At 41.7% G+C, this 144179-nt stretch overlaps 2 protein-coding genes across 7 annotated transcripts in view; one reads left to right on the top strand and one right to left on the bottom strand.

Annotated features, from left to right (window-relative positions):
• S1PR3 (sphingosine-1-phosphate receptor 3) overlaps nucleotides 1-1426 on the top strand; it is a 14240-nt gene extending 12814 nt beyond the window's left edge. The window contains exon 2 of the mRNA XM_075931872.2: nucleotides 1-1426. This exon is cut by the window's left edge and continues 2507 nt beyond it. The gene's annotated coding sequence lies outside the window, so the exon portion shown is untranslated.
• A 13476-nt stretch (nucleotides 1427-14902) lies between these two features.
• Nucleotides 14903-100976, bottom strand: SHC3 (SHC adaptor protein 3). 6 transcript variants are annotated; one of them, XM_075931869.2, is made up of 16 exons: nucleotides 100705-100976; nucleotides 92463-92541; nucleotides 92064-92134; nucleotides 91335-91489; nucleotides 91036-91200; nucleotides 69727-69797; nucleotides 55251-55314; nucleotides 50143-50262; nucleotides 46499-46552; nucleotides 42072-42123; nucleotides 34333-34459; nucleotides 32558-32711; nucleotides 28446-28542; nucleotides 25153-25347; nucleotides 24136-24431; nucleotides 14903-18287 (listed from the first exon to the last, which is right to left on the bottom strand). In XM_075931869.2, the coding sequence occupies exons 5-16, from the start codon at nucleotides 91192-91194 to the stop codon at nucleotides 18159-18161; spliced, it is 1518 nt and encodes a 505-aa protein (XP_075787984.2). In that variant the 5' UTR covers nucleotides 91195-91200; nucleotides 91335-91489; nucleotides 92064-92134; nucleotides 92463-92541; nucleotides 100705-100976; the 3' UTR covers nucleotides 14903-18158. The 6 variants fall into 6 exon arrangements, with proteins under 6 accessions (XP_075787984.2, XP_075787983.2, XP_075787980.2 ...); XM_075931868.2 differs by lacking the exon at nucleotides 91335-91489 and having other exon boundaries at nucleotides 91036-91197; XM_075931865.2 differs by lacking the exon at nucleotides 91335-91489.
• Between the last annotated feature and the right edge of the window lie 43203 nt (nucleotides 100977-144179).

The raw sequence follows: 144179 nt of genomic DNA on the forward strand, positions 1-144179 counted from the left end.
CCACTGCCAGACCCCTAGACAGGCTGTTTTCCTTGCATCTGCAGGTGGCTACCCGCAGCTCCCATTGGCTGCAGTTCACTGTTCCTGGCCAATGGGAGCTGTGGGATTCAGCTGGCCGCTGCTTCCCACAACTCCCATTGGCCAGGAATGGCAAACTATAGCCAATGGGAGCTGAAGGCAGCCATACCTGTGGGTACAAGATAAACAACCTGTCCGGCGGCCCACCACTGGCTTACCTTGAAATGTCATATGTGGCCCATGGGCTGCAAGTTGCCTATCACTGTTGTACTCCCAACTTTAGGACCCTAAACCTATCCCCTCTGAGGACTTTGTAGACTTTTCCCGCCCCTCAATCCCCTCCAAATTAGGTCTCTGAAGACAAGGTAGTCTGGTCCATTGTGATTAAAAGATCGTAAATATATGGGGCCAGAGCCTCAGCTACTCTAAATCAGCATAGCTTGCATGACATCAGTGCAGCATGACTGATTTATGCTCAGGGGTTCAGACAGACCCATGTGAATTAGATGCTCAGATTAGCTGCCATTGACTTTCAATAGCAGTTGAGCACCTAACTCCCTTGGATCTATTTGAAAAATCCCAACCTAATTGAATCAAACCAAGCATTAGAGACACAGATCAGATTTTAAAACCAGAAGGGACCACCCATCCGTCTAGTCCAAGTGCCTGTATATCACAGTTCCCCACCCCACCAGCACCCACACATTAAACCCAACAGCCAAAATTAGATCAAAGTATTACTGCACACAGGAGACCATACTATTATGTGCCACAGGGAAAGAAGAGGTGCACCACTGCGTGAAGCCTTGCAGTGGCAGGGAAGTCACAAAGCAAAGTATACTCACATAAACCTCAAACAATCATAGCTGTTCTTAATTCATAATTTACAAAAACTGGTTCTTATGGGGTTTTTTTAATCGTAATTAAAGCAGTTGTGTTTAAAGAGCATGCCCAGTGTATATAGCAATAGCCTTTCAAAATATATGGTTTTATGTTTAAAAGTCTGTGTGTAAAAATGTCAGCAGTGGTCTTCTGACATCTGCAAGAAGAAAGAGGAGAGTTTGCAGCAACTGTGAAGTTACCAATAACTATGAAAATGACTTGTATAAAGTAGAACTGCCCAAAGCAGTGAGTTACAATTTATTAGGCACTTGAAAGAAAACCTTGGCAAAGAGTGGCAAGAAGTCAAGTGCCATGACATAGGAGACTGACATGTAGCTATGAATTGAATCGAAGCTGTAAGATTTGTATTCATATTTATATTATAAACAGAACTGTCTGTATTGTAGTTGCATGGTGTACCACTTTACTCCTAGGAGTGATGTGTGGTTATACTTTCCAGTTTTGGACAACTCTCTGGAAATGAGTATAATTGCAAATGTTTTCTAAAGTCCTTCTGTTACCTGTTCTTCTAAATGTTTGGTTTGTTTAAATAGCATGTGTCTTTAGCTCTAGCCCAAAGGCTGCATTCTCAGCTATTGTAAATTAGAAAAGATTTAGCAACTCAACTCCCATTAGGGTTAGGGAAAAGACTGTGGCTGAACTCACCCCATGTCTCTAGTTTAAAGATGTTATGTACGGATCTCTGTACTTAGATGTGAAATAAGACTGAAAATACATACACTAGAATCTCAGCTACAAATAACTTGGAATGGAGGTTGTTAGTAACGCTGAAATATCTGAAAAAAAGCCATGCTTTTTTCAGACTTACAAAGGTTTATAACTAAACATTGACTTAATACAGCTTTGAAACATTTGCTATACAGACAGACCCGCTCATGGGAGAGAGCAAAGGGAGCAACTATCCCAGGCCTAATGATTCAAAGGGGCCCAGTTTCCAGCTGTAGCCATAGCTACTAATTGCCACCATGCTGTGTGGCTCTGAAGACTGGGGGGTGTCCAGCTCTGGGCAGCACTGAGGTCTGGCTGCACTGGCTCTGCAACATCTAGGAGCTTGGGAGCCAGCCCCGCTTGCCCAGGGGCCTGTGGAGGTTGCTAGCTCCCCTGCATGCAGAAAAAAATGTTGCTTTCCCCTTGTTTTATTTTTGTAGTTTACATTTAACACAGAACTGTACTATTATTTGCTTTTTTGGGAGGGGGGACTCTTCTTCTGCCTGATTGCATACTTCTGGTCCCAAATGAGGTGTGATTGACTGGTCAGTTCATAACTCTACTATTCATAACTCTGAGGTTCTACTATAGTAGCCAAGCCCACATATATGTCCAGAAGCATGAGCTTAAAAGCCCAATTTTAGTCTAAGAAGCTATTTGAGTTAGCCCAGTCTACAAGCTATGTAAGCCATTCAACTGTTTGGGGCCTCATGGTTCTGGGTTGACGTGGCAACCACTCAACCCTGATCTCTCCCCCTTGTGCTGGCAGTGGATTCCAATGGAGAGAAATGTGGGGAATTCCTCATTCAAACTCCCACTTCCTGGCAGCTCTGCACTCTGCTCATTTTAAAGCTGGCTACCTGGCTGTGCATGCCTATGTAATGGCCAATATTATAATATATGAGACATACACAAATTAATAAATCTAGCTTTGTTCTTTATGGGCACTGAGAGCACTGCCCACTGCAAATCCATGGTGAAAAGGAGAGGCTGGGTATAGGAAGTCCATCTGACAGTGAAAAAAAGCAGGGATTTATGGGTAAGGAAAGCTAGAGAATTGGCAGTGTTGATGGTAATACAGGTATTGTGCAGGATCTCCCTTCTTGATTCTGTCACCCAAAACAACAAGGAGCAACTTAAAATACAGCCCAAATAGTTGGGTCTGCACTGGACCAAGAGTTGCATTTAGATGGGATCAGAATCAAACCCTCATTCTGTAGCTGATTTGTTGTACACAGAAGAAAAGCCACAAAAGAAATAGACACTACACTCTCAAAGATTGTTTCATGAACTGGGGCCTTTATTTTTGTTCCAGGCTACAAAAGAAACCACCTAAGGAAAAGAGCTTTCACGAGAGTTTTTATTGCCAACAATCTTACAGCGCTATAGTATTTTTAAATCATTAAGTACCATAAACATTTTAGAAAACTTTTTTTAAAATCTCAAACTCTTGAACCAAAGTTATGTAGTAGTCCCTTTTGAAGAAATGGAACAAGAATTTGTGTTTGTATAGAAAACTTAGTTAAATTATTAAAAATCATGCTTGAAAGCATTGTACCTACACAAAATGTCAACCAGATATGATAGGCTCTGACCCCGTTGCAGTCAAAAGGACTTTGGCTTCTGATTTCAATGGGAAGAAGCGCAGATCCTTAGTAATCAAGTTAAATGTGCCAAGGGTTTGCTACACAAGCAGAATTACATTATTGCACAATAAAGGCATATTTCCCAGTAACCAATTGTAATCAGAAGGGCAGCATTGCCTGAAAGTGCATTATTTTCGTCTGCAGAAATAATGAAATTGAAAACAAATAACATGCACAAAACTCCATCTGCTATAAGAAAATCCACAGAGCTATGAACCCCCAAGAAGTGCTGATCAAATCTTATTGGGCCATACCTTTGGAGCTGAATTCCACCATTGCAAACTTGGCAGAGCGCCATTTAATTTAATGATGTACTTGGGATTTACACTAATGTAATCGGAGCACAAGTTCATCCATTGACTTCAGCAGGAGCTGTAGGTTCAGCCTGTGTTAGGAGCCTGGACTGCTCTTTCCACGAATAAAATCCATGAGAAGGGCCTAAAAAAAATCTCATGGAGTTTTCTCAGAGATTTGCCAGTATTGTTTGCCCAAAAACCAGAAGTGCTTCTACAGTAGTGCTTCTTCTACTGTCTCTAAGCTATGGTTCTCCATCCACACTCTTTTATGGCATGGCTTCTGGCCGTAGCTACTTTTCTACAAGAAAGCTAGTACAAGTTATTAGCTTTCTCAAGTAATCTGCAGGACTAGCAGGAGGTTGGGTTGATGTGTATCAGTCCAGCCTCCCTGTGATCCAATTTGGGGCTGCCCTTTCCCCACCCTGCAGCATACTCAACCAATAGCCTTCCTCCTGCATCAATGCCAACTTTTAGTGCTCTCCATAGAATCTATTGACGGGATAAAATGTTACTGTGGATTTGGCTAATCTACCATCTCCCTCCTTTTGCACTCGAGAGGGGGGAAACTGCATACAGATCAGGACTTAGAATCAAGCCATTTAACAGCAATTATTTGTGTTGCGAAAATGGTATTTGGCAAAAACCTCATGAATGGGGTTTGCTTATGTTCTCACATGATTTCTTGTACATCAGCAACTCTGTTAGAACAAATGGAGTTACTCCAGTGTACGTGAGGCCAGATTCATTACATATTATTTTGCTTTTGTGCCATTTTTATTTTTTATTTATCCAATATATAAAATAATTGGAGTCAAATTCCACCTACTGTTCTGAGATGAAAAGTTCACTGACATCTGTCAGCCTCCTCAGTGAAGTAAGGCCTGTAGAATTTGGTCCTGGCTCACGCTGGGCCTGATTCTGATCTCACTGTCTATTTCTGCTCTCCATCAGGAAAGATTCCAATGAAGTAAAAAATTAGTTAAATTAGTGAGTGAAAAAATCAGGGGGTTAAGAATCCGACCCACTGCTTATTGTGAGTGTTTGCTTGTATGCTGGTGGATACGCCTGCCAGAAAGGGGTGATTTGTAGAGCATTCATGTTCTGTGCTCTTACTGGCCCATGTAGACTATGCAGGCACAAACTGAAAAATACCTAGTTAATAATGTACCTTTTAGCTCATGCCAAAAGGGTCTACATGGGGCAGTTAGAGTGCAACATGTTATAGCACTCTACTATTCACACCTCTCTAGCAAGTCCTTAGATTTGATACAAGTAATGATTTCATTATTTCTGACCAAGTTGGAAAATCAAAAAATGAGCTAACTGACTAAATTCCATGGCTGAAGGATTTCCTAAGGATTCAGCTCTCAGATCAAAGTGGCCACCCAGTAGTTAAAAACTTAGGACATAGTAAAACATTTCACAATAGATTTCCTTCTATACTCATAGAAGTTCCAGGGACAATAAATTACCATAGTATTGCCACACACCACTCGTCTTTACAGGGAGTACAGTCTGAACAAATCTCAATCAAATATGTTTTTTAAAAATAATAAATATTATATGTACTTTTGAACAATTTTACAGCAGTATTTTTTTTAAAAAAAATCACGCCTTTCCCCTTAAACATTCCCCTTAAAAAGAAACTCAGCTTGTTCCAGGATTTACATTATGTTTGGACTAGAGCGCTCCACTTGGAACAGAATTGGTTAGTACATACAAACTTAGTCACAGAGGACAAAAATTTATTTCCCATACCAACTATACTAGTTATTTTCATTAGTTTATATTGTACTTTCATTGATGTATAATGAATATTTTCTAGGTTTTTTTCAACCTCACTAAAGGTATAGGAACTGGTGGAGAAGGTTGTTGAATAGATCTTCATATTAGGTATGAACACATTTCAAATTTAGCCACTGTATTTCTTAACTTTCAGGCTACAAGAATTCTGAGCGTCAAATATATTATATAGTGAACAAATTCCCCCTACTTTAATCAGCAGCAGGGTAAATAACCTTCATAAAACTTTTAACTGGAAAACTATGTGAAGTAAAAAATTTGTTGGTAAACTTTTGAGGTGAGTTATCTTGTATTCCTGGTGTGGGATGGTCTAAAGCATTGAGCATTGACCACACTCTGCTCCCAGTAAAATCAATGCAAGTCTGACATATTGACAGAAAAGTTGGGTGAAGGCTGAGCATGTCTGAAAATTCCACAGGAGTTACATCATTGTTTATATACATTTACACTTAATGTACATATTTGGCTCTATTAGCTGCATTCAGTAGACAATGGAGCCCAGATTCTTAAAGATATTTAAGGATGTAACTCCCACTGAAATCAATTGGAGTTGGGCAATTAAATACCTTTGAGTATCTGGGCCTCCCCAGACAAAAGTCTTGAACATGGATTTTTAGCTAAACATTATTAAACAGTCACACAAGTTGTAAAGTCCTGGTATAAAGCTGCAAATTTCCTGGAGGCTGCAAAAATGTGCCAGCTTTAAAAGGGGGCATTTATTACTTACAAATATATAAATATGTATAAATTCCATTATGAATAAACTTTAGTTGGCACTGGTATTTTGTCTGTGAGCAATAATTGTACAAGGGTATAAATATTTATTCATTCTCCTTTCCTAACTGCACAGCATGGACCCTGGAGACCATCATGCTAAAAAATATGAGAATGCCATTCCACAATGGGAATAAATAATAAATCCCAGGTCCAGAAGTTATAAAAGTGGGAGGTGTACCTGCCAGATTTCTAGTAAGTACCTACATTTTCTTCATGCACTGCTTTAGTTTCTACTCACTCCTTATATTCCTTGTTCAGTCTTAACTTGCAGTCTCTCATAGAAAACCTATAAGAGATGGCCATGCAGCCCTATGATGGGACACTAGTGGGACTGTGGAAAAAGCAGAGGACATGGGACGCCAAACCTACACACTGACTCCACTGCGGTCAGTAGACCTTGGTTCTGTCAACTCAGGAGCAATGGCACCACTGGTCCCACACAGCTCCCTAATACAAACCCTAGGAAAGATCCTGCAACAGTTAGTGCTACTTGGGGCAGCATGAATTCCCATTGGTGATATCTGTGTGGTCTGCAGGGTTGTGGATAATAGTTGTTGACTGTCTCTGTCCTCTCCTGTGCCTCACACCATCAGCCAACCTACAAAGTCCCAGCTCTGCTGAGTTTCTTCCCCCAGCAAGAAGGCAGCATGCTTTGGAAGCTTGCTTTCTTTCTGGGCTCCCCACTCAGTCATGGGCAGCCTCGCTTTCCCACACTCACATTATTGAAGATGAACATGGGAGTGCTTTTTTGGATAGAACTCCCATTGACGTCAGAAGCTAATTGTTTGTTTGTTTTCTTTGTACCATCTACATGCTTAAAATTTCTGCGGCAACCAAAATGTCTGATGGAAACTTTGGAAACAAGGTTGAAATTCAGTGGCCAGAACTAAGGCAGCTAACTTCATTGAGAAATTTGCATTAATCTCAGTCAAACAACTCTTGCATAATTAAATGTGAAACATTTGGTTCACTAAAGGATGTCTTAGTAACATGTCCCTCAGGCATGTTGATTGCACACAATTCATACAACTGTAACATAAGTGCAAACCAAACTGATGGGTAGATTTTATGCATCATCACACACAATACAGAATGTGTATAGACAATAGGCCAGATAAGGCAAGATACTTGAAGCTTCCTAAATACTGTAGTTCTGAATAGCCTCAACTACTCCTTTGGAAGAAACTGAGGACACGCTAGTGTGGCAATGCCTGTGGCTTTAACATGTTTCACAAATTTGGCAGGTTTGTTGTTGTTGTTGTTGTTGTTTTGTAATATCCTGGGTCCTAGACTCATGGAATGATACACTAATCTCAACTTTCATTCTAAAAAAGTAGCCCTTGGTGCAGTAGGTGAAAAAAGCTTGAAAACATGAAATCTAAAGACCCAGACATCAGAAGGAAAAAACCCAGAATTATTATTTTAAAAATCTAATAATTTTAAGCCCATTTTCTGATTTTTTGGCCCTGACTCATGATTTTTTAATGTTTGCGGTTAGCAGCACTTTACAAGAATGAAGTCTCTATCTTAAAGGATAGTCATGCCTCCCTCACATAAGTTATTAACAAACTGCTCACTGATTTTAACCAGAGCAGGAGTGGGCCCTGTGTTCACATATTTATGTCCTAATTTTATCATTTTCATAACAAAAGCCAAACCCAAAGTGCAGGGGATGGATCACACAAAGATCCATTCCAGCGACTAGGAAACACACCATTTCACAGAGACTCTGGAGCTGCCTCCCACCCCACCTCTCTTCTCCAGTCACTGTCCCTACCCCAGCACTACTTCACTTAGGATATGTCTAGACTGCATCCCTCTGACAGAAGAGGGATGCAGATTAGGCAGGTCGACATTGCAAATGAGGCAGGGATTTAAATATCCCGTGCCAGATTTGCATAAAAATGGCCACCACGTTTTGCCGACTCAGCACTTTGTCGACAAAAAGTGGAAGTCTAGAGGGGGGATCTGTCGAGAAAGAAAGCCTTTTTCAACAGATCCCTTATGCCTCCTGCAAGGAGGTTTACAGCATCTTGACATACACTCAAGATGATTAGTATTCATTTATGCAAGTAGCCTCCATGCGTTATCTCTTGTGTGCTACTGACATAACGGCAAATCTACCCTAGAGTGCTATAATCAGCACAGCCACACTGAAGCTTTCACCTTTGCAGCAAGAAGCAGAAACTACCAGGAGACCTTCCACTGACAGACCTGGTGTGGACAGTGCAAAACTGGTGTCATCCGGGGGTAAAGAAGCTTTTTCACAGGCATGAGTGATGATCAACTGAAGTGCAGACCTTCTCTAAAAGTTTACAGGATTGGACTCCACATTAGCTGTTCAAAATGTACAAACAACTGACATTTTTATAGTTAGTTACGCTCTGTTATTGCAGAAGAAGCCAAATGGAATTGCTAGCTAAATCTTAACTAGATCCCTTAGAAAAATTGGACATTTCACAATAAGTTTCCATTCTGCGTCAAACAAAAAGTCAAAATATCAGAAAAATTCATAAAACAAAATATTCAAAAAAAATTGAATCAGAAATGTTGAAAGAGAATTTTAACATTTGCAACTTAAATAAAACAAATCAACATTTGAAATGGCATTTTTAGTTTCAAACTAATAGTTCAAGCTGAAAAATGTCATTTTATTCGGACATCTCAACTCAAGATGAATTTTTTCTCCTTTGATTTCCCCAATTGGTAACTTACAAAAAATGTGCCTAAATCTACATTTTTCTGCAGAAATGTAGGGGGGGAAATCATCTTCTGATAGGAAATGTTTCATTTAGATAGCTTCAACTATTTTCACTGTTGAATCTTTCCTTCCAGTGGTGATGCACAGACTAGAAAGAGAGAGTTACTCACCCTGTGCAGTAACGTCTGTTCTTCGAGATGTGTGTCCCCGTGGGTGCTCCACTCGAGGTGCTGGGTCCGTCCCGGCGCCGCAAAACGGAGAAACTTCCACAGCAGTAGCCCTGCCGGCCCGCGCATGCGCTCCTGTTGCCTCGCGCCGTTACAGCTGAGCGCGGGCCGGCTCGTCAGTTTCCTCCCAACCGGAAGCATATGAAAGAGATAAACAGAAGCTCCGAAGCAGGGAGGAAGGTGGGTCGTGGAGCACCCACGGGGACACACATCTCGAAGAACAGATGTTACTGCACAGGGTGAGTAACTCTCTCTTCTTCGTCGAGTAGTGTCCCCGAGGGTGCTTCACTTGAGGTGAGTACAGAGCAGTGGTCAAGCACTATCGGCGTGCTTCGGACTTATGGTCTCTGTGCTGTGGCCAAGACTGCTTGCGCCACCGTTGAATCATTCCTCAATATGTTCGCAAGAGCATAGTGCTTGGCAAAGGTGAGCGAGGATGACCAGGTTGCTGCACGGCATATGTCCTGTAATGGTACCCCTCTAAGGTACGCAGTAGATGTGGCCATGCTTCTGGTGGAATGAGCGCAAGGTCGTCCTGGTAAGGGTTTCTGTCGTAGGGCATAACAACGCGAGATACAGGAGGTGATCAGATTGGAAATACGTTGTGCGGAGAGCTGTCGACCCTTGGAGCACTCCGCCGTAGCTATAAAAAGGTGCCGAGACTTTCTGAAGGCGCGTGTTCTATGCAGGTAGAAGGCTAGTGCTCGTCTAACATCGAGGGTATGTAGACGTGAGTCTTCTGGCGAGGAATGAGGTTTCGGGTAGAATGTTGGCAGAATTATGGGCTCGTTTACATGGAAGGGAGAATTTATCTTCGGAAGGAAGGGAGGGTGAACGCAAAGCAGAACCCCTTGCTCAGAAAATAAAGTGTATGGTGGATCGGCTGAAAGGGCTGCCAACTCACTAACCCGACGTGCTGACGTGATTGCCAGAAGGAATGACACTTTCATTGTGAGCATGCGCAGGTCGCAAGTTGCTAATGGTTCAAAGGGGGGATGAGTTAATGCGTCCAGGACCAAAGCTAAGTCCCACGGTTCCGGAGGGGTTGTGAAGGCCGGATATAGGTTATCAAGTCCCTTTAGGGACCTCTTAACTAACGGGTGAGCAAAGAGCGAATGTCCATCGATGTGCGGGCGGAAGGCCGAGATTGCTGCCAAGTGCACTTTCAACGAGGCATTTGCTAAGCCCTCCGTCTTCAGATGGAAGATGTAGTCCAAAGTATGCTGCACCGGTAAAGAAAGAGGGTCAAAGTCCCTTTCCAGACACCACGCTTGGAACCGGTGCCATTTGTAGGTGTAGGCCTTGCGAGTGCTATGGCGTCTGCTATTCATAAGCACATGTTTCACTTGCTGAGAGCAAGTCATTTCCGGTGGCTGAAACCAGTTAGGAGCCATGCCGTAAGATGCATGCGATCGATACTCGGATGTAGCATCGACCCGTGCTGCTGAGACAGTAAGTTGGGCATCAGTGGAAGTCGTTGTGGCTGAGCGACCGACATTCTGGACAATTGTGTCAGCCAAGTCTGCCGAGGCCAAAAGGGTGCTATGAAAATCACTGTTGCACCCTCTGTCGCTATCTTCTCCAGTGCCCTCGGAATGAGAGGAAGAGGCGGAAACGCATAGAGGAGTTGGTGAGATCCCCAATTGAGCAGAAGAGCGTCCCCTAGGGAATTCTTGCCGGTACCTGCCCGTGAGCAGTAATGATGACACTTCTTGTTGTGACGAGTGGCAAAGAGGTCTATACTCGGGAACCCCCAGAGATGGAAGAGACCGTGAGCCACTTCGTTGTGTAACTCCCACTCGTGCTGAGGAAGGAAGTGTCTGCTCAGGGCATCGGCGATGGTATTGTCTTTGCCTGGGAGGTACGATGCGGTAAGGGTTATATTGTGGTGGATCGCCCAGTTCCACAGTCGTATCGCCTCCGCGCACAGGGATCGTGAACGGGCCCCGCCTTGTCTGTTGATATAGTACACCGTGCATATATTGTCGGTGAGGATGTGGACTGCAAGACCTCGGATCCTCTGAAGGAAGTGTCTGCATGCATTGGATACAGCTCGGAGCTCGAGGAGATTTATGTGTAGAAGCGACTCCTGTGCCGACCAGAGTCCCTGAACTCGATATTGCTGCAGATGTGCGCCCCAACCGATCAGAGAAGCATCTGTTGTGATCTGCACTGTGGGTCTTTGTGCGTGGAAAGGGACCCCTGATAACAAATTTTGCGGGTTGTCCCACCATATTAGTGAAGTCCTGACCTGTCTGGGAATGGACACGATCTTGCTCACAGCGTGTACCCCCGGTGTGTAGACTTTGAACAGCCAATGCTGGAGACTGCGTAGGTGAAGTCTCGCATGTGCCACCACATACGTGGTGGCAGCCATATGTCCGAGCAGTTTCAGATAAGTCAGTATGCTGGATCTGGGAGCAATTGAGACCGCACGTACCAAGTCCCGAATCATCTGGAATCTTGTTGCAGGCAAGTATACTCTCGCACTCAGTGCATCAAGTCTCGCGCCGATAAACTCCAAGTCTTGACTTGGTACCAAGGACGATTTGCCGACATTGATTATGAGGCCCAGAGCCTCGAATACGGCTGTGGTGGTGGTCACTGCCCACGTAGCCTCCTCGCGAGTCGGGGCCTTTAATAGGATTATGAGGCCCAGAGCCTCGAATACGGCTGTGGTGGTGGTCACTGCCCACGTAGCCTCCTCGCGAGTCGGGGCCTTTAATAGGCAATCGTCAAGATACGGGAAAATCGTGATATTGAGGCGTCGGAGGTAGGCAGCTACCACTGCCAGAGTTTTGGAAAACACCCGTGGTGCTGCTGACAGACCGAAGGGTAGCACTCGGTATTGGTAGTGTTCCACGCCCACTACGAAACGAAGGAATCGCCTGTGGGCCGGGTGAATGGTTATGTGGAAGTAGGCATCCTGTAAATTGAGGGACGCAAACCAATCCCCTTTGTGGAGAGCCGGGATGATAGAAGCTAAAGTGACCATTTTGAATTTTTGTTTTCTCAGGTAGCGGTTGAGTCGACGCAGGTCCAGGATAAGCCTCCAACCCCCTGACTTCTTCTGGGTGAGGAAGTACGTGGAATAGAAACCTCTCCCCCGAAATTGAATGGGTACCCTCTCCACAGCTCCTATAGTAAGTAGTCGGGACACCTCTTGCTGTAGCAGAGACTCGTGAGAGGGGTCCCTGAAAAGGGACGGGGAGGGTGGGAAGTGGGGGGGAATGGAGTTGAAAGGGATGGCATATCCTGAAACAACTATGTCATTGACCCATCGATCGGTGGAGATTAGAGACCAGCGATGTTGATAAGGCCTCAGCCGATGATGGAATAAGGCTACCTGATTGTGTGACGCTCCCGACAAAGGAGTTGCACGCAGTCCCTCGACTGACCCATCAAACCTGTTGCCGGCCCTGCTGTTGACCGGAAGTCTTGCCAGGTTGCTGTCTTCGCTTTTGCTGGCGTTGTCTTGGTCTCTGTTGTTCATATGACTTGGGACGGAATGTTGCGTAAGAGAAGGATCTCTGTTTATTGTAGGGCGTATACCTCTTACGTTTATACGGAGGCGTGTACATGCCAAGCGTTCTAAGAGTTGTACGGGAGTCCTTGCCCGAGTGAAACACCTGATCAGTGGACTGGGCGAAGAGAGACTGACGATCAAAAGGTAAGTCTTCTACTTTGCTTAATAACTCCCTCGGGGCAGCTGCTTGGTGCAGCCACGACCCGCGACGCATAACTACCGCAGTAGCCGTGGCTCTAGCTGCTGCATCAGCCGTGTCTAGGGTGATCTGAAGCGCTGTTCTGGCTGTTGTGTAGCCCTCTTGTATTACTGCCCTCAAGATCTGGCGTTTTGATTCTGGTAGGTGCTCTAGAAGAGGGACTAACTTAGAGTAATTATCGAAGTCGTGATTAGCAAGTGGGGCGGCGTAATTGCACATCCGGAGAACTGAAGTGGCAGAAGAATACACCTTTCTACCCAAAATGTCCAGGCGTTTAGCCTCTTTATCACTTGCCGTATTTTTATTTTGGGCCGTCTTTGATCTTTGCTGGGCGGCGTCCATAACCAGGGAATTTGGCTGGGGATGGGTAAACAAAAAGTCCATCCCTTTTTGGTTTATAAAGTATTTCTTGTCCGCCCTCTTGTTAGTCGGTAAAGAAGTGGCGGGGGTCTGCCATATATCATTTGCGATTTCCAGGATAGCCTCATCGAAGGGAAGAGCCAGCTTCGATTTTTGTGAGGACTGCAAGTTCTTCAGCAAGGGATGTTGCTTTTGCTGTATGTCCGTAATCTGGATACCCTGAGATTGTGCCACTCTGGCAAAGAGCTCCTGAAACTGTTTGTGATCTTCCGTGGGGGGTTGTTCACCAGGAAAGACAGCATCGTCCGGAGATGACTGGTTGGCCGGAGAGTCAGGGGTCTGTGATTCCCTATTTGGAGTGTAGTTGTTTTCATATGTGTCCTGACTGGGAACTGGCATCGTGCCTTCCACCGGCACTGATGGAATCGCCGGCAAAGGCGCACGAGGTGGAGACGCTGGGTGTGTGGTTTGCGGAGATCGTGATCGTGGATATCGCGTGTTATGAGAACATCGAGGGTCATCATAATGACGGTCACATCTCCGACTGTGTCAGGGATCGTCTAGGAGTGTAGGCTCTAGACTCCTCGCATCGACGTGAATATCTCGAATGTCTCGAAGACCTCGGTGATATAGATCTGTCAGAAAAACGAGATGGTGAACGAGAATAATAGGAGTAGCATCGCCGGTCGTGGTAGCGATAGTGATGGTACGACGGTGATCGCTGTGGCGATCTACGATATCGATCTCTAGTGGAGATATAACGAGAAGCACGATGATTCCCAGAGCAGATTGAAGCTGGTGACCATGGTCCCGGGGAGAACCGTGCTCTTTCAGGCGTGAGTGAAGGGGTCCGCACGCGTCTTGACTTGAAGGGCACCTCATTCAGCATCGAACAATCTGCGGGAGAAGACGGTGCCGTCTGAAGTGGTGTAGTCCTGGTCGCATGGCTGCCCTGGGGTTGAATCAGCGGTGCCGCGGGAGTTAACAGCTGTGCCGATGCCGGAGGAGGCTGCGGTGCAGAGTGCTGCACGGTGCTGCTGGGCGCCTGCGGTGCCTGAGTCGGTGCTGTTGCTTGCGGCACCGCAGGGAGCAAGGTCTCATCAGCTGGCTCCGTGGGCACGGGTGCCGGCGGAATTGCCATTGACTGCGCATGCGCAGTATCAGCCGGTGCCGGAGCCGCCATTGCTGTTAGTGGCCCGACCGTTGGAGCCTTTGTCGGTGCCGAGTCTGCCCGCGGTCCCTTACAGGGAGCCCGCATCGGGCCTTTGATCCGACCAAAGTCGGAGCTGAGGCACTGCGGCTCTTGCCTGGCTTCTCTGTCGGGTGCCTCGGCAAAGAGCCAGAGGTACCTGGTCTGTCCCGTACAGTCCTGGGCTGTGGCTCGGCATTGCTGAGGTCCTTCTGAGGTGAACGGGACAAGTGAACTCCCGAGGTAGTAGGAGTAGACGTGGTCACATCAGACTGGAGGGCTTTGTTGAATAAAATCACCCTCAGCCTCATTTCTCTATCGCGCCGAGCGCGGGCTGTCAGTTTCATAGAGTGAGGGCACTTCATAGGAATGTGCCCGTCCCCTAGGCATTTAACGCAGCGCGAATGCCCATCTGAGTCCAGCATGGCCTCCTGGCACTGGGAACATTTCTTGAAACCAGGCATTTTGTCTACTCTTTCCTTTTCTCTCTCTTTTTCTGTTTTATTTTTATTTTATTTTTTTGAAAGGCTACTGCAAAAAAATAACTAGGACGGAAACAAGGAACTTGAGACTAATTAACTAACTAAGTAAAAACTACTAAGAACTATCCTAACTATAAACTGCCAAGTGGCAAACAAATTTCTAAATGAAATTCCCTTTTCTCCTCAGGCCGGAGAGGGAGCACGTCCTAGGTCCGTCTGCGGCCGCGGACGGTTGAAGGAAACTGACGAGCCGGCCCGCGCTCAGCTGTAACGGCGCGGGGCAACAGGAGCGCATGCGCGGGCCGGCAGGGCTACTGCTGTGGAAGTTTCTCCGTTTTGCGGCGCCGGGACGGACCCAGCACCTCGAGTGGAGCACCCTCGGGGACACTACTCGATGAAGAACAATCCCTTTTGACTTTCACTTTGAAGCAGGGTCACAAGTTAGAGATAATACTTTTTCACTAATAAACTGTGCAAATGTGATGTGGAATCACCGAAAGGCAATAAAAATTGAATCACCGGCTGTGGCAGAATAAATCATAGGCACTATAGGGGCCATGTCTCATGTCCCAGCTGCTACAGTGACACAGTAAAGTCAGAATCTCAGTTTTCATTTGATAGCCCTCATGAATGCTAAGAAAAGCTTGATATGGTGACCAAAGAGCCTGAAACAGAGGTGCTTGTCCCATTCATCTTCACTCTGACACTTGCTGTGACTCCAAAGAGCGTAGCATGGGAATCCATTGACGTGCCTCAGGCCCTGGATTGCCTTGATTAATTTAGCCCTCACCCCAAGATGCCAGTTTTATAGTCATTGTGTGCAGTATAATCACAGAAAAATCAAAACAAAGCTTTTCTTTCCTAAAATCATGGTCATAGCTGCCAGACATGTGCTACTGTAGTACTTAAGTACCTCCATATTTCAGCCTTTTGTATTCCAGCATGGAATAGGGAAGACCTAAGCTGAGGATCTCCATCCAGGCCAGAAGGGACTGCTATGATGCGTCTGACACCTCTCCTGTGCTTTCTGCTCCTACAACAATTCTGTGCAGAGGAGATGGGATCTGATGCAAACAGCTGCATCATCACAGCAAGGAGGAGAAGGGAAGGATACACCCATATTTCCCAGTCTTCTAGGAGAACTGGTTTTTCCCACATACACACCAAGGGAGGGGAGAAAAGCAGATTTGGGTGTGCTCTAATGAGGCAGAGAAGGTCCAGCCGCTGCAAGTGGAAGCGCTGGTGATTATCTAGCTCTGTGACCTACATGTAAAGATATATCAGAAAGTGGTTGGTGGGGACCTTGAAAGAAGCCAGATGAGCGATTCAGTGTGAGATGCCAGGTAGGGTGAATCTGGGATGGTTGGAGGACTCCCAAGAAGGGATCAGCATGGGCTGGGAAGTTTCACGTGACTGGGTGGACAGGGAGATAGGTGCTAGCTGTGGGCTGGTCCAATGGCAATACAAGGGGAAGTGAAAGATGCTGAGATGGGGAGATTAGATGTTATGTAATTTTACGATCTTGAAAACATTTGAAAGTCAGTTCTTCCTCTGATAGTTCTTTTCAGGGAGTAAGCTCTATAGCAGCTGTGCGTTTCCTTTTTGAATGAGAGATTAATCCTTGGCAAACTTGCAAAGTAATGACCTTTGCTGAGTCCATGTCACAAGGAGAACATTGTTTGGGAGCTTTAAAACAGCCATCCAAGGAATGGATTCTAAAGCAAATCTTAAAGTCAGCTTGGCCCCCATTTCAGCAAAATACTTAGGCATGTGTCAAACTTTAAGGACATGAAAGGTCCTATTGACTTCAATGGAAGTATTATGCTTGAGGGTAGATGGAACTACATTCCTTAATCAGGACCTTTGCTACCAAGTCCTGAAACTTCGGTTGAGTTTCTGATTTAGAAATACTAAAGTTTAAATTTTGCTCTCAGCTACTGTGATGCAACTTTCACTAAAGTCTATAGGAACTGCATCCATTAAATGGAGATATGAATTTGACCCTCAGTTAGATATGTATAACTGAAAGACAAAGTCCATTAAAAAGAAGAAAGGCAAATTAATGAAGTGTGTGCATGTGTGTACATGTGTGTGTGTAGCAGAATTCACTTTTCAATGGGCACTTCCCAATTCCAAATGTTAGTGAAATGTGTGCCAAAAAGTAACTCAAATGTATAGCTATTTTTCTAAGATATTCATTAGGAACATACAATACATTTATAAAAACAATCACTTGCTAAGGTCAACTTGAAGCTGCACATAGGAGAGAGACATATAAAAACTAAGTGAATCAAAGTTAAATGATTTAAATAGACTAATATGCTAAGTGTTCATTTTTTGTCACAGTTCTATAAGGAAAAAGGTTTATCCATTGGGTCTTTGACCAACCACAATCATCTTGCACCAAATATATTAAAATGAAACCAAGCAGTTTGAACCCTCTTAGTCAATCTATGACATCTCATCAGTGACTAGCAGTCAAAATAATTTAATTGTTTACCACAAGAAGTGAACTATTTGTAAATAACCTTAGTATTGAATTTAATAAATCAAAGCTGCAGAATATTAGTTCAATTATATTATTGTTAGAAAAATCAAATGCATACAACTTGTACATAGAGAGATCACACAAAGTCATTGTCAAAGCAAGTTACAAATATCTTGAGTAGCATCATATAAGATTTAAAACTGGACATCAGAAAGAGAAAATGCTTTTGAAATCAGTGACACTGAATAATGCTTTTAAAAATCATGTTAAGCTAAATTTTCATGTTAGAATACTAGTTGTTCAATTTAAACCCCTTGACTGGTATTTAACCAATGTCATCCGCCTGTGTTCTCCCCATAATTGTGCTTATTAGATAAAACTACAAATAAGACTTCTAATATTATATTCTCAAGGAAATGAGACTGTTGAATTCTCTTTTTATCTGAACAATCACAATGGGCATCTTTTTCAGTTAAAAACACCTGGCACAGAACATTAGTTCCATACCTTCAACAGACTGACTTGAAAAATATAAATATATTACTGTATTTATATATAATGTGTGTATGTACACTGTCAAATATTCACATTAAAGAATCAGAACAATTTTATTGAAATTACATTTTAAGAAATCGTCTGTGTTTTTCATCAGGCCTCATATCTGCAAAGAGCAGTAAGAAATTTCAGGTGATTCTGTGTAGGATGGGGCTTTTTAAAGCTCGAGAAAACATATTGATAGATACATATGTATGTGTATTTTAATGTACATGTTTCCAGGTTTGCAGTGTTTACTGCAAAGGTTATAGCTTACAAATGCTGAACATGTCACCATGGGTTACTGTTTCCTCTCAACTGGCTGTTGGAGGCAGAGTTCACTTCCAGCAGAAACTATTGGCAAATTGTTCGCAAGATGATGGTTGATGAGATGGCTTATGCTGTCAAATACACGATCCTTCGTACGGACCTTAAAAGAAGAGCATGGAAAAGTAAAGGTTAAATATGGATCAATCTTTTAACATTAAAATAAAGTTAACTGAATATAAGACACAATACTTTCTTTTTATATCTGTAGTCTCAATCACCCATTTTTAAGAGTCTAATCATTCTTCCATTAGAGTCAACAGAAGCTTTGTCATCTCCAAATTAGTCGCTTTACTTCCTGCTCCCTCATTTCTCTCCAAACTTCCATTTTGCATGCTTTCCTGTTGACCATTTTTACTCACACTGATTAAGCCCGGTTGAAAAATTTCCAGCACAACTTTTTTTCAACCTTCTGATCAAATTAAACATTTTGGAGATTGTTTGCAGAGAGCAAACACTTGGTCATTTTTTGTGGGGTATGTGTGAAAAATTGAAAGCCAAAGCTTCTGGGGATAGGCAACTTTTGGGCCATTTTTTCATGTTTTGTTGCCAAAATCCAAAAAATATTTGGTCTTTGGTTTTTCAACAAAAAGCAAGAAATTTGCTGAAAATGTAGGCGATATTAATGAAATATTTTGTGTTTGTCAATAGAAAAAAAAACATTTTCTGACCAACTATATCATGTGTAGCCCCCAAGTCGTCTATTACCACATGAGCTGCCTCACTGAGCTGCCTAACCTTTCAATAAGGTTAGTTCCTCAATGAGGTATCCTTCAAGATCAGTAAAGGAAGCAGAACCTAGTTCTATCCTTCAGACACTTGCATCTTTCGTACTGCACCTTCTACTTAGGTTTCAATGGCCTTCCTCTCTGCGGTCTGAAAACTGGCTTGAAGAAATATTCTAGCTACGCAGACCGTACTTTGTATTTGCTGCTACATAGTTGTGTCTTTAGACTGAAAGCTCTTCAGAGAAAATAACCTGTTATTTGTCTAACCCATTTTACCAGTATTCTGTACAACTCCAGTGCTTCATTCATGATTACATTTAAAAAAATCTAAAAGAAATCTAAAAGATTGCAAAGTCAAGCACTGAAAGACTAAAAAGCGCCAAATTTAAGGGCGTCCTCCTGCATATGCATTATGCTAGTCTTTTCCATGGACTGGTGCCGGGCAGTGAACTGCTGGCTGCTGGGCCGCAGCACACTGCATCGCAGCAGAGAGCTCACTAGGACGCAGCAGCTGCGGGCAGGGGCTCTGGAAGTCGGGGCCAGGCAGGGGCTGTAGCGTGGTGGATGTTGCACTAGGACTCAGCAGCAGCAGCAGGAGCCCGGCAGATGGGGAGGGGAGGGAGAGAGAGGGAGACTGCTGCAGGGCCCCTGGAGCCCGGGCTACAGCCAGGAGGGGAACTCTCCAGCAGGGCCAGTCCCACTGCTCCCCAAGATCCTCTCCCAGGGCAGTGCCCCGAGCCTGGCCAGTCCCTGTTTGGCCCAGCCCTTGATCCAGGGCAGGCAACACTTGGGGGCAGGTAAAAGAGACACACACACCCCCCAGAAGCAGTGCCCTAGTGGCTCAGGGCTATAGGGATAGGCTTTGGCCCCAGGCTGCTCCCAGTGGAGCTGCCTGTGATCCCTGCCCAGGGAAACTGCCGCCAGCTCCCAGCATGTGTGGGGTCTGAGGACCCCCTGGGGGAAGGGTTTCCAGATGCTTTCAACAAAAATACTGGACACACTTGACATTACATCACAATTTACATTACAGTTTATTTAGAAAATACTGGACATTTATATTTTCTCAATTTGTTTCCCTAACAGAAAGCTCAAATACTGGTCTGTCCGGTTCAAAACCAGACACCTAGCAACCCTACCTGGGAGAGGGGAGGTCAGGAGGAGGCTGAAGAGGGGTGGGGACAGATAAGGGGGTGAGGGAGAACAGGGGTATATGAGGCGGGGGCAAGAGGGGATGCAATAGAGATCTCTGAGGGTATGTCTACACTACCCTCCTAGTTCGAACTAGGAGGGTAATGTATGCATACCGCACTTGCTAATGAAGCCCGGGATTTGAATTTCCCGGGCTTCATTAGCATAAGCGGGGAGCCGCCATTTTTAAATCCCCGCTGCTTCGAACCCTGTGCAGCGCAGCTACACGGGGCTCGAACTAGGTAGTTCGGACTAGGGTGCCTATTCCGAACTACCGGTACACCTCATTTCACGAGGAGTAACGGTAGTTCGGAATAGGAACCTAGTCCGAACTACCTAGTTCGAGCCCCGTGTAGCCGCGCTGCACAGGGTTCGAAGCAGCGGGGATTTAAAAATGGCGGCTCCCCGCTTATGCTAATGAAGCCCGGGAAATTCAAATCCCGGGCTTCATTAGCAAGTGCGGTATGCATACATTACCCCGCTAGTTCGAACTAGCGGGGTAGTGTAGACATACCCTGAGAGGGAGCTGGCAGTAGGGCTGGCAGCCACGGTGGGCCCCAAGGTAAGGGTGTGAGCAGGGTCCGCTCCTTCCCCAAGAAGGGGTGGGGACTCGGGTGGAACTTGCAAGGGTCCGCTCCTTCCCCAAGAAGGGGTGGGGACTCAGGTGGAACTTGCAAGAGCTTTCCTTTATATCAGGGATGTACAGCGCTTCAGGGGCTATTCAAAGAGGTCAGGAAAAACTGCCCCTTTTGCCCTCCCTTCATCCATGTCAGTGGGCCTGAGTGCTGGACACTCTTCAGGGGAAGAAAGGACTTCTGGTAGGAAGATCAGGAGGTTCCTTCTGGGAAGAGCAGAGACAGACTCTAGCTAGAAGGTGCTGCAATGTGTTGATAGACTGTATTTTTGGATTGTAAGGGCTGTTTAGATTGTCTGTTAATAAACTCTGATGCCAAAGGCTATGTCTACACTGCAGAGTTTTCTGGGATACCTCTGGAATCCTGAAAAAGCTCTGGAACAGTTTCTGAAAAAGCAGGCGCATTCTTTCGGCATCCCTGTATTCTATTCCTCATTGTATGAGGAATATGGGATGTTCCAAAAGAGGAGGTTTTTCCAAAATTTGGCCTCTTGTAGATGGGCCAAATTTCAGAAAAGTCTCTTCCAAAAAAAAGCAGAGGCAAACTCCTCTACTGCTCCCTTAGTCCTCAACCTTTTTCAGCTCTCTGCCTCTGGCTTCCAGGCTTGTGGTCTCTTCATGGTCAAGGCTCTGCTGCAGGAACCTCCTGCTCACTGTCACACTCTTACCACAAGTAACTCTACAGCTGCCTCTCACTCTCTATCTAGCAGCAATTCCCAGGGCCTCCAGCCTGGAGTGTCATGTATGGAAAGGCCCGTCTCTGGCTCAGAGAATCGCCTCCCCAGCCAGCCTGCAGCCACTGGCTTTCCTCCTTTTAAACTCCACACACAACATAGATGTGACAGAGTGAGGCTAACTTAATAGAGCTGGTGGACCCAAGTCCTCCTGGCCCCTAAAGAGGCAGGCCACTCTGTTACAGAAATCAGAACTCTCCTTCCATCTCTGCATAGATTCCATGGATCCTGAACCCAAACTTGCATTGCAAATAAACCAAAAGGCCCTCTTGCAGGAGTCACGAAACACTGGTAAACTTTCAGTCAGGGAGTTGAAGAAGTTCATATCTCAGAGGTTCAGCGCTTACTCCTGCTGGCTTCTTTTGGCTGACACAAAACACATATAACCTCCAGATTAATTCAGCTATAATGGAAAACAGCTTAATAATATTCTTTGACTGCCCTCCTGTGGCAAGTGGAATGACAGCATGTACAGCTGCCTTCTCTGAATCAAACCCTGCAGACCTCATACCAGTTTCTCTGTTGAATTTAATAGGAGTACGGCCTAACACAGTGAGTCCTTATGTATGCACATGCACCATTTTGTCAGGAATCAGTTGTGCTAATGCTTATTACTTACATTAGAATTTTAAACAGGAATAGAAAGTCTTGTATTACATGCCAGACTGGTTAGTCACTAGGAACAGGGAACTGAAAATATGATATGAGAGTTTTCCGTGTTCTCATATCAGGCGGAACCCCTTTACAAACTTTCAAAGTCATTGATTCCAAAGCCAGAAGGGGCCACCATAATCATCTAGCCTGACTTCCCATGTAACACAGTCCAGAGGAATTCCTCAAAATCATTCCTAGAGCAGATCTTTTAGAAAAAACATCTTATCTTGATTTTAAAATGGTCAGTGATGGAAAATCCACCATGACCCTAGGTAAATTGTGTAGAAGCTATTTTATGTTTAGCTAGAAGCCATCTTGTATAACAGAAACCATTTCAGCTTTTTGTCTTTGCACGTAGGCCAGAGTGAACTTTCTATCACCCCATGCGCCAGGCCAAGACAGATGTGCTATTGGAATGTGTTAATTGGGCTGGTTCAGAGAGGAGAGGTACTGCCTCGTACCTGTCCGCCATCTTGTTGATAAGGCTTTGTTTTTCCTAGTTTAATTGATTATTTCTGTAATTGGATGCCCTGACGTCAGACTGTTTGGTTAAGGGTATAAAGATACTAGGATTGATTGTATTAGGCAGCCTTACTGGGCCCGGCTTTGCTGAGACCACGTTTGGCTCACTTTGCTTTTATTGGCCAATAAAACTGTCTGTTTAGCCACGTAAACTGAGTGAGGCGTTTGCTTCGACAATTGTTCCAGTGATTAATAACTCTCACTGTTAAAAATGTACATCTTATTTCCCATTAAGTTTGTGTAGCTTTCAAGCCACTGGATCCAGTTATACCTTTCTATGCCAGACTGAAGATCTCATGAAAAGAGTGTGACCACATCACTCATTCACCTTTTGTTAAGCTACATAGATTTTGCTCCTGAAGTCTACCAATTTAAGGCATGTTTTCTAAGCCTTTAATCATTTATGCATCTCTTCTTTCAGCCGTCTCTAATTTGCCAACATTGAATTGTGGACGACTGAACTGGACTCTTGTATTACAGTAGTGTTTGCACCAGTGCCACATATAAACTCTCTACTTCTCTAATGGTATGTCTACACTACCACCCTAGTTCGAAATAGGGTGGTAGTGTAGACATACCCTTAGAGATTCCCTGGTTTATGTAACCAATGTTAGCATTAGATCTTTTGCCCCCAGCATAACGTTAGGGGCTCATGTTCACCTGATTATCCTCCACAATCCCCAAATCTTTTTCAGAGGCTCTACCTTCCCAGGAAAGAGCCCCCCATCCTGTAAGTATGGTCTACATGCTGTACATGCTCTGTTCTGAGATACATTTAGTTGTATTAAAACACATTGTTTCCTTACACCCAGTTTACCAAGTGACCCAGATCACACTGAATCAATGACCTGCCTTCTTCATTATTTTCCACTTTCTGTATTTTTGTGTCATCTACCTATTTGCTCCGTGATGGGCAGCTACATAAATACCAATGACCAGTTTTCATGCCCAGTTCTGGCTACTTTAAGTTGCTCTGCTGCTAGAAGGCCAATTTAATCATACTTCTCAGGTGGCAGTGAGGCAGAGTATGCTGTTTCCCTTCCAGGCCTGTGTGAGGGCCTTTTTTCCAGAAAAGGAAGTCATGCCCCCATATTCTGGAGATCACTCTTATCAGAACAACTCTTTGGGGCCTCAGGCAGCTGGGTGCACAGGCAGTGCAGAGGTTGTTCTAACTAATGTGAGAGACCAGACACTGCTCCTCATGGAATCTGGGGGTCACAAAAGCGACTTAATACCTTTACTGCCCCTGTACTGCACTGAGCACAGCTTGAAAAGATAAGACAAAGTAGTCTTAGAGCCCCCTTTACATGTAGAAATCCTTTACATGTAGAAATCCTGCAGCAATCCTTCAGCTAAGCACTGTGAGGTGAGATTGAAGGTTAGATAGTGGGCGCCTTACAAATGTCTGTAGTAACAAGTCATTATTACAAATAGGGCTCATTTTCTGGCATATCAACACTTTTTTACTCTCATCCAGGAGTCAACACTTACAGTTCCTTCTGGGTCCACTAAAAGAAGATGTTTGGCTTGTCTATTGTGCATACCGGTCAGCACATAGGAGCCTGGATTTGTGGTGCTTTTTCTGACTAAGAAGTCTCCACATTTCTTTAACAGCTGTTCCGCTTCTTTCCTACTCATCTCTCCTTGATACCAAGGTTCTGTATTCAGCTCATCCATTATACCACAACTAGCTGCTCTAGATAATGGAGGACTGGTACATTCGACCGAGGTAGCCTTATTCAGCACAGACCCCGTGGTTTGGTTCTTAAGAGCATCTTCAAAAGGTTCTGGTTACAGGTAGAGAAACAAGTACAAGATCACTCACAGGTAAACTGCATTAAAAAAAATACAATATAACTCTAGTCAACCCTTTTTTTTTAAACTACTTTCATGTACCTTTAAGAAAAACACAGCACATGTATGACTAATCCCATTAATGTATGGAGAACATTATTTGTAAACAAATATATTAAAAATCAGAGCCAATTTTGACTTATTTTTTAGTAATTGCTAATGGTCATATATTTGTAGGCCGCTGGTATTTCTATATTCTGGACAGGACTGGAGATCTCTTATTGTCTGTCCAGTTAGAATAACTTAATTTTAAATTGCATCATCTGCATAGTCAAGTATATTACAAAGATATCCACTCTCTTTTCAAAACAGAGTATTAATTTAACAAAGATCCCCAATCTTTCATTACATACATTAATGAGCTCATGAGTTTATAGACTAAATTATGAAAAGAGGTTCATATTAGGTCAGTATGAGTTAACATTTGTTACCCAATCCCAACTTTTTTCCTAATGTAGGTGCAAGTTAACACCTTTTATATTTATTTAGCTTCGAAACTATAAGAAGCCTTAATTTCAAACTCAGAAAGAGACAGACCACCTTCATTAATTCAAACCATCCTAGGTATGCATAAATGACACTTCTGTTGGCTCAAAATAAAAGACTAATTATGTAGCATCTGTCATTAGAAGTGAGAGATGAAAGGGAACTCACTCATATCAAACAGATCTTTTCTTGGACTACTGTCTTTGGTATAGTCTTTTGTTCCACTGAATATACTTTCAGCATCTGCCTGAAGCGGGAGTAGAGCTTCCATATTTATATGCTGGGTGTTCACATAAGCAGGGACCTCTCCTGTTACGGTTATCTGCAGCTTCCCTTCTGGGACACTGTAAATGTCTAAGGACCCTGGAAAATTCAAAAGACTTATTTTCCCCCTCTCTGTAAGAACATTTGGAAGGATAAATCAGCATTGTTTAAAATAACACAGGAGGTATCACTAATCAAAGTGTAGACTCAGCAGTCTCTGGAATGAGAAATGAAAAGACAAACAATATGTCTGTCTATTAGAGCTTGGCACAATGCAAAAATCATCCTAATGGATCTAAAAGTGACTATATTATTACAAAGCAATTTAAAAAACCAACTTGAGAGAGAAGCTACAGAACTTGGTTACATTTACAAGTTTAACACTTGGAAACGAGGTCTGAATGAAGATGGGCTACTACAGTGTTTCTCAACCAGTAGTACAAGTACCCTCAGGGATACTTGAGAGAAGCCTGGAGGGTACATCAACACAACTGAAATTTGGAGAAAACTGAATTTTTGTTTTAAGTTTTACAGCGCTTTATTATTTTTGTACTTTTTACGCCAAAAAATTCACTGCCCTCCCAGCTACGATTAAATTGTCTAAACAAATATGTTGGAATGGTAGAAAAATTTTGTGTGTCTCTGAAAACTGTAGGTACTGGGGGTACTTATAATTTTTTTTTAAAGGGGTACTTTATAAAAAAAAAGGTTGAGAAACACTGGGCTACTACATTCCAAACCCTAATGACATAAAAAGCTAAGAAGTGGGTTGTGCTCACGAAAGCTCATGATACCATCAATGTTTTTTGTTAGTCTCTAAGGTGCTTCAGGACTATTCATCCTTGAATATTTATTCAAATTCAAACTGAGTTTTGATTTCACTGGTTTTGTGGCCCTTTTGTCTTCACTTTCTGCCTATTCTTTAGTTACATAAATACAGAGAAAGGTGCTTTTAAAGCTTGAATATTGGCTGTATTTGATTGAATCTTCAAAACTGGTGAAGCATTGGTTAGTTACTTATGTCATGCGATCAGAGAACTGGAGTAAGCCAATCTGATTTTAGTAATCAACTAACACAGCATTAGTTTTGGTATTTAAATATCAAATATCTACAACAATACTGCAAACTAGTTAAATGAGGGAAATTTTCATAATTCTGAATAATGCATATAGTTCAGAATATTATGATTTGCTCATGACATTCACAAGAAGCAAAACAGAAAAATTGTATGAATCAATAATTGTTACAAATAATTTGCTATGCTAAGCTCATAAATGCACACATGTGCATGCACAGACACTAAGATGGTCTGGTTGTATCCCTGTATTCACCCTTTGCACATCACTGTAATAATCTTTGTACAAAGTGTGCCTTGTAAGATATCATTTTAAAACTCAGTTCACTGGTCAGTATTGTCCTGAATTATATCATGTATAAAGTTATAAGATTCCACTCTATAGTGTTATTAACACATGTTCCAAACAGCAGCCCTGCCCAAACATATGTTGGCAAACAGGACTGTCTCAGACAAAAAACTGAGTGCTCTGCTTAATTTGCATTTAAGCAGAAAATAGAGTTATCAAGAACAAAGGGAGTACCAATGGGAAAACCAGCAGGAGATATCCTCCCCTTAGATTTTTTTTGACTCCTGAATCTCAGCTGAAAATGTTTTCTAAGAGGGAGAGTGACTATAAAAATGAGGGACAAAGACCCCAAGATATCTCTCCTTTTTCTCCTCTCTTATTCTCTGTGTATCGATTGACTTCACCAGAAGAAGCAAAGGAAGCAGCCATTACACAGAGGACAGGATCCCGGTCTAGAAATTTGGCCAGCAAGAGTATTGAGAGCATGTGGTGAGAGAAACTTTGCATTGAATTTAACATTGTTCATTAACCACTTGCTGCATTTCATCGTTATTTCTTTTATAACCAGTATATGCCTCATTACTTGTATTCACTTTTATAACCAGTATATGCCTCATTACTTGTATTCCTAGCTCTATATGGCTAATAAATGTGCTTTATTTTTTATCTAGTTTGAATAGAAGTGTTTATGAAACTCCATTTGAAGATTTGTATATAGCATTTCTGTTTATACAATGATGAACTTTGTATGAGCTTATATTGTCCAGGAGAGGAGGAGACAATACAAGATGAATAGTTCTGGGGAAAAGCCTAGGACTGGGTGTGTGGGGGGGGGGCTATCCTGAAGTATAAATCAGGTTAGAGAAAGCCTGAGTGTGACTAGAAGGTTGCAAGTGTACATAGACATAGTTGGGAATGTCTTACATGCTAGAGGCTGTTTGTAAACAGTCCAGGAGTGGAGGCAACAGCAAAGAAGTGTAAAGGTTAGAAAGCAAGGATGAGACAACTATTCACCAGTCCAGAATATACCCTTGGGGGAGGGTGTCTGTCTGTCTCTCTTATACACACACACACACACACACACACACACACACACACACACACACACACACACACACACACACACCACCATTGGTTCTTTTTGACTGATTTGATTTGTAGGACCCAACTAGAGACACTGCCAACGGGTCAGATTTTCAGACTGCTTAAAGACATGTCAACTTGAGCAGCCAAAAATTAAAGCACACCAAAATCATGGCTGAAAACTTAGTGCGGGTGTGTGTGTGCATGCATGTTTATGTTTTCATTCTCAGGCTATATATTGGATTTCAATTCCCAGAGCTGTTTATCTAATACCTTTCACAAACACAGATGCTAAAATTCACTTTAAGGAAGGAGAGAAACTAACAATTGACTATTGTGTCTTGCTGCGAGTTTTCTATGTATCAGATTTTCACCTTATGCTCCCAATCTGCCCAGTCAGATTTGTATCTATGATTGGTGCCCATATAATGTCTACACTGGAAAAAAACCCATGGCAGTGAGTTTTGAGCCTGGGTTAACTGACTCAGGCTCACAGGGCTTGCACTACAGTACTAAAAAATAGCAGGATAGACAGTTCCTGAATAGGATGGAGTTTGGACTCTGAAAACATGCCAGCCCTGGTAGAAGAATCTACCCTGGCATTAATAGCCTCAGAATACAAGTCCTATGAGTTCAAGTCAGTTGACCCAAGCATGAAATCCTCAAAAAACCCCAAAACAAAACAAAACCCCACAGCAGCAATGCAGCCGTCCCCTTTGAGAAGTACAATTACTTCAGATGTAACTCACCTTGTTTGACAGGAACATGCTGCCAATCCTCACTGAATTTGTCTCCTAAGTGGCGACTCTGGTAGTATGTTTGTTCCCGTCCTGCTGCTGTTGCAGACTAGAATGGGGATACAACAACAACTCTTCAGCTACTCCTTCCTTTAAAATGCCGAGACTTTGTTTACCTCTGTTCTTCTTACATCTAGACTTTTCATTTCTTATGCATGACATTACAATTGAACAGTCTGTCCTGAATGTGTTTGCGTAGGGGAACAATAGTGTGAGTGGCCTTCATGAAAATCTCACTCTTTCCTGTTTATATTAACCTTTGCTATGCTCAATGACAATACCAGGTGCATCTATAAAATATGCTGCCTTCTTTTTTTGGCAAACCTTGCAAACCTATTGAGGATGCAGGAAATTGGTGATGAAATACAAGAATGGGCAAGCATCTTCCAAAGGATTAACAGAAAGATTTACTCCCTGGTACCCAATGACAGCATGGTAATAGGGGTTCTCATCAGACAAGACATCTCTGTGAATTAAATAGAAATGTGCTGCCAACGTTATGATCTTTGGCTCATGAATGCTGTTTCATTCAGACTGGCAGAGCACCGCTGTTTTCAGTAAACTTTATATGGCCAGCCTCTTACAGCTACTCAGCCCCACTGAAGTCAGTGGGACTCCGCATAGGTACAGGGATCTGCCTTCACAGTTTAGCTTGAAGGATTTCCATCTATGAGACCAATCCTTGCATTTTTGACTGAATGGGAACAGTTAGACTGGTCCTGTAAGAAAATCCTCTGGTCTTAACCCAGCATTCAAACAATTGGATGCTGTTCAAACTACCATTTCCTTTATGGTTAAGAGAAAGAGACTCCACCAGCTTGAAATATTAGTCCAGAGTGTCTCAAACTGTAGTCCATGGATCACAGGTAGCCTGTGAGCTCAATTCAGATGGTGTGAGGATAGTTCCCTCTAAGGTTCCAACATTGCAAGGTTTTCTGTCTGAAATGAACTGGTTATTGAAAAAAATGACATTGAACAACATCTTGTTGCTCTTAAACAACAGTTTGAAGATTACTTTCTAGTAGAAGCTGAACCTAACAACTGGATACATAATCCTTTCCTAATTGAAATCAGTGAGATGCATCTGGTTTGTTCAATTAGGCACAAGAGTGCTTGTTGGAGTGTTCTTGAGACGAAACATTATGGTCAGAATTTAAAAGACCTTTCCTAGAACGTGCAGACCAAGTAGTATGTTTTCTGGTGCCATTTGCTACTATATACCTATGTGAGACAGAATTTTCATCATTTCATCACTCTCAATTCCAAACACAGAAGTAGGGGAAATGCTCAACCTGACCTAAGGCTAAAGCTGACAAACTTTATACCCAACTTCCCTGAACTTTGCTCTCCAAAACAGACACATCCATTGCATTAGAAAGGTATGACTACTGATATTGAAATATTAATTGTGTGCTTTTATTTGTAGAACAAAACCATTAATTAAGATTTTTATATAGTGCTTTTATCCATAGCTCTTTACAATAGTTAGCTAATGGTACAAACAACACTGGGAAAGATCATTAAGTTGTCTACCGAGATCCTCAGTAATTTTCAAGTGGCCTGTAGGGGGAAAACGTTTGAAGCTACTGTATTAGTCAATTCAAAAAACTACAGAGGCTCAACCTTTCAATGTCATACTTTGGATCTAACTGGACTCGCTTCATCCAATTACCTAAGTCAGCAAAGAAAGTAGCTCTGCATCTGTATGCAGGATCCTAGGCCCAGATCCACAAGGGACTTAGGCACTGCGGGTATGTCTCCACTACAGAGTTTTGTCGGAAAAATGGCCATTTCTCTGACAAAACTTGAGGAACGTCCACACTGCAATTACATTCTTCTGCAAGAAAATCGAAAGAACAGAGGAGTTTTTCCGGCATTGGTAATCCTCATTCTATGAGAAAGAAGCCTTTGTGGTCATTCCATCCATAGCAATCACAGCTTACCATACAAGAGAGCATCCATACAATCTCGACGCTCTCTTTCGAAAAAGCAGGTCACTTTTTCAATGCATTTTTGCAGTGTGGATGCTCTCTTTTGGAAAAAGGTTTTTCGGAAGATCTCTTCCGAGAATAGCTTCTTCCGAAAGAAGCCTGTAGTCTAGACATAGCCTGTGATACTGATCATCACAACACCTGTTAGGTGCCTAGATAAATCACAGGAAAAACACCGTGACACACAAAGCTGAGTTAGGCACCTCAGCTCCAGCTCAATGAATGAGGAGAGATAAGGATCTTGGAATGCAACCCACAAAGCTACCTAATCTAGCCAATAGGAGATGCTGATAAATTGGATGGGTCACAAACCTCACACCCTCACAGAACCCAGGCTGCAGGGAGGTACTTAGCTCTTCTAGCGACTCAGGAACCAGGGGAAGATAGGTGTTACTCCACTAACTAATGCGAAGGGCCCAATCCACCAGGTGTGTTCAGAGGCCACATGACTCCACCCAGAACAACAGAAGAGGTGACCTCAGTAATAGCCCAGTGATTATGGTTTTCACATGGGATGTGGGAGACCCCTGTTGGGAGGGCATTACTATTAAACTGCCAAATTTCTATTTGCACAAAAACAATCACCTTAGCACAGCTCCTCCCCAGGGCCATGCTCCTTGTCCCATCCCTTCCCAAGGCCCCATTCTCTGCTCACTACATTTCTCCCTCTCTTGGTGGCTTGCTGTCTCCCACCCTAACTCACTTTCACTGGGCTGGGGAAGGAGAATGAGGGGTCTGGGATGAAGTTAAGGGGCTTGGGGTACAGGAGGGGGCTGCAGGCTGGGAGAACAGGGCTGAGAGATTCAGAATATTGGTAGAGGCTAGGGATTGAGGCAAAGAGTTGGAGTGAAGGGTGGGGTGAGGGCTCCACATGGGGATGCAGTCCCTGCTGTGGGGTCAAGGATGGGGGATTCAAGTTACCTCTGCCTGACAAGGAGAAGGAACTTGAACAGGGAATTGCCACTTCTTTGAAGAATGCCCAAACCTTTGAGCAATGGGGTATCCTGATGAGGTGCCCTCATTGAAGTTGTTTCACTAACATTATATAATTGAATAATTAAATGTTAATTGTGCCAGAGAAAGCAGGAAAATTACTCTATAATCCAACAGTTAGGGCTTAAGTCCAAATGGGAATAGTGTACACTGCCTTTCCTTTTGTGTGTTAACAGGGAATAGGACCTTAAAATGCCTCCCTAGCTACTTAGCCATGTCTTATGGAGGGCAGAAAATATTAGCCAGGGACCACTCCCACCTAGCATTCTATCATCTGGAAGCAGGGCCATCCTTAGGATGTATGGGACCCTAAGCAGTACTATTAAACTGGTGCTTCTGTGCCTGATGGCAGCCAATGGGAGGGTGGGGGTGTGTGGAGGGAAGGCACATTTTTTAGAGATGTGATTTGATAATCTTCAGCCACACACTGATGAAATATTTTAAAGCAAATTTAAACTAAAGTCCTGTAAACTAACATAGTCAATTCAGAAACTGACAGTATATACGTGGTTTTGGCAATTGCCTGTTAAATGACCTCATTACCACTTGAATGGCTCTTTCATAGGTTTCAAGTTCTGCTAATAGGTCTGTCAGGCTTTTTCACTTTTAAGTTAACTGGATCCTTTCTGGAGGAAGCAGAACCACAGAACAGGGCAAGCAAAAGGTGGTTGGGTGGACATTAAGACCCAGTGATGTCCCACGCTACTGCTTATTCTGCATATGGGTAAGGACAGCCCTGCCTGGAAAGCCCTGATTTTGCCTGTCTACTGAGCAGGTGTTTCAGACATCGCAATGGGGAAGAGGTCATTTCTAGCCTCTTCTTCCTCAGCACATGCATTGCAAGATGAGCCAAAATTTAATAGTAAGCAATACAGAGCCTTGTTTCATTTCTTATTCAAGTTCATGACTGAATATGAAGCAACAAGAGAACAGTTGCAAGAGAACAATTCAAGCCATACACAAAAAGCTTCACAAATATATAACAGGGTCAGTGCACTGATCTGAAAATAAAATGCTGCTTTCAAATATTTGATCCATTGCATTAAATAGGAAAGCTCAAGCACGTAACATTTCACTCACCTGAGCAGTATCTGCAGCATTTGGGATCCTGGTTTTGAATCTAGCATCAATAAAGCCACCAATAGGAGGCATTTTATTGGGGATGCTGTTGTAATAGGGATGTTCCACTGACTCTCCATTTTCCTCCATCCAAGGTTCATCAAAACTCTGCATCCTGTAGCAAAGCATTTCATTACTCATCTTTGTAGCACCTGAAGTGCTATAGAACTATCTACATATGCCAAATACTATCCAGCCCTTTGATAATTAAGCTACATTTATAAATTAAAATAGGATGAATCAAGCAGATTCATCCTTGTAATGAGACTGATCCAGAACCCTCTGAAATTGAGGGGAGCCTTCTCATAGACATCTGTGAGCTTTAAATCAGGCCTTATACATCTCTATTAATGACAACCTTTAAAAACTTATTCCTAGTTACATTTACCATGTTATGTGTAGTATTATTTATGTGATTGACGGATGGTTTAAAAAAAAGGATCCTTCATAATATCTTGGCACCGGTTTTGGATCTAAATAACCCGGGTGTAAATCAGGAATGAATTTGGTGAATTCAATAGGCCTGATTCTCTGTTTCACTGCACATCAGGCTGTCATTTGCACCAGAGCAAAGGAAAGGTAAAATTCTTCCCAATCAGATGGTAGCATTCTACACTCTCTACGCGTAGGGTTGCCAGGATTGTTTTGTAACACTACATCAAGTAACCCTACTCAGAGCAACCCTGGGACTTCTAATGTTGCTTATAGCAGTGGAGGTGATATGAAGTTAGCATTGGTAGGAAAGTTTCTAAAAATGTTGCTATAGGCAGTGATTGAGATGAGGGGAAAAGATATGAAAATCAGTGTGAAGGCTGAACCATTGGCTACCATTGGTAGGGAGTAAATCCAGTTCCCCTTTTAGAACAATCTCACATTGAGTTTCCTCCCACTCAACCTTTCCATGTTGTGCACTTTTTTCATGGGTGGAAAGGTCTGACCTCTATTCATGTGTTTTTAGAAAGCCTGTTTCTTTGACTTTAATCAGGGGTTACAACAGTGATTTTTATGACTTGCAGCAAAAAGGAAAATCTCTAAAATGAGCAGACTAAACTGCATCAAGAACATGCATGACTTTGCAAGAAACCCTACAGTATAGGTTCCATCCTTCCAGGGAAGTTCATCCACTTGCATTACTTCAAGACTCTATCCACACTGAGTATAAATAAGCTGGATTCAGAAATTAATTTTTTTAAAGATATAGGTTAACACAGCTTAAAGACATTCAGTGTGGGTAAGAGGCTAGAGCATAGCCATTTAAAAACTATGCTGAAAACAGTGATTTAGTCTGGGGCCACATATAGAGATGACTCTTAGCTGACGTAATTTACAATTTGTTCTGGCATCTCAATACGTAAGTTATAACAATTTAGGCTCCCTTAGGTTCATTTAACAATGTGCACTATAACTCCTTTAGCACACTTCTCCTGTGCATTGGGCCACCTTTCTATCTCTCACAGGGGTTTAACTAGCCAGTATGGATAGGACATTATAATTTTAAATCATTTTAGCCGAGAGGCCATGTATATACATGATTTTTAAATGATATTGGTCTATCCACATGGATCAGGTAAATCATGTTTCACTCATTTCTTGGGAACCTGTTTTAAAGTATGTTTAAAATCCAGTTCTTCTAAGATGGTTTCATTCACAGCACTGCCATAGATTCACCCCTCACTTTACCAGCTGGTGATGGAAACTGCTGAACTAGAAAAAGATTCTACTGAAATGCTGTTCACCTATCATGGAGAGCAGGTATCTTAGAGGGACACCGTAAATATTGCTTGAATCGAAGTTCAAATGCTTGTCCTATGGTGCTGATAACATCCTGGGCCAAGTCATCACAGCATTCTAGTATATGGCACGCTAGAGGAAAAAAGAAAAGATACCAACATTTGAACACCATTATTTATACAGTCTTTGCTGAGATGTAGTAATTAATGGCACCTCAAATTAATTAAGGACCTCAAAGTCAAGGACAATTGTACTTTTCATGACGTAAAGATGTTATTAAAATCTGAATGAACAAAAATAGCAATTAGCTACAGCTAACTTAAGACATTGGCTAGATTCTCCTCTCACTTACACCATCTGAAATCAGGAGTGATTCCATTGGTCTAATGGAAGTATCATAAAACCATGTAGGACTGATGTAAGAGAGACCAGAATCAAGTCTTATAATTTGAAAAGCTTCTTCAAGAAGAGAAGCTCTTAATAAATTCATTATCACCTGACTGTAACTGCATGCAGCAATTTACAGGAGAATTCTGAGCTTTCTATTAAAATAAAGAGATAGACACTAGAGAACATTTTCAGATCATTCCAAATTAAACTTACCTTTATTTCCCTTTGATTTATTTTCCATAATTTTACTGCCTCCATAGTTGATTTTCTAAACACTGATCTCAATGTGTACCTGTGCTACAAAGTTTCCAACTGGTTCGGAACTTTCCCAAACTGAGGCATGAGCGAAGTAGTCATATGTAGGATATCAGTTAGATCTTTGGTCCTGCTAGGTGGCTCCAGAGTCACAACGGTGAGGTATGTTGGTGTAACTAGCTATGGGTATGTCTACACTACCACCCTAGTTTGAACTAGGGTGGTAATGTAGACATACCCTATCTGGGTAGTACCCAGGCAAAGGCAGTGGCATATAGCCAGTACAGCAGCTCTACAACCCAACCCGCACCCCAGCATACATTCTTCCAGGCTGATACTCTGGATCTGTGTGGAGAGAGACTGGCTACACCACATCTACATCTACTGGGGGCAGAGAAACCCACTCCCTTCCCAATAACTAAGCAAATAAGAATCTATACCCACAATATAGCTGAATCAAAGCTGGCTTGAGTATGTCCATGCATGCTGTAATCACATTTCCTGATGGCAGTGTAGATAAGCATACATGTCCAGTGGGATTTGGGCTGCAGGAGGCTGCACATTTCACCTGCATAAAGACTGAGACTGATGCCACTAGCTTTTGAAGTGAATTTGCCTTAAAAAAATAAACTGTCTGACTAGCTGTGCTACACATTCAGCACCAATGAATTCCCCAGGTAACATACAGGCATCTCCACACATGTGGAGTGAAAGAAGTTAAGTTGAACAGAGAATTATAATATATATGCATGCAACAGAGGAAGTGGGTATGTTGCCTGCTGCTAAACGTGTTTAAAATAAAATTATATTAAAAATAACATCATGGATAAACCGTCTCCTTGGATATAATGGTGGTTTCTTGGCAGGGAAGAATTAGAGGCAGGATCCACAAAGAGATCTGGGTGTTGTGACATTTAGTATTGTAGTGCTTAACTTTTAAGTGCCCAGAAAATCACAGGAAAAACTTTGTAGTCCACAAAGCCATGTTAGGTCCTTGCTCCCTATACAATGAATGAAGAGAAACAGGAGCCCAAAAAATGAGATTGACAAATGCTAGTATACTAGGCAGGAAGTCACCTCTGCTAGCCAATGGGAGATGTTAACAACAAGAATGTGCACTAAGACTCACCCCTCTCTCAAAGGTAGGTACCTATCTCCACTAGTGTTTCTCAAACAGGAAACACTCCACCTGGAGTCAGGTGGCTCAAGTGTTACTTGGGGAAATGAGTTAGGTGCCTGCTTTGCTCCATGGCTGTGTCTAGACTGGCAAGTTTTTTCCGCAAAAGCAGCTGCTTTTGCGGAAAAACTTGCCAGCTGTCTACACTGGCCGCTTGAATTTCCGCAAGAACACTGACTTCCTATTGTCTAAAATGAGTGCTTCTTGCAGAAATACTATGCTGCTCCCGTTCAGGCAAAAGTCCTTTTGCACAAAGCTTTTGTGCAAAAGGGCCAGTGTAGACAGCTCAGATTTGTTTTGCACAAAAAAGCCCCAATCGCGAAAATGACGATCAGGGCTTTTTTGCACAAAAGCGCATCTAGATTGGCACAGACGCTTTTCCGCAAAAAGTGCTTTTGCAGAAAAGCGTCTGTGCCAATCTAGATGCTCTTTTCCGCAAATGCTTTTAACAGAAAACTTTTCCATTAAAAGCATTTGCGGAAAATCATGCCAGTCTAGACGTAGCCCATAAGTAAAGTAAGGCTCTTAAGAAAAGTAAATTGTCATGGGACAAGAGGGAAGGTCCCTTCATGGGCTGATAACTGGTTAAAAGACAGGAAACAGGGTAGGAATAAATTTTAAGTTTTTAGTTTGGAGAGAGGTAACTAGTGGTGTCCCCTAAGAGTCTGTCCTGGGACCAATCCTATTCAACTTATTTATAAACGATCTAGAGAAAGAGGCAAACAGTGAAGTGGCAAAATTTGCAGATGATACCAAACTGCTCAAGATAGTTAAGAACAAAGCAGACTGTGGAGAGCTTCAAAAAGATCTCACCAAACTAAGGCTGTGTCTAGACTACATGCCTCTGTCGTCAGATGTAGATTAGTCACGTAGATTAGACACATGTAGATTAGACACATAGGCAAAGTCAAATGTAGATTAGACACATAGGCAAAGTCAAATGAAGCCGCGATTTAAATGATCGCGGCTTCATTTACATTTACATGGCTGCCGCGCTGAGCCGACAAACAGCTGATCAGCTGTTTGTCCGCTCAGCGCGCTAGTCTGGACACTCCCCTGCCGACATCAAAGCCCTTTGTCGGCAGCCCCGTTATTCTTCATGGGACGAGGTTTACCGGGGCTGCCGACAAAGGGCTTTGATGTCGGCAGGGGAGCGTCCAGACTAGCGCGCTGAGCGGACAAACAGCCGATCAGCTGTTTGTCGGCTTAGCGCGGCAGCCATGTAAATTTAAATGAAGCCGCGATCATTTAAATTGCGGCTTCATTTGACTTTGCCAAAACAACAAATCTACATGGCTCCGTCGACGGAGCCATGTAGTTTAGATATACCCTAAGTGACTGGGCAACAAAATGGCAAATGAAATTTAATGTTGATAAATGTAAAGTAATGCACATTGGAAAAAATAATCTCCAGTATACATACAATATGATGGGGACTAATTTAGCTACAAGTACTCAAGAGGAAGATCTTAGAGTAATTGAGGATAGTTCTCTGAAAACATCCATTCAGTGTGTTTTCAGAGTCAGACAAAAAGGCAAATAGAAAGTTAGGAATAATTAAAAAAGGAATAGAGAATAAGACACAGAATATCTTATTGCCTCTATACAAAACTATGGTACGCCCGCATCTTGAATACTGCATACAGATGTGGTCACCTCATTTCAAAAAAGAAAAGGTTCAAAAAGTGCAACAAAAATGATTGGGGGTTTGGAATGGGTCCCACATGAAGAGAGATTAAAAAGACTGTGACTTTTCACATTAGAAAAGAGACTACATGGGAGTATGATAGAAGTCTATAAAATCATGACAGGTATGAAGAAAGTGAAGAAAGAAAAGTTATTTACTTGTTCCCATAACATAAAAACTAGGGGGTCACCAAATGAAATAGGTATCAGGTTTAAAACAAACCAAAGGAAGTTTTTCTTCACTCAGTGCACAGTCAACCTATGGAACTCCTTACCAGAGGATGTGGTGAAGACTAGGACTTTAACAGGGTTCAAAAGAGAGCTAGATAGATTCATTCAGGTTAGGTCCATCAATGGTTATTAGCCAGAATGGGTAGGAATGGTATCCCTATCCTCTGTTTGTCTGGAAATGGATGACAGGACAGGGATCACGTGATGATTACCAGTTGTGTTCCCTCCCTCTGGGGCATCTGGCATTGGTCACTGTCGGCAGACAGGATACTGGACTGGATGGACCTTTGGTCTGACCCAGTATGGCCATTCTTACGTTCATACCAAATGTCTGGGAAAAGGGGCAGTGGGGCACACCTTACAACATGCACCCACTGGTTGAACACTCACCTAGATGTGGGCAATCCAGGTTCAAGTCCCCACTCTCTGCCAGAAACAGAGAAAGAATTTGAACAGGGGGTCTTCCACCTTTCAGGAAGATGCTCTCACCATTCGACTATGGGACATTTTGGTAATGGTGGGTTTCCTCAGTCTCTCCTATTGATGCTGTTCTACTGTGGATAATAATGAGTCACTGGAGCAGGAGGACTGGACCTAGAGTCTTCCCCTTCTTAGGCAGGTGTTCTAACCATTGGGGTCTCCTTTGTTCTATCTCTCTCTCTGGCCCAATGACCACTCAAGTATTTATCCACATTGGATCAGTTATTGGCCTCAGATCAGGCTCTGCAGTTGACTTGGGCAGCTAAATATCTGTATTCTTCTGGCTCATGAATCATACACAGTATAAAGGCACCTAACGAGAGGCAGCAATGCATCTACCCCAGAGTCTAATACTTGGGAGCCTAGAAAACTTTCACAACAGAAAGTTAGGTGACAAATGACTTTAGGTACCCTTGGTGGCAGCCAAGCAGGAGTTTCATGAATCACAATGATGCAAGGAGAAATAGGCACCTAACTCTGGAATTTCGGCATCTAACTTGTTTCATGGATCACCCCTTTCCTTATAAAAGGAAGGAGAGGTTTGGCTCACAAAGAGGATTTTTGGGGCTTGTTACAGGCTGGGCAACTGGAAGATGGACAGGGTAGGACAAGTGCAAGAACATTAGACTCTGAGAGGAAACGTACCATTTTAAACTCTTTGGGGAAAGGATGAATATTCTTATACGTATGTATAATGTCAAGCATGCTGTGGGTGCTAATTTAAATAACAGCATTTTCATCAGTAATAGAGAAGTACATATAAAATCATGGCTTTAAATATTGTGGGTGATACAAAGATGGGAGAGTGGTAAATAATGAGGACAGGACAGTCATATAGAGTAGTTTGGTTGGTAAACTGGGTCTATTCAAACAAAATGTGTTTCAGTACAGCCAAAGTCAAAGCTATCCATCTAGGAGCAAGGAATGCAGGTAAGACCTACAGAATGGGAGACTGTAACCTGGAAAGAAGGGATTCAAAAAATGATTTAAGGGTCACAGTGGACAAACAGCTGAACATGAGCTTCTAAAGTGTGTCAATGGGATACTGTAATGAGGTGAACCCCATCACAGGCAAGGAAGAGTTAAAGGCCAATTACACACATTCACTCCACCTGCCAGAGGTTGCTAGCGGCCTTAGGAAGACTCAGGGCAGTGCTTGACTCCTAAGCTGAAGAAAGTGGAACTGCTGGAACATGGGGCCCAGAAGATAGGTGGATACTCTGGACTTCTCTTGGATATTTTTGTTACCACAGAAGGGGCATGGGACTAGCTGCTTCTCACCCAGCACGTTGGGTGGTGTGCAAAAACAGATGGCATGAGGACACTAGCTATGAAAACTCCTTCCATATTCTCTCTCAGACACAAGGGGGCACTCTTGAGCTGAGACCTCACTGTGACAGATGTATAGAAAGAGAAGACAGAGAAGAGGTGATTTTACACCTGTACATGATATTGGTGAGGCCAATACAGAGATTCTGTGTCAGGTTCTAAAGTCCACATTTAAAAAAAAGATTTTTTTTAAATTGCAGAAAGTGAAAATAAGAGCCATTAAATGATTAGAGACCAGGAAAAAAATGCCTGACCGTGAAAGCCTTTAAGAGCTTGATCTGTTTAGTTTACCAAAAAGAAGATTAAGAGGTGACTTGATTACAGTGCATAAATACTTTCATGAGAAGAAAATGCTGTACTGTAAGGGCTCTTTAATCTAGTGGAGAAAGGCAGAACAAGGACCAATGATTGGAAATTGAAGCAAGAGATAGTCAAATTAGAAATTAGGCATATATTTTTTAACAATGAGGGTGATTAACAACTTGAACAAACAACCGTGGGAAGTAAAAGATTTGCCATCTTCTGATGTCTTGAAATCTAGGCTGGATGTTTCTTTCTAAAAGATACATTACAGCCAAACACAAGTTACTGGACTGACACAGGAATTACTGAATGAAGTTTAGTGAGCTGTGATATTCAGGAACTCCGGTTAGGACCCTCTGGCCTTAAACTCTAACCAAGAATCTATTTATTATTAATATGTAATTATACAATATATTGTAACAAACTTAAGGCCTTACAAAGCTTTCTGAAATACACACAGATGGATGCCTTTTCACAGAATCATAAGACACTGGAAGGTGCCTCGACAGGTCATCAAGTCCAGTATCCTGCACTCATGGCAGGACCAACCACCATCAAGACCATCCCTGGCAGTGTCTGACTACCCTGCTCTTAAAAATCTGCAATTATGGAGATTCCACAACCTTCCTAGGCAATTTATTCGTGTGTTGAACCACCCTGACACTTAGGATTTTTTTCCTAATGTCCAACCAAAACCACCCTTGCTGCAATTTAAGTCCATTGCTTCTTGTCCTATCCTCAGATGTTAAGAAGAATATTTTTTCTCCCTCTTCCTTGTAACAACCTTTTAGATACTTGAAAGCTGTTATATCCCTTCTCGGTCTTCCTTTTCCAGTCTAAACAAACCCAATTATTTCAATCTTCCTTCATAGGTCATGTTTTCTAGACCTTTAATAATTTTTGTTGCTCTTTTCTGGACCTTGTCCAATTTGTCCACATCTTTCTTGAAATGTGTCACCCAAAAATGGACACAATACCCCAATCAAGACCTAACCAATGCAGAGTAAAATGGACGAATTCCTTCTTGTGTCCTGCTTAGAACACTCCTACTAAAATATCAGGGTTTTTTTCAACAATTGAGTCAGACTGTTGACTCATATTTAGCTTATGGTCCATTGTGAGCCCTAGGCCCTTCCTGCAATACTCATTTCTAGGTAGTCATTTGCCATTTTGTATGTGTGCAACTGATTGTTTTTTCCTATGTGGAGTACTTTGCATTTCTCCTTGTTGAATTTCATCCTATTTACTTCAGACCATTTCTCTAGTTTGTCCAGATCATTTCGAATTATAATCTTATCCTACAAAGTACTTGCAATTCCTCTTATCTTGGTATCATCCTCAAACTTTATAAGTGTATTCTCTATGCCATTATCTAAATCATTGATGAAGATACTGATACAATTGGTCTAAAACTTGTACCTTTACTTTGAGATTATGATTTCTTCTGTTTCTTGTATAATTTGGTTTTATTTATGAGACTCAGAACAGAATCATAAATCCTGTTTGTTTGAGGCTATTGCTAAGAGGTGCCTTTGAGAGAAACCACTGCCTGATTGCAGGGAAAGTAGAAGGAAAACTAGGTAACAGTTTGAAGATCATAAACAAAGTGGGTTATAATCTCTTTCCTTATGACTTTCAGCAAGTAGGCTAGGAAGGTCTAGTCCAGGCATGAAGAGCATTGAAATTATTTGAAATATATTATTCATGGCAAAAATTTGCTGGACTAAAGTGTGTGGCTGCTCATTAATGCAATGCTGATTTTTCTTGTAAACAACCCTAATGTAAACTTTTTATTGTGCTGCATTTACTTTTTCTGGAAAAAATCTAATAAAAAGAAAATATGAATATATGCTTTTTAAATGAAAGGCATCAAATATTAAAAAAAAACCTTACCTCTGCGATTAACGGGGTCCTTAGCTACATATGCAACATAGTCTGTTGTATCCTACAAAATGGATAAACATCTGATGAATATATTGATTTGTTTCTGCATTGCACTGTAACAGAAGAGCACAGCAGTATTTCCCATGAAGTGATAGCCTGTGCTCAAATACCATGGTAATGAGGATAGAACAGATTGATAACCCACCATTCTGCACACAATAGGACTGGGTATAGGACTTTGTATGGAATCACTTAAAAGGCCATGTTCATAATATAGTTAACACAATGCCATCAAAGCATTATCCTTAATTCACACTTGTGGGAGGACTCTTCCAGACCTCTCTGAAATCAATTAAAGGACTCACATTGATAACCTTGGGCTTTGGATCAGGCCCTAATTGAGAGAAGAATGAAGGTCCCTCAGTCAACTTCAAGGTCTCTGAGTTATCTGTCAGCTTCAAAACACTCATTGGCTTGGGCTCAGTATAACTAAAGATTGTCTGAAGCTCTGACATGAAAACTATGGTTGACAACTCCAGTCCTCAGGCACAATGGAACTTCCTATCGCAAGGCTAAAGCTTGGAAGATGGAACCTTTGTGAGTGCCAGGCCAAAACTTTTGAAAAAAATCCCACAGAAGTAAGGAAATCACAGACTTCAACACCTTTCACTCCAAATGTAAGTCACACTCCTTCAACCTGACCTTTTCTAATATAAACCTAGAAGAGCAAGTACGTATTTATACACACACACACACACACACACACACACACACACCACCACCACCACCACCACCAACTAAAACCCTACAAAACCAAAACATTATATTGCATACACAGTTCTTCTCCGGGGGAAAAGGACTGGAGCAAGAACAAACCACATATGACAGATGTTAGTCATTTTGGGTATGTCTACACTGCCACCCTAGTTCGAACTAGGGTGGCTAATGTAGGCAATCAAAGTTGCAAATGAAGCCCGGGATTTAAATATCCCAGGCTTCATTTGAATTTTGCCGGGCGCCGCCATTTTTAAATCCCCGTTAGTGGCTACACGCGGCACGGAGTAGGCAGTTCAAATTAGGTGTGGAACGAGGTGTAACGGTAGTTCGAATTAGAAAGCCTAATTCGAACTACCTACTCCGTGCCGCGTATAGCCGCAGGCACGGAGACTGCACTAACGGGGATTTAAAAATGGCGGCGCCCGGCAAGATGCAAATGAAGCCCAGGATATTTAAATCCCGGGCTTCATTTGCAACTTCGATTGCCTACATTAGCCACCCTAGTTCGAACTAGGGTGGCAGTGTAGACATACTCTTTGACGGATCTGACAATTACTTATAATATCCTTGTATAAACTTTAAGGTAGGTTTACACTGCACCCTCAAAATAAACTAAGCAATTTGCATAGTGCAAATTGCGTAGCTTATTTCGAGGTAGTTTCAAAATAGCTTATTTTGAAATTTGGCACTGTTACCAAAGGGATACAATCAAAAAAAGTGAACACATATAAAATAGACAAATCAGATTTTAGAATAGAGGGGGGATAAGGGAGGGTTAGTGTCTAATCCTCAAAAAATGAGATTTACAGGATCTGTCAAAAAAGGATTCATTTTCGACAGATCCGTGTCTAGACTGCTGAGTTTTTTCGAAAAAACTCTATTTCAGAAAAAAGTGGCAGCCATGTTTATGCTAATGAAGCACAGGATATTTAAATCCCTCCTTTGTTAGCAATTTTGATGTGCCTAATCTACATCTCTCTGTCGACAGAGAGGTGTAGTCTAGACACACCCTCAGATACCACAGTAAAAAGGCAGTAAAAGAAGCTGCACAGAACAGAACAGCCCTCTCTCTGCATTCATGCATTTCTAATATTCCCAGTGACCTAATGTATGGGATAGGACTTTGGTGGGAGATGGTGGATTTCACCCCTGAGGAGGAAAGAAACTAGTGAGTGCAATGTTAGGATATACTGCTAGGCTGGTTTGGCATGCTTGGTGTGTCAGGCTGTAATTAAGTGTAGCTGTGAGAGACAGAAACCACATGAGCAAGCTCTTTGTTATTTAAAGTCCTCCCAAGTAGGAGCCTACTGTGGCAAGCCCGCTGAATGTCAATGGAGGCTCACACCTACCCTCCTCTCCACCCCCAGGATGAGATCATCTTGTTGTGGATTTTACTTTACAGTTACACCAGCTCTTGTTGGCTCCCATACTTGGTCCGATTTGATTACTCAGTGGCATGACTTTCATCTTGCTAGAACACTGGGAATACTGCTTATTTCAATCCAAATCTCTTACTGCTGCTGCTGAGGTTGTTTCCTGAGAAATCACTCTGCCAATGGATGGTGGTGTTGCTAGGACTAGGATGGCAGATGGAGCAGCAAAGAGCTTATTTATGGAGGCAGGGATCTTACTAATCACGCCTCTGCCCACTGCAGGAATTGTTCACTTCCAGCATCTGTTGCAATCCACGGTATTTCAGAGGTGCTGGTGATCAGTTTTTTACTCCCTGAAGTATTATTGTACCATGGCCCAAATGTATCCCTGCTTTATCCACATTAACCCATTTAGCAAATTGATAGCAGTCAACAAGCAAACATGTCAAGGATAGTTTGCCCTGAAGAGCTGGTGCAGTTAAATCATATCGTAGTTGAGGTGGGAGAGATATACGGGGCTGCCAATGTGGGGAGGGGAAAATGGGCAATTGCCCACGGTCCCAAGTAACTTAAAAGGATCCAGGGTTCCTGGGTCCACTGACACCATGATAGCAGCAGCTGGGAGCTCCCTGCCATTATTAAATAGCAGTAGCAGCACTGTGCAGCATGGCAGCAGCTGGGGTTGGGGGCATTCCCTGCTGCTTTTAAATCATGATGATTTAATTGCTGTCTGGGCTAGCAGCAGTGTGGGGCACCCAGAGCTGCTGATGGGAAAACGAGGGGCAGCTGCCCTAGGCCCTTTAAATCACCACTGTGGAGTCCTGGGCAGTGCAGGCTACACAATGATGAAGGGCTAGCTGGGAGAAGCTAGCCCCCAGCCCTGCTCTTTCTGCCTGAAGCCCTGCCCCTTCTGGAATGGGTTGAGCAATCTAGATAAAAAAGCTTTCAAGACTCAGGAGGGACTTTTGCTGGTCCGAGATTCTCTCACTATTTCCTGGCTAGGACATTATTCTGAAATTATGAATTTCTGAAATTGGGAGAACAGCTCATATGAATATGTAGACAAGGAACAAGCCCAGGTCTGCCCTACGGATGTAAGCAAGTAGTTGACAACCCAATAAGCCTAGGCTTATCACTACTCGACTACTTGCTCCCTCTCCCCAACCCCTCCTTGCTGCCTGTGATGCAGAGGCAGTAAGGGGAGGAGCAAGAGCTGGTGCTGGGGGGGAGCCATCTTAAAAGCCATTTCCCCCCAGCACCATCCCTGCTGTGCCACCTGTCCCTCACCTTCCCCCCACATTCTGCCTCTATCAGAAACAGCTACACGGGAGGGGGGAGACTGCCGCAAAGCTGCATCCCAGGTTGGCTGAGGGAAGAGGTTGCTCTGGCAGCAGCCCCTGTCTGCAGCAGGTTCTAGCTCCCCACTGGGAGCCTCCCACAGACAGGGGCTGCTGGACCTGGCACAAGCTGGGACTAAACAGTCCCAGTGCTGCATTTTAAATGTAGTTGGAGCCGGGCTCCCTGTATGCTCAGCTCTTACTACACTTAACCTGCAGAGCTGCAGTGGAGATAACTCCTGGACTTGGCGCAAGCCAGGACTGAGGAAACCTTCCCTTATCATGTAGTCAATAAAAATTTTACCAACTACACAATTAATTGATTACCTGCCTCTTAACATCCTTAGTCTGCCCTCTGATATGCATGAATTGAATGTGAGTTGCACAGAAGTATCTGAGAGCAAAACTAAACATGGCACATTTAGAACTGCAGATCTGGGCTTCTCCTGAAAGCCAAATCCTTCTTCTAACATATGAGTGGAATGAACACATCTGAGGGCAGCATTTGGCTCTCAGTTTTCAAAAGATTTGAGGAAAAAGGAAAGAAAAATTACCTGGGGCTACCTTGCTAGAAATACTGCTACATCCTTACTGCAGGAAGGGAAAACTGGATAATAATTAAGATGAAAAGTAAAAAGATATTCATATGAAAATACTGTGCTTACTTTGAAAAATAGGAGGCCCTAATTATCAGATGTATATTAAATGCTCTGGGATCTTTGGCACTTTTCCTATCAGTCATTCAAAGAGGAGGATTTGTGACTAACTGTCAGTGGTATCCCTCAAAAAGAGTTTGATGGCAGCAGTCGAGAAAGCGTATGAAAAAAGAAACAAGAGCTACATGCTTATATTTTCCTTTGACTAAGACATGAGATAAATCCTGGCTTAAGGTCCTCCTATATGGCCTATAGCAATATGTATGGAAGAAAGAGATTAAAGAAATGCTTACCGGATCACCTCCAGACGCAAAGGAAATAGACTGCATGTGATGATTTGCTATAATCTGTTTGGATCAGAAAAAAAAATACAACCATGAGTCAGTAACTTCTCTTATGCAAATTATCACTTTGGTTTTCTTTTTTTTTATGGTTTGTGAGGGTGATGTAAAATCTGAAAACAAGATCAAAATAAATTTTTGCATTTCATCTATGAGGAGTTAGTCACTGAGAACACGCTGCTGATGCAAATAAGTTTAAGAATATTGGCTATCCCTACTTCTGGTTTTTCTTAAGTTAATGAGGATGACATTTTATAATAGCAATGAATGAACAGAAAAGTAATTCAAGTAAATTGTATAGCTCTGCCATACAGTATCATAGCTGAAAATGTTGTTCCAGGAAGATATTTTGCAGAAACTTTAATCAGTTGAAGTAGGGTTTTGTCACTAGTGATGAATGGATCAAAAAGGTACACTTACCCAAAACACATAGCTCCAACATACCGCATGGCTATAATGGGCAAACATTAAAGGCTTCCATAACCTTCTGTGGATTTGAACATGGCGGACACCAGACAGGCTTTCTGACACACTGAGATTATCTATCACATCACTGTAAAGAAACCTTAGGGCTTGTCTACACTCTAAATACTACAGTGGCACAGCTGAACTTCTGCAGTGCTTCAGCATAAACATTTCTCATGCCAATGGTAGAGATTCCTGCATTGACCTATGTAACCCATGTCTCCAAGGGGCAGTTGCTAGGTCAATGAAGGAATTCTATCAACCTAGAGATGCTTACACCAGGCTTTAGGTCAATTTAACAATGTCGGCAGGGTCTTAATATAATTGAGAACTAGGCTTACTTCACTTACGCGTCATATACCAGATGTGGAGGTGGTCATTCTCATGGAACTACAGTATATATTATTCTACTTATTAAAAGCAGGGGTGGCCCATGAATATAGGTCGACTCAGCCGTCGCCTAGGGCACTGCCTTCAATGGGGCGCCTGGGGCGCTCCATGATGACGTCATGCCATTGATGGCTGTTCTGCCTGGGGCGCCAGCTGCCGCAGCCCACCTCGGGCCACCCCTGATTAAAAGTCTTCACTCATCCATCACTCTAGCTGGTACAAACTGGTGTGTCACTCTCATACATTAAAGATCTGGCCTCGCCGATTTACTGTATATGGCAGTTGCTGTATGTGCTTATTATGTGTCTTATCCTAACACTATACATAATATCTACCATGTAATTAAATGTTTCAGAGCAAATGTTTTAATGTAATTATGTGTTTCACATAGGATTCTGAGTCCAGTTTGTAAATGCAAGTACTATTGACCATATGCCCAGGTGAATTCTAATGTATTTGAAGTGACCAACTACAATTCAATTTCAATTCACCTGAGGTCTAACTTGCGTAGTGTTTCTTTGGGAGGCAGCATGAAAGATACATGAATTGATATGAATTCCTCGTCAGAAGAGGAAGATTCTGTTGTGTTACTGTGCTGTGAGTCAGATTTTTAACTCTTGAAATAATAAAGTCACTGAACAACCAGTGAAAGAAAGTTCATTTGATCCTGCATCACTGCCCTCAAAAAGCGGTGTGCCACTGAGTTCACTGGCACAGGATCATGTTCTTATTAAGAAGGAATTTAGGCCTTAATCATCCCCTATGGAAAAAGAAGCATAGAGCTTAGTATACATCAAGTATTCTTTATTTTGGAAGCGGAGATCATGAAGAGAGGCGTGCCTTGAGCCAACGCATTTTCCTTTCTTCCTGCACCTGAAAGAACCTGCCTAGCAGTGTCTGCTCTGTTGAGAAAATGGCTGAACGTGAGTGTGTCTTGGAGGTCCTTCCCAGAGTCACTAGAGCATAATGTGAAGTGCTTCCTCCAGGTAACGCATGCTCCCTTTAGAATACTTCCAACCCCTGCTGCTCATCCAACTATAACCTTTCAACAGACCTTTCTTTTTTTTAAATCTCAGTGGACAACTATATTTCTCTTTATCCCCAAGGAAGGGTTTCCCTCCCCACTATCACCACAAAGATTTACATCACAGTGGTCGTTGATCATGGAGGACTAAGGCATTCACTCCATGCCTCAACGTCACTCCTAACTAACAGGGTTAACTCAATGGAGCAACTCAGTTGGCTCCTTCTCTCCCTACTTCAAAGACTAAACATGCTATTTTTTCATGGTTTCCAACCCCTGTTCATCCAGGAACAAGGGACTTGTAACAAGAATTGGGCCTATCTCCTGTATGGCACCATAAAGAATTAATCACAAGGCCACTTGACTAGCCTTGCTTTCAGTATTCTGAAAGGTATGCTACAGTAAGCAGAGTACATTTTTATATGTTCCAAAAACACTCTCTGGGGTAAGCCAACATTCCTATTATAGACCAGAAACAATGAAGAGCCCCCAACAGCTTGCTGGTTTCTCAAAGACCCCTTTATTTCCCAGTCCTCCATATCATAGCCAGATCTGGCTCACCAAATCACAATATAGGCAATATAGAGATACATTATATTGGCCATCTGCCTCTATTCCCAGTTCAGAAAAAAGGCAAAATGTTTGGGGGTGCTCTCCAGCTGGTATGAATCAGCATTGCTCTATTGACATCCGAAAAAGTCTGCTGCTTTGCACTGAGCTGAGACTCTGTCCTTTTAAAAAAATAACTTATTTTTAAATTGCCTTCAGTTTTTTTGTATGTTTTGCAGAGGGGTTGTGCTAAGGAAAGGTTCCCTGTGCCAGGAGTGAAAGCTGGGGACAACTGCCCTTCTAAAAAGTACCATGCATCAGATTCTTTAATAATGGTACAAAACACTACAATATGCAATAGTGCTGCTACTAGTGTATGAACTAGTAATATAGAAAATGACAGCATCTTCTATATAGGGCTAATGGTGGGGAAACCTTTCAGGTGTGTGTGTGTTTCTTGTTTATTTTTTATCTTGTGGCACAGCAGGGTTTTTTTCTTAGCTGTATCTAGGCAGAACATGAAGTGCCTCAACCCAGTACGTAGCTCACAGCGAATAGCAAAGCAGTGATTATGCAACACTACCAGCTCTCTCTATACAGCGAGCAAGGTTTTTTTCTCTTCTCATATATCATTCACAATCCACTGCAGTGATTCCCCAAAGTCAACATATACCTTTGGCACAAAGGAGAAGAGTAAAGGGATTGGTTGTGACAGGTTTCCTTCTTCTGAGAGTAGGATATTCCACAGAAGAACAAACCCCCCAAAGCAGGCTTTTTAACATTACCTTATGAATAGAATGCCCTCTAAAACAACATGTAGGAAAAGAAAAAAACCCACTGTGGATAGCATTCATCTCTAAAGCATAGATGCATCAGAACTAAAATACCTCCACCCAACACAGACAAAGTTTGGAACTGGACCTTTTTCTGCCAGAAAAAGCCATTTCACAGTGTAGAGTGGTCCTTTTTAGAGGAATTACTGAGAGAACATTATTTTCACCGCTCTATGTTAAATGAGTAAACAAACTAATCTATTGCATTTTATATTTTCATTAATTTTTATTTTATAAAGAAATAACACTAGAAGCATAATAGCATTTTATCAAGTAGCAAACATTATGCCTTATGCTTTTCATCAATAGACTATTAGGGATTTTTATACACAAACCTGTTTAGAATCAGGAGTCATTAGATTTAAGCTCGTGGTGGATATATTCAGAGTTATGTTCATTCCTGCAAATTGAAGATTGCTCTTTCCCAAGATGCTAGAGAGAGCTTTGCTTGGTGGCTGTGAAGTAAAGTAGCACATTTTAGTTCTCTGTCGATTCGTGATGGTAACTGAAATGGGATGCTAAACTACATTATACTGTTCAGCCCCATGGTATCACTGTGTGTAACAAACCTCATTTAAAAGTCTCAGAGGGGTAGCCACATACCTTAGTTTGTAACTTTAAAAACAAGGAGTGGTCTTGTGGCACCTTAGAGCAGTGTTTCTTAAACTGTGTTCCAAGGCACACTGGTGTGCTGTGAGATAGTCAGAGGTGTGCCTCTGAGAATAACAGAGTTCAAAATGGCTGCCCTTAAAGAAGTAGGCAACTTTTTTTTTTTTTGCTCAGTAACTCCCCCCCTCCTCTTTTTCCCCTCAACAATCCTTGGTGTTCCTCATTAAAAAAAATATTGTTTGGTGTTCTTTGGTCTTAAAAAGTTTAAGAAACACTGCCTTAGAGACTAATCAAAATATATGGAATCATGAGCGTTTATGGGTAAAACACAACTCATCTGATGAGTTGGAGCGAAAATAACAGAAACCAAGATATCTCCCTGACACATCTCAGGACCAAATCTATACAAATACATTTCCAGAGCCCCAACCAGGAGTTTTCTATCTTCTACCCAAGATCCATAAACCTGAAAATCCCAAATGTCCCATAATTTCAGGCATTGTCACTCATATAACAAGATTATCTGGCTATGTTGACTCTTTCCTCTATCTGCACTCCTAGCTATCTTTGAGACACCACCGACTTCCTGAAGAAACTACAGAACATCAGCAATCTTCCTGAAAATACCATCCTGGCCACCATGAAAGTAGAAGCTCTTTACATGAACATTCCACATGAGGATGATCTACAAACAGTCATGGGATGCTATTCCTGAAGATACCTCAAAACAGGTGTTGGCTGAGCTATGTTTTCACCCACAACTATTTTCAATTTCGGTACAATGTATACCTTCAAGTAAGTGGCAATGCTATGGGTACTCCCATAGCACCACAATTTTCCAACATTTTTATAGCTGACCTTGAACAATGTTTCCTCAGCTCTTGTCCCTTAGCATCTTTCCTCTACTTATTCTACATTGATGACATCTTCATCATATGAGTCCAGGGGAAGGAGAACCTTGAGGAATTCCACAGGGATTTCAATAACTTCCACCCCACCATCAACCTCCGTCCAGACCAGTCCATGCAAGAGATCTACTTCCTTGACACTACAGTACAAATAAATGATGGTCACATAAACACCACCTTATACCGGAAACCTACTGACCACTATTCTTACCTACGTATCTCCAGCTTCCATCCAGGACACATCACACGATCCATTGTCTTCTACAGCCAAGACTAAAAATACAACCGGATTTGCTCCAATCCCACAGACAGAGACAAAGACAGACACTTATAAAGATCTTTAATCTAAATAACCCACCTGGGAATGTGAGGAAACAGATTGACAGAACCAGACAAGTACCCAGAAGTCAACATCTTCAAGATAGGCCCAACACGGAAAATAACAGAACACCACTGGTCATAACTTACAGCCTCCAGTTTAAACCTATCCATCACATCATTTTCAATCTACAACCTATCCTGGAAAATGATCCCTACTCTCATAGGCCTTATGAGACAGGCCAATCCTCACCTACAGACAACCCCCCCTAAGCTGAAGCAAATCCTTTCCAGCAGCCACAAATCACACCTCAGATACACTCACCCAGGAACCTTCCTGTGCAACAAACCGCGCTGCCAACTCTGTCCACACATCAATACAAGTGACAACATCACAGGACCTAACCACATAAGCCACAAACTCAGGGGCTCATACAACTGCACAGCTTCTAATGTGATATATACCTTTAAGTGCCTGCAATGCCCCTCTGGCATGTACATTGGCCAAACTGGACAGTCTCTGCAACAAAGGATAAATGGACACAAATCAGACATCAGAAATGGTAACACACACAAACCTATATGGGACCATTTTAACCCACCTCGTCATTCAATCATGGATATAAAAGTAACTCTTCTTCTACAAAGGAATTTCACTACCCAATTACAGAGAGAGATTACACAACTGGAATTCATCTACCAATTTGACACTGTTTCCCTGGGCTTGAATAAAGACATTAATTGGTTACAAAGCCAATTTCCTCTGTCTTTAACTTCCACATTTTCACATCAAAAGCTATGAAAAGGACACATCCAGCCCTCTTAATTAGCCTCGTTAACATGGGTCCTACAATTGACAGGTACTACTTTTGCTGTTATATGGATCTTGGAGTCTGTTATTTCCACTCCAACTCATCTGATCAAGTGGGTTTTACCACAAAAGCTCATGATACTATATAGTTTTTGTTAATTTCTAAGGTGCACAGGACTGCTTGTTGTTTTTAAACCTCATCCAAGATAACATCAGCCATTCCAGGGAATTGATGAAGGCTCATATCTATTGTACCTCTGAGACAAAAGCTCTAGCCAGTCTATGGTCAGTACAGGAGCCCAACTTGCTAATAGTAGCCCTCCAGTTTCTAGCATGCAAGATGTACAATGCACACTTCACACAGGATCAGCTGACATCTTAAGGGCTAATATTCAAGAACGATAACTTTTAATCTGCATGAGTAGTGATCACTTCTTATGGGCTGCTACTTTTCTCTCTAGGTCATTTCTCATAACACAAATAACAAAATGGTTAAAGCATAAATTGTGTAAAATAACAACAAACCATGGGTTACACAGCATTACAAGTGTACAATAGCCAGGGGGGGTCAAATCCTGTATTTACAACACCAAAAGCACATATTCTTAATACTTGAAATGAAGGAATAACATTATTGGCTATAAGTACGTAGTGGAGTTTTATTCTCATTAGAGACAGCTGCTGAAAGCAGATATAACTGCACACACTAAGCCAGTGTACTTCATGCAGAATAATTTTTTCTATGTAAACTATTAGTCTTCTTTTCAGCTTGCACTGCAAATCTCTGTTGAACACTCTCTCCATGTGTGGAGTGGAAATCGCAGTGATATCAAAGGGAGATCCACAACAGAATATCTGCAGAGTATGATCTTCAGAGTGAACAATAAATCCCTATTACAGACTAGAGGCCCTGGAGGTTTTTCGCCTTCCTCTGTAGCATGGGGTACAGATCACAGCTAGAGGATTCTCTGCATCTTGGGGTCTTCAAAGTATTTGAAGGCTTCAATATCTGAGATATAGGTGAGAGCATTATTCTGGGAGGGGTGGGTGAGATTCTGTGGCCTGCACTGTGCAGGGGGTCAGACTAGATGATCATAATGGTCCCTTCTGACCTTAAAGTCTATGAGTCTATGAGAATTTTCCCTAGCCACGTAAGTTAAGACACATGAGCTAAAACTGACAAAAATATGGGAGTCACTATGAAGACAGGATGGGGAACAGACCTGCAAAAGTTCATGATTTTGTTGTTCTTGTTGTTGTGGTGGTTAAAATTTAGCTGATGTGCTGCTACCAGCACCATTTCCCTTTCCAAAGGGCTGGTTTGTTTTAAAAGTAGCATTTCTTCCCAATTCCTAACTAGAGTTACCACGACTTCCTTAGTGACTTTCTTTTTGGCAACTTGTGTGTTGCCAAAACGTTGCAGGGTAGACATAGCCTAACACACACAGAGGCTACATCTAGACTGCAGGCTTCTTTCGGAAGAAGCTTTTCCGGAAGAGATCTTCTGAAAACCCTTTTTCCAAAAGAGAGCGTCCACACTGCCAAAGCGCATCGAAAAAGCAATCTGCTTTTTCGAAAGATAGTATCCACACTGAATGGACACTATCTCACAATTAAGCTGTGATTACTATGGATGGAGTGGACACCAGGGCACCTGTGCTTTTTTCTCTTTTCTTTTTTTCGAAAGAACTCCCTCTTCCCCATCCACACACACCTTTTCCTGAAAGAGCCCCTTTGGGAAAAGCCTTCTTCCTCATAAAAAGAAGTTTACCAGTGTCGGAAAAACCCTTCTGGTCTTTCAATTTTCTTTCAAAAGAACGCAATCGCAGTGTGGACGTAAATGAAGTTTTTCCGAAAAAACTCTGTAGCATAAACATAGCCTGATTCAACAAGCCGGCTGATTGGGCACTAGGAACTCCCTTTCACCCATTTTCCCAATGCTCTTTTATGTTATTTTTTTTTCAAGAAAAAAGACATTTTCCTTGCTTTTACTTTCTGATTAAGAGCACCCATTAGAAAGTCTGAATATGGAAGGTATTTTTTGAAAAAGCAATTCTAAAGCAGATTCCATTGCTTTGATGAGCATTATTTTTTTAATGTTTGTGTGTGTTTGACTTGTAGTTAAATACAATATCACAGGTGGCCCATAACAGGTAAAAATATACCAGAAAAAGGGGTCAAAGTCAGCAAGGACAATGCGTGGGTTCTCATTCTGAACCCTCCCCCATACATTCTATTTATGTTGATAGTATAACTGTAATCTATTTCAGATGTAAGCTGACATCACTTCAAATTAGGCTTCCTAAAGGCTAAATTGTAGCCATGCCAAAAGCCCTGAGTAAGGGGCAGTTCAAGGTTGTGCTGCTCCAGAGGTTTGTACAAGCACTCAGAGTCACAATATGGTATCTGGCTGCTTCCCTTCTTGCTTCAGGAGGGCAACAGTTTGTGTCAACCATATATCTGGCACAGTGTACTTCCCCCCCTTTGCTGTGGCCCATAGTATGGGGCCAGAACTAAGACTTCACTCACTCCCCAGCCACTTCCCCACCCAGATATGCTTCTAGCCATGATATGGATCTTATATGCAGAGGAGACACTCCCTTACTTTGACTTCTGGTGAGTGATGTTGACCAGAAGGGCAGTAGGTGCAATTTACGGTGGCTGCAACAGAGAAGGCTGAAAGATTTTGCATTTGCAATTCTCACTCTGACTTCAACTCACCTGCCCACTGTGTCTGGGTTTCCACGATGCTGACCTAAGGAAATATGGTCTACTGACAAGAAAGAAAGAAAAATACCTTTCTTTTTTTGAAGGCTCCTTTGGTTCCAGGTACTGCTTCACAAACACAGCTGATTGCTTCCCTGTGAAGACAGAAAATAAGCTTTAAAGCAAATGTAGGTATTTGTTTCTTCATTATATGTTCAAATTGCACTGAAGGGGAATATTTGATAACTTAGTTCTTTATGGCATGGGTCACTCTCAAGTGAAGACCCAATAACTAGTGAGTCAATTAGTTCTTTTCTCACCAGAGGATGATCTTTAAAACTGAATCAATAAAAAAAAAAAACAAGGTACACACAAACTGCCAAAAACATTTCCCTCCTACTTTCCTGCACAAATGTGAATGTTTCTCCAAATTTAGACTACTCTGCTCTGAGGTACAAGATAGATAAAACTCAATTTTGGTTCAAGGTTTCTTGATTGATTCTAAAATTGATTCTTTACACTACTGGAGAGCTGGTATATGCTGCACAATTTTCATTTTTTAAAATCCTTGTGAGAGATTGGGTCTTAAAATCAATATTGCTCTTAAGTGTTAAACACTGTTTGAAAATATTTGTATTTATTTTTGTTTTTTCCTACATTTAGAACATAGAAATGATAATTTTCCTCCCTCTCTGACACTTTTGAGGAGTGAAGCAAGGCTGGTTTCACGTAGCATCAAAACTCCCAAAAATATTTCTGCAATCATTCTGCTGTAAAGTACATGTTGTAAAGAAAATATATGATAGTGTGTTATGGTGTAAAGGTTTTACTGGTATTTATTTGTTATGACCCCCATATTTTGTGACCTTGACTTAGCCCTACAAATATCTTATCATATACATTATGTTTTCATTTTCTAACAACACCTGTGTCATTGGAAATTAATGCTAATAGGCTAGGTGAAAGAAACATACACTCAGGGGTAATTTGAATGTAGAATATGACTACATTTCAAAATGTAATTTTGCAGATCATGAAGCTAAATATCTTTAGGCCCTTTTGGTATTTAAACAATAGGTCAAATGTGCCAGCCTAATTGTTAATCCTTGAAAATCTGTAAACATGCATGCACAGTCATTCTTAGACACGTCAGTATCAAAGCTGTAATGGACCTAGGCTAGATTGATGAAATAGTTTGTAATGGCTCCACTGAGATAAACAAACATATATTTAAACATATAAAGATAAACAATATTTTTCAGTTTAACAGTATTAAATTTTGAGGGAGATCTCAAATTATTAACAGAATATTGTGCGTATACTTCCAAGTGGACAGCTGACATTTCTTTTATACAAAATCTTTTTTGATATAAATAAAAAACTGGAGAGACCCCACACCACAGCAAGCTTGAAAACCCACACAACTAGAAATAGCCAAAATCTCAAAAACAACCTGAAAGATCATTAATAATGGAAATATTACATTAATTCTACTCTGACAATACATAATCCATCTGAATGTATGAGATCAGCATGAGTGTGGTGTATGAGCATGCATGTATGTGAGTGCACACCCAGATGATTGTCTAACAAATGAAGTTATTGATTGATTATAGAGGAAACGACTCTATAGCTAAGGCCGTGTGGCATTTCTCACCTAGGGCCCAAACCAGAACACTTGACATTAACTTCAACAGACTTTGGATCAGGCCCTTAAAGCAAGATTAAATCCCTCCATTTCACCATTCAGTGACTGAATTTAGTCATTGAAGTTCATGACCTTGCGCTATTAAATTCCATCCCATTTCTATTATTCCAGTTTTTAAGGGCACCAAATCTCCTTAAATGATAGTCCAGGCCTCCTCCCAACCTTGTAATAACCACACACTTTATTAGATCACTTCCACTTTTTGTGCCAAGGTCATTAATTAAACTGTTAAGTAACACTGGACCAAGACTGATCCCTGACTCCACCAGGAAATTCCACTGTTCTCTTTCTAGCATAGCTCATTGTAATTTCCCCTTTAACCACTTCCTTACTCATTATTTGAGTCTCATATTAAGTATCATGCTCTCCAATTTTGCACCCACAATTCTTTGTACAGGCACATATCAAAGCAGATTAACTATGCTGACAGCTGCTTGTTTGAGAGTGCGCTTACCGGACTTGTGCATACAAACATGTAGCTAAACCTGAAAATACAAGTTTGTGGCACATTCACATGATTAATCAATGGCATGGACTCTGGAAAATTTAGACATAAATGTACTGCTTGCTTGACATGGAAAAGTGATTTTCAGAAATATGTGCAAACATTTCTATGCCTTATGCCATTATGGTAACGAGGCACGTACTGCATAGTGCAGCACTAGATCAGTATTTTTGCCTCTGCACAGATTGCAAGGACCACATGCTGAGTGCCAAATCTGTACAACAATTTTCTGCTTTGCAGACGGTCATACTTTGACGTCATTTTCTCAGTACAAAACACACTATCTGTTTTCAGATTTCAGCAAGCAAATATATCCAGTGAAGTGCTGTCTGTATGCGATACTGCATTTCTCCAGTCTTACCTCATTGATGATCTGATATTTTTGTGAGAAAGAAAAGCATGCCTTTCACATTGGCATCATGTTCCATTTAAAAGTCTATAATTCTGTTATTTGTTTTTCAGAACTTTAAACATCATACTTTGTGCACACTTCTAGCCTTAAGGAAGCTGAAATCTCTTTCTTTATTAAACATTTTGTTTTCACAATAACATGAATGTACCCTTGCTTGCTTTGTTTTGGATTTGTTACATTTATTTAACTCGTTTAATTGATTATGTTTTATGAAAAGAGAGTGCTGAAGCTATTTTTGGGGGGTGGAGGGGAATGAAGATGGGCATGTAAAAGTGACATTGACTTTTTAACTGAATTATAAGAAAAAACCTGATACATCAATTTTGAGACTAGAAATTTGCACACATAAAATGGCTTGTGTGCCACAGCCATAAAACTTGCCGTTTTTTCTCATCTATCCACATTATCCCATACTTCCATTTTTATCTTTGCCAGCCTGAATCCCACACCCAACGATTCAAATGGCGAGAAACAGAAACAAAGAGAAGTCTATACACTACTGTATGCAAAAAACATGCAATGACTTTACTTAGGAAAAAAACTGCATATTTCTGGATGAATTCTGAAGTCTGCCCTCATTTATTTCTGAACAGTCTTTCTTTGTCAGTCCTTTTAATAAACAAATTACAGTAGCTACCACCTGCTAAGGAGAAACAAGGGTTATATTTAAATTAAAATAACACTTTAATACAGAAAAAAAATCCCACAGAGGCCATAAATAAACTTTCAGAAATATATTTAATAATCAGAATATTGTTTGTTCACTTATAAAAAAGGTACCAAACATTTTAGCATTTGACATGATTAAAGGAATAGTTAGAAGCCTTAATGGCTAGTGCTCACATATCACAGTTAGTGGTGCTTTAAAGGTGAAGAGGCAAACTGATGGGGTCTGATAGAGACGAGGATAAAAAAGTAGCTAATGCAAATAGAACTGAGAGTACAGAAGAGAAAGATGAAAGGCTGATGGACAGGTCTTGTGTTACAAGGGTACAGTGAATAATCCTGGAGCAGAGCTGCTTGTACATGGGGTAAAAAGATCTAATGATGTGAAATGGTTACATCGAACACAAAATAGGAATATGGATTGGCCTACTTATTCTAAATCATAGAAAGCATGGAGGAGAGGATTTGTAAAATCAGCTGGCGGTGATGAATATGGACACGCACACAAGTTGTGGTAAACGTATACAGCATGGTATAAAGCTATTTCTCTTTTTCTTCCCTTCAGCTTCTCAGTTTTTTTCTTACAATTGGGGATTCTCTCTGTTTATGATAGACCTGTAAGGAGGAAACACAAACAAGCTGGCCATTCCATTCTTGTCACATTTTATAAATTGTATACACTATCAGTACTGTATAATCAACTCTAATAAATAGAGAAATACCTCGCTGGAGTTGATTAGCTACGTAACATAACTTATAGTTAGATATATCGAACTACACAATAGTAATTCAAAAGGATTAGCCCAATTGTTACTCTTGCAGAGTTTTCTATATGCATTTGAAAAATGTTTTCTAAATTTAATATTTCAGAGCACCCTATGTCAACAATGCATAGATGTTTTTAACACCTTCACTGCCAATGATACTTGTTATCCATTAATTTGGTGTAGTGGTGTTGTTATTTTCAAACTTCCATGGATGCATATTTATTAGGGGAAAAACCAGGCAGACTTTCTTAGCATAACCAGTATTTTTCACTGATATTAATCCTTTATAGGAATTTATTCACCTGCATACGAAATTCTACATAAAATAAGAATAAAATGCAGTTTTATAAATCAATGTCGTTTAAGCTACTACGAGATCTGGAAAATTCTACAGTTTTATGCACAAGCAGTACAGAGTATTTTATATACAGTAAAACTCCGATGGTCCGGCATCTGACGGTCCGGCGCTCCTGATGGTCCGGCACCATCAGGAACCCGGAAGTGCTCTGGGCAGCCAGACCATTGGAGCTGCTCTGCCCCCAGCTTCCCCGATTCAGCCACTGCTAAAACTGACCAGCGCTGAATCCGGGAAGCAGGGTGCAGAACAGCTGGAGTGCTGCCGGGTAGGTCCAATAACGCTGCCCCTCGGGGCTGCGGGACCAACCCAGCAGCATCCCAGCTGTCCCGGATTCAGCCGCTGCTGAAATTGACCAGCGGCTGACTCCAGGAAGCCCGAGACAGAGCTGCTCTGCCCCAGCTTCCTGGAATCAGCCACTGGTAGTTTCAGCAGCAGCTGACTTGGGTACACCTGGGACAGAGCACCTGGGGTGCTGCTGGGTTGGTCCCCGCAGCGCCGAGGTTTGGCGCTACCAGACCAACCCAGCAGCGCCCCAGCTGCTCTGTCCCAGGCGTCCCGATTCAGCCGCTGCTGAAACTGACCAGGGCTGACTCCAGAAAGCCCGGGGCAGAGCAGCTCTGCCTCGGGCTTTCTGGAGTCAGCCGCTGATCAGTATCAGCAGCAGCTGACTTGGGGACACCTGGGGCAGAGCAGCTGGGGTGCTGCTGGGTTGGTCCAGTAGCGCCGAGGAGCGGCGCTGCGGGACCAACCCGTCAGCACCACAGCTGCTCTGCCCCAGGCGTCCCCAAGAGCAGCTGGGGTGCTGACGGGTTGGTCTCGTGGCGCCAAGGGTCGGCGCTACCGGACCAACCCAGCAGCACCCCAGCTGCTCTGCTGCAGGCGTCCCCGATTCAGCCACTGTTGAAACTGACCAGCAGCGGCTGAATTGGGGACTCCTGGGGCAGAGCCGGACTATCAGAAGGGAGAGCTCTGAGGGGGTCTGGGATAGCATCCCCCCACCCCACCCCAGACCCCTCATAGCCCCCCCTTCTGTTAGTCCGGCATATCTGATAATCCAGCACCCCCTGGGTCCTAAAGGTGCCGGATTATCAGAAGTTTACTGTAGTTGAAACTTACTTCTAATAAGCTAGTTAAAAAAAATCAGAAAAGGTCTTGTGGAATTCTGCATGCAATTACACACCTAATTTGTATGCATAAGTACCCTTTGCAAGTACAGAGGGTCAATTTTGGGACCACACACATCTGATTTTTGTGCACAATTATGTGAATACCAGTTAGGAACAGAAATCCATTTTTGTGCACATTGTAGTGCTTATTTCTGAAAATAAGACCTTTTTATTTTTACACATCTTATGGACTCTAAAAGCCCTTCCAGTAGAAGAGGTATATTTTCACACAATCTTCTAATATGGTGCATGCCTTTTTTGTACATATATAGTGTACACGCAAAAAGCATGTATTTGCATGTACACATCAAGAGGGATTCTCTTTTTCATAAAATGCTGAGGCTTTGGAAGGTAAGTGCAATGATGCCCACAAACTAAAGGAAGAACCTATTTTAAAGTCTAGATCAATTTAGCTAAGAAGCCATAATTCTCCAACTTTCTTTGCAAGTCATCATTCACTATTCCAACATGCCTCTAAAAGCACAGACCAGTGGGCAAGGCAATGTACTAAGACTACAGAAACTTAGGTTCTAGTCCTAGCTCAACCACTGGCTCACAGTAGACAAGGAATTGCCATACTAGTTCAGACGCAAAGTAAAGTTTATCTAATCTAGTTTCCTTTCTCTAAGAGCAGCCAACTCCTGCTGCTTCAGAGCCCCTGGTAAGCAGATGTGGGATACTTAACCCGTGTGACTCTTCCACTAATCATTAATAGACAGAGATTGCCTGAAACCCTAAAGCATGAGCTCTTATAATTCTTCCAACAACTCTTGGTTTTGGATTGATAATTGTAAAACTGGCTCATCTTATTATTTATATAAATGTCCAATCCCTTCTTTTCTGCCTGAAGAACTTGGCCTTAGCAACATCCTAAGACAACAAGTTCCACAGTTTAGTTATCTTCTCTTCTTCAACATTGTGATTCCTCACCGATTGGTCCATTCCTGTGCAGCCACAAGGGTTTGATAGCCTGAGAGTCCAACACTAGATCAGCCTTGATGAACTCATGTAATAGGGGTCTGACTCTGGGCCGCCTCCACACATCAGCTGGTAGAATATTATCCCCGATGTTACAAGCCACCTGGAGAGTGGTATTCACTGGAATTTCTTGTGGCATTCTAATTATGCATGATTTTTAAAAAGTCACTCAATTTGCCCACACCTCGGTGTTTCCCATGTGTCTGAGGTCACATTACCCATCTGGTGTTAACAATTTGACAGTCTCCTAATTGTCAAGTAATGACTCCACAGTAAACTTTTCACTGAGATTTGCCTTTAAAAGCAGGAATAAAGCCCCTCTGCATCCCACTAACTACAGAGCTGAGTCCCCAAGTTTTCTCTTGGTTTTTTTGCTTCAGTAAAATGTTCTACTTTCAAAATGTAGACCTGACAGTCTCACCGCCTTTATTCTCTTTCTAGCTAACCTCCCAGTTGCCACAAACTCCAAACTTCATACACACAGGTATTTTCATAACATTTCAGAGTCAGGAAATGTTTTGCATTTTGTACCTTAATACAAAAACAGTTATTCACGAACTGAATTTATTTATCTTTGCTAAGAAAAGCCAAAATAATTGCTCAGGTTCCTCAGCCTTTTGTCTGATAATGCAGGGTGCAGCTACATCCATGGAAGAGCTGACAGCTTCACTTCTTTGGCAAATTAGTCTTCAAATATCTCTCCGACCTATCCTCTCTGAATCTCCTTGTTACTCATAGAACCTAGCAGAAGAAGACAAAGAGGGCTGCCCAGATGTAATAAATTATCATTATGGTCCACTTCTGTTCATTATTTTTTAAATATCATAGGTCAATCAAATTATTCCAACCCTACTAAATAGGTTTCCATAATAATAATACATTAAAATTAAGGAAGTACATTTAAAGTCTGTTTGGTCTAACACATTTTCATGGTACTTTATGGGAGCTAAATGGGCAGATGTAAATTATTCCCCATCAGTATTTCTTACTCTGTTAAGGGTACATCTAGACGACGTTCATCTGTTGGAAGAAGATATGCAAAATCAGGGCTAATTTACATATCTTCTTCCAATCGCGTTACTGGAAGAGGTTTTTTTCAAAAGTGAAAGCAGTTTAGATGGGTTTTTTTCAAAAGAACCCCCTTTTTTGAAAGAACCCTTTGTCCTTAAAAATGAGGTGTACAGGGTTCTTTCGGACCCCCTCCCCATCTAAACTGCTTTCACTTTTGAAAAAAAACCTCTTCTGATAACGCAATCAGAAGACGATATGCAAATTAGCTCTGATTTTGCATATCTTCTTCCAACAGATGAACATTGTATAGATATATCCTAAGCATAAGTATCAGGTATGATAAATTACTAGTTACCCAGGTATTATTCATGCTACTGGGTGCATATGAGTAGCTGTTGTTCCCTTGGTCACATTTCCAGGTATGAAACTCATTACTAATAAATTACTACTTCTACTACTAATCTGGCTTCCACTGAAGATTCTCAGATTATGTAAAGAACACCATGAGATACACAGGGATTTTGAATCTCAGACCTGAGAAGGGGGAAGTCTTTCTGGAGCCCCAAGAAGAGAAACAAAGCTCCTCCTTTCATAAAAGGTGGTATAGATTGCTCTCCTTCCCCTTGCCTGGTGTTATAAGCACACTCCTGTCTCCTCCCTGAGGAGAGGAGCAATAGCATGCTGTCACTGTGCTCCCCAGAGCTCAGCCCCATGTAGCTGTACAAGGAGAGAAAAAGCTTCTTCATCATCATTTTGTCAACACACAGCTGTGATGTGGTCACTTGCAATCGGAGTCTGTGTGTGGCACACTCCCAGCAATATCATCAAGACTGCAAATTCCATGGTCCATTAAGTACACTTGAACTATAGGGCCTTGGTGCTTTCCAAGCAAAAGTAGTATATTTTCCAAGTAGCTGAGAGGTGAGAAGATATGGGGAAAGTGGGGGAGGGAATTCAGTGACTATATAAGACTTATTGTTTAAAATATATGTTACCTAAGTTTCTTCATAAGCTACAGTAGACCCATTTTTCCTTTCCAATGTTTTTCTTCCATTTGGGTGAGCTTTGTTGGCAATGAGTTTCTGTAAATAATACAAAATAGGTAAAGAAATAGTCTATGAACTGAAATTTCACCTAAATAAAATTAGTGGTGGGCCTGAGCCTAGTTCTATACCTTGTATTTGAATTTTGAAAACCTCCTCTTCAAAAGTCCGGGGGATGGTGCTGGATAGAAAAGTGTATTTATGATTTTGGTTCCGCCCCTTATGAAGGTAGAATGCAACCACAAGATCTGAATCTGATTTGGGAGCCCTTTTGGAGTATCTCATCTCTACACACACTATAGGGGACTAGGATCTGGCTTTGTATTCAGGCCCATCACTAATATAAGTTATTCCACTCCTATGATCTACTTAGAACATGCAACATAATGTTTCACTCAGTATGGTGGGATGACTTTCAGATGCTGCATGCACTAAACTAATTTCACTCGATTAGCTAACAACAACACTGAACATGCAGCCTTTTAATCCAGAGACCTGTAGTATGACGAACTGTACATGCAACACAATTATAATTCAGACCAATGTATAGTACACTCATGCATGCAACATGGTAGCTAAAACTCATTATAATATAACAAATTCAACAATAAGCACACAGATGTAGACACTTGTGTATTAGATGAACAGTAAACATTGCATGTGTGGCAAAAATATTTTACCTGGTAATTTTTTTTAATAAAAAGTTTGAGGACACAAATGGCCTGACCAAAAAACTTTAAAGGTGGCCTCTTTCAGTGGCGATGGTGGAAGGAGTCATGGTGAGTTTAGGACCAGTTGCCAGCTGCAGTTAGTTCAGTTGTCTGGCCTGCTGCTCCTCCTTTACATTGAAAATGGAACAGTTCTGTTCATCCTGCTGCCCAGGCAAGTTATCGTTACTTCATGTGTGTGCCAAGAATTGCCAATGGATAGTTAATTATGCAATCTGTGATTTCAGTTGGCTTTATTTTACCATTATCTATATCTGCTGATACTTTTGCTTGCACATCCATTTAAAAGTTCAAAGATTCACATGAAGATTACAGAAGAATAGGTACAAGTGACAATACAACAACACTCTAATTTTCATATTTGCTTTATAGTAAAAGTCTCTGGCAACTTCAAATTTCATAACAATCAAGGAAAAATCTCATACAACTCATACTTACCTATTCATTTCTCCATAAACAATGCCCACAAAATGATATAATACTACCTTTTTCTGGCCAGCACTCAGTTGATACCCTTTTACTACTAGTATAGTAAATGGAAGCAGCTGTTCATTGATTTCACTCAAGGAGAAAAGTACATGAACTATTAAATATTTAACATTTTAATTTTTTTTAAATGATAAACAATTCAAGTTAAATGCTGGACACATAAAGTGTCAAGTGAAACACAGTGACCATAGCTTATATTTTCCACAACTAATCTTAAGAAAAGAAAGACCCCTAAGCAAATCATATTTATCTGGATCTTCAAAAGTTTCACCAGTTTTTCATGTGTTAGTTTTGCCCAAGCATATTCTGGATTTCAGTATAAAAAATATCTCATTAATAATAATGGGTGGGATTTTCAAAACCTTCTAGGGGATTTGTAGACCTAAATCCCATTAATTTCTAATGAAATTTGGACATCTAACTCTGTTTGGACATCAAACTCTTTTAAAATCTCAATCAGCATTATTAATGTTTGACATTCTACAGTCCTTTCCATCAAAAGATTTCAGTGCACTTTACAAACATTAATTTATTTAATCTCACAACCCTTTGTGGTCCAAAGAAATTAAGTGGCTTGTCCAAGGAGACACAAGAAGCCAGAATCTATAGAACCTACGAGCCTGACTCTCAGTTCTGCGATTTGACTAAAAGGAACCTGTCTTTCTCTCCACAAGCAAACATCAATGTAACAGGTATGGACAACTCTGTGATTTTGCATATGCAAAAGCTTAGATGTGACACACCATGGGCATAATTTTAAAAACTGTCTTAGAAATTTTTGCTCTTGAGATCAACAGAAGCTCCCAGTGAATTACAACTTTCTTCTCCTTGGATTATGGGCAAGATTGTTGAGCCTTTCACCCATAAGGATGAGCACTTATTCACACAAGCCTTAGGACTATTTAAGAGTAAAAGCTTGCCAGTAGAATGGGTCACAAGCTGGCCAAAAATAAATTCTATACACCTGAACAATGCATATTATCAAATACATGACATTTACACAACCTTTTAACCTGATCCCTCTCCAGGAACTTTGTCTCCCTCCCATTCCACCTCTTGGTGTTATTTTAAAGATGCAATAGATGTGTGTACTATTGAATTTAAGTTTTCTGAGCTCTTAGGGTTTTGTGCTTCAGATAAAACTACTCCTTGGCTCCTTTACTTGTGATCACCTCCTCGGGAATCTCTTACCTCTCCTTACTACTCATTACTGATCTTGGCAAAAGTTGGGAAAAGGAATTTTAGGGTCAGATTTTTCAAAAGAGCTCATCTCTTCTGAAAACGTGGCCACTTATGGTGGTGCCTAATTGGGTGCTGAGCTCTTCAGAAATCTGGCGCTAATTGTGAGAGCTGAAATCTTTTGAAAATCTGCCCCACAAGAAAGAGGAGTATGCAATGGGGAGTCCCAACATGGGATGAACTGTCAATGTTATATTAGGAGTGACTACTAGGGATATCATTTAAAAAGTTAACCGGTTCAACACTATGTTTAATCGAATAGTGGTGGAGCAGTCCTCTGCCTACGGCATGGCAGGCCCAGCCAGGCTTGAGCAAGTGCACTGTGGTGGGAGCAGCTGCAGCCCAGCCAGGCCATGCTATGGGCTGCTCTGGACAGGCTAAGCAACCCCGCCACACCATGGCCAGGGCTGCTTGGGCTGGGCCCACTGAACCACAACGTAGGCAGTGTGCTGCTCTAACCCAGCCAGGCCCACTGTGTCACACTACAAGTAGGGGGCTGCTCCAGCCCAGCTGGATCACCAGGTTAACCGATAAGCATCACTCAGTAAGGTTACCCCTTAACATCTCTAGTGACTATGCAACTGTCTATGCACACATTCATGTGACAAGCCTTCAGCATGTTCACCAGAAAATAGATGTTTCCAGAATCCTGGCAGATTCTGACTGGGCTCATATTCTCACCACCAGAGTGCTCACTAAACATGACCTCTTTTGCTCAGGCAGTAAAGACATCACAGGCCCCAGCTTCAATCCCTGCTGCTGCTGATCCACTACAAAAAGGTTTTCAAACTTTAAAATTATTCTCGCTGGTCAAAGGAGTGACAGAGAAATCAGCTAACAAGCAAGCAATGATAATGCCTCATTTGAAAGACTCAGTAGCACCACAGCTACACACTGTTTATACAAGAATATGAACAATGACACAGAGCATTTGGCACCGATTATGGATAAATTACAGAATTACTACAATCCTAGAATAAATGTGACTGAATAGAGACTTTTGTTTGTTGTTTGTAACTGAGATCAGCATGAACCAGTTGATGTGTATGTGACATTTTACAATGAAGGTTAAAGCTCATAGGTGAATTTTGGGAAATATGTGACCTCCTAATAAAAAATAAGCTTATATGAGAAATATGAAATTGCAGTGGTGATTGCTTTAACTGTAACCCAAGCCAGGGGCATTTCTAATCTCAGTGAAATTCATGAAATGAAGATTCAGGTGATAGCATCTGATTAAAAAATTCCAACTGACATCAGTGGACTTGCAATGAAACCCTATGAATGGATAAGGAATGAATCTACTTGGCATCATTAAAAAAAATCAGAAACTCTGAGCAACATAAGGTTTTCTGCCTACAACTTTTTTATGTTTTACATGTGGTTAAAAGAATATGAGCCAAGAAAGTGCCTCATATGTGATCAGCTATCCTACAACTTCAACAAAACAATGTCCTTTTCCAAAAGTATGTTTCACAGTTAAAGCCAAAAATATTCATGTGCTCAGAGACCACTGGAGCAGTGACATTTTCACATAAAATGACTGCAGATTATACTGCTTTTTGATTGGCAAATATGGTTGAGTTTTCCTGACAGAGTGTGTCTTAAAACTAGTTACAGGAGGGAAAAAAAGCAATGCTAAACCAAGTGAAATGTATACCAACTATAGAGTGGCTCATATCCAGATGTAAAATCCCAAAGCAAGTAGGTATTGCAAATTGTTTTATAAAGCAGTATCATTTAGCTATCCAAGAGGTAAGTACAAACGTGCCACCTGTGTCAGAACTAAAATTCTGCCTAGCAGGAAGTCACTTTAAATGGCCATCATTGTGAATACTGTAGAAACAAAGAGAGAAACTATGGGGACAGCTTACAAGACAAATTCTCAAAATGTCTTCTAAGGCCTAGAATGTTTGATGGGAGTATATAACATTCTGTCATCCATCTCATCATAGTATCTGAGCACCCAGTTAAAGGATCCGTAGGGTATGCCTATACTGCAGCTGGGAGAAGTCTCCCAGTTCGGGTACACAGATTCACGATAGTTCAGCTCAAGCCAGCATGCTTTAAAAAAAAAAAAAAAAAAAAAAGCAGTGCAGAAGTTGTGGCTCTGGCAAAGGCTCTGGCTAGCCAACTGAGCTCAGAACTAGAGGATTGGATTCGGGAGGGGTTGGGCTCCTCTGGGCCGAGGCTGACAGGCTCCAGCCATGCCACCCCTTGGATTTCTAGGGCTAGCCAAAGCAGGCTGCAGTTGCACCACCACCTGACTCTCCAGGACTGGCTGGGGCATGTGGCAGCCACGCTACCCCCTGGCTCTCTGGAACTCCAGGGCCAGCTGGAGCAGGCTGCAGCCATGGGGGAAGGGCCAGCATTGGCCATGGGGGAAGGAGAGTGTTGGGCTTTGGATAGGCAAAAGAGAAGGGGCCTCAGCCAGAAGGGATGGAGCTGGAGAGCTTGCCTCCCCAAGCCGTGAGGTTATCCACCGCCCATGGGTCCCTAGAAATCAGAAGGTATTTTCCAGAATCGCCATCCATACCCACCTCCCTGAATTCTAAAACCAACCATCTTCACCACTGCTCCCATTTTATGTTTTTCTTTTCAAACAGAATGATTTATGTCTGTGGATCTTTGACACCTGATTTGCTACATTTTTTTGAAAGCTATACTATCCAAATGCTAGAAGACAATAGCATCTTGCTACAGTAAGGGTTTGATTCAAAGTAAATGGGAACATGCCCTAAAATGAGAATATATACAAACATACATGTGCTGCACTTCCTCCTAAAGAATCTCTTTATAAATAAAATTATTCATGGATAATGTTTTAAAAGCAGTATAATCTTTATAGACTGCTTTAGCAATGCATTTTTTAAAATGCTGTGCTTAGAAATTCTCTTCTCTATCCAGTATATGTTTACTCTTTATTATGTGTTGCCTGGACAAATAATAGGATTATATTTATTTCTATTGCCATTCTACTGATTTATTTTCATTTATATTTTCTGTCCTGTAGAGTTTTAGTTTTAAAAAATATTTACCCTTCTTTTGGGGTAAATTAAAATATTTATACACAGAAAATTCCTGAAGGCTTTTTAGTATTTCAGGCATTGAGAGCTGATTCTGCAGTCCATCCCTATTCAGTAAAATGTTTCCTTATTGCTTACTAGTAAGCACATGCTAAGTTTCATTGACTTCAGTGGGGCTTAAATAAGTACTTAAACAAGTGCTGTGCTGAACAGGGATGCAGTAAAATACATACTTAAATGCTTTGCTGATTTGGGCCTGAAAAGGCAGAAGAACAGGCAGAAAATACTCTTTAAGTAACTCTGGAATGACACTAATATAAAATGTCTAACGGTAAATGTGAAACATAAGAATGGGGCCATAGAATGGGGCCAGATATTTTGTTGCATATCTGCTCTTCTCCAGTCATATGCTTAACAGTGTGGAGACAATACAAGAGTTAACAATGTGAATTATTTTGCAAAATGTCTTACCTTGTAATCTGTGTTCTAGTGTTGAAGTCAAGAGATCTCATTGAGCGTAAGACTTCTATACACCCCAAGTACTGTAGAAAGAAAGAAAAAATATAATGTATTATATGCACTGTTGAGCTCTAAGAGCAAATACAATCAATCAATAAACATTATTGTACAATCTTTGATTTACATCTGATTTATCTTGTTTGTAAGCTAGTTTTTCATAACTAGGTTCTCTAGGTCACAGGGCTGTTCTATAAATACTGCATATCATTTATAATATAGATATATGTCAACATATCTTTTATGTCTAATCTCATTGCAATACACTGTACATAATGCACTGCTTAGTGCTTCATTCACATTCATATTCTTTACTAGACTTGAAGATATTCAAAGAAGTACAAATCAAATCAATATATAAAGGGGCTACATTGAAAAATATGCCAAGATATTGTCATGTCTATCATCAATTTGTTATAATCAGATACATATATTATGGGCCAGATTATCAAAAAGTCAAGCATACAATAGCATGTGAAACGTCTGTATATAACTACACCCAAATCAGATGTTTGAAAGAGGACATCATCAGTGAGAAAAACAATTGAGAATGCAAACATCAAATCTGCACATGTGATTGCAGTAAGTGGATGTTTACATTATATGTTTTTCCCAAAACTCCTACCTATTTTATAGTCACCGCTATGGGGTTCTTTATAAAACAGATGCTGTGAAAAGCAACATGTTAATCTCTTAATCAACTGCTTTCAAATTCAGTTCAGAAACCCCCTGAAAAGACACTCGTGGACAGCCATCTATTCATTGTTCTAAAGATAATTCCATCTCTTCATTGTTCTAAAGATAATTCTGCAAATTTAGAAACATCTCACTCAAGCAGATTCTGTCACATGGCTGTCTGAATACAATCTGCCCTGCTGTTAAAAAAAATCTAACTGAAAATAAAAGAGTGGAATTAAAAAATGTTCTAGGAAATGGTCATGCCACATAGATCACTTTCAGACAAATGCAAAAAGTAGTATGGATGTGACTGAAAGGATAGCATGTAATTGTACAGGTTGAACTTTTGAGTCCAGCATTCTCTAGTCTGGCATGGTTTTAGTTAGCTAGATATCCACTTATCATGGATGTCGTCAAGTTTCCCATGGTCCCATGAAGTTTGTTTACAGCCACAATGCCTGGTTCTCAGCATTCGTTATTTAGCTCTAAATTACTCCTAAATGTCTTCTAAAAGCCCAATAAGGAGTGAAAATGTTGGTAATGCTGTTAGACAATATTGACCTAGTTAAGATGTTAAATTTATATTTAGGTATCTCTGGAGATGGTTTGATGTTATTGCAGACTGAACACCTAAAGCCCATTCAAGTTACCAACTGAACTCAATGAAGCTATACTACATCAGCTAAAGATCTTTGATGCGGCATATGGAGGAGTGTCTGGAATTATTTAGAACCAAATTCTGAGAGGTAAATTAACAAGCAAACATCCATATAACACTGTAGGAATAAACAATGATAAAATGTACCATACTGTAATGAACTTATTTTCTATTTGCTACAAATTATGCCTGATGGGTCTACAACATATTCATGATTACCAGTTTATAATAACCTAAAAGGGGAAAATCTAGAAAGACATGGACATATCCTGAATCATGGAAAACCTGCATGGCAATATAAAATCATGGGGGCTGCTAATGTTTTCAAGTAACAAGGTGACTGTAAATACTATCTACCACCAGAATGTATAGATAAAGTCCTGGGAGCAAACAGCAGGACAGATGTATATATTCTGTCATCCTCAAATCACTCCTCAACACTAATACTAGCCTCTAAAATATCCATTTGAAATATACAGGCAAGGATCCACAAAAAAGATATAGTCAACTTAACAAAAACCACATATTTTCATTTATTTTAATTTGTGCTCTCAATCATTGAAAAGAGTAGCCTATTTTTGCTTCAGGCATTCCATGAAAGACTTAGAATGCAGTTATAAAAACAGACTATTCCTTCACCCAATTCTTAGTGTATATTATAACTAGCAGCTAAAACATTCTGATGGTCTTATAAGCATCTAGGCTACATCTACATTGTGCTTTCTTGCACAAAAACGTATGCAAATGAGACATGGCGATGAATATCACCAAGAGAAGTGTAGACTGCTCCTTCTTGCACAAAACTCCCCTGTTGCACAAGAGCCATTCTGCCTGAAAATAAGTGGCAGAACGGCTCTTGTGCAAGTGTGGACTGCTCCTTTTTGCGCAAAAGCCCCTTGTGCAAAAATGGCGGCTCATTAAGTATGTAAATGAGGCACGGTGATATTCATTGCCGTGCCTCACTTGCATATGTTCTTGTGCAAGAAAGCACAATATAGACATAGCCCTAGAGTCTTTCCAATGCCTCATAACTAAGGAAAAACATGTGGACCTAGCAGCACATCCTGGAATAGGATTATTTTGGACAGGCAGAGAGAAAGTTTTGAAGCTCTGGGGTTCTTGTGAACAATCCAATGATGGCTAGCCCCTCTGTCAAGCAACAGTGGCAGTTTGGCATGGAAAAAAGTACTCTTTCAAATATACTGGGCTCAACCCACTTAGGCTATGTCTACACTGCACATTTATTTCAGAATAAGCTATTCCAGGATAGTTATTCTGAAATAGCTTATTTCAAAATAGCATGTCTACACTGCAGGGAAGCCCAAAATTAGTCTGAGGCAGGCTTCCCTAATAGAGATGTGCTATTTCGATTTAGAGGCCCAGGAGGCACTGGGGAGGAACAAGTTAGACTGGCCCTGGTGAGGGGCTATTTTGAAATAGCAGAAGTGGAGCGTCTGCACAGCCCCTATTCCAAAATAGCTATTTCAGAATAGGCATTATTCTTTGTAGAAGGAGGTTTACAGAGGTCAGAATAAGCTTCTCATTACTTTGAAATGATTTTGAAATAACGGAATTGCTGTGTAGATGCTCGCATAGTTATTTCAGAATAACGGCCGTTATCCCAAAATAACTTTGCTGTGTAGACGCACCTTTAGGGATTTGCAAGTCAAAGTTAACACCTTAATTTTTGCTCAGTACCTACAAGGTGGCTAGTACAACTCCCAAAACATGACATCTCATTTTTCTGGAACGGTGTATCCACTAGCAAGCAAGCTGCTGAATTCTAACCAAGCAAATATCTGCCTAGATTTTAGAGAGTGGTCATATGTCTCAGAGAACTTCTTTCAGGCCACCTGATATATAAATGTAGATAAAATAGGAAAAGAAAACTTTAAAATTACTTAGAAAAGTTAGGTGTCTAAGTTATCGGGGCCTAATAAAATGCATCATAAAATACTCAAGATGCTGATTGAGAAGGTATCTGAGATATTAGCTATCATCTTTGAAAAGTCATGGAAGATGAGAGAGAGTCAGCTTAATTTCTGTGCCAGGAAAGATAATGGGGCAAATAATTAAGGAATCCATCTGCAAACATCCGGAAGATAATAAAATGATAATAAACAGTCAGCATGGATTTGTAAAGAACAAATCATGTCAAACCATCCCGATAGCTTTCTTTGATACACTAACAAGACCTGTGGATAAGGGGGAATTGGTAGATGTGGTACAGATTAGACTTTAGTAAAGCATTTGATACAGTCTTACATGACTTTTTCATCAATAACCTCGGGAAATACAACATATATGGGGCTACTATCAGGTGAGTACATAACTGGTTGGATAACCATTCTCTGTGAGTAGTTATCAATGGTCCACAGTCATGATGGAAGGGCATAACAAGTGGGATTCTGCAAGGATCACTTTGGGGACTGGCTCTGTTCATATCTTCATCAACTATTTAGATAATGGCATAGAGAGTATGCTTATAAAGTTTGCGGATCTTAAGAGGTCGAGTACTCCCAATCTCTGAAACTGAGCTACTGGGACATCAATACTTTACTAACCAGCCGTGTTTCTTAAACTGTGTTTCGGGGAACACTGGTGAGGTGTGCCGCGGAGAACAACAGAGTTTAAAATGGCTGCCTTTTTTTTTTTTTGCTTAATTACTTTCCCCGATGTTCCTCGGCTTAAAAGTTTAAGAAACACTGCTTACTAGTAGGACACAGATCTTTCTGATGAGCTAAAATAGACTAGCAACATTTGCTTAAAAAGATGATTGTCTTTAATGAAGTCCTGCAGCTCACAAAATTATAGTTTGTACCAACAGAATGTAGTGCCATGTACAAACTATATCAGAGATAGCATGGTTGTGTTAGCAAATAAGATGTGCATTGGCCACATAGAGCTTTTATGTAACCCAGTTCCTTCAGATCCTAACAGATGTAAAGGCTGCTATACTTTAGTTTTTGTGTAAGAACTGATATTAGCTCTACAGTGATGTGAACTAGCTTTAATGTTCTTGGTTTCTTGTTGAAATATATCCAATTTTTTAAAGAAGAAAGGTCTAAAATATATTAGAATATATTCTGTAATCAGTTCACTAGTAGCACAAATTCTTGATGCTCAGGCCTGAAGTATATTTCTATTTTGGAAAGTAACTATGTGAAAATGGCACATACTTACTCACCACACATCTGTTCCTTGTATGTAAAGTGATATCGCTTTATTTTCATTATCAAATTGTGCTTGTGCTGCATTTTACTTTTATTAGCCCTACACAGCCAATATGACTAATAGTGAATGAAAAGGATTCAGTATCTTTTTGTGCATCAACAAGATATTTCACTAAATTCTAGCTGCAGAGACGATCATTAATAGCTAAAAAAGCAACAGGATTGTGAAAATGTCACCCAAGGGCGGTGCATAATTGGACATCAGAATTATGCATGTGCAACTCAAGCCATAATTTGAAAAGGCCTCAACAGCTGACCAGGTGAAACTGAGGACCTAATTTGGGCAGCAGATGCTATACAACTGGTGAGAATACATGAGAAGAAAAGAACCCAGACTGATTCTCAGGTCCCAGGTTGAGCTTCCAAGTTTGGCACTTACAAACATCTTGTATAATGAGCATATTTTACTCAACATCATTGAGAAACAATAAGCTTAGTGCACTGCAATACCATTGTTAAAGTCTCTTTTCATAGTCCAACTACACTTAGGCTGTGTCTACACTGCACCCCTTTTCCGGAAAAGGGATGCAGATTAGACACTTTGGAATAGGCAAATCCGTGGGGGATTTAAATATCCCCCGCGGTATTTGCATTAACATGGCTGCCGCTTTTTTCCGGCTTGGGGATAAGCCGGAGAAAAGCGCCAGTCTAGACGTGATTCTCTGGAAAATAAACCCTTTTCCGGATGATCTCTTATTCCTACTTGAAAGGGTTTATTTTCTGGAGAATCACGTCTAGACTGGCGCTTTTCTCCGGCTTATCCCCAAGCCGGAAAAAAGCGGCAGCCTTGTTAATGCAAATACCGCGGGGGATATTTAAATCCCCCGTGGAATTTGCAATTGCGATGTGCTACATTAGCATCCCTTTTCCGGAAGGGATGCCAGTGTTGACACAGCCTTACAGTACAGCCTACCTAGACTACTCTGGAAACATAAGAATTAAAAGGTAACAACTTGTTGGCTATGTTTCCAGAGTGGTAGTCTAGGTAGGCTGTACTGTAAGTGTAGTTGGACTATAAGCCACAAAGGAATATTGGCAATTAATGTTTTTAAAATGTTATTTTAACTGAACATTTATTATGTTGAGCATCTCACTAATTTGTACTGATGGTAATTGCACTTGCCATTGCAAGTGACTGAATTCAGTCAATTAGTAAGAATGATCATAAAAAGGAGAGAGAATGCATCACAAAATACATTTGGTCATTTACTTCACAAGCAGATCATAGCTTAGTTTCAAATGTTTATGATACTTCATAGTAGATCTTTCTAGTAAACTTCTGCAATATATTTGTAAAACTATTGATGTCTTAATAACATAAACCATCTATAACAATTGCTATTAAACTTTTGTGGAGAAATGGCATTGCAAGATATTTATATACCAGTTAATCAGATGACCTAAAGATTCATATGTCCCTTCATGCTCCAACCACCATTCCAGAAGATATGCAGCCCTGCAGATGATGGGTTCTGCCTAATAACTATCCAAAGCAGTGCAGATTGATGCATGTTCATTTTCAACATCTGAGTCAGATGCCACCACACCAGCAGGTTGATTTTCTTTCTTGGTGGTTCAGGTTCTCTAGTTTCCACATAAGAGTGTTGCTCTTTTAAGACTTCTGGAAGCATGCTCCACATGCCATCCCTCTGATTTTGAATGGCACTTCAGATTCTTAAACTTTTGGTTGAACGCTGTAGCTATCTTTAGAAATCACACATTGGTAATCGTCTTCGCATTTTGTCAAATCTACTGTGACAGTGTTCTTAAACAAACATGTGCTGGGTCATCATTCAAGACTGCTATAAGATGAAATGTATGGCAGAATGTGGGTAAAACTGGGCAGGAGACATACAATTATTTCTCAAGTTCAGTCATAAATTTAATTCATGAAACTTTTTTTTAAAGAGCATCATCAGCATGGAAGCATGTCCCTCAAAGGGCGGCCGAAACATGAAAAGGCATACAAATGTTTAGCTTATGTGGTAGTAAATACCTTGCAACACCAGATACCGAAGTACCATGTTAACACTCATTCTCACTTTCTGTTGACAATGTAAATAAGAAGTAAGCAGTAATATATCTCATCAATGTAAACAAATTTGTTTATCAATTGGCAGAACAAAAAGTAGCACTGAGTAGACTTGTAGGTTCTAAAGTTTTATAGTGTTTTATTTTTGAGTGAACATATGTAACTAAGAAAAAAATCTACATTTTTGTAAGTTACACTTTCACAGTAAAGAGATTGTACTTCAGTACTTGTATGAAGTGCACTGAAAATACTACTTTTTGTGTTTATCTGTAATAAAAAATAACAATAAAAAGTGAGCACTTTGTACTCTGTGTCATAATTTAAATCAATATTGAAAATGAAGAAAAACATCCACAACTATTTAATACATTTTGGTTGGTATTTTGTTGTTTAACAGTGAGATTAACTGTAATTGATATTTTTGAGTTGTGAGAGTTTTTTGACAGCCCTTGTAAATTTTACAGCAATATGTAATCATACACAAAACTTTGACTCATTGCAATTTCTCATTTTCTTTTTTTTTTCATTAAGATCTGTACAGAACGTATGTTCTAGATCAAACAAAAAACTAAACGTAAAAATTAATTGAATAGAAATGGAACTGAAAATCTGAAAACAAGTCTTCTTTAGAGTTTAACAACGAATAAGACTTGACCCTTCAGCTGTGACTTTAGAGTCACAAATTGCTCCAAATAAATAATACAATATTGCAGCATAGTACTTCTACACTAGTTTAAACGGTCATTGAATACTATTGACAATAGTTTTTCATTCCTCTTTAATGGAGAAAACAATTATAAATGCAGTCAGCTAACAAGTGACGTAGCTCTGCAAAAGGTGACCTAGTTAATTCATTTTTGACTATTACTTGTTCTCTTATATTGTACATAATACAATTACTAGCTTGTGCTATCTGCTGATAGAAAGAATGTAATCTATATGGCACATGCTTTATTAATCCTTAATTGGTGAATATGAGGCTACTGTTTGACTGCCACGTTCTATTTGAACACCAGGGTAGTTTTGCACAACTGTAATAGCAAATGGATTTAGGGGACAAAGATGCATTTTCTGTGGATGAGTTCAATACCTCCCAGAGATGACTTTAAAAAAAATCAATTGCTGCAAACATTCCACAGTGTATGCTTAAAAAAAAAAAAAGATGCGTCATTCCTTTCAGTTCAGCACTTTGTGAAGTCTACAATTCCCTCTCTCCATTCTGTTCTCTGAACTATGTGCTTGGTTTTCTGATCATGAGATCATTGCTGAAATTATATTATTAAAATAATTATGGAAAGGAGGTATGCTTCATAAGTTGTTGATTTAATTAGGACAGTAGAAATAGACAACCTTTCGTAACAGGGAAAAAGAGAGATTCCACATTTTCTTTGAATCAGTCCAAGATATTTTTGAAATTCACTTCATAAAACAGTGAATCTAGGCAGCAGCACGAGGAACTTTAGTATTTGTTTAATACCCAGTGTGCCTAGTCCTCAAGAAAATCAAGGCCAGCTTTAAAATTTTCACTGCATGACTGTGAGTCACTGCATATTATTTGAGGCTGTGCTTTAAATAGCTTAAAAGCTTTTACAATTAATTTCCTGTGAACTCTTTTGGACAGGAATCTTATTTTATATACATTTGTTCAGTACCAGGTACCATAGGGCTCTGATCCTGACTTGGATCTTGGGGCTCTACTATAATATAAATGTTCAGTAAGAATAATATCAATATACAGGACTATGTAGCACTTTAAAGACTAACAAGATGGTTTATTAGATGATGAGCTTTCGTGGGCCAGACCCACTTCCTCAGATCAAATAGTGGAAGAAAATAGTCACAACCATATATACCAAAGGATACAATTAAAAAAAATGAACACATATGAAAAGGACAAATCACATTTCACATTTGTCCTTTTCATATGTGTTCATTTTTTTAAATTGTATCCTTTGGTATATATGGTTGTGACTATTTTCTTCCACTATTTGATCTGAGGAAGTGGGTCTGGCCCACGAAAGCTCATCATCTAATAAACCATCTTGTTAGTCTTTAAAGTGCTACATAGTCCTGTATTTTGTTTCAGCTACACCAGACTAACACGGCTACATTTCTATCAATAATATCAATAATAATAGATGTTGGGTGACTATACAATGTTTTATCTAGATAATTCTACCTAATGGCAAAATGTCAAAAAATGGCAATCTTTGTTCTGTATTGCATACAAACCTTGTGTGCTTAGTTGTTTAAATGATAAAAAGCTTCAGGCTTCTATGACAATGCAAAAAGTTTATCATAAATATAGTTTCCATCGAGCAATACATGGACTTTTCACAAAAGCAAAACATGTATGATGACTAGGCTTGCAAGGTGCCCAGTTTTGAACCAGACAGTTCAGTATTTGAGCTTTCTGTTCGGGAAACAAATTGAGAAAATATAAATGTCTGGTATTTTCTAAATAAGATGTAATGTAGATTGTGATGTAATGTCGAGTGTGTCTGGTATTTTTGTTGAAACAATCTGGCAACCCTAATGATGGCAAAGAGTAAGGGCAAAGGGAGCAACTCAGGGTTAGGGCCTACAGCCATGCCTGGCCCCTGGGAAAGGTGCGGGGGTGGGGAAAGTAGCTCTGCACTCTAGAAAGACACGGGGCTTCAAGTGGAAGGGGCAGGGGCAGGGCAGCCAGCCCTCAGTGCCAACCAGTGCACACCACTCCACCCTCCAGCCCTTAGAGCCACCCACAGCATGCTGTGCAGTGCTCCTGTAGCAATTTAAAGGGCCAGGGCTCCAACTGCTGCTGCTGCTGCTGCATTAATGGCAGTGGTGCTTAGGAGCTCTGGGCCTTTTAGAATTGCCAGGCCCTAAGGCAGTTACTCCCTTTGCCATCCCTCTTCCTTCCCTTCCTCTCCCCGCCTGCACTGTGGGCCTGAAAAAGGTTCAAGAAAGAACTAGCTAAGTTCATGGAGGTCCATCAATGACTATTAGTTAGGATGGGCAGGGGTGCATTACCATACTTGGAATTGCTCATTCTGTTCTTCCCTAGAACTCAGCTAACCTGTACAGTGCCTCCACTGCAGGCAGTGATTCACATAAAATTGTGTGCATTGGAGAAAACTAAGCGCCTCTTGCAAGGTACTGAGTGTCTCCAACTCTCACCGACTTTACTGGGAGAAGAACATGCACAGCCCCTAAAATGGAATACATCTCACCTCACAGAACTGGGTGCTGAATAATTACAGGATAGGTACAGCACACAGCACAATGTCAACAGGAGTTGCCAGTGGCAGTTTTGTAGGCTTGATAAATACTGCTTTTCATGTCTAGTAATATGGTTCCTGAATAATTAGGCATAAAGGATTTTATGCAGCAGAACTTGTTCATTTATGTGGGAAGGCAGTCCTAGAAGAATTGTTGTGCAGTGATTTAGTATATTTTCACTATGCATTTGAATTCATTTTCATTATCAGACTGTTTACCCATTTATTCCGCACCTGACTGTGCTCTTCACTGCTAGAGTTTAAATCTTGTCCTTCATTTCTTGTGTCAGCAGATACAGACAAAAGAAGAAAAAAAAGACTGCTTAAGAAAGTCACTACACAGAACAGGAGCTGAGACTGAGGGTCAATCCCTAAGCAGGGAACAAAAAGGCTATCCAGTAAACCACAGTAAGAAGTGCAGAGCTCCTTTACCAATTGGTGTATCTCTGCAACTCAAATTACAACCTCGGGTCTTTATGATGATGAGTTAGTGGCTTTAGATTTCTGGCATGTTAGAAATGAAGTACTGCTCAGAAGCAAATTTCCAGTTCTGAAAAAAATCTAATTTTCATTATTGTGGATAAATAAATGTTCAAAATAATGTTGGCAGGAACACTTCAAAACACTATTCTAATCTTTTGTATTTTGTATGCTTGTGTAATGAATTAAAATCACTATCACTATAGCTCAAAAATATCCATGAAGTGCAAAACGTCAATGGATCAAAACTTCACTAACTACTCTTATAACTGCACTCACAATTTTGCATGTGCAAGCTTTGGTGCATTTTTTTCTACCCATTTTTGCATGCAAAAATTTAATGTAGATTTAGATATACACATACTGGATAGCAATAAATCTACCTATTTTATTTTATGTGAGCAAATTCATTTTGCATCACGCATCCAAATTTTTGTACACACATGTTACCCATGGAAAACTGCACATGCAAAAACTTTAGTGTACCAAATTTCTGACACAATATTCAAGACACTCTGATTATCAGAACGAATGTAAATATTTACACTGTGTAATATTGTATCAGCAATGCATTGTTTATACTTCATTAATGCATCCTTAAATAAGATGAACTACTTGCCACAGTTATCAGGGTATTTTGTGTCTCACCAACCATCTCCGACGAGATACATTTTCTCAAAAGCCTGGTGCAGATTAGTTCTAGCAGCTTGTGTTATGCATCAGAATTCCTTTAATATGAACATGCAAAAGCTTCTACAACCAAAACATTTTGCTATAATAGAAGATCCTAATGGCATATGTTAAACCACAAATCGTGTACAGTATAGCTAGATTTATTTAGCAGTACCAGCGAACCCTATTCATTGATCCATTATGCTTGGTAATGTACAAAGACAAAACAAAAAGATGGTATTTCGTCTAATAGGTGATCTGTTGTCTTTAGCCAACCTGAATGAAAGTATTACATTAACTAACCTACAGTGCTATACAAGAGTATATATGTTGATAATATACATTTGAATATATGCTTTAAGAGGGACACAGTCAACAGTAAATTCAGATTTTAAAAAACATTTATTAGCATTGTTTTGTTGCATCGCTATATGAAATTACTATACATTTGCTAGAGTTTGATAATTAAAATGAAAAACAGTGACAATGGTTTTTCTACAGTGCCCATCACCATAGGCTGTACATGCCTCTTGTTCTGCCCCCAAGATGAAATTGTTTTGGTTTACCTAAATGAGCCTCATGTTGTCCTACCTGACTGCAAGAATAACGGCTACATTGAAAGTAAAAGTGGGAGAGGCTGTGGCACAGATTGGACTCAGGCATTTTTTGCCATTGCAAATTGCCATTGTCTGATGATGTTCAGCTTGGATTTAAGCTTTTTTCTTCATTTGGCAAAAACAAAAAATTGTTAGAACACTCACCCTTTTAATATGTTATTCATGTAGGCCACTCATAGAATCATAAGGCTGAAAGAGACCTCAGGAGGTCATCGAGTCCAGCCCCCTGCCCAAAGCAGGACCAATCCCAACTAAATTAACCTGCCAGGGCTTTGTCAAGCCGAGACTTAAACACCTCTAGGGATGGAGATTCCACCACCTCCCTAAGTAAACCATTCCAGTGCTTCACCACCGGCTTGTTGAAATAGTTTTTCCTACTATCCAACCTAATCCTCCCCCACTGTAATTTGAGACCATTGCTCCTTGTTCTGCCATCCGTCACTACTGAGAACAGCCTCTCTCCATCCTCTTTGGAACCTCCCTTCAGGAAGTTGAAGGCTGCTGTCAAATCCCCCCTCACTCTTCGCTTCTGCAGACTAAATAAGCCCAAATAAGCCTCTCCTCATAGGTCATGTTCTCTAGCCACTAATCATTTTGGTTGCCTTCCGCTGGAGCCTCTCCAGTGCATCCACATCCTTTTTATAGTAGGGAGGGGGGTGGGTCCAGAACTGGATGCAATACTCCAGATGTTGCCTCACCAGAGTAAAATAAAGGGAAATAATCCATTCTCTAGATCTGCTGGCAATGCTTCTCCTAATGCAACCTAATATTCCATTCACCTTCTTGGCTACAAGGGCACACTGTTGATTTATATCCAGCTTCTCATCCACTGTAATCCCCAGGTCATTTTCTGCAGAACTGCTACTTAGCCAGTCAGTTCCCAGCCTGTAAAAATGATTGGGATTCTTCCGTCCCAAGTGCAGGAATCTACACTTGTCCTTGTTGAACCTCATCAGATTTCTTTTGGCCCAATCCTCTAATCTGTCTTGGTCACTCTGGACCCTATCCCTGCCCATCAATCTACCTACCTCTCCCTCTGGCTTAGTGTCATCCACAAACTTGCTGAGGGTGCAATCCATCCCCTCATCCAGGTCATTAATAAAGATGTTGAACAAAACCAGCCTTAGAACCGATCCTTGGGGCACTTCGCTAGAAACCAACCACCAACCAGACATCGAGCCATTAATCACTACTTGTTGGGCCCAACAGTCTAGCCAGCTTTCTATCCATCTTACAGTCCATTTATCCAATCCATACTTCCTTAACTTGCTGGCAAGAATATTGTGGGAGACCGTATCAAAAGCTTTGCTAAAGTCAAGGTATATCACGTCCACTGACTTTCCCATATCCACAGAGCCAATTTCCTCATCATAGAAGCTAATCAGATTGGTCAGGCACGACTTGCCCTCGGTGAATACGTGTTGACTATTCCTGATCACTTTCCCTTCTTCCAAGTGCTTCAAAATGGATTCCTTGAGGATCCCCTCCATGATTTTTCTGGGGACTGAGGTGAGGCTGACTGGTCTGCAGTTCCCTGGATTTTCCTTCTTCCCTTTTTTAAAGATGGGCACTACATTTGCCTTTTTCCAATCATCCGGGACCTCTCCTGGTCTCCATGATTTTTTAAAGATAATGGCCAAAGGCTCTGCAGTGTCATTTGCCAACTCCCTCAGCACCCTTGGATGCATTACACCCGGACCCATGGATTTGTATGTCTAGCTTTTTTAAATAGTTCTTAACCTGTTCTTTCTCCACCAAGGGCTGCCCACCTCCTTCTCATTCTGCATTGCCTAGTGCAGTAGTCTGGGAGCTAACCTTGTCTGTGTAGATAGAGGCAAAGAAAGCATTGAGTACTTCAGCTTTTCCCACATCATCTATCACTAGGTTACCTCTCTCTTCCAGTAAGGGCCCCACACCCTCTCTGATCACCCTCTTATTGCTAATGTGCCTGTAGAAACCTTTCTTGTTACCCTTCACATCCCTTGCTAGCTGCAATTCCAGTTGTGCTTTTGCCTTCCTGATAACTCCCCTGCATTCTCGAGCAATATATTTATACTCCTCCCTAGTCATCTATGTTTCCACTTCTTGTAACCTTTCTTTTTGTGTTTAAGCTGACCAAAGATTTCCAATCTGATCACCTACTATATTTGCTTTTCTTACTGTGCATTGGGATGGTTTCTTCCTGCTCCTTTAATAAGGCTTCTTTAAAATACTGCCAGCTCTCCTGGATTCCTTTCCCCTTCATGTTAGCATCCCAGGGAATCCTGTCCATCAGTTCTCTGAGGGAGTCAAAAGTAAAAGCCACCCTCTTCTACTTCCCCTACTAGTTCCTCCCTGTTTGTGAGCAGCAGGTCAAGCTGCACATGGTCCCTGGTCGGTTCCTTCAGAACTGGTACCAAGAAGTTATCCCCAACATTTTCCAAAAACTTCCTGGATTGTCTGTGTACTGCTGTATTGGTCTCCCAACAGGTGTCAGGGTGATTAAAGTCCCCCATGAGAACCAGGGCCTGTGATCTGGAAGCTTCTCTTAGTTGTCTGAAGAAAGCCTTGTCTACCTCATCCACCAGTCAAAAATTTTCATTCTGCATCACAACAGCTTGGCTATATACCTTGGGTCAAATTCACTGCTAGTGTAAGCTGCTATACCCCTATTAAATTCAATGGTATTAAATCAGCTGAGATGCATTTGCCTTCTTGTCTTTTGAAGATGTTAGATGCAGTCACATGCTTCTAGACCAACATCAGTCTGATATGCTCACAATCGAGTGCTTTCAATACACACAAGCACAAGAGTACATACGTACACACAGATCTGCAAATAACATTGATTTTAACATAAATTAAATAAACTAAAATAAATAACATTTAAGAGAAGTTATCTATCCTGGGCCCAAATCTAATTCATATTTCAAACAGTACAAGTATTCAGCTTTTCTTGATTCTCCTTGGGCCTGATTCTCATTTACAATGAGACCATCCAAGTGTGCCCTGGCAGTATAAGAAAATGTAGAGAGCACTGTGACCAAGTGGATAACAACTGATTTAAGTCTCAGAAGACCCAGGTTCTGCTGCTGAACACAACATCAAGCTATCGCTTTTTGTATAACTACTGTGTATTGTGCTTGCAACACAACTCCTCATTTAATATTTTTTAGAAGGAGGCTCATAGATGTGCACTTTGTTTGATCTTTTCTCTTGATTGCTGCTTAGATTTTACATTATTTTATTTTAGTATTATGTTAAAATGGCTGACGTCTTTTTTTACCACAAAATATGGCATCTGCCCTCAGTGGCATAACAAATGTTCACAAATATTCAGGTTTGTGAGGAGCTAAAGAGAAAAGGATCAATTTAAAATGCTTGGACTGTAATGAATGTACTGCTTAAAAGGTCCTTGTGCAAGTCAACAAAAAGAGTTTTGCTTTTTACATTTATGCCCATTGAGGTGATACAGTGTTGGAGATCATGAAGATGTTAAACTTTACAAACAATGAAGGCATTGCTTGGTATAAAATTCTGTACTAGCAAATAATACGATAATAAAAACAGATAAACATCAAGATACATGCAGCATGCATACTATATAATATAGGACATTTAGAAGTCCTTCAGGGAATGGACAGGATTTAATTTCTTTTTTGTTCTTGCTTTTCTTACTTCCTGAACTTGTATAATTTAATGTATTTTTCCAGATTTGATTTAAAACGAACCCTCCGACACACACACACACACACACACACACACACACACACACACACACACACACACACACAACTTATGTGAAACATAAATGTGATGGTGTCTAGGGGAAGAGATTTGCAAAGATTTTCTTATAATCCTTTGCATTATCATCTTTGGATCTACTCCTTGTCTTTGTCTGCCTTTTATCTTAATGTATTTTGTTTCCTGTGTACAAAGCAATCTTTCTGTTGATTTCACTATATAAATTTCAGTGGGCTGATGAAGTCAGGCACCAACCTCGTATTAGGGAGTTTAATTCCTCTAGGGCTCTTATAAAGTAAACTTTCCCTTACTAAGTCACAACAAAATGACATAGGCAATGTGGTTATACTGGGCCAGATCAGCCCTTCCATATCACAGAATGGCATGGGGGCCACTCCAGGAAAGGCTGGAGTAGCTCCCTCCACCATCCTCTTTATTCAGTTAGCCAATTAAACAATGTGTTTAACTGGTCAACCAATTAAAATGGGATTTTACATCCCTATACCAAGTAATGTCAGCTAAACCTTCTAGTCTACTATATATTTGAGAATTTGTCCGTTTGCCTGTCTGTCCATCTTTTTGATCAAGAACTTCTCCTAAAGTAAGAGCCAGGACCACCAAATACAATACACAGCTTCCTTTCTTCAGAACTTAATGCACTCTAAGGGTTTGGTTGTGCCAGGAAAATTGGATGTGCCTAGAATGGGATTGCTTCTCATAACAAACAGAAATGAAATAGAATCACCAGGGAGATGAAAGGGGCAGTCTGGGATTGTGCCCCCCTTTTTGAGACTGATGCAGGCTTAAACCTCCCCCACCAAGTGCCTTTAGGTGGGGAGGAAGGGGCTTTGGCATCCAGTAGCCTAGGTGGGGGAAGGCTTTGCCTTCCCAAACTGCCAGACATGGTCCTGCCCACATTCCATCCCCAAAACGCCTTCTGTAGGCATTCTGGGGGTGGAGTGTTGCTGCCCCCAGTGCCTGCCCTCCCTGTGCTTCTGGCCAAGGAGGATGGAGCCTCCTCCCTCCACCAGTGCTCCATGGAGGCTTTGAGGGTGCACGCTTACTCGCCCTCTCCTCAGCAGAAGGGGAGGGGCTCTAGGTAGGGCTAGCGGCCTGCCTACTCCAGCTCCAGCTGAACCAACCACCCATGCAAGGGTGCCTGCTGATTCATATGAGGGCGTTGCTGGTTGTTCCCCTTTATCAGGGAGTAAGGGGAAAGGGCAGTTTTCTGCATTCAGCACTCTGGCTGGAGAGCACAGGGGGCAGATGAACCTGGATCTGGGGACATGTACCCCTCCACCAGCTGTGCCTGCTGGAGCTGCAGTGGCTATGGAGAGCTGCATCTCACCTGGTCCCAAGCTGGTGGGGTAAGAGAGGGCTGAGTGGGCCTGCATACTGAACCTCTCATCTCCACCCCCATCCCAGAGCAATGATTTAAATGACGAAAAACAAAAAATTAATTAAGGTCCTGAGCCACAGAAATCTTCTAGCACTGTTATAAAGAAGGAAAACAAATTTAACATCAACCAAATACAGCAGGCTGCAACAAAAGAAACAGACCAAAAAGCTCCATTTCAATTTGACTACTCTACAATTAAAAACTAAGGGCTGGTTTGTAACTTTGATTATATGCTCCTGCAAGGCAGTAAGGGAGAATAAGAACATTCCTTCCCTCAACTATTTTGGCTTTCAAAGAGCAAGTGGGCAAAGGCTCTCCAGAACAACTAAATGAGCACAGAGGCTGTTATGATCTGCTTCTGTTATAGACCAGTAGCAAATTACTGTCCACTACAGCATGGGGGAAAGAAAAGAGGGAATAGAGTTTCAGAAGTGTAGCCTTTAAGTACAAAGCCTCCCATTGAAATGCAATGGGTGGCGCAGTTTACATGTCAATCCTTTTTTAGACCTGTCTTTAAGATACAATTTAATCCTCCAAAATAGAAAGAATTCCCTAAATTCAACAACTGTCTACAAAATCTCACATAATCTATTTAAAATCTCATATAATCTACTTGTAGACTGATGCGAGTGTTCGATAAAATCTAAATGGATGATGAAGAACATGCATTGCCTCTCCTGTAAACAAATACACATAGCTTTAATTTTAAGTATGAGAACAGTCAAGTTGATTTCACTGGGTCCAATCCTTTAAGTAGAGTTAAGCATGTGTTTAATAGTGTTTGTAGGATTGGTATCTAAATTAGATTATGCTTTCAAATGGCTACACAGAAGGCATCCACCTTCTTCCTTGTCAAATTTAAACATTTCTCCCACTCAAGACACAGTGTGAGTGTAGTGACCAAATTTATTAGATATCATTTATTAGGCATTGCACTTACATATTTTTGCAATATGATTTAATGTACTTTATCATTCAGATTTTTGCTTATGGTATCACGCTCTTTATATCTGGAAATCTTGTCTCTTATTTGATCTGAAAGACTGATCACGTATTTGTTTTTCTGAAGACGCAGTTGACAGTGTTTTTTTCTATGATTTATCCACATTTATACCTAGTAAAGCACTTTTGGATGCTTGGCATAAATTGTTTTAAATACCAGAATGGATTATATTGAAATATTATAGTATTTTTGTTTTGTTTTACTTTAGAACTACTGAAGGCCACTATTTTAATCTCATCAGTACTTATTACAAGACTGAGCCACAGGTATCTAAAGACTAACGTCAATTTACTTCCTATCATGATTGTTGACTATGCTGTCAGTTAAATCAACAAATAAACAAAACATTTATGCCATTATCACAGTTAAGATCATCAGCAGATTTCTATAATTTGAGACAAATGAGTTTCATTGAAACATTTAACTGCTGTTAGTTATTAGATTATGCAGTTTTGCACTGTTTTATTACATGAAATTATTTTTCTAACAACATGAATATTTATAATCACTCTATATTAAATGTGGGGGTCTATAACGGAAACCATGAAAGTCTTCAAGGACATCCATTACTACAAAATATTTCTCTTTTTTGCCATTACTCCACAAGTTGTCAGACTGTTCACCGAAGACGTAAGTAAAATACCAACACCCTTCAATATTTTGTTTCTATACATGTCTGATACCAGGAAAATAAACTAAAATATCAAAAGATATTTTGAACAACTATAATCTGCTATACAAAAAGCACTATGTGATTAAATTTTACCATAAAAATCCATAATTCAGATTAAATTAACAGGAAAACCAGACTGTAGATACCACCTATACTTTTAGGTCCAAATTCCACCACAATAGAAGACTGTATCATGGCTCCTGTACAATGTAAATCCTATCCATGTTTAATGTTGCATTTATGTTGTCCATCTCAAAATGAACGGTGTGCGCAAGCTTAAAACCCTAGGATAGCAATAAAGTCTGGAGGTAAATGGCTACTGTCATCTCTGAGGAAAATATCTGCCCATTTTTCTTTTGCACATTATATGTTATTAACAACTGTGGACATGGAGGAAAAGAAGGAAATTGAGGAAAAGGCATATATTTTATAACATATATAATAAATACATATATAGTTCAACTCAACACAGGAATATTGCTGTGTCTCCTTGGAGAGGTTCCAACATAGTTTACATCAAACTGTCCACTGGTGACATTTTGTCATCCTCCTTGAATAATTTCCACATTTCTGATATGAGTTAATGAAAAATACTAACCCTAAGCCATTATACACACAAAATGATAAAAGCTTTACTGGTTAACAACAAATCTATTTTTTGTTTCATTTAACTAATGACATATGGAATGCTCAGCAAAGCATATGGTACTAATTAAACACTGTACAAGTCCCCCAGATATTCAATATAGCCTGAGGTATCCAAGGACTGCTTCCCATCAATGTACATTATCTATGTATTGATTTGATGTTTTGAATGCACAAAAGCCCTGGGAACTAACAGTGTTTAATGATGTGGGAACTGCACTTCTGTTCTTATTTATCTGAATGCTGCAGTTACTGAGGAAAATATTCAGAGAGATTTAATGAACAGGCGAATTATTAACTATGATCGGTTTTAATTTCACTCATACATTATATTTTGTTTTTATAGTATTTTAACCTTTGTTCTGACATTTATATTTTTATCTACGAGTATTCCAGACAATAAAAAGTTAAAGACATCATCCTGCTTTAAAAGAAACGCTAAATATCATACTCCTATAAATCTTGATTACATGTAAAACCCAACTGATGTTTAATGCTAAAGCTATTTTTAAATATCCCAACATTTTGGTTAAAGCATGTGACACTAGCTGCATAGAGAGAAATCTTTGCATTGTTCCCACATTAAATATTGGTTACTTTTTGAGAGTTCACTCTTATTTTTTTTAAATAATTTCTTTCATCTCTTTTCACTCAAACTTTCCAGCTTTTTCTAGCATGGTTACCAGCTAAAAAAAGGGGGGGAGGGGCTGTTTTTGTTCTGCTTCATAATTATTACTTTAGATTGCACGTATAACAGTGAATTCCAAGAGCCAGTAACTGCATGTTTCTGATGCTGTATTAAGCAGAAAAAATGGATTGAGTTTCATAAGATAAGATGAGAATTGTTCATGACCTTTTGTTAACCAGAATACTGTAATGCAAGAGAACGGAGACTCACTACCTTAACATCCAACATCAAGATATCAATTCTATCAACAGACTTCTTGCAGAATATCAGAAAAGCAGTGTGCACTCAGAAGGGCGATACAAACTCATTTTCCTGTGTGTGTCATAGTAAGTTTGAGACTGAAAAAAAATGACAGTACTTTTTAAAAAGGGTTTTGAACTGTACCTCTTGTTAAATCTATCATGAACCAAAAACCTCCTTCTCTAAACTCCAATTGTTAAAAACATAATCTGTTTTGCTTATTTCACACCACTCTCTCCAAATTCAGTGTGGCTTCAACTCATTTAAAACACTGTGGGTTACACTTAATGCTGTGATTTTTTACACTGAATAAACTGAGATAAAAATAGATCTACATTCTGCTTAACACTTTGTTACATAGTAATTTAACTCTTAAGCATCAGAGCTGTTACATATGTAAGAATTTGTGATTTAAAAGGGAATTGTGAACAGTATAATCATTTTTATATATGCTATATACAATGTTTGAAAATATCAACTGGAATTTTCCACCACAGAGAAACCTCATGCATCCCCTTCTTACCAAAAGGAAGCATCCTTTTTATAGTACATTTTAAGTGCTTTCAAAAATACAACCATATTAACCTGGACATTTATGGTTCATGGCTCTGGACATAAAGCATCAATGAACTGGAAAGAGAAATAACATTTGAGATAGCCAAAACCCTGTAATATAAAATGAGTCTGCATTTTGCCTGCACTACTAAGATAAACAATATTCCTATTTATGGAATGAGCCAAAACAGATATTTATGGTTTTCTCACCATGAGATTGCAAATACTACTTCCCCCAAAAATGAACACTTTTCTTTGAAGTAATTTTTAGTTTGAAATATGGTGCATGATAAAGAGGTCTTCTCACGTAAAGGTGTTTCTCATTCCCCCTGTGCTACAGATTGCACCAGACATATTGAAAATCTATGCATCGGAGACATACATAACATGCCACATAAAGCCAAAAACCTGAATTAAGAAAAACACAGAATGAAAGAAAAATAGCTTTTTTTCATCTTGAGGGGAGGAAAAAAATCTTCTAACATAGCTGTAAAACATGCTGATAGATCCAAGGTGCTGGTTTCCTCTTCTCTAATATAACAAATTAACACTGCTTTCTAGTGCTGCCTTTCTACATTTACATTCCATGCATTCCACAGAAATAAGAACATACAAATAGAGCTCCTTTCAGCTTCACTAGTCTGTCATCAAAACCTGCAGAGAAATTTTCATTGATAAAAGAAGAGAATGGAAGGAAAGCAGACCAACCTTCACAATGTACGTCACACCAGGTCCCAGGATCTTCTCATTCGAGTGCAGCCACCCTCGGGAGGGTTTATTGACAAAGCTGCTACTTTGATTCCAGTCCTCACCTCCCAGGTGCATTTCCTCTGACCGTGGTTTTTTCCCTGTACTCATCTTGCTCATGTCCTGCTGAGAACACGGAGTGGCAGAGACAAGGTTACATGTGTTGTCTGAAGCCCCTGCTGCTGAGCTAGAAGCACTCGAGCTTCCCTGCAATTTGGAGGCAGCAAGCTCCTTCACTGCAGAGGAGAGATTTTTGATACCCAAAAGGCTGCCTGTGTTGGAGAGTTTCAAGTGGGACACCTTATGGATGAGGTTACAAAAGGTGGTGGGTCCATCTTCTTGGTCTTTGCGGAGAACTTCAGGCGAACACAGGTATGAAGATGCTGTTGAGGTTGTAGCAACTGCTGAGACTTTGCTGTTCATGGACAAATTATGAATAAGATCATCAACTGATGTCACTGAATCATTCCTGAAGCGGTTATACTTGGTACGCTGAAGCATGCCCTTCTATCTAGTTTCCTGCATATGTTCTGGCAAATCTGATGCCAATGCAGGAGATGTCTGTGCTAACATAGAAGGCAATTCATAATAATGAGGACAGAGAGTTAATTTTGCCTTAAAAAGAGTGAAGAGTATAAGGAAGAGCAAAAAAAATTAAATAAATGTATGGTTCCACGTAAAGGTTGGGTGAAGTAATAGTTTTCTATGACAGAGATCTCAGTCCTGCTTAGAGCTGCCAAGTCGCTCACAGCAAAAGCATGACTCACACAAATGAGAAGGACCCTTTTCAACAAAAGGCTCAGTGAACACTGCAAATCACTTCCTGTAGCAAAAAAAAAAAAAAAAAAACCACCCACTTACAGCACACTAGCACCAATCAATTCTCAAATTTCCTTTTCCTATCTTCTCAAACAGATAGTTCCTTCCAATCTTTAATTTTTTTCTCTTTTTGTGACCAAATACAAACACCTCTAAATAGCTGTACTAACTTTTTTAAAAGAAAATATACTCCACTCTGTTCTTCTGTTAACACGTTCTTCCATACCACATATTTGTCAATCTGTATAAAAAGAGAGTCAGTTAGGCATTAGATATTATAACAATGCATAAATATACAGAAACAAAACAGGATTCATGTATTTTGAAGGCTTTCAGAAAACCATAATATACAACAGATTCAAAAAAATGGGTGGACATACTACACTAAAGAATATTCTCATTTTCTTTCACAAAAGCAGACTTACCAGCCTTAACAAAATGTTTTTGTGCCAATGCCGTTTCTTAGAAAAACTGTTACATCACAGATTTGTACAGAAACAAATCCTTCTATCCTAGTATTCAAGAGTAAGCTTTTGTTTTGTTTTTTAATGTAGTGATACATGACGTACCTGTGTCCGAAGAAAATTTTTTTCTGAAGTACAGCAGCAAACTTAAGAAATACACCTTCATTCACCATTGATCTTCAGTCTAAAGCAAAAAATGTAAAATACACAAATAAATATTTGCTTTGGCTCTGAAAAATTAAGGAATATCAGTGGGACATTCAAGAATACCTGTAGCAGCATACTGACGCCCTGCAGTAAAAAATATAAAATGCACTAGCTCCCGTGAAGCATAAATGCCAATCAAAAACACTGATGAGGAATAAGAGAATAAGTATAAATATTGAAATTTGCATCTCTTTTTCCCTTTTGTTGGAAAAATAAAAAATGTGCAGTATAATGAAGATAGAAGGCAGATAATTATATGGCTCTTGTCATTTGGTCTGCTTTGCAAATTATAGATATTGGACATTATACTGCACTGTAAGAAAGCGAATTCAGACAAAAGAAGTTTAATGGTGCAAGTTCTCTTAAAAAGAATGAGCCTATTTTTGAAGAAATTATTTTGAGGGAATCCCTCCCTTTACCCAGGACTAAGGCAACAGTACATGACGCACAAACACATTAAAACAGCGTTAAATACAGGTATTTAATTAGTATAATTTATGACACATTAAGTCAGCACCTCTTATCCCAGCAGTGATGAATAATTGAAATGTCCTATTCAATGTAAAAACAGATTTCTAGTGATCTGCAGAATAGCCTTTTCGTCACCATACTGCAAACCTGCTCCAGTATCCACACAGCATTCATTTTTTTCTTCATCCTGCTAGCATAGCAACAGCAAATATACACATCATAGATTATTTCTACTGTTTTCTAATGCACAGAAACCCCTGCCATTCCCAAATGACTCTCTTCATTAGAAGCAGATTAAAAAAAACCCTGCAAAATGTGAATGAAATTCTGTGTATGTGAATGAAAGGACTGGCTAGCATACCAACATTTCTGTGAATGAAGCAAGGCCTTGCAGCCTCTGCCAGGCAATCCCTTGGGTGCTAACCATCCCAGCCAATAAGAAACAGCTTGGATGACTCATTCAACAAAGGCTTGCTAAATAGTGGAAGATTCCATTTCAAACACAGGCGGGATCTTTCATACAGCAATCTGAGGGGAAAACCTGCTTACAATGATCTAAAAATTACTAGCATAATTGTTTTGCAGTAAAGATATTTCACAGCTAAATGTAAGGGATTTTTATTAGGAAGGGGATGTGAGCAAAACCATTTTCTTGAATGTGTATTTCACCCTAAGACATTCATTCAACTGGTTCTTTTGCATCAAGGACAGCCACATGAATGTGCACGTTTCGCTTGATTTTTTGTTTGCTGCAAATGTACATTGACAGATCCAATTTTTTACAGGTTTATCTTCAGAGATCTTCTGGTTTGTCTTTGTTCTTTACAAAAATGGAGCTAAATATTTAACTCTATAGCAAACTGGGTATTTTAAAATAGTATCATATGTAAACCAGTGAAAGAGAGAGGCAGAGACAGGGTAGAGGATTAGAGTAGGGTAGCTTAAGGTATGTTTACACAGCAAAGTTATTTCGAAATAACAGCAGTTTTCTCAAAATAACTTTTTTGCCTCCACTCCCTCTTCCTGCCCAGATGACCCCATCCTCTTTCATTATCTAATCTCCCCTACCTCTGCTATCACTCAATCTCTTACTTTTCTCCTCAATCTTTTGTGGTATTGGGAACTGTACCTTAAAGTGGTTTCACTTCTCAGACAGGAAGTCTGGGGGACTGCACTAAAGAAGCCCACATTCTGCAATGCAGAGGCAATTGGGAAACTGCATCACACAAAAAAGAGGTTCTTTTTTAAGTACCTTGGCCCCGATGTGATTACTAAACACCACATGCTATTGGAAGTAAACAGAAATTAAAGAAAAAACCCAAGAGGAAGAAGACAGCAGATAAAAGCTTTAGAGCTGAAACTCTCTGGTAATATGAAAAACAACTAGAAGAGATTTAAAACAGAGCTCCTCTACAAATAATGCAAATGGCAGCTGCCAGCACAAAGATAGACTGTTAAACAATTTTCGTTTAACTCAGGCAAGAGGAGGCTAACCAGGAAGCTGTATTACTAAAATTAGAGGACAGTAACATAAAACATGAGATTTTTTTCAATCTGAGTGTGCAAAGAGAAAAGTGAAAAAATAGAGTTTCTTGCTGATTCAAAGTTTAAGAACCAATCTTGAATTTTTTGGAGGGGGAAGGGTTTAACTGAGTCCATGATAAGTAATCTGGCAGAATTCCAGTTTCATTTTTTGTAATTGTCTTATAATATAAGTGTTTCCCTATTCGATTCCTACTTCGAAGTAGGAATAAGAGATCCTCCGGAATAGGGCTTTATTCCGGAGGATCGGGCCAGTCTAGACGCTTTTTTTCCGGCTTTTCCCCAAGCCGGAAAAAAAGCGGCGGACATGTTTATTTAAATCCGCGGGGGATATTTAAGTCCCCCGTGGATTTCCCTATTCCCACTTTCAAAATTAGCATGCCCCTTCCGAAAAAGGAGCCAGTGTAGACGTAGCCTTGGTGTCTTCCAAGGGTCCATCTTTGCCTCTCTCCACATCTTAACTTTTTTGATACTCTTATCTACAAGTATGGCTTCAACTGTCACCTTTTTGTTGAGAACTCACAAATCTACCTATGTGAAAATGCCCAGTGGCTGAAATGGATTAGAGACAATCCAGAGCCATAGTCAGAGATCTCACAGTGGGGTGGGTAGCCAGGGTTAGTAGGACAGGAAGACAAGATTAAGCCAAGTAGTAGGTGTGTCAGACAAGGCAGCAACCACCATAGATTGGCCTATTGCTCGGACAGCTTCCTCTTCCTATTGAGGTGTTTATGTAGTCCAGGTATCCAATGGGAATGCTGTTGCCCAGCCAATCAGGGGCTTGGAGTGTGAGTTTGGGGGAGCTGCAGACCCTTAGAGCTAAGCCTACTAGTCAAGGGGATTGAAGGGGGCACAGATGCTGTGTAGGGACCTATCAGGCCTGGGTTCAGCAGCAGGATCTTGACACTCTCTTTCTGATATTTCCTTGTGGATGTCCAGGTACCAACTTAAACTTAATATAGACAAAACTGAACACTTGATCTTTCCCCATCAACTCTTCCACATTCTCCATCACAGTTGACAATACTATATTTTCAAGTCACAAAGACCTGTGGGCCTGTTATCATCTTTGACTAAGGTCTTGGTAACCCTAAAAACATGACCTTACAAACAGGGAAATCTGTTGCCCCCTGCTTCTCTGCATTAGTGCAAATCACAAGCTAGCCCTGTATGGAATTCTGTGTTACATGTTCAAAATGACCCAATCTCCCTACAATCATTAGTATTAGATCTGTTCCTGTGTGCTCCTGGAGTTACTTCTTGTAATACTTTACTGCCAAAACAATGTATTAAATGTAGTCTGGGGGAAATCTGCAATCGTTGCATTTGGAGCCATAGTAAAAATTGGAGAATTCCCCAAGACTGTAAATTGAGTAATCCATGTAAAAGTAAAGAATGGACACATCAAATTCCATGCTAACTTTATCTGCTCTTCCCCCCCATTAAAGTTAAATAGACAAATCAGAAATGAAGAAAAAGAGGTATGAAAAAAATCATAACAAGAATACATGGTCACTCTAACTTTTTGCCTTTCACATATGAAGATTGACACACATTTGTGGATTGACAGAATCCTCCAGAAGGAACTCATGTTGGAACTTGAGAGGCGATATCACCTGCTTGTGCCTCTGTAGAACTACACCCATTTACCCTTTTTAAATATTGGCACAAAATTAGCTTTCTTCCAATCTTAGGAATTTATCTGAACCCCTTTGATTTAACATAGTCTAAGTTTAGTAGCTGTTCTTTAAAATCCTCTTGAGTTACTGTTGGGAAGGAGAAGCACCATCATGATATGATATGATGACATTATCTGTTCCCCATACATATTCACATACAGAACAGAAATATTTATTGAACACTTCTTCCTGATAATAATTCTACCATTATGCATATAGATACTATTGCAAACAAGAATCTACATTAAAAGAATAAAATATCGCACAGTGTCAAAATTGTCAAAATTGCCAGAAGACTAGCCATGCAACCTCAGTTTAGCTTCCTTGTCACTATACATCATATAAGAAGTCTGTCATGCAGCCAGGAATAGAACTAATATTTCCTGGGGCCCAGTGCAATGCTCTAAAGAACATCCATTCTCTTCTTAGTGCCTTTACTTCATTTGTTGGACATCCTGTGCACTGAAGGAGATGGGTTCCCTGTGAGACCAATAGGATGTGATCATGTAATTAGAGACTATCACCATACATCTCCACAAAAGAGGCCAAATTAATGTTGCATAGACAACTTTAAGCATTTCCTAACTTTTGAGTGCCCGATTTTGCAACATTAACATTATTTTATGACTTACGTAATTTCCTATGAATTTTAAAAAGGAAAATAGATCAAACAAATTCTGTAATATGGGACTATGGAACTAGAAATGGATGTGAAACATATTTCAACAGTAACTTACACCAGTAATTGCTACACAGCATTGGTATGCTGAGAACCAGGATTCTTGATTTCCATTCTGGATTCTTGAAGGGAACTCTGGTCTAGACATAAGTCAAGCACATAGGGTATGTCCAGACTACACCTTTTCCCCGTTTTTTTTCTGTAAGAGGCCAAATTTCAGGAAAAAAAACCCTCTTTCGAAAGATTCTTTCTTCCTTGTGGAATGAGGAAGATAGGACTTCCAAAAGAGCGCATCTGCTCTTTCGCAAAAGAAAGCGGAAGAGCAAATGCATTCCCTGGACTTGGTGGTGTCTAGATGTCTAGACGTACCCATAGAGACTTGGCACGCTCATTCTGAAAGGCACAATGGTTGAGACTTCCGTGTGCAATATTAGACATAAGGTTATATCTCCATCACAATGATATGTGACTTTGTGCACTTTGGGGAATAATACTTCATTTGTTCATAAATTAGGGATATGAACTCTTGCTCAGTAATGGCTGTCAATGGCACGGAATTATTAATATCAACCAGTCGAAAAGCTGGCTACCCAACAAAGCACTTGTTTCCCTAGGCCAAAAGAGTGGTAACTGCTGTTAGTTCCCTGCCCATTCTAGAGCTAAAACTGTGTGAGGCATATTCAGCACACATGGTGGATCAGCAAGGCCTGGGAATATGTTAATATAGATAGAAAGTGACAGAAGGCACGGGTATGCTCAATGCAGGTGGAATATTCAGAGATTTTAGCAGCAAACCTCTGAGGATGGGCATGAACCTCTCAGGCCAGATGAACAGACTTGGGTTAGCATGACCTACACTAGTACTCTAAAAATAAAAGTACGAACATCTTTGAAGTTGCACCATCTCCCTGGCTAGGCTTCAGAGCTGGAGCTCCATTCGGAACCACAACTTCGAAGTGCTGTCAGTACTGCTATTTTTAGAACACTAATGCAAGCCCCAGTATGGCAAGTCTTTTGACCCAGGTTGGGAAGCTCATTCTAAAATGTTGTGTAGAAATACATTCAAAAGCAGTACTGAGCATGTGAAAGAGGTGATTTTTCTGGGACTCATAACTTAGTCAATCTGAGTTATAGTCCTGAATCAGTAAAAGACACTTCTCTGATCCTGGTACCATTCCTGCTACATTTCAAGTCCCTGCTCCAAACAACAGAGTGCTCGAGCTCTTCTAAGAAACCGCTACAAATATTTTTTACCATTAGTAAAACTGCCTATTTTTCTATATCTTCATTCCTGGAGGTAGCTGAACAGTTTCTGCTGATACTTTCCTGAAAAAAGGCAGACCGTTAGCATGAAAGCTAAACAAGCCATAGTTTAGCAAAGTTACAGGTAACTTTAAACAGGGATTTACAAGGAAAGTGTAAGGCAACCGGAAATCAGTCCCATCAATCATAGAAGCGGGGATACAAAAGAGGCAGTTGACCTGGTACTTGGTAATTCAAAGGAGCTTGGGGCTCCTGGCTATTGCCACTGGCCCTTACATTTCTGCCAAAGCCCTGGGCAGTGCACTTCAGACAGCACTGAGGAGAGGTATGACCCAAGCAGCACCAAGATCCAGCTACTCTGACCCTGCCTCTTCTGCCCAAGGCCCTGCCCCTTCCGGGAGCACAGTGCTGTTCCCCCTCTCCTCCATCACCACCACCACACACACACACAGAACCTGCCCTGGGGCCCTGCGAATCTGTCGGCTCACCTGCCTGAAATATAGGTATCAGCTAAAGTAGTTCTACTTATAGTACATGGAAAATGGCAGTGGTTTAACAGTGCATCATAGCAACCCTCTATAGTTTAGGAAAATGTGTAAAGAAAAATTCCAGGTATCACTGCAGAGTAGTTAAGTAGACAGACTGTTATTTCCCAATTGTAATCTGACAAGGATATTAAGTTTAACGCATTACTCTTGCAAAATGTCTCATCAGAATTTTAATGACCACAGGTGGTTGGTCAATGCCTTGGTTTCACTTCGCAAATAAAAGATAATACTTCTGTTTGTGGGGACTGGTTCACAGCAAGAGGGAAAATGCCAGCTGCTGATTCACTAAATCCATTTTCTAGCCTGTCCATATTTCAGATACCTCTTATACAAGCCAGATCGAGTCCTACTTAATTTATGAGATCACAACTTCAGGTAAATGACTATCACCAAGCAAAAGCATATTATGAGCGCATCTTCTTGGGAAGTGAAATAGATTTTTTTAATAAAGTGAAAACCCTGCAACAACTTTGATGTAGCAATTCTAAGGCAACGTCTAGACTACATCTCTCTGTCGACAGAGAGATGTAGATTAGGCACATGAAAATTGCTAATAGAGCCAGGATTTAAATATCCCAAGCTTCATTAGCATAAACATGGCCGCCACTTTTTTCAAAACGGAGCTTTTTTGAAAAAAATGGCAGTCTAGACGTGGATCTGTCAAAAATAAACCCTTTTTTGACAGATCCTGTAAACCTCATTTTTTGAGGAATACAGGATCTGTCGAAAAAGAGTTTATTTTCGACAGGTCCACGTCTAGTCTGCCAGGTTTTTTTTTTTTTTCAAAAAAGCTCCGCTTTGAAAAAAAACGGTGGCCATGTTTATACTAATAAAGGGTAGGATATTTAAATCCCAGCTTCATTAGCAATTTCGACATGCCTAATCTACATCTCTCTGTCGACAGAGAGGTGTAGTCTAGAGACACCGTAAGAGTATATCCTTGATATATCATATTCTCTCTCTCTCTCTCTCTCTCTCTCTCTCTCTCACACACACACACACACACACACACACATGCCCCTATGGAATTTCAAAGGGGAATCAGACAGCTGATGTAAAAAATCAGAGGAATCCCAGTCCCTATCAGTACTGACAGCAATAACTGGTGACTGAAACTATTTCAATGTGTTTTTCAGAGGGAAAAACCAACATGGGTTGGACTCACATGATTTAGATTTTCCATACTGAGCATTTGTTGATTGCAGAGCTTATACAACAATGTGTTTATATTATCCTATGCTATGCCAAAAGAGAATGACCACAAAAAATATCCTTTTGCATTGTCTATTTCACACATTCAAACTCAATTCCGTCAATGAAAAATTTCTGCAAACTCCCCCCACTCCTCCCAGAGTTTCATTGTGTTTCCATGGCAACCTTGTTGCTAAGGTTGGGCCCTAGGAATACATCAGAGCACAGTTTAGAGCTTTGTAAATTGATCCCGTGGAAGGCCAGGTTAGTGGAAATACTGTTATTTAAGGGCCAGCTTCTGAACTCAGTCACACCAGTGTAATTTAAAATATTTCCAGTGACTTCAGTGGAGTTACTCAAATTTTAAACCAGTCTGAGATTAGAAGTTTTCCCTAAATTAGTACTGTTTCCTTCCTAAACAGAGCATCTCTGCTAAAAAAAACCTTAGTGCTTTACATGCTATTGCTCTTGTTACAACATATTGAAATACTTTTACTTTTAAGACTAGTAATCCTGTGAGATATGACTTATAAAAAATTATAAGCAAATAAAAGTTGTAACTCATTGGTCTCCACTACTGGATGCTTTCTGGTCCTATTGTTGAAAACCAATATTATGTCAAAATGTATTTGTAGAGATGGGCCAGGACTGATGCTAAATCCAAATCTGACCCATGGAGCCCTTTTGCCCACCCCTGCCATAGGTCCTACTTCTGCTCCATCACTGGTCTTAAAGCCTCTATTAGCTTTTTATTCTTGAGTTCTCACCTTTTGTGATGATGCAGTCAGGGTTGCCCCGTTTCTGCACCCCCGTAGCTGCAAGAGCAGACTCCGCCCGCCAGTAGAATAGGGGGTTTTATTGCTTCTCCAGGATACAGCACAGCTGAGACGTGATGTGTTTACAGGAGTCTGGGCCAAGATACTTCAGACCCCTTGAGATAGGGTCCCTAGGTCCCGGGATTCCAGCCCTCTCCTCAGACTGGTTCCTCCATGATTCCAGCCCAAGACTGACTCTTCCCCCAATACCTCAGTTCCTTTGTTCAGCCTCTTCCCTTAACTTGTAGAACTGGTTTTAGCCATTGCTCTGGGGCGGTAAGGCTCCCCCTGCTGGGCTGTGCTTACAGACAGCTGCCAGTGGGGGTCGCCCACAGCCCAAGCATAGCAACCAGAAAGAAACTTACACTACACCACACCTTTATACTGGGTCTTCCTGTTTTTTAAGAGTTTTCAAATTTTCTCTCTTTTCAAAATGCTGACCCTGTCAAGACTCATAGGCTTCAAGGAATCTAATGCTTCAGGCTTCAAATATCTGAGAGCTCTTTTGATTGCAACATAGATGTTTGAGTCTGTGTTTCCTACCTTTCCTCCCATTAGTAGAGCCCTGAAGATCCATGGATATCAGCATCCATGGATATAGATGTGGATATCCACCGCTAATTTTTGCAGACATGGACGTGGATGCAGATACAAATTTTGTATCTAGAACCCTGCAAATGTCTGGCTATCAGCTTTATAGCCACAGATATTCACACCCTCAGATATGGATGCGGATATCTGTGGCTCATTTTTGTGATTATGGGTGGAGATACGGACACACATTTTGAATCCGCACAGGGCTCTCTCCATTAGCCTCACAAACTTAAGGTCACAGACTGTGTTGTACCCTACAGTCAAATAATGATGCCACATTCTATGCCCTGCTTTTACATAGCTTCTCACCTTGCTGAAAATTGTAGATCCATGTGAACAGACATGCTAAATACTCGTGTGCTCACAGCCCTTGCCCCTAGAATCCCATGCAGCTGCTCATAGAGGTGGCATGTATGAGGTTCTGACCTGGGCCAACCTTTTGCCTCCTTTATCATCTGGTATGCTTGCCTGAGCTCCTTTATTTTCACACAGCATTGCTAGGTGTCCCTGCTGTGTCCTTTTTCCAACATGCCCTGAGTGATTTTGTCATAAGATATCAACATTTCTTCTTCTGCTCTAGAGTTCTGCTTGCACAGATTCTTCTCCACACCGTAATCAGATCCAGCATCTCCTGCATTCTCCATGCTGGAGCTCACTTGTGACCTTGGGTATCATGGTTAGGTATGCAGCTGGGCTCACCAAGCTGGCCAAACAGAAAATGAAATTCAAAATTTCCCAGGGCATTTCCTGTTTTCCTGGGAGTGCAGTAAAATTGAAAGTGCTGGCTGGAGTGGTCACACTGTAGCATTGTGGGACACCTTCTGGAGTCCAAAAACATCAACTTTAACAGTTCTACGTCTGCACTATCCCAAAGTCATCTGTGTAAAATTGACTTCACTCATCAAAGAGGAGTACAGGAATTGACTTTCAGTGCCCTTTAAGTCAGCAGAAGGAGTTTGCTGATGTGGATGCATTCTTTATAAAATCAACCTAATGCAGCTAATTTTGACCTAAACATGTAGTGTAGACAAAACCTGAGTCTCCCCTTCTCTATACTGGTTCATTAATGCTTTTGCTTTTTCTATGATCCTTACCTGCTCCTAGGTCACAAATCTACTTGGGAGCTTTGAGCATCTTTTCCATCTTGGGGACAAATGTTCCCTTGTAGCAAAAGAGATTACTCCTGCTCACTACAACTCCTTCCATCTTAACAGGCGCTTTTGCCCCAGTCTTTCCCATGACCCTTCAGGCAACTCCCATAGGTTCACACTGGCAAAGTATTTCTACCTCATTGTAAATGTTCACTGTTAATATTCTCATAATATGGAGTATTTTCAGAATTCCATAAAAGTGGTATTGTTTAGCTGAGTCAGTCCCAGGATATTAAAGAGGCACATGGGCGAAGTAATATCTTTTATTGGCCCAACTTCTGTTGGCAAAAGAGATTAAGCTTTTAAGCTTACACAGAGATCTTTTTCAGATCTCATCAGCCAGGTATGAGAGGCATACATGGAATGTAAGCACTTTCCCCTCACGTCCTTAGCATCCAGGAAACCAGAGGAAAAGCTAGCTGTGTCCTGGAGCACATGGCTGCTGCCCCCAGACCATCCCGAAATGGCACCCTTGTTGCCCCTAAACTCTTGCAGGGCCCCTTGCAAACATGGCCCCTTTGCAAACACAGATGCCTAGACAGCCATGAAGGCTGTCCTTTGCAAGCACGGTATCACACATGTTTTCAAAACAGAAGCAAAAGAGAAAACCTCCCAAACTGTTCTTTACCATGCCTGCCACCAAACCAAGTTCAGCTACCCAGTGCTGTGCTGCATGTTCTAGCTGCTTGGTAGGCACTCATTTTAAAATGAAAAAATTGACCTTGTACATGCCAGATGCCTTTTGTGCAGCACAGTGCTAGAAAAGATAACCTTCTGTGTTTTATGATATATCTTCTCTAAATTCTACCCTTGATTCTTTTTTGCAGCTGCAATAGTGACTCTGCTATCCACTCCCCCAAGTCCTCCAGGACTTCGGCTATCACAGATCAGAAGGCAAAAAAAAATGTACATGGGATGAAATATTTAATAAGCAAATGCAACCCACCTGCACCAAAAGATCACAACTGAATGCAGAAGGAGAACAATGTTACAGATCATAAGGACTGAAGGGAACAGGAGAGCATGCAGGGTAAGCAAGCGTAAGACACAAGATGAGATGTTGAGGCTTATGGGGGAGCAAACAGAATTGATAAGGCACCTGGCAGAGGTGCAGGAAAAGCATCTGGAGCACAGACTCCCCCTACAATGAACCACCTGCCCATCTCACCAAATTCTATAGCCTCCTCTTCTAGAATGTGAGGAGGAAGAGGAGAGAAGTCCCAAGAAGCCATTCATTCAACTCCCATGGATGTCTCCTGAAACAGAAGGCTGTCATTCCTACAGCTTTGATTGCTAGACTGGTGGACTGTAATAAACCACTTGCCCTTGTGCTCTCCCCACTGCCATCAAAGCTCACGTCCTAAACTCCTTTTCTCACTGTGTTCCCTGTGTTTCCTAAATAAAAATACATGAATTCAGAAGAACAGGATCTTTACTGATTGTGTCAACCGCATTGGCAGGAAGGGAGGAGGGTGGAGGTAGCCTACAGGCCAGTTCATGTACAGCAGGGAACACCTTGTTAAGAGCATATATATGACTGTCACATCATTGTCTGGTCATTCATTAAATTGGTTTTCAAAGCCTTTCTGATTTGCAGTGCCCCATGATGTTTTCTCCTTATTGCTCTGGTGTCTGGCTGCTATAATGAGCTGCTAGGAGATCTGCCTGGATCCCATCTTTCTCTAGAATCTTTCTCCTGCCATTACTTTCACATATATTATAGAGCACACAGCAAGCAGCAACAATAATGGGAATATTGCTTTTGCTGAGGTCTAACAGAGTTAATAATCCACCAAAGTAACAACTGCTTTTTCCATCTGATGCCCTCACCAAAAGTCTAATTCAGATGAATCCAGGCTACTGGCAGCTGATGAATGGTTATTTTACTCTCAAATCCTTTGTTTCAAATAAAAGTAAAAGGTATAAAGATACTAGCATTTATATGCTACATTTGATTATTCCTATGTGCTTGCTTAAGATATAAAATTATATTCCAAGGCCCAGTTGATTGAGAAATAATGCATGACTGGTGAGAGATGCATTTGGAAGGTATCAGAGCAAGAGTGACATTTAACATGTTAATTAACAAAATGTCAATATGGAGATAGAAGAGCTGTCTCCTGCTATTTTATAATCAACTCACATTTTAATACCTGGATCCTGGTTTAGCACCTAAAACTCCCCACCCAACCTCCCCTTTTCAAACAGTTTGGTTTTATTGGTAACTATATGCTCAGTTTGGTTTTTAATGTTCCGGTGTGTGTGATTTTGTGCACACATCCATCATTCTCCTTTCATCAGAAAGTTCTGATAATGCATCTTCCCCTTTGGATTTATGAAATTATATCTTTTCATTCCTACTCCAAGTCCTTCTTAGACTCAGCAAAAAGTGCCTTTTATCCTCATTACTCATTTTAGCTTGAATCTTTTATGGAAGCAGTTTTATTTAAACAGCAGGGAAAACAACAATGCTAAAATGAGTATTTATCATGGTTGATGTCAGATATAAAGTGGTTGGGTACACAAGGCTGTGTATTGCATGCACAGAGACAGGACACTCAGATAACCTTGGGAATGTACGTTGTGCAACATCACAATCATCTAATGGAAAAAAACACATTAAAAGGGGTTAGTGCTGTGATGTGTGGGCAGACTGGCAACATTTACAATCACCATTCTTTCTACCCTTGCCAATAAAATTTTAGTTTATGTTTTTACAATGTCTGATCAAAAATGTCTTTGTTTCAAAAGAAACACAAAACCTCTGTTACCCCAAGAATTATTTTAGTGTGATGGCACTGGTGTTTGAAAAAAAAAGTGCTGATTGTATTTAATTGTTTTCTTACTACAACAGTCAGAAAAGCAGAAACCAGTGCTTTTATTGACCCTATAATGAATAAAAGACAACAGTCCATCTTCCAATAAACTTAAAAAATACAGAAAACTCACTTGCTCCCTCTGCAGCATAAAAAGTGGAAGAAAGCATAGGGAGACTGAGTGGGTACATCTAGACTACAGGGTTTTGTCGACAGATACTGTCGACAAAGCTTCTGTCGACAAAGAGCGTCTAGACTACAGCCAGTTCTGTCGACAAAGCAAGCCGCTTTGTCGACATAACAGTGTGGACGCAAAGGAGAGTGTAGATGCAATAATGCCTTCTATGTACAGAACTCTGTCAACAAAAGGTGTTATTCCTTGTAGAATGAGGTTTACATATGTCGACATAACTCAAAGGCAGTGTGGACGCAGGTATAGTTTTGTCGACAAAAGTCCACTTTTGTCGACAAAACCCTGTAGTCTAGACACACCCAGTGTGACTACGTTGCAGCTGGGAGGTGTGATTCCCAGCATAGATAGACTTGTGCTAGTTCAGCTCAAACTAGCATGCTAAGAGTCACAATGTGAATGTTGCAATACTGGTGGTCTCTGGGGCAAGCTTCCCAATAGGTTAACTGTCTCTAACGTGCTAGGAGCAAAGGCCAGTTAAAATGCAATCCTGAACATACCTCAAGAGAGAAATGGTCTTTTGATAAAAATGTATCATTAGTATTATCAGTTATTTGTATTACTTCCATGGCTACAAACTGTAATCATGGACCAAGACCCCATTGTGCTGTGTTCTGTACAACCAAAACAAAAAGACAGCTACTGCCCTAAGAAGTGCACTAGTCCAAGTATAAAAAAGATACAGATAAGTTGTTTCCTTGTATTTCTCCATCAATGAGACAACATTGGTCATCATGATAGGCAATGGTTTTAGCACACCAAGGGTATGTCTAGACTACATGGCTCTGTCGACGGAGCCATGTAGATGATTATACTAGACATAGGAAAATGAAGCGGCGATTTAAATAATTGCCGGTTCGTTTAAATCAAAATGGACGCCACGCTGTGCCAATCAGTTGTTTCGTGGCACAGTGGGGCAGTCTGGACGCACTGTGGTCGACAAGGGAAGCCTTTGTTGACCGCTCCAGTATGCCTCGTGAAATGAGGCTTCCCTTGTTGACTGTGGTGCATCCAGACTGCCCCGCAGTGCCGCCAAACAGCTGATCGGCACAGCGCGGTGGCCATTTTGATGTAAACGAAGCGACGATTATTTAAATCGCTGCTTCATTTTCCTATGTCTAGTAAACTCATCTACATGGCTCCGTCGACGGAACCATGTAGTCTAGATATACCCCAATAGCCTGATGTCATGTATTTTGCAGATATCATGGCAAAAGAGAATTCTGAGGAGGGATTTGAGGATGGATAATTAGTTAATTTTGCAAATGTTTACTGGGAGCTCCTTCTACACATGAGGGGTAGCATTGGAAAAAGCAGAAAGATGCTTATTTGAAAATGTAATAAATGGGTGATGGAGAGTGGTATTGTGAGCCAGTTAGAGGCAGGAAATCATCTTTTTGGTATTGAATGAGAAAAGATAGGGAGTGAGAGATTGGTTCTGAAGACAAAATGCTTATGTTTGGTGTGATGGAGAAGGGGGAGCCCATGGAGGAACTCAGACGGAGCAGATGACAGTTTGAGCTGGGTGAGTGGCTAGGAAAAGGCGGGTTTTTGAGTTGTTATGCAGAAAATCTAAAAAGGTTCAGATGCAGCCTGGATGCAAACACGTAAAGAGATCCGAATCAAAGATGACACCAAAGTTACAGGCCTGAGAAACAGGCAATTTTGTGGTGTTGTCCATGGGGACCAAAAAAGGAGGGGAGAGCACGGGGAGAAAGAATTCTGTTTTATCCGTTTGTTACCTGAATAAATACGTTATTTTCTGTGCCACTTCAATTCCTACTGTTTTAAAGTCAAAACTACCCAATATATGAAGGAAAGATATGGCCTCTTTGCAGACCTCCATAGACTCCTCCAAGAAACAAAACTGCTTGTTTCAGTTTCAAGGACCTTCACAGTCTATCCCCACCTAACTTATTCTCTCATTTGCTAGCAAGCTGTTGATTTCTATCTCTGATCATCCCCTAATGCCAGCCACCACCAACTGCTTGTTAAGTTTTCAGATAAGCATATCATGCTTGTTCCTAAACTGCCCATCATATTTAGGAGAAGATGCCTGCAAAGTTAACTCATGCACATTCAAATCCCTCCTCAAATTCGCATTTGCCACGCTGATTACAAAAAACTTGACAATGGTTAGCTAATGTATTGTGACCACTGCCTATCACCAATATTGTTTCATTGTCTCTGTCTGTATCCATCCGTTGTCTCTTGTAAGCTCCTTGGAACAGGAATTTTCTGTTCCCTGTTTGTACAGTGCTTCTGTTCCCTATTTGTACAGAAGTTGGACAAAAATCTAAAAGTAAAAAAGCATAATAGTCTGTGTGTGTTTTGGATGTGCACTATTTTACTGTATTACTCTTATTTTCTGATTACTGCATATCAAGGCCTTTAATGTACCAATAATATTTATGATTTTATATGAAAACCTCAAGAGTCTTGTCCAAAGGACCAATGGAAATTTTTCAGAAAGTATCATAGGCACGATTGGGAAAAAATACCCTATTCTTGCTTAAGAAGTAGCCGTGGCAGTTTATTCTAATATTGGCATTTTAAGAGATCATTTTTTACAATGCAGTTGTTTAACAAAACCTTGCAGTAAACAAAATGTTAGCATTTTACACCATATTATTTACTGTAGGTTTAATGGTTCTCTCGCTGAAAACAACTACATATGCAATTTGAAAAGTGTATTACCAGTCTATTTCTAAGAGATTTTCCTTTTAAGCCATGTTGATGAAGTGACTCTATTATACATATTCCTTGATACATGTGGTCTATGATCTCAGATTACAAGGAATAAATAGCAAAATTAGCAAACATTTTCTTCTTTAATCCAGCTAATTTTCTTGTAATATATAGTACTATCTGACAACTAATTGTGTATATATTTTGACTAATAAATATGACCCTGGATTCCCCTTTACTGCCTTAAAATGCACATTCACTGCCAAATGCCCAAGCATATTAAACTTTTTAATTTTTCAAGTCTTCATCTTAAAATTAGCAATAATGTTAAATCCATTTTAATTTCATGAAAGGCAGCATGGTAGATTTACAAATAACTTGCATTTAAAGCCTGTTTGGCTTTCATTTTAATTAGGAATCATATTACTTCAAAACTAACATTTGATTCCAAGACACAGTTGAGTCTGCTTGATATGGAAATGAAACTTGGTGCTGGTAGGGTTAATCTGCTGAGTCGTGACTACTTGTAACTGTCAAATTCTCTCCAAGGATAAATAATTAAAGCTTCAGGAAGAATAAGCACACAGGAAGCAGTGGAGATTGGATGTACGTAGGTGTTGAGGGCATTCATTTTTACCCAATCGCTGAATAAAGAGCGCATTATTCATGCAATCTTGTTCATTCACTGCTACGTGACCTGCACCACAATAGGAGACTGCAGTATCCAGTGCTGAACTGAACTGCATTAGAGACAAGAAGGAAAGAAATGTAACTGTAGCAGTACAATATTTCAAACACAAGAACAAAATGCTACTCTGTAGGTGTATTCATAGCCTGTGGTTAATGTTATACTGAGATGAGTTACAGTTCTGATGACTAACACTGAAGCTGCTCATAAAAAAATGTATATTCTTTGTTATAGTTATTTTCATACTCTACACTATGACCAGCAAATATTAGGCTTAAAGTGAAATCTCTCTCTTTCTTAATCTCTGTCTTAAATTTATGATTAGATAGTCTCTTACAGACTGGGGGGAGGAGGGAACAAGCTAAGAGAAATATGCTGATCAGCTATTTAACAAATCACACTGAAATGGAGGGGAAATATCCAAGTGTAGCAGCAAGCAAAACCCACACAATATAAAGAATAGCCTTCCAAAGTGAACATAATCATCCAGTAAGAACTATATCGTGAAATATTGATGAGGAGTCCTGTGGCACCTTATTGACTAACAGATTTATTGGAGCATAAGCATTTGTGTGCAAAGACCCACTTTGTCAGATGCATGTAGTGGAAATTCCCATGAAAGCTTATGCTCCAATAAATAGGTTAGTCTATAAGGTGCCACAGAACTCCTCGTCACTTTTGCAGATTCAGATTAATACGACTACCCCTCTGATTGTGAAATATAAAACTTGTAGCAAGGCAATCTTAGCACTACAGCTTTAAAGAACCTCTACTGGGACTTTTTAAATCTGCAAGACTTCCTGCCCTGTAAATACTTTCCCCCCGCCCAGTATCCTCACTCTAATATCCATCTTTAACATAATACATTATACCCCTTGTTAATGTTTCTCATTGTATGTCCTTGAAGGTATAATTGTTTGCTTGCTTAAGTATTCCTAAAACTAAAGTCAAAAGAATGAAATATCTCCCCTCAAACATGACTAAATAATCAAATACCAATTTTTAAAAGCCATAATATAGGTCCAAAAGTCAAGGAAAAATATCAAGTGAGCCTTTATGACACCCAGAGGCATCAGCACCCTTCTCAGAGAAGGGTTTTTTCCAAACTATGCAGTTTAAATGCCAGGATTGACTACATCCGAATTCATCATCTTTGATAGTAGATGTAATGGATCACAAACCTAGACAGATCATGCAATGATTGTAACCCTATTTAAAAATCAATAACAGTGATCCTGTAAAAAAGATTGGAGGCTTAATAATTCTAACAAAAGATTCAGTTATTTTCAGTGCTATAAAAAATAGAAACTCGGTTCTATTTTGATGCTAATGGTAAAGGTCAAAGACCTAAAAACATTGTCCAGGAGGCATATAAAACATAAATAAGAGGAAGATTAGTTAACATAGCATCCCAGAGGAAAAGGGAAAGCAGAAAAAGCAAAACCACAAAAAACTGAAAAAGTGCAAACTTGGTATACAAGAAAGGGAAGTAGAAGTATATTAAACACCTCTCCTTCCTCAATGAGGTAACTAAATGCCTTTCTTATATGTAAAACAGAAACTTTCAGCTAGCTGAAACAGCATTATGCAGGGTGGATTGATTTGATTTAAATCACACACAAAAAATTGATTTAAATCAAGTTTCCCACTATTTCTTCACATATTTCTTCAAACAATGTTGCAAATCTGATCACTAAATTGTGTTAAGTTACAGCTCAGTGCAGCATTTTATATCATCTAAGAGGGTAGACTTTGTGTAATTTTTTTAGATAACTTGATTTTCATTAATTTAGGAAATAGTACATAAAACTCATTACCTGTGTCAAGCTGCAGATGTAAAAACAGTAAATTAGGATTGGTAAGAACTAAATCACACACACAAATACAGTAGCACTTATATTTTATTCAACTAAATATTATCTCTTTCTTATCTGGCAAGTTGGTGATGAACTCCTTGCTTCTGGGAAATTAGCAAAGTAGACCTGTTTAACTTTTTTCTCAGGTATCTGCAGGTGGTTGAGAGGCTTGTCCACCCACCTCTGTCAGTGGACCAGTACAGTCAGTGGCTGAGGATGTGCTAGGATCTTCAATCTACGCCTGTTAAGGAAGAAATGGGGCAGGGAATAAGAGCACGTTTAGTTACCTACTTTTATTCCACAGGGTTTATTGAGAGAGTCCGAAGAACTGCCTGTTGGGAGTTTTACTTAATTGTTTTACAGGATATAGGTCGGTACCACCAGTCTTTTTTAAGAAAGAAATAAGAAATACTCAATTTTAATGAAGTATATTTTATACCCATTTTACTCACCTATTGACAGTTTAAAAATATGAATATTAAAGACTAACCAGTTGATGCATATAATTCATTTTCTTAGCCACCTTTATAATTAGACAGTAAAGCAAAAACGGTGACTGTGATTATTGTAAACAAAGCTCTGAGCCTCTTCACAAAACAAAAACTAGCTGAACTCTAACATCCTTAGATATAATTATCTCAAAGTAAGTCACTAGAATTATCCAGCTACTCAACATTTATATTTTGAGAAAGAAATGTGAATTTCCTGTGATGAAAGGATATGTTCATCACAGCTCCAGTTCTACATGAGCTATATAGTCCATGCAGATTAACCTATTCCTTAAAACCTCCTCAACACCAACTTCTGCTATAATGTCTATAAAAAAGATCAGGCATTTCTTTTAGATATTACAAAAATTCTGCCCCACAATGCTATATACTAGCCCTTCCTGAATAATCACAAACTCTCACAGATATCGCTACTATCCACTCCCTCCCCTTGCTCCTCTTGTTTTGGATGTAATGTTATGTGTTTTTGGTAACTACTCTCTTTGATTAATGTTGGGTATATTGCATACTTATTACATGTTTTATATGTAATTTTTAATTATATAAACAAGTAATAAGTATGCAATATGCCAAACATTAATGATGGACATATTCTTTCATATTCCCTATAGGCATGGTAATTTTGATACTACATGTTGCTCCTTCCAGCTCTTAGAAGTCACAGAAAGGAAGAACAGATCAGGTATCTATATACAATTCAGCTTTCAGCACTGTATCCCATTGGTTCTTCTGGTTCCCTTCCAACACCCTTGCTAGCTACCTAAGTTTAACCCTTTAGTCACCGAGTGCTGGCCAGCACTCCTCCTATACATCACAGACCCCAATCCTGATAGTGGCAGATGTTATTTATCCATATTATTATTCTTTTTATATGTCTTTTGGCAGTGCCTAGAGGTCTCAGACATGAAGCAGGACTTCATTGTACTAGATACTGTACAAACAGAAAAAAAGTCACTGCCCCAAATAGCTTACAATCTAAGTAAATCCTATACAGCAGGAAGCTACACAGGGACCTAATCTATTCTGTGAGGACACTCAGGCTAGTGCAGCAGAGACTCATGAAAATCCAAAAGAATGCAGATAACTTGTTCAAATGATATGCATCTGAATAGGTCTCCACAAACCCTGAACTTTTCAGGAGAGAAATCCAGAAGAAAAGTTCTACAGAAGAGATTCAAAAAAGTAACAACCAATGTTCCCCAGAAACTGTGAGCTTGTGTGGCTGTACAGGAGAGATTCAAATGCCATCCAACTCTTTTAGAACAGTGCTCAGCTAGGCTTTTTGTTTCTATTGGTGAGGTACATTCACATATGCTTTGGTGCACATAAAAATTTATTCCACACATGGATGGAAAAAACTATTTATGGATGGAAAAGATTAGAGAGAACATTGGTAGCAATAACCCAGACAGTACCTTTCAAATCATAATTGGAGAATGGGGATTTGGATAAGTCAAGGAACATAATGCTCCTCCCCACCCCCTAATTGTCTGTGTTGGGAAAGAAAAAAGTTGATCTCTTCCACAACAGACAGATCTTTCTCATATTGCTCCAGGACTTGTTGGATGGGTGCATCCTCAGCCTTTGGGGTCTCCTTGACTGAGAGACAAAAGAGAGGATTCCCCCTATGTCGTAGGGAGACACCTCCTCCACAATATCACTCCCCTGATAATTCCTCTGTCTGGATGCAGTGCTAGGTATAAGCAGATTTAGCAATTGCCTAGAGCAGGGATGAGAAATAATTTTTGATGGGGGGCCACTCCAAGATTTTGGAAAGTGGTGGAGGGCCGCACTCTTCCATGATATTAATGGAGGAGATGTGGGTCTGGGATTGAGGTTGGATGCAGAAGAAAGCTTGGGGTAAGAGATTAGGATACAGGAGGAAGACTGGAGTCTGGGAGGGAGTTTGGGTGAAGGAGGTGGTTGTGACCTAGAGCAGGGAATTGGAGTGTAGGGGTTTTGGATGTGACCACGGGTAGGAGGAGATTGTGATCTGGGGCAGAAGATTGGGGTGCCAGATATGGGAGGGTATGTCTACACTACCCCGCTAGTGCGAACTAGCGGGGTAATGTATGCATACCGAATGTGCAAATGAAGCCCGGGATTTGAATTTCCCGGGCTTTATCTGCATAAGCCGGCCGGCGCCATTTTTAAATGCCGGCTTGTTCGAACCCCGTGCCGCGCGGCTACACGCGGCACGGGCTAGATAGTTCGGACTAGCAAGCTATTCCGAACTATCTGTACGCCTCGTGGAATAGTGTAGACATATCCGGAGGGAGTATGGCTGTAAGAGGGGGACAGAGGTTTTGGTTATCTTGAGGGAGGGAGGAAAAGGGTTGGAGCAGGAAAGGGCTGGGGTGCCAGAAGCAGGCTGTGGCCAGGAGACTTACCTGTCAGCTGCCAAACTAGCCTGCCTGCCTGCAGAGCTAAGGCTTGCAGAGCTTAAAACGGTTCCCAGCCACCCAGCCTGCCTGCTTGCCTTGCCATGTGCTTCATTGAATAGAGCCGAGAAGAGGGGGCATGGTTCTTCCTAGCTGCCTGTTATTCCAACAAGCAGCTCCCATTGGCTGGTTTCTGGCCAGAAACCAGCCAATAGGATTGTGCTGGGGGCGAGATAGTTCCTGAAACTTCCCCCCTGCCCTCCAGTTTTAAAACAGAAACAGAACCCTGCAGCTTCCTAGGGCTCCCCACTGCCTACGCGTGCTGGATCTGGTGGCTTGACGGGCAGAATCTGGGACTGGCACTGGTCTCCACCATATGGATCAGTCAAGGGAAAGAGTCATGGATTCAGCCTCTGGAGGGATGGACAGAGCTGAGAAGCCACAGATCATTCCACAGCTACCGTTGAAAAGGGCTCCCCTCACTCAAGATGTTATTACCGTTTCATGAGCATGACCCAGTTTAGGGAGCTGTGGCCAGCCTCTGTATGCCCTGAAGATATTTCACTTTTGACAGTCTCATCTCCAATCAAACAGCTTCCAAGGTTTGTCCCCTGATACTGATACAAAGTAAAGTTTATGGCTTTGTAATTACCCTCTGCCATTTTAAAACATGCATGTATTCATTTCTTGCTCTTGAAAGGTGTTTAAGAAACAGCCCTAGAAACTGAAATCATCTATTAGAAGAAACCTAACATTGTCAGTGCAAGTTACATCAGATGGCAGTGCCTCAACCCTGACCTAGCAGGATCACCCCCAAGCATATGTTTAAGGAGACTTGTTTTCAAATCCAAAATCCAGGACACTTGCATGGTAACGTTTTTACAGATACAAAATACTCAAACTGCTCTCCATTCTGCCTCTTTCCTTTCATCGCCTTCATCTGGTAGGAAAAGCTCCAGCTGGAGCCAGGAAATAGATTAAAATAAGGTTGATTTCTTCCTTTGTAGTCTGCATCCCTTTTTCCTACCTCTTACCTTCACTTTTATACTCTCTGTGATTCTAGTGACCATAAAGAAGAAAAAAGTGAGATAAAGAAAGTCTGCTAGGTCCTCATCCAACTGCTCTCTCCTTTTTGGGGGGTATCCAGTGCAATGGTTTTCCATTGACTTGTCTGTGCCATTGACTTGTAATTTTAGTGCCTAACAAGCTTTGGCTTTGAACAATGGATGGTGCAAAAACACATGCTCACTAGGTAATAAGTGTGAAACAGCACACACAAAAGTTTCTATAGCAGTGTAACATTATGTAGTTATAAATATCCAAAACTTTTGGATAAATTAAAAGAAAAAAAAGGTCATTCTAAGAAGTTCTTGACACACCAAGACAATGCATAAAAAATTGTGGAATGGTACTGAGAAAACTGAGATATAGGGCCTGGGTCTCTTTACATAAAGTAGTAATACATTATCCAGGCCCACTCAAATCTTGACCCCTTTGCTGTCTGCTGACACTGCCAACAAATGTAACAGCATTGATTTTGGCAGAGATTAGTTTTGGTCCCAGTCCCATGGGAAATGACCAGCAAACTGTCATAAGATTAACATTTTCCTAAACTCTGAATTGAGCTGGATGTGAACTGACCTATAAATAAAAAGTTATCTCTTGCCCCTATTCTTGACCATGCAGTTTCACTAGCTATATATATTTAACTTCATCTGGGAGGGGAGGAGGAGGAGAGAGAATTACTCTCCCAGAAATGGGTTGAAAAAATTGTTTAGGGTAAAGAAAAGGTTATCCTTATTTCTATTATTTTAATTTATTGAATTTGCTGCTGTAATATCAGATAAATTAGAGAATATGTTTAACTGCCAGATGATACATTACTGGATTGTTTGCTTTAATTTGTCATCAATCATATGAGGCATGATTTTTTGTAACAAGTTTATTTTAGCATTATTCTGTTCCAAAGTTCTGCACCAGCAAAATAATTTTCTCCATGTAGTTCCATCTGCTGATTGAAGAAATGTTATAAGGTACCATGGTAACGCTTGTTATGCTATAACACGTATTGAAAAAATACGTTTCAGGCTCCTGAGGCATAACTAAGACACACAAACATGCACAAATACTGTAAGAAAAACACCTTGGAACAGGATTACTTGGGGGAAAAAACACATTTTCTGCTTTACATTAAAAAGACAATAGAGCGAAAAAGTGAGCTTGCTTTAATAAAATGCAGTTCAGTGTTTTTAAAATTTATTAAATCTTGCAGTTGGAAATGAAATTCAAGAACTTGCAGCAACTTGAAGTGACAGTTTTGATGCCTAAGCTTCTCAGCTCAGTGCCCATCAACCAGTTCATAACTCCCCATGTCACTTAAAGGCAAATCCAGTCCTGTTCTTCACAAAGAGCCCCTTAGCAGCAGTGTGCCAATGGAGAGGAGGAAACAGAATATAGGCCAGCTGCAGTTAGATGGTAGCAAGCAAAAGCATGAAAGGTCCCAAGCATCAGTTTCAATCAACTGGAATTACTGGAGGAAGGATTCCTCCCCCTGGCCCAGCTACTCAAGCTTGATTTTGGGTTTGGAATTGTACCTTGCAACATTATAAAGCAAACATCAGTGGTTCATTAATACTATAAATGTCATTTTAGACAGTCTCACCTTTGAACCTGATGAAATACAAATGTTTTATACAGAATGCCACTCTTGCATTTCTGATTTCAAAATGATTACAACTTATTGTTAATGTATATTGTGATTGATATACATGATAACTGATAGACAAGCCTACAAAAGAAAAAATCATACATGAAATGGAAATTATTTTATCTGCCAAGACCTGAATTCAGGGCTCATAGTTTCTTTTATAACAGCTATGTAGTAAGAGCCTGGTGCAGAGGCACAGCGGTCCCAGAGTAAGCCTCCCCTTATTGACCAATCATGTAGTCAATATAAATTGTATCGACTACACAATTAGCAAAATACCCATTCCTTAACATACTTAGCAATAAACAGTGACAATATTCGGAACAAATTAGGAGGCAAAATTCATAAGATGTGGGCAATGCCATATTATTGATCTTCTCTTCCATTAACCATGTGGTCCAAAATGAGATAATGTCAAGTATGCACATGAATCTGCATATTCACAGTGTAAGACAAGGTATTAACACTTGATATATATAGGGTCACATTTTATATCCGAAGAAGTCAGAATGCCAAGCTGTGGATACATCCTTTGACTGTTCAGGACAAGTGATTTTAATCCTGCTCTTATTCTATGTTTTGGCGTTCAGGTGCAAGGACTGCTCATGAGAATAAGGGCTACAAGATCCGGCCTTATTTTCCTGAAAGTAGCCCTAAGGAACTTCAGTTATATGACTGGTTAAAAGTCCTAACACAAGTTATATTTGCAAGAAGGAGGGGGAGAGCATGTAATTCATCAAAGTACAGATTTAATCTGACAATGCTTGCTTCTACCTTTTCAGACTCTCTGCTGCTGCTATGTCATGAGTAGATAAGTTTGCCTTCCTCTAGTAATGGAGTGTAATTTATTGTGGAAAGGATGATGGACCAGGGGAGGAAATGTACTACAGGGAGTCCAATATTTCAGAGGTTTTAATTTGGGATGTCCTAGTAAAGCAGGATGTTTCCCCCTCACAAATTCTGTTGATAAAGGAAACATAAATAAGAAATAACAAGGGGGCTGCGTACGCTGCTCACTATGCTTGTCAACCCACCTCTTTCTGGATGTAGCAACCCTAGCTCTCTCACCGGCTGCTAGGGAGGGCTGGAGCGAAGACCATGCCAGTCCCGTTCTCTCAGCTCCCCTTCCCCACAGCCACCGGAGAGGGCTGGGGTCAAGGCTGCACCAGCACCACTCTCTCAGCACCATCTCCCAGCTGCCGGGGAGGTCCAGGACCAAGGCCGTGCCAGTCCTGTTTTCTTGCCCTTCCCCTGCCCCCCCTGTAGCTGGGAAGGGCCAGGACCACGCCAGCCCCAGTTTCTCCACCCCGCTCCCCAGCTGCTGGGGAGGGCTGGGGCCAAGGCCGTGCCAGCCCCAAGCTCTCGGCCCCAACCTGGATGCAGCAGAGGGCCGGGGCTGAGGTCACATCACCCCAGTCTCTCCCCCAATTCCAACCGCTGGGGAGGGGAAGGCCTGGCATAGATCTCAGCGCGGCAGCCCCAGCTCTCTATGTGGGCCAGGCTGGGAGTGGATGGGGCTTGGCTCCTGTGGACACAGAGTGATGTGATGACATCACTCTGTCATCCCGCAGGGGAAAAAAATTGAATTTAAATATAGAGAGAGGGATAGTGTTCCAAGAGTGGTATAAAATATTGTAAAACTAAATAAGTGTCTGGGAATTACTCTAAAATAGCAAGTTTACCAGCATTGTACTATTCACTTAGGGCCCAATCCAAATCCCACTGAAGTCGAACAGAGGACTTTGTATCAAGCTCATAAGCTCGGGATGACTCTAGGACTAGAGCAGAAAAAAAAACTTTCACACAATTAAAACACAACAACAACAAAAAACCCTTACATTCTTCAACACTTCTGCAAGATGCAAAACCAGGGCGCAATTCAGTATCCATGACAACTCCACTTATGTGTTGCTAAAAACAAGACAAAGGCATTAAGGTTTAATACTTGTACAGCTAGCTGAATCAGTTTGTCTGGTTTCTGAATTATGCATTTGCTTAATTTTATTAAATTCAGACTATTCTACACAGAGGTTTACTATACAACCTGAAAGCGTGTAGATGTTCTCCACTGGAAGACCACCAAGTAACATTTCAACCAGATGGCTACCTAGAATGACTCAAAAAAAGGGAGTGGAAGTCAAAAGGGGAGACATCACAGAAATAGAAGTCTGGAAGGGATGTCAAGAAGTCATCTGATTCACACATACATACACATGCTCAGCAGAACCAAATATGCGAAGATCATCCCTGACAGATGTTTGTCAAACTAGTTATTTAAAACTTCCAATGATGGGGATTACACAGTATTTAGTGAAAGCCTGTTCCAATATTTATCTATCCTTACAGTTCAAAAGATTTTCCTGACACGTAACTTAAATCTTCCTTGCTGCAAGTTAAATTGATTACTTCTTTTCCTAACTTCAGTGGACATAAGAACATAAGAGGTTCATCCAGCCCATATCCTGTCTACCAACACTGGCCAATACCAAGTGCCCCAAAGAGAGTGAATCAAACAGGTAATGATCAAGCGATCTCTCTCCTGCCATCCATCTCCACCCTCTGACAAACAGAGGCTAGGGACACCATGGAGAACATTGATAGTCATCCTCTTATAACAGCTCTTAGCATGTCTGAAGACTTAGCAGGTCCTTCCTCAGTCTTCTTTTCTTAAGAAGAAACATGCCCAGCTTTTTAAACCTTTCCTTATAGGCTAGCTTTTCTAAATGTTTTATCATTTTTGTTGCTGTTCTCTGGACTCTCACCAATTTGGGTCCATATCTTTCTCAAAGAGTTACATCCAGTTCTGTTTGCATTACTCCAGCTGAGCCCTCACCACTGCCAAGTACAGTGGGACAATTACCTCATCTGTCTGACAAATGACATTCCTGTTAATACACTCCGGAATGATATTAGCCTCTTTCACAACTGCATCACATTGTTGGCCCATATTCAATTTGTGTTGCATTATAACCCAATATCTTCTGGCTTTCATATGGAGCTGTCCCAGTACTGCTGCAGCTGAGAGATAGTTGCTCCTTCCAAGGTCCCCCACCCAGCCTAGCTCAGACCTGCCCAGGCAGGAGGATAATGTCCCTCTCTCAGCCATGCTTGCTGGACTGCGAGAGCAATAGAGAAGCACCTCCAACCTTGCTCTGAATTGCTGTAATGAGAGAGGGCTGAGAGGAGTCCTCTGTCCCCAAAGTATCCTACACCCCAAACCCTTCATCCTCAGTCCCACTCCACAGCTTGCACGCCTAGGCTATGTCTAGACTGCAGGCTTCTTTTGGAAGAAGTTTTTCTGGAAGAGATCTTCCAGAAAAGCTTATTTAGAAAAAGAGTGTCCACACAGCAAAAGGTCAATGAAAAAGCGATGTGTTTTTTCGAAAGATAGTGTCCACATTGATTGGATGCTATCTCGCATTTAAGTTGTGATTAGTATGGACAGAGTGGCCACCAGTGCACCTGTGTTATTTCCTGGAGGCCTCTTCTTTCAAAAGAACTCCCTCTTCTGCGTCCACACACGCCGTTTTCTGAAAAAGTTTTTTCAGAAAAAGGCTTCTTCCTCATAGAAAGAGGTTTACCACTGTCGGAAAAACCACTCCGTTCTTTCAACTTTCTATCGAAAGAACGCAACAGCAGTGTGAACACAAATATAATTTTTCCAGAAAAACGGTCATTGTTCCGGAAAAATGCTGCAGTGTAGACATACCCCTAGCCAGTGTCCAAACCCCAAACCTGAACCCTCTGCCTAGTTCTGAAACTTTAGCTGGAAGCCTCACAATCCTACACTCTAACCTTATGTCCCAAGTCTAAGCCCTCTCACATCCAAACCCCTTGGCTCTACCCCCCAACACACACTGTCCATGTGCAGAATGACTTGTTACATGCACCAATATGGAGGTGATACATCCCAAACAATACATCCAATATAATATGGATACATCACCTCCATATTGGTGCATATAACAAAAGTCATTCTGAATGTAGACATAAAAAATTAGAGGAAACACTGCTTGCAACTCCCCCCAAGTTGGTGTCATTCATACATTTTTAAGCATACCTTCCACTCCATTATACAAATAATTAATACAAAATATTGACAAGTGTCAGAGCTATGAATGGACCTCTGCATATGCCCTCCCAACTTGACAACAAGCCATTGATAACTATTCTTTGTTTAGAATATTTCCATCAGTTTTGTACCCATACTGAATCATTTAATCTAGGCCATATTTACGAAGTTTGCTTGTGACAATGTTATGCAGGACTGTGTCAAAGCCTTACTAAAAACATTATGATATATCACAACGAGTGCTTTGCCCCTATCCTTTATGTCAAGGGTGAGCAATAATTTTAGATGGGGGGACCACTTCACTATTTTTGAAGTGGCCTCAGACCACCCCAGAAAGGGCGGGGCTTCTGGCAGAAGGGGTGGGGGTCAGGACACTTCCATGCTCCCCCTCCCGTAGATCTGGCATGGCCTGGGGGGGAGGGATAGCTCAGTGGTTTGAACATTGGCCTGCTAAACCCAGGGTTGTGAGTTCAGCTCTTGCGAGGGCAATTTAGGGATCAGGGCAAATCTGTTAGGGATAGTACTTGGTCCTGCTGTGAGCATAGGGGACTGGATTTGATGACCTCTCAAGGTCACTTCCAGCTCCATGAGATGGTATATCTCCATATAAGTCTTTGCCCATGTTCTTACCCTGCCTAGAGAGAACTAGCAGCTGTTCTGAAGAGCTGCCACTTCTCACTAGGCACCCACCCCCTTGCAGGGCAGGAGCAGCAGCCTAGAGCTGTTGCTACACTTCAAAAGCAGAGGCACTCTATCAACTAGTCAATGCAAAAATGCATCAACTATTTGATTAGTCAATTACCCAATACTTAATATCCAGGGCTTGACAAATAATGCAATCTACAATCCAGAAGAGCTGGGTTTGGGCAATCTACGCACGAGCAGGGCTTGCTGCGGTTCAGTGAGCCCTGCTAATATCCTTAGTCTAGATCTACCCTACCCTCCAGCTACCCTCCAGCTCTCCCTAATTCATTATAGCTAAGGTGCAGCCCCAGCCTTTTAATTGGCCAGTTTAGCTGCACATGTTCCGATACAGGGAAGCCAGACCTGCTTTATTTATAGCAGTCACCCACCCTGTAAAAGAAGAGAATGGTGTGTCTGCCACATTTGGAGGGTAACTTTTCCATAGGCAGCAAAACCCTTATACAATGTTGTCCCCTCTTCTGACTTTTACCTCAAAAGGGAACAATCTGGCCCTAGGTGTTTATTATGTGTCATTTACATACTCCTACCTTTGGAAATGTTTCTACACCATGACATTTTAACATGTAGCATATTGATTTGCAGTTGAAAGTCAAAAGTAGACATGCAGCAAAATTATCTGCAAAAATTCAATTATCTTCCAATTTTTAAAGAATATTGAATACATTTTGATTTCTTGATACTACTAGAGCCAATAACTAGGGAAAATATTAGTTTTTAAAGACTGTCTAGTCATTTAATATGGAATCAGTGAGCCCCCCAGTGGCTCTTTTAAATGTTGCACATTATAATGCATATCATAATAAAATGTGTAAAAAATGTGTGACACTGCACCTCATATTATTCATAATGTGTAATTATATAATTATGATGCATTTAATTTTTGCATAAGATATGTCTTGTCAGATGTCTATGGAAAAGTAATGATTTGCTGAATATGATTATCCTAGTTGTATGTGTAAGCACCACCAAGGCAGATTTGAACTTGGGACTTTGTAAGCTGACTATAGGAACCTCTACTCTCTGAGCTAAAAGCCATCTGGCTCCCAGCCCATGTTGTAGAGGTCTCTTGATCTTAACTGTTGCAGTGGTCTAGGTGCCACTTGCAGTACTCAGTAACCACAGTAGGGCTATGTCGGCTTCTTGCACGAGTAATATGCAAATGAGGCTAAGCGTGGAATATCGCCGAGCCTCATTTGCATACCTAATGACCCACCATTTTTTTCAGAAGAGGCTCTTGTGCAAGAAGGAGCGTCTACACTGCCCCTTCTTGCGCAAGAAAAACCCTCTTGCGTAATGCCGTTCTTCCTGAAAAGTAATAGGTGTAACAGCATTGCACAAGAGGGTTTTTCTTGCACAAGAAGGGGCAGTGTAGACGCTCCTTCTTGTACAAGAGCCTCTTCTGAAAAAAATGGTGGCTCATTAGGTATGCAAATGAGGCTCGGCGATATTCCACACTTAGCTTCATTTGCATATTACTCACACAAGAAGCCGCAGGTGTAGACATAGCGTAGGTGTGTGGGTTACATACTTCCCCTAGGTGAGGAAGCATGTCCCGAGCTTCCGAGACCCAGTTGAGATCCCGGACGAACCCCCACTTATAACCACCACCAAGGCAGATTTGAACCTGGGACCTCAGGAGCTGACTATAGGAGCCTCTACCCTTTGAACTAAAAGCCAGCTGGCTCCCAGCCCATGCTGTAGAGGTCTCTTGATCTTAACTATTGCAGTGGTCTAGGTGCCACTTGCAGTACTCAGTAACCACACTAGGTGTGTGGATTACATATGCAAATATTATTTTGATATGTGAAGTTATGAATGTTCACTAGCTATCTGTATTTCAAATATGTTTACTTTGGGAAAACCCAAAGTGGCCTTTTAGATACAACAATGAAGAAGCTAGACACTGTTGATGGTCCATCAGCAAAGACAATGAACTATGGATTCCTGGAATATTTCAGTTGGCCTGTAAGTAATGACTGCAATAACTCAACAAGGATATGTGACTATGTCACATGAAACTGAACTCCATTTTGGATACTTGTATTTCTCATAAACTGAGCTAGAAACATAGTTTGGAATAAATGGCTCCTACTATATGTTAAAACTATATAAGGTGGGTGTGATGTCATCTAGTGACCTCTTTCTCCATCCAAGAGCACTCGTGGAAACATCTCAGAAACAAAAACTGAACTGGGTGAAGTGCTGTTCCCAGGCTAAATGGATTTCTAGCCTATATATGGAAATTTGGAGTACTGCTTGTATTACTCGCCAGGATGAAAACTTGGCAATATCCAATCTAGCTAATAGTATATTAGGTTTATCTACTAAATAATCTACTTTGATCTGTTTGCTATCACTTACAATCACTTTAAATCTAGCTTTTTGTTAGGGTTGTCAGCTGTCTGGTTTTGAACCAGCTGTCTGGTTTTGAACCAGTATTTGAGCTTTCTGTTCGGTAAACAAATGGAGAAATTATAAATGAGAAAATATAAATGTCTGGTATTTTCTAAATAAGATGTAATGCAGATTGTGATATAATGTCAAGTGTGTCCGGTGTTTTTGTTGAAACCATCTGGTAACCCTACTTTTGTAGTTAATAAACTTGTGTTTAACTCAGTGTGCCTTTGAGTGAAGCATCTAGGAAAAAAATCTCAGATTAGTTAACACAACCTTGTTGCATATCTTTCCCACATTGAGGGGAAGGCAAACTTTATTAATGAGCTTACGTTGTACAGATCTCTGTGCAGTGCAAGACAGTATAATTTTGGTTTTAGTGGGGAGGTGCAAGTCTGAGAAGCTGTGAAAGTGGCTGTCTGTTTAAGTGGTTTAGGTAAGCACTCAGATAGCTCACATTGGTTGTTCAGTGCCACCTGCTGTCATGTTAGATGATAACAGGGCCTAGTGAGATTGGCTGTGTCTCCAACCAAGAAGTGTGGGCACGGGCAGCCCAGCTGGATGGTTAGAAAGGCACAACAGTTCCTACAGCTCCCAAATTGCACCTGGGAGTAACAACCCACCACAATATTCTTAAATTGTTTTTACATAGAAGTGGTTTATTCAGCTTCTATTTAATTTTAATTAAAGTCAATTCTTTGATTGGTAATCTTACACAGCTCTGTTCATTACATCTTATAAAAACCCAGATGCAAACTTGCTAATACAATTTCAGCTCTTTTCCCTCTCATGTCCCTGATTATTTGGAAAGCAACACAAATAACTCAAACAATAAATCTAGAGGGAACCATCCACAAAAATTAATAAAACAAAATATATGTTCAGGAGTCTTTGTAAATAATGGCTGCCCAGTTAGTGTTCACTTTTGTGTCGTGTTTATTTCCCATCCTCTTCTTTCACTATGTTGTATTGGACTCTCTCATTGTGTTATCTGATTTAATCCTTGGTCATGGCAACACTTAAATCTGTGCTTAATTTTACACACAAGTACTTTCACTAAAGTTTGTAGTAAACGTGTATTTAAATCCGGGCAAGATCAGGGTCTTAAACACCTTAGTGTAGGAAACTTGAATGGGATTCACAAAGGAACTTAGGCTTTGGACTATTTTATGCACCCAGAAAAATCACAGGACCAATAGCTTGATCTGCAAAGCTGAGTTAGGCACCTCAACTCCATAGACACTGAATGAGGAGAAAGAAGCAGTCTAAAATGTGATCTATGAAAGTCAGTATTTTTGGCAAGGAGACACCTAAGATAGCATATGGAAGATTTAACAGGAATGTAACCTAAGCCCTTCCTGGAGCATCCTCCTCACAGAGACAGGATCCTATTCTGCTTAGCAATACATGGGCAGGAACAAAGTGCCTGGTATCAGGTAATTTAGGCATCTGTTGCAGTAATAAGTGCCTCTCTAACTCCTCACAAATCAGGTGGGTAGGAAAAGGAACAGCAGAGTGCTGTTGTTACCAGCATTATAACTTTAAGCCAAAAGGTAGTCCAATGGTTAGGACATCCACCTAGGAAGTGGGAAACTCAGGGTCCAGTCCCCTTCCTCCAATGACTCTTTCATTAACTATCCACAGTGGAATAGCCCCAAACATAGGAGACTGAAGGAGCCCCATATCAGAATATCCCATTCTTCAGTCATTAGCGCACACTCCTGAAGGGTGGGATACTCCAGTTCTAACACGCTCTTTACCTCAGATAGGGAATTGAATGTGGGTCTCCCGCCCACCAAATGAGTATATTAACCACTGAGCTAAAAGTTATAAGGTGGGCACTGGCAGCAGGGCCAACCTGAGCCATTTTGGCACCCTGGGCCCAGGCGCGTGGCGCCACCCCCGGGCACACAGCGCATGCACGGCCCAGCCACTGCTGCTGGTGCACAGCCTGGGATGGGCTGTTCCTAGCCGTGCAGGGCCCCGCGGCTGTGGGGGGAAGGGAACTGCTGGGTGGCACCTCGGGGATGGGGCGGGGGGTGCTACGAGAGCCGGGCGCGCGGTACCTGATGGCAGCTATAAGGGATGCCACACACCACTTACAGCTGCCATAAGGATCCCCCCATTGGTTGGTGCCCGGGGCAGCTGCCCGCCTCGCCCACCTCTTAGTCCAGCTCTGACTGGCAGCACTTCCTCATCTGTCTGGATTCTGAATGGGATCTGATTTAGTAGGGAACCTCTGAGCATAGTTACTGGATTAGGGAAATGGGTGATGGGGAGGGATCACGTGAGGATTACCTGTTGTTTTCCCTCCCTCTAGGGAATCTGGTATTGGCCACTGTCAGCAGACAGAGGATATTGGGCTAGATGGACTGTTGGTTTGACCCAGTCTCTGCTTACAACTTAAACAGATGTGCATCTATCTTTCCCTGGTTTGTCAATTGTGATGGCAGGGAGGCAGCTGTGCACTTGCCCAGAGGCTGAAACTTGAATGCCTACGGAACTTTTATCTAGAAAGAATAGGCACTGAGTGCATTTAGGCACCTACTCAATTTGACAGTTGTTTTGTGGACTGCAATAAAGCCAAAACTAGGATTAAACTGGAGCCTTTGAGGATCTGGGCCCTTATCTCTAGCCTGTGATGGGCATGGAAGGCAATGAATAAATAATAATAATAGCCATTACATCAAACTGTTGGTAACTTAGGGTATGTCTACACTACAGCGCTAATTCGAACTAACTTAGTTCAAATTAGTTAATTCGAACTAAGCTAATTCGAACTAACGGATCCAGACTAAAAAACTAGTTCGAATTAGCGTTTTGCTAATTCGAACTAGCATGTCCACATTAAGTAGACCCTGAACCGGGATTAAGGATGGCTGGAAGCAGTGCCGGCAGGGCATCAGATGAGGACTTAGAGTGTGGAGCTGCTGCCGAGGGCTAGCCGAGGGCTGTGCTTAAAGGGACCCGACCCCCACCCCGGACAGACAGTTCTCAGGGGTGCCCCGCTTGCAAAGCAGTCCTGTCTTGGAGCTCCCTGAGTGCCCACACTGGGCACATCACAGCACTCGGCCATCAGACGTGCTGCACTTGCCGCAGGCTGCCATGTGGGGAGAGGGGGCAATTGGGGGGCTGCAGGAGATCTTCCACCCCCAGAAGCCCGCAGAGTCAGCCCAGTCCTCCCCATCGGGGGCTCGTACCCCATTCCTCCCTCACCTCCTTCCACTTACCCTTCCCTAGCCCCCCTTCCTGATTTACAAAATAAAGAAAACGTGTGGTCAAAAATAGAATCTCTCTTTATTGAACAAAACTCAGGGAGACTGGGAAAAGGAGGTGGGAGAGGGGAAGAGAGAGGGTGGGAGAGGGGAGGGCAACTACAATGATGAGGGGTTTGGAACAGGTCCCATATGAAGAGAGGCTAAAGAGACTGGGACTTTTCAGTTTAGAAAAGAGGAGACTGAGGGGGGATAGGATAGAGGTCTATAAAAGCATGAGTGGGGTGGAGAGGGTGCATCAAGAAAAGTTCTTCATTAGTTCCCATAATAGAAGGACTAGAGGACACCACAGGAAAGGAATGGGTAGCAGGCTTCAAACTAGTAACAGAAAGTTGTTCTTCACAAAGCAAAGAGTCAACCTGTGGAACTCCTTGCTGCAGGAGGCTGTGAAGGCTAGAACTAGAACAGAGTTTAAAGAGAAGTGAGATAAAGTCATGGAGGTTGGTTCCATGAAGTGGTATTAGCCAGGGGGTGGGAGTGGTGTCCCTGCCCAAAGTTTGTGAAAGGCTGGAGAGGGATGGCACGAGACAAATGGCTTGGTCACTGTCTTCGGTCCATCCTCTCCAGGGTCCCTAGGGTTGGCCGCTGTCGGCAGACAGGCTACTGGGCTAGATGGACCTTTGGTCTGACCCAGTACGGCCATTGTAAGCTCAGGGCTCAGGGTAGGGGGTCTCAGTGGACCACCTTGATTTTCATGCACACCTGCTCCTGGGTGGCCAGGCTGTCAGCTCTCCTGCCCTAGACGGCCGCTTTCCTGTGCCTAGTGCGGAGGTCGTGGACGAGGTCCACGATGTCCGCACTAGACCAGGCAGGTGCCCACCTCTTGTGGTCCCAGGCAAGCTCCTGGGAGCCGCCAGCCTGGTCCCGGGAAGAGGGGGAGGGCTGGGGGGCATCGGGTGGCTGGCTCGAGCTGTGCCAGGTGCAGGGTCTGCTAGCTGGGTGCTGGCAGGCTTGCACCTTGCACGGGCATCGTAGCCAGCCCGTGCCCCTTTAAGGGGTCCGGGGCCGGGAGGGGGGCAATAGAGTTTCCCTGGTGTTGGCCAGAGTGGCCACCAGAGAAAGCCGGGGAGGGCTAGCCTCCCACTAGTACGAATTAAGGGGCTACACACCCCTTAATTCGAACTAGTAAGTTCGAACTAGGCTTAGTCCTCGTAAAATGAGGTTTACCTAGTTCGAACTAAGCACTCCGCTAGTTCGAATTAAGTTCGAACTAGCGGAGCGCTAGTGTAGCGCCTATCAAAGTTAATTCGAACTAACGGACGTTAGTTCGAATTAACTTTGTAGTGTAGACATACCCTTAAAAATAAAGCCATTATCCCACTTTGGGATGTTATACTGCTGCACAGCCTAAGAGGAAATTGTGAGCAGGATTGTGCTTTCTCACCCTCCATGTTCTTCTGCTTGATTCTCCAGTTACTAGACCATAAAATCCTGTATTTGTGATATGAGAGTCCGTTGCTATGGAGATCATCACCTCCTAAATTCAGTGTTATTGATTTGGTTAAGCACAAGTGTTCTTCAACAGTGACTTCTTTTGAAATCCATCTGTACCTTATCAAGGTTCCATTCATTCATCTCCTCACAGGTAAACACACAGGAGTGGATTAAATGGAAGGAAATCTCAGTGAAATTTACCTCACAGAGATTTGCCATGTAAAAAAGTATGGGACCAGCACTAAAACCTTGCAGATATGGAGGGACCTGCCTGGATCCCAGGAGTCACATAAGCAGAGGCCCTGTGCTTCCGCTGGCACTATATCCCAGTCCTATGACCTGCCTCCATACGATGGCTCCGTTGGACCCATGCAACCAAGCCTTTTTCCAGCCTCTGGCTGCCCTGTGGAGCCTTCTTAAAGTTGGATTCATAGTGGGAAATGGGAATAATGGAAAGTTAACATAGCCTGAAGCTATTTCAGATTTCCTGAAGCATATCAGCTGAGATGATAAAGAGTAAAGTGCATCCCTTTCTAGCCCTACCCGTCCCACTCACTCCTTCCCAGCATATCAAGTCTTCCACCAGCTCCCCATTTATGAATTGCCAAATCCAAGAAGCACCCTATTTAGTTTGTGGGTTTTAGCAAGGTTACTGGCATGACGCTAGTTAATTCTGAATGCTCCATCTGAGGTGTGATCTACACTTATAGAGGTATCCCCATTGTGGGTGAGCATCATGGAGTTCCATTAGGGATGTTAAATATTGATGAATTGATTAGTCGAGTAACCTCATGAACTCTTATAGGTTAGTCGACTCTTGGATATTCACCAGGGGTGAGGCCAGCAGCACGCTCGGGCCCCATTCCCAAATAGCCCCCTGCCACTCTGTGCTGCTGTCTCTGTATCAGAGGCAGCAGCACGGGGTGCCAGGCAAGAGCTGGTCAGCAAGGTGAGCCAGTCTAAAAACCAGCTCCCCTCACGGACCGGCTGCCTGTCGCCCTGTGCTGCTGCCTCTGGTAAAGGGGTGTGAGCTCCTGGACTCCACACAAGCCGAAACTGAGCTGGGCTGCCCACCCACGCACCCAGCTCCTAATACACTTTCATTGCAGAGCCACAGCAGAGGTAGCTCCCAGACACAGCATGAGTGAGGACTGAGACAGGCTACCTGCCCAGGCTACCTACAATCCATAAGTGGGGAGCTGGTGGAAGACTTGGTGTGCTGGGAAGGAGTGAGTGGGACGGGTAGGGCTGGAAAGGGATGCACATTACTCTTTATCATCTCAGCTGAGATGCCTCAGGAAATCTGAAATAGCTTCAGGCTATGTTAACTTTAAATGCAGAGCTGCAGCTGGGGAGGTCCTGGACCCGTCGCAAGCCAGGACTGTGCTGGGTTGCTGGCCAGACGGCTAAAAAATGTATTGGTGGGGGAGGGAAGGGAAATGTAGTCTAAAGCATTAATTGATAAGCTTTTGCTTATTGGTTAATCGACTACATTATTACATCCCTAATATCCATATATTTACCCTTTTCCTGCAGCCTGACTCTTAAGCTGACAGAAATAGCAGTTCAATTGTTTACATTTCCATGTCTGATTCTGTTTTCAGATGCACATACAACCATATTGAATCAAATTCTGTCCTGCTATCAAATGACTGCAATTCCAATTGATTTGAATTTGGATCAATAGGTTTCCACCAACATCATGCAGAATGACCTTCTTCAATGGTTGTGTGTATACGTGTTTGTAGGTAGAATTTGGTTTATGTGACTAGAAGTAAAAAACCTGAAAAATTGTAATATATCTCAACATACTACTTCTTTCCTGAGAGAAGAGGAAGGATGGTTCACTAGAACTTAGGAGATGCAGTTCAATTCAATTCAATTCAATTCAATTCAATTCAATTCAATTCAATTCAATTCACAGACTTCCTGTGTGATCTTGGACAAGTCATTTAATCTTTCTGTGGCTCAGTTCCAAGTTTTTAAAAAGGGGATTAAGGATGTTAAATATTGACTAATTGAATAGTCGATGCTTTTTTCACCGACTATTCGATTAGTCAATAGGGCGCCTCTGCCTTTGAAGTGCAGCAACAGCCTTAGGGATGTTGCTACACTTCAAAGGCGCACGTGCTGTATGGAGCCCAGGATAATTGGGGACTCTGCTGATCCCGGGTTCTGTGTGGTGCTACCACTTTGAAACCCACAGGGAGCCTGGTGCCAGGCTGCAGTGCACGCGCTATTTTAAAGTGGCAGTGCCGCACAGAGCCTGGGGTCATCGGAGGAGTCCCCAGCTGATCCCGGGCTCCACATGACACTGCTGCTTTGAAACGCTGCATGCAGCTTTGAAGTACCCACACCTCTTACCCCTTACAGGTGAGCTGAAAAGAAAAAATAATTGCAAAAACTAATCCTTGGGCAAGGTAGGCTATGAACAGGTACAAATGTACAAAGTTAAGCAAAGTTGTTTTTTAAAGTTTGGGTGCTTGACATATAAATCCATCTTAAATTATCTAAATTAAGATAGTTTAATTTTCAGAGACTCTGGACCTGCAACAGGGACATAGTTAACTTTATGCATGTGAGTAGTCCTACTTAAATGTTCAGCATCAGTGTTTCAGCATGCAGTTTGTTTTTTATTCTAATTGTAAAGTGCCTCACAAAACTTGTGGTGCTATATAAATCACAAACAACAACAAATGATCATGTGTCATCAACACATGCTACAAAAGTATGATTCACACTCAAATTTTTCCCAAACTATCAACTGCTTCTGTGATTGTTACTTATTAAGTCGGGAATAAAGATTCTTTTGGCAGTAATCTGATTGTTCCACTCAGAAAAATATCCTGTGCCAATTTCTAATAAGTACATGTTTGAAAATAGAATTACAGTAAAAGTACATGTAACTTAAAATTCCTCAAATATTTTGCAGAATTGAAAAAAGAAAAGACTGCAGAAAAACCAAATCAGAAATCCTTATGTAAACCACAGATGGGAAGCTTTTCACCTTCCCGTCTGCCAAAATACAAGAAAACTATTTTTATTTTCCATAGGGGGTAGTGCCCCCTGCTTGCTAAGCTTGCCAACCCTCCTGTCTTTGGTTCTCCCCCCTTGGCAGTATTGTGCCCAGTTCTGGGCACATTTCAAGAATGACAGAGAAAAATTGGAGAAGGTCCAAAGAAGAGCAACAAAAATGATTAAAGGTCTAGAAAACATGACCTATGAGGAAAGACTCAAAGAACTGGGCTTGTTTAGTTTAGCAAAGAGAAGACTGCGAGGAGTCCTGATACCATTTTAGGTACTACAAAACTGCTGTTACAAGGATGAAGGAGAAAAATTATTCTCATTGGCCTCTGACGATAGGACAAAAAGCAATGGGGCTTAAATTGCAGCAATGGAGGGTTAGGTTGGACATCCTAATTGTCAGGGTGGTTAAATACGGGAATAAATTGCCTAGGGAGGTTGTGGAATCTCCATCACTGGAGATATTTAAGAGCTCGCAGATGATATAGTTATCATCGAGGAAGATGAAGAGAAAGAGAAGTTACTAACCTCGGTGCAGTAACTGTCGTTCTTCAAGATGGTGTCCCTGTGTGTGCTCCACTGTTGGTGCTGGGCTTGCCCCGGCACCGCTGAACGGAGATTTTTCCAGAAGCACTACCCCACTGGACCACGCATGAGCCGCGGTGTTTCGCGACGTTCGCGCTCTTTTGACTCAATGCGCGGTCCAGCTCCCGCCAGTTCCTGGAGGCTGCCTCGGAAGCTATAATACACAAGAGAAAAACGGACTCCAAAGCGGGGAGGAGGGCAGGTAGTGGAACACCCATGAGGACACCATCTCGAAGAATGACAGTTACTGTACCGAGGTGAGTAACTTCACTTTCTTCTTCAAGGATGTCCCCGTGGGTGTTCTACTGTTGGTGACTGAACAGCAGTAGTTGCCAAATCGGAAGGCGGGAAAAATGGAGTCACTATCTTTCTGCTGTGGAAAGCACTGCCTCCTCTGAAGGAGTCCTTCAGAGAAGTTCGACTGCCTCCTCTGAAAGAAGGAGTGGTGTTTAATAAAGGTGTCGTGCGTGGACCACGTGGCTGCTCTGCAAATATCTATCAGGGGAACTCCCCGAAGGAAGACCATAGAGGTTGCCATAGCCCTTGTGGAATGTGTGTGAGGGTGCGGAATATTCTTCGAGGCACAGGCCTCTGTTATGCAGGTTATCAGTTCAGAAATTCACTGGGATGATAAGGGCTGGCCTTTTAATCTATCAGCTAGGGACAGAATTAGCTGATCAGTTTTTGTCTAAACGGTCTGATATGGTCTAAGTAGAAGGCCAAGGCTCTTCAGACATCGAGGGTGTGGAGAGCCATGTCTCGTGGAAAGGCATGAGGTTTTGGGTAGAATACCGGAAGAATAATTGGTTCATTCACGTGAAAACTCGATGCTATCTTAGGAATGAATCTAGAATGGAGTCTGAGGACTACCCCTCTTTATTAAAAATGGTATATGGGGGCATTGCCATTACAGCTGATAACTTGCCCACTCGATGTGCTGATATAATGGCTAATAGAAAGACCATTTTCATCATCAAAAATCGTAAAGGTATGGTGGCGAGTGCTTCAAATAGGTGAGCCATTAAGGCTTCCAGGATGGTATCTAAGTTCCATACCAGAGGAGTGGGATTGCGTGGTGGACTCATGTTTGTAAGGCCCCTGAAAAATCGTTTAATGATTGGGTGGGCGAAGAGGGAGGTGCCATCAATCGGTTGCCTGAATGCTGAGATTGCCACCAGGTGGACTCTGAGCGATGCTAATGAGAGTCCTGTCTGCTTTAGGTAGAGTAAGTAATCAAGAATGTTCGGAAGAGCCGTTGACTCAGGAAGCTCATGGTCGGTGGTACACCAGGATGCGAATCTATGCCATTTGGAAAGGTAAGTTTTCCTGGTTGTTAGTTGTCTACTGTGGATGAGGATACGTTTCACCTGCTCAGAGCATAAAGATTCGGATGGGTTCAGCCAGTTAGGAGCCATGCCGTAAGTTTCAGGGTGTGAATCTGGGGGTGTCGCAGAGAGCTGCCGTTCTGGGTAAGGAGATCCGGAAGTAGTGGAAGCTGGATCAGTCTGCGAGACGACATACGACGGAGGAATGGAAACTAATGGTGGCGAGCCCATGCTGGAGCTATCAATATGATCTTGGCTCTGTCTGATTTCACTTTCTGTAGGACTTTGGGGATGAGGACTATGGGCGGAAAGGCATTTAGGAGAGATCCTTTCCCGTTGGTAAGGAATGCGTCTCCTAGGGATCTGGGGCCTAGACTGGCTCTGGAACAGTATTTGAGGCACTTCCTGTTGCAATAGGTCGCGAAGAGATCTATTGTGGGAAAACCCCATTGTTGAAAGAGGTCGTGGAGAATGCCATCATGTAGTTCCCATTCGTGTTCCGTGGAGAAGTGCCTGCTGAGAAAATCCGCAATGACATTTGTGATTCCTGGAAAGTAGGACACCACAGGTGTTATGTAGTGGCGAATGCACCAATTCCAAAATTGGATTGACTCTGCACAAAAGGAGCGAGATCAGGCACCGCTTTGGCAGTTCACGTAGTACATGGCTGTGACATTGTATGTGAGGATTCTCACTGTTGTACCGTAAATGCGTGCACGGAAACATTTGCAAGTGTTGAAAATGGCTCATAGTCCTAGAAAATTTATATGGACGTGGGTCTCTGATGCCGACCATCATCCTTGGACAGAAATCGATTCCATATGTGCTCCCCAACCCAGAATAGAAGCATCTGTGGTGATGTGATGCTGTGGTTGTTGTTGTTGAAATGGAACCCTGGAAAGAAGGTTCGTATGGCTTGTCCACCAGATGAGTGATAGAAGTACAGATTGTGGCGGATTCACCGATCTGTGTAGATCATGTGTGGTGTGATTGTACACGAGTGTCAGCCAGTATTGAAGAGCCCGGAAGTGTAGTCTGGCGTGGTGTATGACGTAAGTGGTGGCGGCGAAGTGACCCATGAGCCTCAGGCAGGTAATGAATGACCTGTGCCGTGGGGCTGCCTTGGATTATCTGAATAATGTCTTGGATAGCCTGGAATCTCCGTAGGGGTAAGTAGGGCCCGGCTGTTGTGGAGTCCAGGCGGACTCCTATGAATTCCAGATCTTGTGTCAGATGCAAAGTGGACTTTCGTTTGTTGATGAGGAGTCCCAGAGCTCGAAAGGTTTGTTTGGTATTGTGGATCATATGAAGGGTTTCGTCGGCAGTCCAGCCCTTGAGCAGGCAGTCGTCCAGATATGGGAAGATAATAACTCCTTGACGATGGAGATAGGCTGCAACCACCGCCAGGATTTTTGAGAATACCCTGTGGGTGGAGAAGAGACCAAATGGCAGGACCTTGTACTGATAGTGGTCCATGCCCACAACAAATCTTAAGAATCTTCTGTGTGCCGGATGGATCAAGAAGTGAAAGTAGGCGTTCTGGAGGTCGAGGGCCACGAACCAGTCGTTGCGATCTAATGCAGGGATTATAGCAGCTAGGGTCATCATTCAGAACAAGGCCTCGTGAGATGGGTCCCTGAAAAGGGAAGGGGTAGGAGGGGTGGTGGGAGGAATGGAGGTGAGAGGGATGGCATAACCTGTTTGAACAATTTCCAGCACCCATTTGTCTGTAGTGATGTTGGCCCATTGATGGTAATAAGGCTTTAGGCATTGATGGAAGAGTAGGGTGTCGGTGATGGTTGCTGCTGTGAAGAACTGGTCATGAACCCCTGACCAAAGCATCAAACTTGCTGCTTGTTGTTCGATGTGTTCTGACCGCGGTTACCCATGTTCTGGTGTCTCTGGGGTCTCTGTCGCGAGCGTTGGTGGTCGAAATTCCTCTGCTATTGTTGTTGCCATTGATGCTGTACGTATGAATAATCATACTGACGTTGGAATGGAGTGTATCTTTGCAGTCTAAATAGGGGTGTATACATGCCCAATGTTCTGAGAGTTGTACGGGAATCTTTTGACGAGTGTAGCACACTGTCAGTCTTTTCTGCAAACAGCTTTTCTCTATCAAAGGGCAGATCTTCTACCTTATTTTGTAATTCCTTGGGGACACCGGCTGCTTGAAGGTATGAAGCCCTTCGCCTAACTACGCCAGTGGCGCCACATCGCTGGCTATTTGGAGGGCTGTCCTGACTGAGGTGAAGCCTTCCTGAACTAGCAATTTTAATATGGGTTTCTTGGTGTCCAGTAGGTAGTCCATCAAGGGAGTTAGTTTTGAGAATATGTCAAAGGTGTGATTAGCGAGATGAGCTGCATAGTTGGCGATGCGGAGCATTAAAGTTGCCGATGTATAGACTTTCCTTCCCAACAAATCTAATCTCTTTGTGTCCTTGTCCGATCCTAGTTCTTTGTATTGTGGGGTCTTCGATCTTTCACGTCCACAACTAAAGAATGTGGTTGGGGATGGGTGAAAAGAAATTCCATCCCTTTAGGGGAAACAAAATATTTCCTATCAGCTTTCTGTAAGGTAGAAATGAATATGTAAAAGAAATGCAAATGTATAATATCTTGATGATGTAAAATGTACCATGTACCATGAACCTCTGTATAGTGTTCAGGGCTGATGATTTTTCAAATGTAAAGGTCAACTTGTTTATTCAAATACCTGTAAGCTTAAGATTTTATGAAATTTTGTATTCAGACATTCTCTCTGGTGTCATCCATTTGAGTTATACATTCTGACACGTCCATAGGTGGCTGTTAGGATTTAAAAACTCACTCACCGTTGGTTATAATTTGCATAAGTTATGAATATGTATGAGCATTCTAAGCCAACCAATTAGTTTAAACCACGCTGTAAAAGCATCCTAATTCAACCAATCATTTTAAAGTGAAGCATTTATGCATATGTATGAGTAGAAGCTATAAAAGCTCTTGCTGTGCATCAGTTCATTCTGGTCCTCGGGCTTATCCTGAGATCAGGGTCTCGCTTGCCTCGGGCTTAGGCTTAGGCATAGGAGCGAATGCTGGTATGAGAAAGGTCCTGTAAAGCTTTATCTGGAGAAGCTAGTGGAAGGCTATGTTCCCTCCAGTCTATATAATCTAGTATTTTTCTGTGAGTTAGGCTGACAGAAGGTCAGACCTTCTCACTTAAGGTTAGGATTAGTTAGTTTAGTAGTTAGTTAGGTTAGTTCCCGTCATCGAGTCTGTACGTCAGGCTGCGTCGGTCCACGCATGTTGGCCGTCGTCGTGTCTGTACGTCGGGCGCGTCGGGATTAGTTTAAGGTTTTATTTTTAGGTTAGGGTTAGGTTAGATAGAGCAGAGTCTAGCATCCATCGCCTGTTCCAGAGGCGCCGAAGAGCCTGAAGAATCGCGCTTCGCGGAAGGTGAAGTCAACAATTCTGCTCAGCTCTCCGTGGGACTCCTGGTTGTTCCTCTCTTGAGGTCTGGAAGGACCAACGGATTGACGTCACCAGCTTCGACCCTGAGACAGCCGACGAGGGACACCTGGTTGTTCCTCTCCTGCGGCTTTCAAATAGCCAACGGATTGAAGGTCACCAGCTTCCCATCAATCGTCCTGCGTCGAAGACTCTGTGGTAGGCATAGGGACTTGGAGGGACTTCCCCTTCTTGTCCGTGTAGTTTAATAGGGGACTGCCCCCTTATTTGCTAATTAGAGGTATACCATTCTATAAATTCTACTGTTTGTTAAATTTAATCTGATTAATATAGTCTTGTGGTTATCACTGAAAACCCAAGTCTTAAGTTTTTATTTAACGCGCCATCTCAATCTAAGCGTTGACACTCTGCCGGTGATTAGATATGGAAAGAGGAGTCCCAACCTGAAATACCATCCCTAAGCAGATGAGTCGGGTTATTTAATAACTCTCTGGGAAGTCTTTAAACACCTTTGATCTTCCTTACTCTGTTCGATAGACCGGTAACATTTCTTATTCGCTGGAGGTGCGGACGCTGGTGTATGCCAGATATCTTCAGCAATCTCCAGAATTGCTTCATCTAGGAGAATAGCCAATCTGGATCTGTGCTGAGGTTGAAGGTTCTTAAAAAGGTGATGTTTGTCCTTCATCTCTTGCAGAGGTATTTCGTGACTGACTGCAACGCGTTTGAACAGCTCCTGAAACTGTCGGAGATCGTCTGGTGGAGAAACGTCCCCTGGGATGACAGCTTAATCCGGAGAAGACGACTCGATGGGGGATACCTCTGGTGGCTGGTTATCTGGTGGCTGTATTCCGGTTGCGAAGGGGGGTGGGGCAGGAATGTAGTTTGCCCTGTTCATGTAGTGGGAGCCAGAGTTAGGGATCGTCTAGGAGAGGCACAATCACAGCAGGATTATCCATGAGACCTGGACCTGATTATATGAGGAACTGCTGCGAGAATCATAGCTGTAGGGCTCATCACGGTGATATAATCTGTCCAGCAGTGAGCAGGCTTCAAAGTAAGTAGACATGGTATGCTCCCAACGATGACCCTGTGGGGGGTGCGGGGAGCAAGAGCGGGTGTAAGAAGGGCTGGAGGAGGCAGGTGAGATGGACCAGCGACACTAGTGATATCTCCTATAGTGAGGGTCTGACTCAAGGAAGAGAGATGGTAAACACCGCGGAGACCGATGAGAGGTTTGCCGGCTGCTGCGGTAAGGTGGGGAGCATGGTGCCGAGTGCAGTGCCAGTGGAGATAAGGACAGTGCCGGCGAGAAGAGGAGCGAGGGAGAACGGATCCGAGATGGAGGAGTCTGCAGCGTTGGTCTATCAGTGCTGCTCTTAGCCTAGTGCAGCACCGGCTGTGCCTGCTCTGGCGGTGCCAGTGGCAGCGGTGCCAGCGGCAGCGGTGCCAGCATGGATGTCAGTGCCGGTTGGGAATCTGGTGCCGATGCGATCCCCAGTGCTGCTGTTGCTGCCGGTGCTGAAGAGGCTCTCGGCACCACTTTTGCTGCCGGTGCCGGGGGGCTAGGTGTGGACGGGGCCGAAGTGACACTTGTTGCAGCATAGTGTGCTTTATGCCCTGTCTTCACTGGCTTAGGCGCCGCTGGTGTTTTGGAGCACAGTTTCGCCGTGCCGGGGGTCCCCGGCTTGTCTCCGGAGTTAACTCTGCCTTGGTGAACTGCAGGCAGGGATCTTGTGGGAGACGCTCGTGGTCTCTTGGGCGAAGTTGTCGGGGGAGAAGCAGCCCTGTGTTTTGTGGACTGATTCTCGGAGACGGGAGCAGGATGCAGTGGCGGCAGGGCTTTATCAAAAAGAAGCATCCGCAACCTCATCTCCCTGTCTCTTCTGGCCCTTGCAGTGAGTTTACTGCAATGCTGGCAATTCTGGGGAACATGGGCTTCTCCCAGAAATCTTATGCAGGATGGGTGACCGTCCAAGGCAGGCATTGCCTCCCGGCAAAGTATCACATTTTTTGAATCCAGGCGACGGCAGCATGGTGAGTAGTATGCTGTAGTGGGAGGCTTTTTTTTTTTAAACCAAATTGTACACTAATAGAGTACTATATAGGTACTGTAATTTGAGAGTGAAATTATCTACTAATCTACTAAATTTTTTTTTTTTTTTTGCAAACGAGCAAAAGGAATAAGAACAGGAGAGAGGGAGGTGAGGGTAATCTCACAACAGGACGAGTCAGTGAGGAGAAGAGCGCAGTTCCCTCCATCTGCAGCCTGAGGTTGTCGAGAGGAACTGACGGGAACTGGACCACGCATCCAGTCAAAAAAGCGCGAATGCCGCAAGACACTACGGCGCATGCGTGGTCCAACGGGGTACTGCTTCTGGAAAAATCTCCATTCTGCAGCGCCAAGGCAAGCCCAGCACCAACAGTGGAGCACCCAAAAGGACATCCTCGAAGAAGATGTTAGCGAGAACGGTGCAGGTGCTAAATGAGGAAGGGAAGTGGTATGGACTGATTATGAATATCAATAAAACAAAGACAATAGTATTTAGAAATAAGGAAATGGGAAGGAAGATCAGTGTAGATGGGATCAAACTAGAGAATGAAGAGAAGTTCACGAATCTGGGGAGCAACATGCTGTATGATCTAGATTGCCAGAAGGAAATAGCGACTAGAATAGCGAAAGCAAGAGCAAGTTTGAAGGTGATGGATAAGATCTGGAAAAGTAAAGTGATTAGCTTAAGAATGAAGCTGAGCATCTTGAAAACGTGTGTATTTAGCAGCATGTTGTACAGACTTGAGACATGGGTGATAACGAAAGATTCTAAGAGAAGGATATTGGCATTCGAGAGGAGGTGTTATAGAAAGATCCTGAGAATAGGATGGATGTAGAAGGTCACCAACAGGGAATTACATAGAAAGATACAGCCGAAAGAGAACCTACTGCAGAAGGTTATACAACGGAAGTTACAGCTATTCGGGCATATCTGCAGAATGAACGATGAGCAAAAAGTTAAGACCTTGGTATTCAGCATAATGGATGGTCCGAATAGAAGAGGAAGACCCCACAGAGAATGGGTAGATGATATAGTAGATTGGTGCAGAGCCACTCTGTACTGGACAAGAAAAGATACAAGGAAATAGTGAGGGAGGCACCAACGGGCGTTGAGCCCATGGTTGTTGATGATGATGATGACGTTGGATAAATATCTATCAGGGATGGTCTAGGCCAGGCCCGGGCAAATTACGGCCCACAAGCCAGATCTGGACCACCAAATCACCAGATCAAGCCAATGAATGCTGCGGGGAGCCCCAGGCACGTTCCTGCTTGCCTCACCCCATCCGCATGCTGCTCAGAAACACGGTTGCAGGGCAGTTTCACTTTGAAAACTGAGCCTGGAGGGAAGGAGGTAAGCTTTAGGAGCTGCTCCTTCCTCTAGCACAATCCCATTGGCCGGCTTCTGGCAAGAAACTGGGCAATGGGAGATGCCTGTTCCAATAAGTGGCAGCCATAAAGCACAAGGGGTTTGTAGTTATTCATAGAGTACATGACTGCAGTCTGTGCAGGAGCGGGGCAGGCAGGGAGGCTGATTCAGCAACAGGCTACTGGCTGGTAAGTCTCCTGGCCATAGCCTGCTTTTGGAACACTAGCCCCTCTCTTCCGCAACTCTCTGTCCCCCATACATGCCTCCCTACTCCACATACCCAAATCCCATACCCTCTCTCAGATCTGGCACCCCAATACCCTGCACCAGATTACAGTCCCCTCCTGCCCTAGATCACAACCCAAACCCCTGCACCACCTCTTGTACCCCAATTCCCTGCCCTAGGTCACAATCCAACCCCCTGCACCCCAGTCCAGTGCCTTGGATCACAACTGCCTCCCTCATTCAAACTCCATCCCTTACCCCAAGCTCTCTTCTGCACCTAACCTCCATCAATATCATGGAAGAGTGTGGCCCTCAACCACTTTCCAAATTCTTGGAGTGGCCCCCCCATCAAAAATTATTGCCCAACCCTGATCTAGACAGTGCTTGGTCCTGCCGTGAGGGCAGGGGACTGGACTCGATGACCTCATGAGGTCCCTTCCAGTTCTAATATTCTATGATTATATGCCACCTTCGTATTAGTTCTATAGCACAGTGAAGGCAGATGGCAATTTGAAATGGAAAGGAATAAACTAAACACATAAAAGTACTTGTACATTCAGAGCAAATTTGCACCATTTAGATGCTATATTCACAGATGCTACAGAATGCCCTAATATAGATTGGTACAAATTATAGGCACCTACTGCATGGATGGTCTCCCCTGAAACTGGCTAAAACTAGCAGGTGCTCAGCACCTACTGGCAGCCAGCTTTTCCCTCCCTTCCAGTGCTTCTTGCCTACCATAAACAGCTGTTTCACAGCATACAGGAGGCTCTAGAAAGGAAGGTGAGAAACAAGGTGCATTTGGGGGGTGCCAAAAGGTGTGCCAGGATTTGGGACTTGGGGGAAGGATTAAGGGTGGGACATTGGGGCAGAGCAGGAGCAGGAAGATGGGGTGAGGGTATGGGGAAAGGAATCAGGTGGAATCAGTCTCTTCCTGCGCCTGCTCTGCCTCATGCCTCAGAGCAGGAGGTTGAGTAGCCAGCGCCCATGGTACAAATTGTACAGTACATCACCAAAACAGGTTACACAAAGCTACCCTGTCAATGCAGAGGAGCCTTCTCAAGTCCTGTAACATATAGGTCATTTTTACTTTGTAATAAACTGGGGAAGGACAGACTTTCTATTGGTTATGCCAGCCTGATTATACATAGCATCAGCATCAGGATCTCCCATTGATTTCATTGGTATTTGTGTGTGCCTAGCGCTTCTGAAAATCAGACTAAGAATTCTCAACTTTCCAAGTCTTGCATAGCACAGAAAACACAAGCTTTGTTAGTAAATAAATCTCATAATAAACTATGTATCTCTGAGCAAGCTAACAAACAATTATGGCTCAAAAATTTATATTAAGGGTTTGAATAGAGAATTCAACTCATAATGAACAAAAACAAACATACTTTTTCCAAATTATTGACAATATAGAGGTAAACATCAGTGGAAAATGTGTTTCTTTACAAAAATATTTTAAAACTAAAAGTAATAACACAAATAATAATATTTTGCATTTATAGGTGTATGATTGAGACAGATAGATGTATCAGTATTATTAGCCCAACTTTGCAAATGGGGAAAAAAGTGGTTATAGGAGTCAGTAACAAAATCTAAGTATAAATTCTAAATGTCTTGACAATTCTGTCTTCCCAAGTACACAGACATGTTCCAGTAATCATATATAATTTGTTCAATCAACTGCTGTAATCCGAGATGGATTAGCACTAAAGCCTTCTGGAGTTAGTCTCTTGGTTTAAACAATGTAAATGTAACCTGAAGAAGAGCTCTGTGTAAACGTAAAAGCTAGTCTTTTTTACCAACAGAAGTTGGGTCCGCCTTTGCCTTTCTATATGTAAACAGACACATATGGAGTTTTTCAGCTACCTAGAATCTTCTGTTAAATTTTTACTCTGTGAAGACAGATGTATCCGAAAACGTTGCCAGACATCTTAAAGCTATTCTGTCCAACAAAAGCTAGAAAATCAGCCTTAATACAGTGTGCATTAATTAGTGTCTTAGTCATTAATTATGATACCCAGTAGCCAAGCTAACAGAAAACAAATACTGTGGTTAATTGTTGCCTGCTGGTGAAGTCAGGAGCTTTGTCTATGCTTCTAAAATTGAAGTGCAGCAACAGCAAAAATATATGGCAAAAGCTATACACAGACTAGCCTACACAAGCCAGCCTGAATCCAGCTAGCATAGGTAATACCAGGGCTTGTCTGTACTGGCAAGTTTTGTCACCAAAAAACCTTTTTTGGTGACAAAACCCGGAGAGTATTCATATTGCAACACAAGTTGCAAAAAATGGAAAATTTTGGCAACAAAAATCTTCAGTCTTTGTGAGGGACTTTTCTCTCTCCCCTTTCCTTACTGTGGACAATCATGTAGCATGTACTACAGTAGGGGTTTTATTGAATTCCAGGATATACCCAGCAATGCCGAATTAGCCAGTCTGGCCAGCACTTTGAACTCCACTGCTCTACTGCCACCTAAACAGATAAACAAAAATGAGCTCCTCACACCTGCAAACTCTAGGGAACTTTAGAATCAATTTCCTGCTATCTGGCCCATTGGGTAGTGGACCTCGTGGCATTCTCTTGGGAAATGGGATGGCTATTGCTCAAGACGCTCTCTTGCTTGGAGCACCTCAGAGCTTTTTGATCTAATCAGTGTGTGGAGTAAAGAATTACAGCTGCGAGTGACCCATAGGCAGGGCCGTAACAAGGGCAGGGCAAATGGGGTGCTTGCAGCAGGCACATCATAATCAGAGGCTCAAAGATGCAAAAGTAAAAATAAGCTGCAAAAGTAAAGAGTGTGATGTCTAATAACCTAAGCAGAAGGGGCGCAGAATTAATATTTTCTCCCAGGCACAAAAATACCTAGTTATGGCACTGCCCATAGAAACTCAGATACATATGGTCACATTTTTCTCAAGCCTTGTGTGAAGGGGTATGGTCAAGAAATCCACATCGCACTTTCTAGTGCCCTTCCAAAATGTGCCACACTAGCCCTTTCCTCATCGCATAGTAGGGATGTTAGCAAATATGTTTTTTTTGGTAAATGTGTAACTGTTGAATTTTTCACTGGTTACACTCTTACATGCAGGGAGGGGGCAGACAGCTACTAGCAGGATACAGAGGTGGGAGGCGGGGGAGAGGAGGGAGCAGACTTAAAAGACAATTCCCTGGGCGTATCAGCTCCCGCCTGCCCTCCTCCCTGCCCCTCCAAACTGTCTCAACACCCTGGTCCCGCCCCCGGGGCTTCCTGGCTCATATCCAGCAGCTGATGCTGTGGTTCTTCTGGCCAGGACTGCACTGGGTCTCTGCAGGGGTTCTCCATCTCCCCCTGGAGGAGGGAGGGAGGGCAGGGCCTGATGTGTTTGCACACGCGGGTTCATGTCCTCCGCCTCCGGGCCCTGCAGAGACTCTTATTCGATGCAGGTAGTCTGGCGTGGAGCACGCTGGTGCACGCTTTCCTTCGCCGCTTCCAAGAGCTTCGATATGACCAGCAGCTCCTTTATTTGAGAGGTCTTCGCAAGACCTCTCTGTGCTATCGGCCTTCCACCAGGACTTCCTCCGGGTCTAGAAGCTGCTTGTGTTGACCAGGTCCTTGGGAGCCACCATGGGGGCAGACCTCCTTGCGGAGACTCTGCTACGCAATCCCCATCTATGGCTACGTCTACACTGGCATGATTTTCCGGAAATGCTTTTAACGGAAAAGTTTTCCGTTAAACGCATTTTCGGAAAAGGGCATCTAAATTGGCAGGACGCTTTTCCGGAAAAGCACTTTTTCCAGAAAAGCGTCTGTGGCCAATCTAGACGCGCTTTTCCGCAAAAAAGCCCCAATCGTCATTTTCGCAACTGGGGCTTTTTTGCGGCAAACACTACTGTGCTGTCTACACTGGCCCTTTTCTGGAACAGTTTTCCGGAAAAAGACTTT

Source organism: Pelodiscus sinensis, chromosome 6, assembly GCF_052426305.1.
Source record: "Pelodiscus sinensis isolate ZL-2025 chromosome 6, ASM5242630v1, whole genome shotgun sequence".
Lineage (NCBI taxonomy): Eukaryota > Metazoa > Chordata > Testudines > Trionychidae > Pelodiscus > Pelodiscus sinensis.

Coding starts and splice junctions, on each gene's coding strand:
- SHC3 (XM_089779271.1), bottom strand. CDS start 91,575: ATGCTTCAGCGTACCAAGTATAACCGCTTCAGGAATGATTCAGTGACA. Junction 55,315..69,726: donor ACTAGAACACAGATTACAAG/GTAAGACATTTT, acceptor CTGTCTTCACAG/GGAAGCAATCAGCTGTGTTT. Junction 18,288..24,135: donor TAGTGGACCCAGAAGGAACT/GTAAGTGTTGAC, acceptor TCTTCTTTTAAG/GTCCGTACGAAGGATCGTGT.